The sequence below is a fragment of the Caloenas nicobarica genome, chromosome 4, assembly GCF_036013445.1.
Source record: "Caloenas nicobarica isolate bCalNic1 chromosome 4, bCalNic1.hap1, whole genome shotgun sequence".
NCBI classification, from domain to species: Eukaryota; Metazoa; Chordata; class Aves; order Columbiformes; family Columbidae; genus Caloenas; species Caloenas nicobarica.
The window spans coordinates 24456739-24585588 of record NC_088248.1 but is presented as its reverse complement, the minus strand read 5'-3'; the positions used below and the strand labels follow the sequence as shown (position 1 = coordinate 24585588).

The 128850-nt window shown below is 44.5% G+C and overlaps 8 protein-coding genes across 12 annotated transcripts; 1 reads left to right on the top strand and 7 right to left on the bottom strand.

Moving 5' to 3' along the window:
- Positions 1–15773: 15773 nt before the first annotated feature.
- On the bottom strand, positions 15774–30013 carry ABCG2 (ATP binding cassette subfamily G member 2 (JR blood group)). The gene is made up of 15 exons (XM_065633573.1): positions 29808–30013; positions 28019–28078; positions 27437–27551; positions 27159–27311; positions 26586–26743; positions 25722–25873; positions 24875–24979; positions 23180–23430; positions 21397–21479; positions 20117–20206; positions 19342–19466; positions 18253–18407; positions 17172–17261; positions 16405–16502; positions 15774–15924 (listed from the first exon to the last, which is right to left on the bottom strand). The coding sequence occupies exons 1-15, from the start codon at positions 30011–30013 to the stop codon at positions 15774–15776; spliced, it is 1992 nt and encodes a 663-aa protein (XP_065489645.1).
- A 21092-nt stretch (positions 30014–51105) lies between these two features.
- On the bottom strand, positions 51106–51904 carry LOC135988574 (placenta-specific gene 8 protein-like). The gene is made up of 3 exons (XM_065634626.1): positions 51799–51904; positions 51507–51631; positions 51106–51213 (listed from the first exon to the last, which is right to left on the bottom strand). The coding sequence occupies exons 1-3, from the start codon at positions 51902–51904 to the stop codon at positions 51106–51108; spliced, it is 339 nt and encodes a 112-aa protein (XP_065490698.1).
- Positions 51905–56964: 5060 nt separating this feature from the next.
- On the bottom strand, positions 56965–60855 carry LOC135988511 (placenta-specific gene 8 protein-like). 2 transcript variants are annotated; one of them, XM_065634534.1, is made up of 5 exons: positions 60778–60855; positions 58538–58660; positions 58255–58379; positions 57349–57452; positions 56965–57110 (listed from the first exon to the last, which is right to left on the bottom strand). In XM_065634534.1, coding segments are annotated over exons 2-5 (345 nt in total). In that variant the 5' UTR covers positions 58653–58660; positions 60778–60855; the 3' UTR covers positions 56965–57109. The 2 variants fall into 2 exon arrangements, with proteins under 2 accessions (XP_065490606.1, XP_065490605.1); XM_065634533.1 differs by lacking the exon at positions 56965–57110 and having other exon boundaries at positions 57345–57452.
- A 7431-nt stretch (positions 60856–68286) lies between these two features.
- On the bottom strand, positions 68287–78328 carry COQ2 (coenzyme Q2, polyprenyltransferase). Its single transcript, XM_065633975.1, has 7 exons — positions 78094–78328; positions 77596–77762; positions 75465–75586; positions 75139–75224; positions 74101–74234; positions 73491–73679; positions 68287–71005 (listed from the first exon to the last, which is right to left on the bottom strand). The coding sequence occupies exons 1-7, from the start codon at positions 78305–78307 to the stop codon at positions 70850–70852; spliced, it is 1068 nt and encodes a 355-aa protein (XP_065490047.1). The 5' UTR covers positions 78308–78328; the 3' UTR covers positions 68287–70849.
- A 2589-nt stretch (positions 78329–80917) lies between these two features.
- HPSE (heparanase) lies at positions 80918–94202 on the bottom strand. Its single transcript, XM_065634246.1, has 12 exons — positions 94009–94202; positions 92179–92324; positions 90661–90786; positions 90098–90271; positions 89435–89606; positions 89084–89131; positions 87001–87094; positions 86192–86298; positions 85252–85366; positions 83483–83601; positions 83182–83328; positions 80918–82457 (listed from the first exon to the last, which is right to left on the bottom strand). Exons 1-12 carry the CDS (start codon positions 94185–94187, stop codon positions 82298–82300), a joined length of 1587 nt encoding a protein of 528 aa, XP_065490318.1. The 5' UTR covers positions 94188–94202; the 3' UTR covers positions 80918–82297.
- A 6458-nt stretch (positions 94203–100660) lies between these two features.
- HELQ (helicase, POLQ like) lies at positions 100661–117660 on the bottom strand. 3 transcript variants are annotated; one of them, XM_065633635.1, is made up of 18 exons: positions 117373–117660; positions 116254–116992; positions 115767–115945; positions 115017–115217; positions 113922–113994; positions 113342–113439; positions 112685–112783; positions 111809–111954; positions 110693–110932; positions 109669–109810; positions 109279–109383; positions 108031–108250; positions 107388–107545; positions 105851–105949; positions 105404–105577; positions 104732–104845; positions 102497–102631; positions 100661–100806 (listed from the first exon to the last, which is right to left on the bottom strand). In XM_065633635.1, exons 1-18 carry the CDS (start codon positions 117511–117513, stop codon positions 100720–100722), a joined length of 3150 nt encoding a protein of 1049 aa, XP_065489707.1. In that variant the 5' UTR covers positions 117514–117660; the 3' UTR covers positions 100661–100719. The 3 variants fall into 3 exon arrangements, with proteins under 3 accessions (XP_065489707.1, XP_065489708.1, XP_065489709.1); XM_065633636.1 differs by having other exon boundaries at positions 116254–116987; positions 117373–117438; XM_065633637.1 differs by lacking the exon at positions 116254–116992 and having other exon boundaries at positions 117373–117382.
- Positions 117661–117831: 171 nt separating this feature from the next.
- On the top strand, positions 117832–120045 carry MRPS18C (mitochondrial ribosomal protein S18C). The gene is made up of 6 exons (XM_065633857.1): positions 117832–117916; positions 118023–118084; positions 118880–118963; positions 119401–119458; positions 119785–119844; positions 119926–120045. The coding sequence occupies exons 1-6, from the start codon at positions 117865–117867 to the stop codon at positions 120000–120002; spliced, it is 393 nt and encodes a 130-aa protein (XP_065489929.1). The 5' UTR covers positions 117832–117864; the 3' UTR covers positions 120003–120045.
- On the bottom strand, positions 119723–126927 carry ABRAXAS1 (abraxas 1, BRCA1 A complex subunit). Of its 2 annotated transcripts, XM_065633855.1 has the most exons (9): positions 126835–126927; positions 126209–126299; positions 124802–124838; positions 123879–123945; positions 123038–123231; positions 122289–122408; positions 121881–121965; positions 121277–121385; positions 119723–121133 (listed from the first exon to the last, which is right to left on the bottom strand). In XM_065633855.1, the coding sequence occupies exons 1-9, from the start codon at positions 126919–126921 to the stop codon at positions 120712–120714; spliced, it is 1212 nt and encodes a 403-aa protein (XP_065489927.1). In that variant the 5' UTR covers positions 126922–126927; the 3' UTR covers positions 119723–120711. The 2 variants fall into 2 exon arrangements, with proteins under 2 accessions (XP_065489927.1, XP_065489928.1); XM_065633856.1 differs by lacking the exon at positions 126209–126299 and having other exon boundaries at positions 126835–126915.
- Between the last annotated feature and the right edge of the window lie 1923 nt (positions 126928–128850).

Below are 128850 nucleotides of genomic sequence, written 5' to 3'. Positions count from 1 at the left end.
CGGTCTGCGTGGACAGCATGACTCTAAACCCTACAGAGACAAAGATTGTTTCTTTCAAAGTATGAAGGAAATAGATGAGACTGGAGAAGCAAAATTTATTAATTTGTATTCAAAAGTGAGGTTAGGCATTTGCGATGTTTGAAATGTGGCCCAAAAGCAGGGGCAAGAACTGATAGAGTGTCAGGGTCTGTGAACACGTTTTGACCTGCCTGTTCTCACGCTCTTGCATGGGTTAATCAGTAAATATGTCTGATACCTTTTCACCCTCATTCTGTCGTTATTTCAGTTCCATGTATTGTCTTTTTGGATAAGGATGGTTCTCAGCAGTGTGGCAGCAGTTCAGAAATTGCGCAGCCTTGGTGATGCGGTCAGGAAGTGCTTTCATCAAAGACTTCTGTAGGTGTAATATAACAGAGACTGCAGCGGCAGCACCCAGGCCGGAGCATCAAACGTAAGTTTTCTTCTGCACAAGGGCACCTTTGCCTTTTTTACATGCTCTTTTTCAAGGATTATAGCCATCAGGTTTGCAGTGTAGTAAATGGGACAGCATTGTCCGACATTGCTCCAAATAATATTGCAAACATACCGCAGATTTCCAGGGGGCTGCACTGAGTTGCTTTAAAGTGAGTGTTAGAAGTTCTTGTTTTTCAGCAGTCTAATTGTGTGCCACATCAAAGACACTTAGCACAAACTTTTAGCACTCACAGTCATAAAAACAAAATAAATGTTTATCAGGAGATTAGCAACACTCATAGCATTTTGTACAGTTGCTTTTGCTAGAGCCATCAAACTGGCTGGTTGGATGCTGGGATGAGAGTAATTGCCATAATGGTGAAGGCTGCAGCTTCAGCTTGAAACACTCAAAATGAAAACATTAGTTGGTCTTACACCAGGCCAGAGCTTTCTGATTTGGCTGGTTGTTGTTTCTACTCAAAAAAATTCTTTCTGACTGAAGCTTGTTGAGAGACAAGGTAAAAATGGGAGGAGGACTTTTTCTGTGTAAGCAATACTGGTTGTGTCGTTGCCCAAAACTGTCTGCTGAGTAGGTAGGGCTTATATCAACGCATTTGACTTTTGTGGAGTACTTGTCTATGGTGAAATAATTTGTCCATGTGAAGATGATGCTTGGCAAAGTCCTGCTGGATATTAAATCAGCCAGTATCTAAGAGAAGAAATAAGCAGCCGCTCTGTAATATCCACATATATACATATGTCTCGAACACAAAAATAAACATCTGTTAGGAGCATATTTTGGTAGCAAAATCAGTATACTATATACGCAAAGACAGTGATTCTCGAAGAAACAGAATCATTTGAATCCTAAAATGTTTTTTAAAGTACAGTAACTGCATTAAGAACTCATTAAAAGAACTGCTGAGACTGATCCTACCAGGTAAGCACAAAAATTAATTTCTATTCCAAATACTGCTCAATAAATACATTGGGACTAAATCCGCCCAGTCTGTTCAGTCTATTAGTATCTCTCATAGCCTCTCCATGCCTCAAATTCTATCATTGTTGCTCTTGCACTTTTGAAATTGTGTACATGTTTCCAGTCTTGCCTCTTTTAGCCATCTGTTGAGGCACTACATTGCTTTTTTATGATTTTTAATTTCCCTTGTAACCTTCTGTGGAATGCCTTGAAAATAAGTGATTTTCAATTTTTTGATACAGAATCAGAGAATCACAGAAAAGTCTGGGTTGGAAGGGATCCGTGGTCAAGGAATTCTGAAGGACAAGACAGAGATTGTTTTCCTCTTCCTGGGTGGTTTGAACTTATGCTTTTTCATCTAAAACAAGAATATTACATTCATTCAGTTGAAAACGAGTTTCAGTGATCTGTGATTTCCAGAAACTGTGTAAACTTCGAGTATAGATATTTGTGCGGCTTCCATTATCTGACTTTTCCTCTTGTCTTCTGGCTTTTGGTAGGAGTCTGTACATTCTGCACTTCAAAGTATTTGCCTGACAACATCTAGTGCAGACTACTTGCTGCCCTTCAGTTTATCTGTCTCCACAGGTAAAGAAACCGTGTCATTTTGAGCTTTTAATCTATAACCATTTAGTCTCTGATAAAAAGATAGATTTTTTTTTTTTATTTGTGACGTTGCTATCTTAATTAATTCTTCCATTTCTTGATTCTCTCGTGGATGTATTAATTACCTTTATTGACTGTCAATGTCAAGTGTCTACCTGACATAAATTCTTTGTGGCTTTTATATTTTTTTAATCCTTCTTCTGTGCTGGAACAACTTCCTGAATTGCAAATCTCTTTATTGATTTATTATTATTATACCAATGAGTATATATTATGATGAGCTTATGCTCATTGGTAGTCAGAAAGAATAAAGCACTGATTCTAAAGAAAGAACAATTAAAAGCAAAAAATGAATTGTGCAGGTTTTTTTTTTTAGTTACTGAGGCAGAAGATACTGCATGTTTACAGTAGAATAAAATACAAGAGGTAATAACAAAAAGGTCTTTTTTGCTTGTAAAAATGTGTGTCTGTCCCGAAACCCAGACAGGAGGTGGCCGACTAATTCTGTACTTTGTGTTCAGATTCGGCTTCAGTTACCTAACATGTTTCCTCAGACTCCAGATTCCTTGCGTGGAATCCTCGGTAGGATGCTACTCTTTAAGTACAATTCCCTCAATGCCTCCTGGAAAACCCAAATTAAACAACTGTGTCTTTCCTCACAGGTAGTGAATATATGGCTGATAAGGTTTTCGTTGTACCTACCAGCACAGAAGTCAAGAAATAAGGTGATGCTTCTTACACAGCCCAAAGCAGCCAGCCAGGAGTAGCAGCTCCATCAGCAGAACCTGTAAGTCTGTAGCAAGACCTACTTAGGCTTTAAAAATTGCCTTGGCTCAAGCAAAGATTTAGTAAGTGCCTGTGTACACTGCAAAAAACAACAGGACCAGTTGCCAAGTCAGTGTAACTCATGGGCCTTTTTAGACGTGTCATTTGAAAAGTCAATAGTGTATATCTCATAGTTGTCCAGCTACATGTAAATATTTTACAGAATCAATTAGATAACTTACATCCTAACATCAATTTTGAAAGCAAGGCAGCAATTCTGAAAATGAAATTTGCTTTCTATAGTGTCCAGCCTTCTGCTTGCTTCGTCAGAAGCCATTGTTCAAATTGTTCTACTGCCAGGCTTACTAACCTGTTTCAGATTCTGCTGGAATATATCTTTATTCCAGCAAAATTGCTCCAACAGCTATTGATATTATTGATTATTAAATATTTTATAGCTACAGAGAAGTAGCTAAAAAAGTAAGAAATGTGTTTTAATTAAAGGAAATATCTTGTTCAAAACTGTAATAACCACAATCTTAGACAAATATAAATAAAAATATAAACATACAATTAAAAGGAATTTATGAAAATAATTTTTTTTCAACCTTGGAGCTTAATTAGTAGTATAATAGTGTAATTGTATGTTAAGGTAAGTCACTCTTTGCTTAGTGAAGGTTATTTATTTGTCTCTTTCATTATTTGTAATTAGGACAAAATGCTTTCAAAACAGTAACCCTCCTTCCTTTGTAACAAAGCAAAACAAAAAAAAAAAAGCACCCAGTAAGCGTTGTTAGGCACTTTGTTTTCTGTATTGCTAATATTTTAAAGTTTTGTGTACTTCCTAAATTTCAAGATCTAAAATTGTGATAACTCAGTCTGAACTTTACACAGCATTAACCATATTCTACAATATGGTAAATGCTTAACAAAGCTTGCTTAGTGCATTATAAATCAAATGCAGTTGTTTCAGAACCATGTCCAAACTTGATGTGTGAGTTTCAGGGCAATGGGAAATTCACCAGATATTTAGTTACTTGTGTAGTTGTTGTGATTTTTTCAGTTGTTTTTATTTATTTTTTATTTTTAATTCTTTTTTTTTTTTTTCCAAATTGGATACTCTTGATTTCAGTTTTGTCAGTGGCCTTCTGCATATTACAAGCTCTCAAATAACATATGTTTTATCCTTAGGTTGCTATCAGTACTAAGGTTATCTTTTACTTTTTTTTCTCTTCTTAATAAATAAACATAGAGTTTTTTCTGGCTTCATCAAAGTAAGGCATTTGGAACCTGTAAATTCACAGTAAATTTCTTCTGTGGATGGTTTTAAGATTTATTAAGGCCACTTACACCTTTTTATAAGTGAGTGGCAAGACGTGTTCGCTATGGAATCAAATGATAATTCTGTCAATAATCGTGTATCAGATCTGTCACTTGTAATCTATAGGTGCTGTATAGGTGCACCTATTATTTAGCTACAGTAAGGCCTGTGATAGAAGTGAGGGCTCTTTCAGAAATCTTAGTTATATTGAACCCATCTTTTAATACCTGTTCTTGCCTGTTATGTGGCAATAACATCAGGTGCTTGCTAGGAACAGAATCTATAGCTGGGAGATTGTAACAGCCAGTCAAACAGATGGAAAAGTTGTGATTTAGGCAATGAAAGAAAAGAATGTTCAAACTAAGCAAGTCAGAAATGAGACTCTCACATGAGATAGGCAGGTTTTGGGGGGGGAAAAGCATTTCCCATGAGAACACTGGTTTGCTGAAAACATAAAACCTCTGCTATTTAGCAATGCTGTGCTATTAGTTACAGCAAACGGAGCATTCATTGCAAGGAACAAGGAACTACTTTCAGTTACTGGCACTGAAAATATAAAATCTTACTTTTGCCAACCCAGCACAACTTTCTGTAGTGAAAGCAATAAAATTTAAAAGCAGGAGCTTGTAAGATTATTATTCTCATAAAGCTTCCTTCAAACAAGTCGACTCAAACTAATTATAGTACATCTTTAGAAAGTAACAACCTTCAGCTTGTGATTTATTTTTAATTATTTTAAAGTGGTTCAGACAGAAGATTTAAAAGTAAAATCTTTAACCAGATTGAATAATTTCACATGAAGCCTAACCATAAGTAAGTCTTTTAAAGTTTCCTAGAGCCCAGATTAAATCTCTTACTGTCAAGGGTAAGCAAGCTGGATCAGGAATTTTCATACACAAAATTACATTTTCAGTCAAGTTAGTGATATAATCAGAATTATTAAATTCTGTACATCACAATTGTTTAAGTTCAAATGGCAAAAATCTCAGGAAAACAATAGTATCAGGCTGTTCTGTCATTTTTAAGCCCGAGTGATGCATGAACCATAATACCATAAACCCCTCGATCCGTGGTACCCCATCGCTAAGATCCTGCCGAAAGGAGCAAATGTCAGGGATAATTCAGCTCCTAAGCCAATTGCAGTGGGAAGCAAGGATCATATCAAGACCAATTTGGAGCAGATTAACAAAAAAAGGCTTAATGAACCGTGTGCCTCTCAAAGAATGCTGGTAAAATCCACCCCTAATGAGGGTGGGGAGATGGAAGAGATGGTGAGAAACAAGTCAGGACCTTGGGGTATTATGAGATCCCTGAGAGTCTAATTCTTGTCACAAGGTCAAGCTTTTACAAAGCAATTATTAAGGATCTCCATAGTATCAGCATACAGACACACACACATACTCAAAGCCTTTTAACCCCAGGGATTCTGGACTCATTTCCCTTCTCCCACTAATCACTTGTATTTTTTTTCCTGGTTTCCTTGTTCATGCAGGTACATGTTATAGCAACTTTACAGATGATGTATCCATTTCTCAGCATGTGCAAGTGGTCTGATTGTACTAGTCAGTGCCCAAACAAAAGGAGAGAACCAAGGTTTTATTTATTATTACACTTCTGCTTTTCTCTCAGCTTGTTATGTGTGCCTCTCTAGTGGAGAGAAAGAAAGGAAAATTCTCATCTCTGCCATTGTGCTGTTCTAACTTTTATCTTGCATAAGGAAAGGTTGGCTTTAGCACCCACTGCCGATTTGAGTTTTTCCAATGTACGAGAAAATAGTCTGCCGTGAGCGATCAGCTTTAAGCAATTTATTAGTCCTATCTTCTTCTGATCCAGATATACATGGAAAGTAGAATGGTAGAATGCTGGATAAAAAGAGAAAAATATAATCATAACTTAAAGCCTATAGTGTGGCGGTGAAGTCTGACATGACTGCTATTGTAATTTCTGCTCATGCAACTGAAGTATAGAATTTTATAGATCTGACTATGTCATTGCAGAGCTCAGCTAACAGTTTGTCAGCTAGATTGTGCTGCTGTCAGTTCACTAACGTGTGGGAAATCTCTTTAAAATCACTGGGAGCAAACAAACTAAAAAGTGGTGTGCATAGGAGCAGCAGAGTCTCACCTGTCATTGAGATCAACAGAAGTTCTTCCTGGGCAGCAGCTCTGGGATTTGCTCTGGTCGCACAGACACATGTGGCATGCAGGCGGGATGTGAACTTCTCTGCACAGTGAAATAGAGAGTAGGTATTGCACAGTGCAGGAAGAGGTGTTTGTTTTGCATAAATGCATTCTTATAGGTGGCCACCTGCTAAAACAAATAGTATAATGCAAGAAAACTTTAGGGATTTCTAGGTAAATACTATTTGTGCACTACCATGTCCAAGTCTGTTCAAAATGTGAGTAGTTGAACTTAATTTGATTATTTCCCTTCTCAGAAGCCACCGTTATATACAGAAATTTATGTTATTTTCAGATTGAAACACAGTCTGTGTGATCTCATTTATAACTCTTGAAATGTTGAGGACCACAGAATCACAGAATATTAGGGATTGGAAGGGACCTCAAAAGCTCATCCAGTCCAATCCCCCTGCCGGAGCAGGAACACCCAGATGAGGTTACACAGGAAGGCGTCCAGGCGGGTTTTGAATGTCTCCAGAGAAGGAGAATCCACAACCCCCCTGGGCAGCCTGTTCCAGTGCTCTGCCACCCTCACTGGGAAGAAGTTTCTTCTCATATTTAAGTGGAACCTCCTGTGTTCCAGTTTGTATCCATTGCCCCTTGTCCTACCATTGGTTGTCACCGAGAAGAGCCTGGCTCCATCCTCGTGACACTCACCCTTTACATATTTATAAACATTAATGAGGTCACCCCTCAGTCTCCCCTTCTCCAAGCTAAAGAGACCCAGCTCCCTCAGCCTTTCCTCATAAGGGAGATGCTCCACTCCCTTCATCATCTTTGTGGCCCTGCGCTGGACCCTCTCCAGCAGTTCCCTGTCCTTCTTGAACTGAGGGGCTCAGAACTGGACACAATATTCCAGATGAGGTCTCACCAGGGCAGAGTAGAGGGGCAGGAGAACCTCCCTCGACCTACTAACCACCCCCCTTCTAATACACCCCAGGATGCCATTGGCCTTCTTGGCCACAAGGGCACAGTGCTGGCTCATGGTCATCCTGCTGTCCACCAGGACCCCCAGCTACAACGACCTGGGCTGTAGAGTTCTGTGAGTTGCCTGTCAAGGTTTTAAATATGCACCAGCACACCTACTGGACTGATGACTGAATGAAGTACTGAACATGATTTTTTTTTTTTTTTTTATTTATTTTAATTTTAAATTCTGGGCTGATGTTTTTTTTTCCGCTAGCAACATTTTCTCTGCTTCCAATTTTGTTTCTGAATAGTACAAGGACCTGGAGTACTTTTTCCTGCCAATTTCTTTCCAACAATCGTATGACTGTTACCTCCTCACTGTTTCCTTCTGCTTAAAAAAGAAAAATGTTAAGTAAACTAAAGGTACATAACACTTTCTGGCAGTTTTTGTACTCTGAAGCCTTTTTTTCCCCCAGCAGCACTACATTGTACTGTCAAAGCAATACAATAATTAGTGATTAGGTAAGCAAGAATCCTGAATTCATATGTATCAAAATGTTTAGAACATAGTGTGAGCTGTCTTTTTATTTACTTGTAAATAGCATCCCAGTTCTGAATGTTCTGGAAGGATAAAATCTGAACTGAAATCCTAGATGAATCAAAACTGTAAATACAAAACACAGCAGAAAGATTTGAACAGTTTTGTATTTTATGGTAGTTTTTTTACCACCAAGAATGACGGTGCATTCTCAGAGGTACATGTTTGAGCCTTGGCCTGCAAATTCTAATTCCATTCTCAAGAAAACAGTCACGATGGAAGATCTCATGAAAGTACTCATGAAAGCTCTGCTATTTTTCTGGATTCACAGCTCTGTCGCCTCCTGCACAAAGGAAGGAATCAGCGGAGACTGGGGCAATTGCATGAGACAGAAGCTTAAATGAGATGCGAATAAGGAATTCATAAAGCCACATTATCCTCTCTCTATGCCTCAGTGGTTTGTGGTTACTACAACTATCAAGGAAGCTGCACATGTAAGAAATGAACTGTTTGTCTTTAACACAGCACATATTTCTCTTGGGTATAATCTCTAATGATGTTGGACATAGTTGATAGGATAAACCATGCGATTCAGCTATCAAAAATGTAATACAGGACTTCTTATGTTCCAGACATGAAGATATTCCCCTGAGTTCTTTAGGAGGTTAAAACACAGTAATATACTATAGTCTTAGCAGCTCTTAGCCAAGCAGTCAAGCTTTAGTTCTATCCACAAGTACTCATGGTTGCAAGCTGTGAAATATAAGCTTGAATATCTGCTTCAGTTTAATTATTTTAATAATAACTGACCTGATTCTTGAATTAGACATCATGTTTTAATATCTTGAAATATTCTGCAGTATTTCAGTGGAATACTGGAATGGCAAGGTGAAGATTTTTTTCTAAGTTCTGTAACAATTTTGGGGTGTTGAAGAGAATGCAAATATAAAATTTCAAAAATTCCAAATCTCAAATGCAAATTCTTTTCTTCTTTTCATGAGAAAGCAGAAGCTGATATGCTGGAAGGCTTTAAAATGCTTGCAAACATAAGGGAGAGGAGAAATCCTCAAAAATAATTCTCTCACAGGTCTCATCTTTACTTATGATACCTGCTTGTTGTGACAGTTTATTTACAGCTGTCTGTATAAATCTCATACAGATTTTCTACAAGTATCCTCTAAATGTGCATTATAACTAATCCAGCCTCAGAAACTTTAACCAAAATATTATTATAATTCTGATGGAGGTAATTACCATCTTGCAAATAAAGTATTATTCTTGCTTATCCTCAAGCTGTGAAACATGCTTTTATGATAAAGAAGCCATCTTGTCCTACCAGAAGGACTGTCATAAGAGCATTTTTCAGGGCCACAGCAGCTGAGTCTTCATTAGTAATGCTCAGAAAAAAAAAATCAGGATTGTTGTATGGCTCACATTTGTAACCTGCAAGAAATGGAAACCATACTGGGCATAAAAAATCACTAACGTAAGGCTTAAAACAAGGATACAGAGTGCTTTAAGGCTGATGCTATGAAAAACGTCTTAAAAGAGCACTAACAGGTACTACAAATGACAACTAATAAACCCAAAAAGCCCTTGCACTGCCAGAAATAGCAAAGGGACAAAGTCTTCAGGTCAGGATGAGATCTAAAGTTCATAAATAGTTTCAGTGTGCTTGTTCATTCCACTAGAAAGATGTAAAGTTAGAAAGACAGGAATTTAGAAAGATGAAAGTTCAGCTATTACCAGGTTCAGATAGGAATGGAGATGATATGCTGCCCATATGTTTCAAAAAGTAACATTAAAATAGGCCCTTGACTCAGAAATGGAACTGTCAATACAAGGAATAACCTACCTGTATATATCTGTTCCCAATAGCTGTGACTGCTGAGGTGTTTTGGACAGTAATTCTTCCAACCCTGAAGATATGGGCAGGACATACTGACTGCAGAGCACTATTCACCTGACGTTTCTTCCCCCAGGAATCAGCGAGCGAGTACCAGAACATTTAGGTAAATCATTTCCTGCAAACCTTTTCGTCATGGAGCTGGAGTATCTGAATTAAATGAACAAAAAGCGTTGTCGTTTAAATTCAGAATACGGTCCTGGAGAAAGGCATTTTACTCAGCAGTGGAACATCTCAAATATTACTGTGAGAGGGAGCTACAGCTCATTCAAGTATTATCTTGTATAACAAAATGGGCTCTAATGAAAAATTAATCTTGGTTTTCCTTACAAACACAATCCACGTAGTGCAAGGTGAAAGGTTTAAGTCTGGTTGAGCCAGTCAGTGCCTATCGCTGTGACCAGAACCCCCAGTCGCTGGGAGCTCACCCATCTGCCTGTAGCACTATAAAGGATTATGAGCAGGGCCATGGTGCACCTGGCCTACTGTCAAACACTTTGAAAACAGAAACAAGAAGCGTATGAATGGAAAAGACGATTGTCCTACCTTGCCTCAACATTCTGAACGTGAAAGAAGAAAACACAACTGGCATTCAACCTCTGCATTTATCCTTCCTCCCCTCCCTTGTGTGAGAAATTTTGCTCTGAATAACTAATAACATGCATGCTGGCAAATGTGAGTAGCATGAAGCATCTCAGTGTGAATCCTGATGACCTTTTCCATGTTTAAATAGCTTGTATGAAATATATTGCGATTGACTTTAAATGCTTATGTAAAATCTGAGCAAAAGAGGAGGTTAGGATTTAGTGCTCACATAATATTTCTTGGGGATAAATCCTGGCAATGAACTTACTAAAATTTGATCCTATTGATGGTTTGATTGCTAAAACAACATTATAAATATTGTTTCAAGAAAGACTTGTAGAAAATACTGCTTAGACTCAGGTTCTTTTCCTTTCCAGAAATATGTGGAATCTCTTTATTAAAAAATCATATATATTATTTCCAAAATATAATTATGTAAATCAAGCAAGTAAGAATAGAGATTGGCTAAATCCTAAAAACAGAGCAGAGACAAAGCTGGGTAGGGTCACATCTCGCAGAACAAAGTAACACTAGGACTCCTCTCCCAAATGGCAAACAGAAAAAGACACTTTGAAAAAAAAAAAGCAACAAGCAACAACTCTTAGATATATCTATCCCAGTGAGGCTATCCTAAACGATGTGCTCTTAAAGCCTAAACCAAATCCTTTCCACAGAATTACACAACAGTAATAGGACAAAAATTCAGTGTACATAAACTATCCACATATCAATATATGGAAATACATTCAATATAGACTCATATATTGATACCAATACTTAGAAACTAGTATTCAGAGGTTTTATCACAGTAAGCTTGATACCTGACATGTCTGTGCACATCTGCATGGAATGACTCTGTTCATTTTAATGCAGAATATGTCCTTTAGGGGACATAAACAGCAAAGGCAATTATTTATCTCTACTGCATACCTAGAAAAACGTTCCCAGAGAGCCCATGTGCATCCTGCCTTGCAGCTGAAATATCTAATAGCCTAAGAAGAAACAAAATCATTTTGAAAATAATCTGGAGTTGTAAATGAAATGAAGTAAAAGCAAAGTAAAAATTGGTTTGCCTGTCTAGTTAACATAGATACTTCCAGCTTCTGTGCTGAGTATTAGCCGAATTCTTTCAGAATTAAAAATTTATTCAGTCACTATGTACGGCTGGAACAGCCATGTCGAGAACCCCGCTTTTCATTTTGCTGATGTCTTCTAACTTTGTACCATCTGGCAGAAGCCTCTGGCTTATATTTATACCACAAATGATATTTCTGCTTTACAAGTTATGTCACTGAGCATCAGAGTGCCTAATCTGAGCCAAGAAGTGCCACCGAGATGGAATGTGCATATCCCAAATTCTGGGCTTGAACAGGGGCAACGTAGCGTGCTGAGGGTTAATACGTCTATTCACCCCTAGAAAATGGTATCATCATGTGCTGTGTGCTGACGTGTCCACAGACGGTAAATACAGCTGATGTCAAACAAACCTTTTGCTTGAACGCTTCAGAACATTGGCCATGCCAATGCATCCCAAAATTGCGTTAAGGCTGGTTCTCATAATGCCACTGCAAAACAGAGCCAAAATTATTCTATCTGTATATTCATTTTGTTAGTTAGAAAAAAGGCCTGAGTACTACAAAGCTATGATTTCATTTATATTTGGCTCTATATTTTAGTTACATACACAGAAATACATGAAACTTATAGTTCAGCCATACCAGTGTAAATGTAGAAAATCTATCTTTTGGTATAGTTTTAAGGTGACAATTTCTTGATAATCTAAGAAGACATGTCTATTTTCAGAAACTGAAGTTACTTTACCAAATTGTAACAGCTAAGTATTTTGTAATGCAAGAGTCAGGTAGACTGATTTTAAAACTTAACAGGGTCATAACCTGTTTTCTGAAAACTGAGTACATTCAAATAGCTAAATGCAGAAATATCACTAGTCGAGCAAGCACTTTATTTCATCGGTTTTTCAGGGCTCTTTGTAATGTGGAGGATGTGGTTTGTGTATGCTATTCTATTTGTGCGTGTGTTCTTAAAGCCACATGTGTTTCTCCATGAAATTCAGGTCTATGTCAACACCTTTCTGTACAAGATCCCCTTCTAGCTAAGCTGGAAATTGAAAATTTAACCAAGTGAGTGCTATTGTATCTGGGAATCTGTAATTTTATCTGTATTACACTATTTCATCTTTCTTTTTTTTTCCCCCCAGTGCATTTGTTGGATGCTTCTGCAGAGTTGTGACAAAGCCGAATGAAAAAAGGGCATGAAATATAAGGTTTTGAAAAACACCTGCTCGCTATCTGTTAGGATACCAGGTATTTTTTTAACAACATCAAATGCCACTGCACAATTCCATAGCAGATGCTGGGGAAAGCGAGTGGCTTCTGCAGAAAACCCGTGTCCGACTACAGAAAACAGGCCCGTGCGTACCAACATCTGGCCGCTGCGGTGGCTGGAGCTGCTTCTGCGTCACAGCTGGGGACAGTCACTGCTGGCTACAGCAAAAACGTTTGAGGGTGGGAGTTAAAAACCTCACTCCGAGCAAGGACCTTGCTGCAAGGACAAGACGATCAAACTCAGCTTTGCAGTCACGTTTGGGACGCCGTTCTACAGCTCTCGGCTTCCTCTCAGGCAGTTCAACTGCGAGTAAGTGTTTGATTAAAATGTTACTCCACAGGATCTGTGTCACTTGTTTCAAAAGTCATGGTGAAATATTTCAGGGTGCAGCCACAGGTTACTGCTGTACAAAGCCCCATTGTGTGGTGCTTGGTGAAAGGCTTTGCAAATGGGGGCTGGAGAAAAATGTAGGTTTTTTCCTATTCTCCTTCACCCTCCTTCCTCTGCCCCATGTCGTTGCCCTGAGTGCACTACTGGAAAATACAGCACTACTGCTTCCAAGCCAAGTATTTCTGGCAGAAAAGGAGAGCATGCACTCATTCTGCTTTTCCAGTTCTGTCACTCTACTGTGAATAATTTCCGAATCGGACACAAAACTACAGCCATCCTTTAAGGAGTGGTGTCAGTATAAGGTAAGTTTCTTGAAAGTCTAGTGGAGGAAAAAGATTTAAAGTACTGAAGTGCAGGGAGAAAAAGGCAGAAGGAACTCACCTGTTCTGGGTGGGTGGCAGCAGCTTGTCCTGGCAGCACTACAGCCCCTGGTGCCTTTAGCAAGAGCTGAGCTCGCTGGGGTTTGCTCAGGGAGAAAACTTGCAGGAAAATGGGCAGAGGGACACCAGACTTGGCTGGGGAGTAACTTACTTTAACACACTGTAACTTATACACATTGCTTATAAATTTGGAGATAGAAAAGTGTAACAATACTTTGTCTTACACTTAACTTCACGCTTTCTATTAGCATGAGAGCCGGGCCAGTTAAAATCAGTTGATGTGAAAACTGACCAAGGCAGCACTAAGAATTTGCCAAATGTGACTTCATATGACCCATATAAACCATGGCGGACATCGCAGAAGGAACGAGATTAACAGCCCAAGAAAGAGCTTCAAAGTTGTCTTTACTGCGTTTCTATGCATAACTGCAGGTAAAATCCTTTGCGTCGCAACTGTTCTGTTTTCACATAATTTTATTTGATGTCACATGACAACTGACCATCAGCCAGCAGTGTGCCCAGGTGGCCAAAAAAGCCAACAGCACCCTGACATGCATCAAGAATTGTGTGGGCAGCAGGACTAGATTGTGCCACTGTACTTGGCGCTGGTGAGGCCCCACCTTGAATATTGTGTTCAGTTTTGGGCACCTCACTATACAAAAGGCATTGAGGTGCTGGAGAGAGCTCAGAGGAGGGCAAGGAAGCTGGTGAAAGATCTGGAGCACAAGTCTGATGAGGAGCGGCTGAGGGAGCTGGGGCTGGAGAAAAGGAGGCTGAGGGGAGATCTTATGGCTGTCTGCAACTACCTGAAAGGAGGTTGTAGCGTGGAGGGCGTTGGTCTCTTCTGAGTAAAAAGTGATGGGAGAGGAAATGGCCTCAAGTTGCACTGGGGAGTTGCAGCGGGTGGGGGGTGTTGTTTGGATATTGTGAAAAATTTATTCCTCGAAAGGGTCGCGTTGGGTGTTGAAACAGGCTGCCCAGGGAAGTGATGGAGTCACCATCGCTGAAGGTGTTTAGAAGACGCGGAGAAGGGGTTCTTAGGGACATGGTTTAGTGCCAGAGTTCCGTTATGTCTGGATTCGATGGTCTTGAGGGTCTCTTCCAACCGGAATGATTCTGTGATTCTATGAAAACGTGTCCGAGAGGGACCCGCCGGCCCCGCACACGCCTCAGCCGAGCGCAGGGGCTCTGCCCGCTGGGGCAGCCCGGTGCCCCGCCGCTCCGGCCGCTCCCTGTCCCTTCCCTCCTCCAGCTCGGCTGCGACAGCGACACCAGCGACAGCGGGAGGAGATGAGCGGGGCGGCGCGGCGGGGGCGGGTTGTGGTTTGGCGGCGGGGGCGCGTTGTTGTTTGGCTGCGGCGCCCAAGCTTCGGGCAAAGGGGCAGCGCGTCCGCTGCAAGGGGGTGTCGGCGGCCCGAGGTGCTCCGTGCTGCACGTCTGCTCCGTGAACTCGAGGGGGGGGCTGGCTGGAGAGGAGTCCCGAGGCCACAGCCGAAATTAAGCGACAGGTCTTTAAAACAGAGCAAATTTTTATTGCGTGAAATAGTAGCGGGGAGCGATCGGGGCAGAGATCCGCGTTGGGAAGTGCGGCTGCAGGTGGGAATTGTAACAAGCGAATGAACTGAGCTCCCAGGAAAAGGGTTGCTGCAACCTACCGATTCTTAAAAATGTGGTGCCACCTCGATTAGATTTGCGTTTGAAATTGGTCACTATAAACAGGAGTAAGAACTCATGGTAGCAGCAATAGCAGGGCAGTGAAGATCATGAGCAGTTGCGCAGAGAATTCAGGGATGATGCAAACTGGCAGAATAAGAAATCACACAGCCAGCTTTATTTAAAAAATAGCGTTTCTACCGCTTGCGCTTGGTAAGAAAAAATGTGATAGCATTGATCAAGTACACTCCAGAGCAGCAATGATTCCCAAATAGAAAAGGGCGTGAGACGTGGAGTGGAAAGGATGTTTTTGTCACTGTCTGATGTCGACTGTCGCTACATTAGCAGTCGAGATTATGTTGGTGTCCCGATCAGCATCACTTTGGACTGAATCATTTGCCCGTGAATGTAGGTGCTAATTAAAGTAGGGAATTATTAGGGGGTTTTTTTTTCCAGGTTAAGCCATTAAATATTCGTTTTATTGCTTAACAAAACCATAGCTAGAACATGCAGAAAGACTGAATAGTCTCTTGAATAAATGAATCATATACTTTTTATGGCAAAGATAATTGAGGCACGCTAGCCATTTCAGCAAATACATTAATACTAAGTATTTAATACACAAGGATGGCATTCACATTGTTGACCTGTGTAATCGTGAGCAAAAGTACAAAGGAAGGTCTCTTGAAAAACAATCAAGTCAGTTGCACGATCAGTTTATCAAACTGCGGAACAACGGGAATGGCATTTTTCATTCTGTTTTTAAGAGAACTTCTTCATGAAGTGCAGTTTCAGGTATGTAATGATGAGGAATATGGTTGTCATGCAGGCGAGAGCCAGGTGGTTCTGCCACAGGCCCCAGCTGCTCACATCAATGCCTTGAGTTTTCAGATACTCATCTCCTGTACACAACCTGTGGATACAGACAAACACATTTATAGCCTTAGCCAGTTTTAAGTGTCTAGGAAGATCCCCAGAAGTCGTAGCATGATTTCGTGTCTATAGCAGGCCAGGCAAACACCAGCTGCATGTTACTATTTTGTTTTCTGTTCCTAAAGTTGTTATTCTTGTAGCTACAATCTGTTCGCTCTAGGAAGCTGAAACTGATTTTTGTGAGGCTGTGTGATGGTAGTGTGTGGGTGTTCCAGTAAATGCAGCCTCAAGAAAAGTGAGCAGCACAATGCTAGGTATTTCTAGTGTTACAAATACTAAGTATAACCGTAAGCAGAATGTTCTCTGCAAATAGAATGCAAAAACTCAGTCAAAACTTCATTTTCCTTATAAAAGCTCAGATTGTGCTGGTCATCAATGACTATCTCACAAACAGACTTATACTCAAGGACTTTGTCTGTTACTGGTGGTGGGATTCATTTCAATGTACCAAAATACTTACAGCTGGCTTATCTGCCGGTAGTTCTTGTTGCTGATTAAATCTGTGTTATTAACACTGGCGCAGAAGTTCAGACCAGTCAATTCATTGATTTGTAAAGCCTTTTCAAATAAAAGAAACAATGACAACAGAAATTAGTAGGTAAAGGAACGGTACAGTAACAAGATCAGATATAATTCAAATTTATTTTAAAAACTTGATGGTATCACTATTTATTACATTGACCCAATCCCAATTTTTTTTTAATCAAGCAGTACACTGCTTTTTGTTTTAAGACAGGAACATGCTCAGTCCCCACCTGGTCATGCACGCCTGTCACCAGGCTTGAGTGCCTCCCCTAGGCTTGACTAATTCTGCACAGGCACGTTAAAGCCCAAATTTGTCTGCAAAACCTCACAAATTAGGAAAAAAGTTTTAGCTTGATAAGTTTATGTTTGATTGATGGCAAAGAGAAGAATTGCTTTTTAGGGATAAGATTGTTCTTTACTCTGTATAATTTTCATCCAGCTGTATTGCAGTGGATGTGGTTGGTTAGTGTCTCCCTCATATGAGGTGTTGTAGAATTACAGAAATTTGCTCTTCTAAACAGCAGTGGGTGCTGGTTGATGAGAAGCCTTTTTTGTTTCAAGATGCTGCACCGTGTTCTGAGGTTGCTGTATTTAGTTATCTTCCCTTTTGCTCACGAACCCGTAAAGTTTGGCATTTTAGTAAAGATATTCCTTTCTAGCAAATCTTTTCCAAGTCCGTACACAGGAAAATACAGAACTTACTGCCATTCCATATCGAGGGATGCTAAAATATTTCAGCCAGGAGAGCCAGGACGCGATGCTTGTGAGATTGACCAGCAACCCAGAGAAAATCTAGAGGCAAGGAATAAAATTAAAAAAAAAACAAACAAACAAACAACACAACAAAAAAACAACCGCAGCAACAAAAAAACCCAAAACCCAACAAAAATTACATGCTGTTACTGCAGGTTCTCCACTAGCCTGTGTAGTGGAGACTCTGCTTCTCCAGATTAAAAACAAGTGGGAAGGCACATCTAGAGGAAGAAACTCTTCCAGTGGAAGCACAGGGGAGCGCGAAGGAATAATTTATGTTACCCAGCTTTGGGCCATAAGCCCATGTAGTCCTTCTCCCAAAATGAGCATGGGGGAATGCTTCCACCTGTGCCTTAAACCTGTCTGTGGGTCCCACATGGGTTGATATGAACTCTCTGCTGTCACTCAAGTGTGTGGAGCTGCTGGAGGTGTCCGCTTGCTTTTGCTTGTGTGCTGTGAGCATGAGACAACCCGTTTTTTGGCTCTTGGTTCAGCACTGCCTCGTTGTTTATGGTGCCTGCCGTCTACATGTAACTATTTGTGTGTTGGCCAGTTCTGACATGCCCAATGGTTGGCCCTGTAGCTGAGGAGGACACCTATGGTGGTGGCCTCAGAGAGCAGGAGGCTGTGGGTCATATCCTCAGCTCACCAAATTTGTCTTTAGCAAAGCTAAAGGAGAGTGAACGAAATGTAGCTCTAGGCCATTTCTCCGCTTTCCAGGCAATATGCTGGCTGGCAGGATGTCCTGGTTTTGGACAGAACCAGGGAGAAGAGGGCAGAGGAACTGCTCTGCCCCCTGCTCACACCCACACCCTGGCCCCCAGGTTCTTGTTAGCTAAAAGAACAAATCAGACTATTTGACCCCACAGTATCAGCATATTCAAATCAGACAAATCAGGGTGTTCAACACACTCAACCCCACAGTCTTATTTTGCAGAATTCGGCTGAACTCTACACTGCTAGGATTTTGAGATTTCAGTGTTGCTAGGATTTCAGGGTTCAGCCCGGAAAACTGAATAATGCTACTCACAGTCATAAAAACAAACGCGATAGTCATGAGCAGGTTTGCTACGGCGAACACGTTCTGTCCTGCTGCAATGGCCAGTGCCATGGAAGTGGCTGTGTAGGACACCAGCATGAGGGTGAACATCATTGTAAAGAAGGCTTCTACTGTTGGTTTCAAACCTTAAGGATCAGGAAAAAAAAAAAAAAAGGTTTTCAATACGTACAGCATTCCACTGGTTTCCAGTAGAGAGCTCTCCTGACAGGCCTGGTGGCCTCTGAGTGGCTGTGGATTTGGTGGCAAGGTTGGCCTCACCCCAGTGTCACAGTCTAGGCACCTCTTGCTGATCATCGAATCATTTTGGTTGGAAGAGACCCTCAACATCATCGAGTCCAACCAGAATCTAACTCTAGCACTAAACCATGTCCCTAAGACCATCGGCTATACGTCTTTTCAACACCTCCAGGGATGAGGCGTTGTTTCTCATTCCTTAGGGAAAAAGCCTCAGGCCAACGTGAATCATGATTATTTTTAAATTTTGTTTGCGCTTTCAAGCTTTTGGGACATACCAAAAGGATGTCATGATCTGAAACCTTACCCTAGGAAAATGGTCTGCTTGGGACATGTTTTGAGGATGACGTTTGAAGGTGTTCTAGCGTTGTAAAAGTTGGTGCCAGCAATTTTTGAAGTCTGCTCACTATCCAGAGGACATTTCACCAAAAAGAACAAGCTGATATGAAATCACATGGTACTAAGTTCTTAAAACTTTTCCTTTGATAGATGTCCTTGCAAGGATGGAAAAGTATCTTGTAAAAGTTAAGACAGCCATAAATTAGAAGGAATAAATCAAATCATATGGGAGTAATGGTTAAGACGCTTCCTTCTAGGGATGGTGGAGACGAGACATGTCACAGATTCTGATATGAATGCTTAAATCTGTGAAAGCGTGTCTTTTCTGTCAAAGGCACGGTGTGCTAAAAGCAAGCGCAGTAGCCAGTGCCATGCTTACGTAGCGCTTTAGCGTATCTAAATATACATGCATATCTAAATATACATGCGAGTGCCTTGTTGATTTATTGAGGGGGTTGTAATGGCACTGCAGGAGACAATACTTGCCTAACATGAAGTAAACAATACAGGTGAAAATGACACTCGGTATAGTCCTCATGGGTATTAAATCAGCCATTAGCTTTGAGATGAAATATGCAGACGTTCTGTAGTACCCACTGATATATTCATGTCTGGAACACAAAGATATACAGCATATTACAAATTTAATCACTAAAAACCAGTAAGTTTCTTTTCACCTGCAGACAAATGAATTCTTGCTCAAACTGGAAAAAAAAAAAGAGTTACTTTATGATTAGGCTGTAATGCAAATGTCTAGTAAGCCATACACCACAGTAACGGTGGCATTTTTTTGTGCAAATGAATATGGGTACTCATGCACCTAATTTTTAGCAAATGTCTGTGTAGTGTCATCAAAGCAGAGAAGGTAAATCTTAAATAATTTGCCTTTTCTGTACAGTATAATCTGTATAGCTTTAAAGAATCCAGTTAGTAAGGCAAGCAGTATTTACTGTCCTCACCAGGAAATCACAAACTTATTAATCCATACCTAAATTGTGTAATCAGGCTTGTTTTCCTACATATGTTAATAATTTTAAACTCCGAGCTGTTTGCAATCATAAGTACTGTTTTGGGGATTCGCAGACAACTCTCTACAGGCTAAGACAGCGCATTTGCAGTGAGCAACAGCACTGACAGTGAAATAATTTGAAAACTCTGCACTAGGCATACTTAAATGTCATTTAGCTACAGCAGGAAGGTGAGCAAACAAACAAACTGCCTAACAGCAGATCCCGTTAACCTTTTTGTATATTTTACTTACATAAATATCTTTTTTTCCACGATAAAGAGTTCAATGGCTGAGATGCTGCTGAAGCACTGGTTGGTGGTCAGAAAGAACATTGCACCCACTCTACAAAAAGCAAAACAGCAAGCGGTTATTATTTTAAAAGTGATGTAAATATAGCGTTTCCACTACTGCATCCATTTCCACTACTGCAGCTCAGTAGTATGGGACCTCTCATCCTGAATTCCATGGGAAGAGGCTTGGCTACAAGTCTGAGTCCATAACAAGCCTGAAGTAGACGTGGTACAGGCAGTGTTTGTTACTCGCATGCAAGGATTGTATGTTCTCTGATGCAGTCAAAGGATATAAAATTATCTGGTTTTCCTTGTTTCAAGGCTAAAAATCCAGAGCTTTCTTGGTTGCAGACCCGTTTGTCAGGCCACATACATAAAGCCGTCAAAATGATACAGAGACCAGAGTTGTGTTAAAATCCAGCTTTAAATGCACCTTCTGGCTTGCTGTTGGTAAACTCAAGTGTGTATAGAGAAGCATGTGCAAGATCAAAGCTTTAGTTACCCAGGTTGATGTAGCCAGGTCTGTATATTTTAATCTTTAACCTTTTTATCTTGGAGAAGTCTTTGCAGAAAATGAGTTGAAATGCTGCCATGCTGCATGAAGCCTTTTTAATATGATGTTTATGGTTCAGCGTTTTCAGCAACCTGATGGGCACTGAAAAAAAGTCATCCTACAGAAGTAGCATTACTCACTTGGGTTGGACTGACTGCTCATCCAGGTGACAGCGTGGCTGGGCAGAACTGCGTCCCCTCTCAGTTCTGTGGGGACCTTCCTAGAGGCAGAAGAACCTCCAAGTCACTAGTGTTGGCTTGTATACTGGTATGAAGGGGGAAGCATTTGCTTTACAGAGGTAGATGTATTTCATAATATATATATATATTTCATAATATATAGATTTCTCAGGCTAGACAGGAGGAAGAAATTTTTTACACTGAGGGTGGTGAGAGCCTGGCCCAGGTTGCCCAGAGAGGTGGTGGATGCCCCATCCCTGGAGACATCCCAGGCCAGGCTGGACAGGGCTCTGAGCAACCTGATCTGGTTGATGTCCCTGCTCATGGCAGGGGGGTTGGACTAGATGAGCTTTGAAGGTCCCTTCCAACCCAAACTATTCTATGAATCTATTCTATGATTCATGAAGAGCTTGCGGGTTCTTTCTCAGCATCCAAACTGTTCGTTATCCTACCACGACAAGGAGGGAGCTTTATCAAATTTTGGAGTATCCTGTACCTAAACTGACTCACCTGTTCTGTAGTCCAGCGGAGTTGTCTTCAAGTCCAAAGAAAATGGCTCCTACAACCAGTCCCAGGACAGCTGTAACACACACCTAAATGCAAAAAAAAAAAAAGTGTTATTACTTTCAAAGCTTCAATAGTTTTTTGAAATATGTAGTGGGTAGGTATAGATTGACAGGAATTGGGCAACCGATAACTGAAAACAATCTTTCCTGACTGCATCTTATTTTCATGCTCCACGGTGTGTAATTGTTGGGCTCTATCACGCATCTGATTCACGGGATTGTTTCCAACATGAGCAAGATACTGTGATTGTGCTACGGGTGTGCTGATATTTTCAGTTGGTAACACAATTTACATAGCAAAGATACCAGCTGCCTCAAGGATATAATTTAAAAGACTGAAATGTGCACTTTTAAAATGCTAAATACAAAGGACAAAAATCTCAGCAAAACTGATGGTATCAAGCATTTCTGTCATTTTTAAGCCCGAGTGATGCATGAACCATAATACCATAAACCCCTCGATCCGTGGTACCCCATCGCTAAGATCCTGCCGAAAGGAGCAAATGTCAGGGATAATTCAGCTCCTAAGCCAATTGCAGTGGGAAGCAAGGATCATATCAAGACCAATTTGGAGCAGATTAACAAAAAAAGGCTTAATGAACTGTGTGCCTCTCAAAGAATGCTGGTAAAATCCACCCCTAATGAGGGTGGGGAGATGGAAGAGATTTTGAGAAACAAGTCAGGACCTTGGGGTATTATGAGATCCTTGAGAGTCTAATTCTTGTCACAAGGTCAAGCTTTTACAAAGCAATTATTAAGGATCTCCATAGTATCAGCATACAGACACACACACATACTCAAAGCCTTTTAACCTCAGGGATTCTGGCCTCGTTTCGCCTCCACACGGGCTGCTTCATTCACCCATTAGACAAACCACGATGAAGATAATTTATACTCCTTGCTCAGGACTAATTTTTTCTTTCGGCTCCTCTAGAATTGCTGTGAATGGCAGTGGGGGTTTTGCTTGTGCTGGGATTGCAGAGTTTGGCTCATGAATTAGGGGATTCCTGAGGATTAGTTGTTCTGCAGAGGTCAGCCAGGCATTCATTATTTTTGAGGGCTATGTGCAGCTTTGAAGAAATCAACGCTTTTGGTGTTGATTCTTCTGAAAAAGCAGCACTAACAGGGCCAGTCATGTAGAACACACTCATCTTCGGCAGCAGGTGTTAGAACCTATCGTGGTTTTCACTGCATCTTCTCCAGAAGACATCACCATTGCAAACAGTCAGATGACCAAATGATATACACAGTGCAGGACTGTGAAAATATTTTTACACTTGAGCCAACTGCCAGCACTTCATTGTGTGCTGAAGTTTAATTAAGTCAGCAAGTGTAGTCTGTTAACTTTCCCTGGAGGACAGAAGAACATTTGAAGCCAAATCCCACAGTGCCAAGCCTAGATCCTTAGAGCCAAGTCTGAAGACTGTTCTTGAGCAAATATGGGAAACTGCTTGGGAGATAATCTGCTCCTGGCTGGGAGCCTCCCATCCTGCCTCCCAAGGTCTCAGTAGTCCAAAATTAATTACCAAACAGTCCCTTATGCTGGTTGTTTGGGAGCGTTCAAGGCATCTTCTAGAGAATCTGATTTCCAGACCTTGAATGCTCTTTTTTCAGATGCTAGCTTCGGTTGAAGTATCAAATGGCACAACCATCCCAAGAACTTATCTAATACAGAAGTGGAATAAATTCAACATATATCACAATAGAATAGATACAAATAGCGTTACCTGAGCTATGGAAGCTTGAGGGTTTCCTACCAGATTTTTAAATGTGCGCTTGGACACCCACTTCAGCTGATGAAGGAAGGAATTGGCATATGTGATTTGTCGGAAAATTGCTTTTGTTTTCTTTTTATTTCCCAAAGAAATATTCTGTAGTACTGCTTTTGTTTCTTGGTAGTAGGCAGAGTTGCAGTATTTTTCTGCTAACCTCTCAGCCAAGCTTTTAGCATATTCACTGTGTTCTTCAGTGTTGTCTGCTGAAAAGGTTGAAAAGCAATGTGAGCATTTATGTAAGGGACGGGAAGATTGTTTAGGAGTTAAGCTGGAAGAGCTATGTTGGGGTGGGAGAGTTACTAATGAAACAGAAGAATTAATATGCGTATCGAGTTCCAGTGCTTCATTGCAGTCAGTTGGTATAAATAAGACCAAACCTCCATGTTTGTCGCTGCTGCCTGTCCCACAGGCAGCAGCTTCACATCAGACTGACTACGTAAAACCTTGTCTGCTGATCAAGTTCCAAACTGGCATCAATCTGACTTTTCATCAAAAAATTATTTATTCACCCCCAGGTTTCTGTACATGATATGTTTCGCAGATCTGATGTGACAACCCTAGACCTCCAGGAAATTTAGGTCCAGGTAATTCTGCAAGTGTCTGCTTCAGTCAAACTTTGGAGTCTGTCATAAAGAAATTTTAGCTGTAGTCCAGTGTGTGCTTTTCCAATGACAAATACAATGTGTGTTGCCTGCTCTAATATTAGTCAGACCCTGAATGTAGATTGTTTCTTTGGTAAAAACATAGTGAAGCTGTGTGTTTGGGCACATAGCATATTCATTATTTAATTTCCCTATTCGTTCATGGGAAAAGAGAGTGTGCTATTGATGAGTAGCAATAGACAGTATGAAAAAGCCTGCTACTGAATGTAGGAGAGATTTGATGTGTTAGTTTGGGGTTAACTTCTGCCTTACCACAACTTCAGGGAAGCATCAGGAGAACACTGGTCCCCTATCTCCACCCTCTCTTCCCACCCTACTCGGAAGAAGGAAAGTAGCAATTTCCTAATAGATAAAGCATTCCATTATGGAAAAAGATACAAGTCACAACTGCATCAAATTACGTCCCCAACTGGAATAATTGTCCTGATTTATCCTCTCTGCTTCTGCAGGACTTCAGTCGATTTGCCTCAAAGATGAAAGAAGCGCTTTCTCTGTGTTGGGAGGGAACAAAACAGTTTCTTACACTCCCAGACATCATAACTTCCATGCAGGAAAATATTATTTCACCTTTGATATCTCATAATTTGAGTGCAACACAAAAATATTCAGGCCAGTTTATGAAGAAATGGATAGCAAGGATAAATTACTAAATACCTATTTATGAGAGGCAAACTAATCTTGCATAGATAGGAATGTTTTATATAATAGGGCTGTATGTGAATTGGGTACTTATTTCAGGTTATGCTAATTATTTTCCACATATAAACAAAAAGGATTTAGGAATGGTGTGGGTATTTTTTCTTTTACCTTTTAAAAGTAACACGGATCAGCAGCACGTGAGACTCTCATGCATACAAATAACCGTATGAGTGTTCAGCGTGGTTATTGGTTGTTTGACACCTGTCAGTGATCTTTCTGTGTTGTGCTGGACACCCTCTGGCAAAATCCACACTGTGATAGTTTCCCTCAGCTCCGTGTTTCATACCTGTGTCCATTTCACCGGCTTTGCTCATGGCCACCGCGGTGGAGTCCCCGTTAATGATGTCCAGGAAGAAGTCGGCAGGGTTGTTGTAGGGCTCACACTCGTAGCCTGCGGGGACAGCAGTACAAGGCCTGAGCGGTGGCGGCGTGGCCGGCAGGAGGCTGTGCACAGCCATCGCGCCTGCTGGGCGGCCTGCACCACAGGCCTTAGAATCATTTTGGTTGGAAAAGTCCCTCAAGACCGAGCCCAACCATCAACCTAACTCTGGCACTAAACCATGTCCCTAAGAACCTCATCTACACATCTTTTAAACATCTCCAGCGATGGTGACTCCACCACTGCCCTGAGCAGCCTGTTCCAATGCCCAACGACCCTTTCCAGGAAGAAATTTTTCCTAATATCCAATCTGAACCTTTTCTGGCAGAACTTGAGGCCATTTCCTCTCATCCTATCACTTGTGACTTGGGAGAAGAGACCAACACCCTCCATGCTACAACCTCCTTTCAGGTAGTTGCAGACAGCCATAAGGTCTCCCCTCAGCCGCCTTTTCTCCAGGCTGAACAGCCCCAGCTCCCTCAGCTGCTCCTCATCAGACTTGTGCTCCAGATCTTTCACCAGCTTCCTTGCCCTCCTCTGAGCTCTCTCCAGCACCTCAATGTCTGTCTTGTAGTGAGGAGTCCAAAACCGGGCCACGAGGTGAGTCACCAAGAGAAATGCTTAGCCTGTTAAAAACCTGGACGTGCTATTAGACACTATGTCCCGTTCTGATCAAGCACTATTGGCGTTTTTCTTCAGGTTGGTGCAAGCTGAAGGTGGTTCCACAGTCGTCCCAGCCGTGGGTGGTGCTCACCGATGGACTGGAAGTACTGGATGGCGTCCTGGGCAGGGCCGTGGTACAGCACCCTCCCCGCTGCCAGCAGCGTCAGGTTGTCGAACAGGCGGAATATGGAGTACCGAGGCTGGTGGATGGAGAAGATGATGGTTTTCCCTTGTTTTGCCATCCTGGATGTAAAGAACGACAGAGATTTTAGCTTTGCAAGTCATCTCAGCATTTAGATGAGAGAATTTGCAAGTTCGGGTAAGACTTGGTTAAGCTTGATTCATTTGGAGGGGGAAGGAAAAAAAGAAAAAGAAAAAAGGAAAATAAAATATTTAGGTCATATTTATAGTGTCAGTGTAAGAAGAGAAAGTTGCCTTTCACTGAGAATGTTATTGGAGGGGAAGGTCCTGGGAAGATTTTGATGCAAACAGAAAGCTCTGGAGAGAGGCGTTTGAGTCCTCTTTGCTCGTAGTAAATGCAAAAATGATATGAACCTTGCAAGCAGAGAGTACGTTGCGCTTGTTTTCCCAAAGGTAGACCTGAGATTTTGTGAGGAAACAGTTAGTGGTGTTCTAGCTACAGTCCATGTTAAAATCCATCACCTTACCAGACTGTACAACAGGCATTTTTAGCACTTTTCTGGCCCAGGCAGACATGAACATCAACATCTGTAATTATCACAGGCAATTTGCAGTCCCGCACACTTCACGCAAGGCACTTTGTGTACTCCCGTGAGTAGCTGCTTTGGAGCGAGAGAATTCCTACAGGCTTTTTCCTACCCGCTTTGCAGCTGTGGTTCGCTGGTAAACAAGTAGACATCAAATTTCCCCATTTGCTCATTCTAACTGTAATTAGCAGAGCGGAGCGGTGAAAGTGGGGAGGTGTTTCCGTCACCTTTTCAGAAGCAGCAGGACCGCGTTTGCGGTACTGGCATCCAGTCCCGTAGTCGGCTCATCCAAAAACAAGATGGCAGGATCCGTGATGAGCTCCATCCCAATGTTGGTCCTTTTCCTCTCTCCTCCAGACACCCCACGTGTGAACTGCGTGCCAACCTGCCGGAAAACGGGAAACTTGTCTAGTTTGGCCTGATAATAAACACATGAGTAAACAGCATCCTACCTCCATGGCAGCATTTGGGAAGAGTCGTAAGAAAGTTTGACCCTACTCTCAGGTACAGATGTAGATGTTACCTCACATATAGGACATTTTCTGATGTTAGTATTATTATACTTGAGATGTTCCCTTTTTCTCCAGCCACAGACTACCCTTCCCTGTAATAGGGTATGGCAATATCAGTGCAGAGTCTGTACAGATCACCATACAGAAATTTTATTAATTATAGCATTACTGAAACAGTCAATTTAATTTTACTTTTTTTCTTTAATCTGCCATGCTGAGCCATTTGGTTAATTAAATAAATCACTCAATATTTGTTAATGATTTAAGCACCATATTTACACACCTTACCTTGGAATCTGCCACTTTGCTCAAACCCAGTTCCTTGATGACCTGATTCACTCGTACGTTTTTTTCCTGTTCCTTCACTGACTTTGGCAAACGGAGCGCTGCTGAGAACTTCAAATTTTCTCTTACAGTCAGGGTTCCCATCACCACATCATCCTTTATTTAAAAAAACAAAACAAAAAAAACCCAAAACTTGGTGGTCTCTTAGCAATGTCTATTTTTGAGTCTGAGAACTGCATCTAACTGTGTTTGATGGTGACAGAGTGATAAAAATTACGTACCTGTACCACGTATCCAGACGTACATTTAAAGTTGGCAGGCTGAGGAGCTCCGTTGATCAAAATGTCACCAGAAAGCCCACAGGGATCCTTCCTCGCGGCCAAAATGTCAAGTAGACTAGGAGAAAAGTGGGTGACTTGGTCAGATGAGTGTGCAGGGGGTAAGCTCTCTGAACAACAGTGAACAACTCCATACAAGCATCTCCTGGTAAACATTTGCTATTTAGAAAACCTCCAGCAACTTTTAAGGGCCGAGTTTCTTTTGTCCTTGTTTGCTAAGGAAATGAGATCTGCACAATTTCACAGTGCATCTGTGTCCATTCACTCAATAAGATGAGCTTAACCTAGAATGATACGTAAAGATAGTGTACCAGTAAAGTGTGGACTAAAATTGAATTTCATTTCTGTCACGTAAGCTGATAGTCTTTTTTTTCATATTTGGGTTTTTCTGGTAAACTAGTGAGATTTGCACAGACCTAAGTGAAAACGAAATCTTTCCCTGAAAATACTCTACATCACTGCTAATATGTGCAGGTTCTTTTCCTCCTTGGTGTAATTTCTGTGTAGAGCAATGAGGGCACTTACGAAGATTTACCACTGCCAGTGGGTCCCAAAATTGCATTCAGTCCTGGTCTCATGATGCCACTGTAAGACAAAACACATAGGTTTTACGCAATAGATGGGGTGTTTTTTTCTCGCTCATCCTGTTTCATCTGGTAGGCTAGTGTAAATTATTAATATCTGTAGAACTACCTTCTGCATCCCAATAATTTTGGAATTAATGAAGCTGCCCGATCACAAGCACTATTTATGATCAAACTCCACCTTCATTTTTATTCCTAATTCAAGAAGAACTAATCTTCATATAATGCAGACAACACAGAAACCTTAGTAAAATGTAACAAAACTTGTATGCCTGCTTTCCCCTCTGGATCTCTAGAAGGGAAGCACATGCTTTAACCACGTTCAACCTAAAATTATTATTCTTGCAGGAGCTCCCTGTAGACAGAACATACTCGGGCTTTGTCTGTACTTACAGAAACTGCAGCTGATAGTTTCTCTGTACCCGATTTTAAGCCAGGTGAAACTCAAAAGCCAGAGAGTAATGGTTGTTAAGTATTTGGGGAAAAGACCCTCTAGAAATGATACAGTATATGGAAATGCTGCTGGCTTGTTTTTTTTCTTTTTGCTGGAACACGTGAAGGTGCTGCTGCGAATTCTCCTGACTAGCTCCTAAAATTTGCTCTCAGCAAGCTTTGGTGTACGCAAAAATCACACTGCATGTACAAATGCCTGTCTCTGTGTTACGATACCAGGTGTATAGTGAATTGCACTCTGGTACTGGCTGTTATCAGCAATCCAGGTGTCAGTGACCTGAGTACCTGCCTTTGGGTCTGGCCCAGGGCAGCTGTTCTTAGGAAGGCTTGACTTTGCTCTGATGCATACTTGTTCTTCCTTCAGTTTCTTTTTGTTGAAATTTCAGGCTCCATAGATTAAGCAGCATACACATTATGCATACGTTAGGTTACGTTATGTATGATTTTAACAAAAAAACGCCAATGTGTAACCAAACAAATGCAGATGTTGCATTTCCTAAAAGGGGAAGGCGTGTTGTGTTTTAAACATTGGTCTTGTTCAATAAGCCACAAGGCTGGCCTTCCTCTCACATTGTTGCAAACGACCATTGAGTTACCATAACCTACAGAGAGTAGGAAAGGTTTTAAAAGCTTATGTTTAGGAGTTATGGAAGTTGCATATGGCAAAGAGCAGGACAGACAGAGGTACACAAAAGGGCAAATATTTATGATAGAAATTGAAGTTAGGGAGCTGAAAGTCACAGGTGGCTTGGAATGGCATGTTCTGCGAGTACCTGTCATTCAGCCTAACTATTGAACTGTGAACAGGCAAACTTGATGCATAGATTATTGAACAGAAGCCATAACGATGCGATTCCTTTACTGCAGTAGAGCTCAATGTTGAAAAAAAAAAAAAAAAGGAGAAAACTTTACACGTCTTCAAAGTTAACCTAGCCCTGGATTATACTACTGTCTTAAACATTTAAAGTTAAACCTCCAGAATTAACCTTCTCAAAGGCGAGGCTAGGGAATGAGACGCCAGCACAGAGGACAGGCTGTTGCTATCTCAGTTAAACACCAGAGCACAGTGGGAGACATGCCAGGTCATGCAGAACAACCAGAGCTAGCTGGCGTGTCCCTGTACTGATGGTGGCCAGGAGGACATCCCTCCCCGGGCTGAGGGAAACCCTGAACAAATCCTGTATATCACACTTAGCAGCTCAGTGACAGGAGTGGACTTAGCTGTCCGGGCAGAAATAAAACATATACACACCCTAAAGCGATGTTTAAATACGTACTTGACATCTCTCAAAACTTCTTTATGTGCTGTTTTTTGATAACACAGGAACCCAGTCTTCATCTTCACGTGGTAGCAGATGTTGTGGAAGGTTAGTACGCTCCCTCCCCTGCCACCTAAGTCTGGAGAGGACTGCTGCCTGCCGGGGATGCCGTTTGTATTCCAGTCCGACATCTGAATGCTGAGGTGTGGCTGGCCTGCTGCCATTTTTCCTCTAAAAAATGGAAAAATAGGACAGAGGGGGTGTAGAACTGATTAGGTATGGAGAAGAAAGATTTGTTTGTTTGATCCCGTGTTTGCCACTGGACCTGCTGTGGGGCTCTTACGTCCAGCCTTCCTGTGCAATAATAACAAAATATAAAAATTGTTGGTTTATTTTTATAAATCCAAATAATTTTTGCCAAGGCTATAGGAACATGGAAATGGGCACTGCTGCCAAGTAATTCTCTTCCTTGGATCTGCTTTCCATGTCAAAAACTAGATGGTAGTTGTCCCTTATATGCTTTCTAGGTGGCATAGGGTAGCTGAGGCAGGAGGCAGGATCTGGCCTCTCTTGATGGATTGTGTTGACTCATCGAAGTCTAATTACTTTAATTGTGACTGGGGGAAATGCTATTACAGTAACACAGCAGTTGATGGGAGCCGTGAGGGGAGATGAGCAGCTGAGAGCTCTCAGGTGCTCAGTCCCATACCTGAGCATCCTTCCTCTGCTTGCAGTGAGGAAGAAGGCAAATTATGAAACCGTTTCAGGCACACTGAATGAATTGGAGAGCAATCATAAAATGAGCCTTGCAAAAAAAAAAAAAAAAAAGCCATTTAATCTAATGCAGTCATATGGCCACATAAAAAAACCAAGCCCGCCCTTGTCAGTTTGCCAAGTTTGCTTGACAGGCAGTTGAATTCTCCTTTATGAGTATCGGTGGAACTGCTGGAAGTCCTGCTTTCGGCAACAGTCCTGTCTGCATGGAAAGGCCAGTTCATCTGGCTCCCAGCAATGTTATCCCAAATCTAGCCCAAGCTTGCCTGTTCTGACAAAACAGCAGTCTTCAGCGCCGGCAAAAATATAAGGGCTTAATGTTTTAGTAATCAGTAATCTTGGCCCAATTTTGCTGCAACATGAGAATAAACTGTTTTCCAAATACAATTATAATAGGCCTAGCTTGAATTCAAGCTGAAATGAATTTTGAGTAAGTTGAACATCGATTAAATGTGCCGCATTTGAAGTCTGGAGGCCTTTTATTGGTAAACTGTATCAACTCTTCTCAGCTTGTACCAGGGAAGGCTTCTTGACCTGCAGGAGAGCAGCTAGTTTTATAAGGCTATTTGTAGAGTAGTTTCTGGGCTAATTTTGCTGGACATCCGTCATGACTTTTCCCTTCAAGTCTCACCATACGACCAGAGGTTTGCAAGCACCCAGAGCAAGGTACCCAACACTCAGCCACAGAGTCAGCGCCGCAGAGACACATTACGAAATCCCCTGACCTGTGGAATCGCCAGCAGCAAAGCGTGAAGACAGGATTCTGCAGAACACAGTGTGACTGACCTGATTGATCACTGCATCTACAGAGTATCTAGATCAGTATCAGATTTTTTCTCAGCTTAATGTTTCGGTATTACTGATGTAATGTTACAAGCATACTAAACAGAGTTTGTGCAAATGGGGGAGAGTGAGGTGGAGTCTGACCTCGGGCATTATCAACAGAATAGTTAAATTCTAGGGGTTTTTTTGTTTGGTTGGTTGTTTTGTTTTGTTTTCTGAAGACCAGCATAAAAATCTACCTCATCACTTGCACTACAATTTCAGAAATGTTCTTTAGAAACCAAATCAGGAATTAAACAAGTTCAGTCTTCCAGGCTGAACTTGACCGGCAGAGAATAAGCGCAGGATCAGAAACTATTTTCATAACTACAGGATCATGGTACTTTCACAGGGTCGTTCTTGAGAACAGATGGTACATCGAAGTTTAATTTACCAGTCGCATTATCTTTGCAAAGAACATTGCAGAAGGGAGGTCCCCTCACCCAGCTTCTCGCTCCCGAGATGGGTCAGCCAGGGCTTTGCCTGAGTGACTCATGGAAACCTCCGAGAGTAGAGATTTGGATCTCATCTAACAGTGGAAATAACGCCTGTGTGCTAGAGTTAGGCTTTGGGATTGCTTTTCTTTTCTGGAGGCCTTTTTTTCACTGTAGCGTAAGTACTCACAGTGAGACAGACAGTTGGGCATTTCACAAACTCACCTTTCCATTTCTGATATAGCCATAAACTGCACCCCCAGGAATACAGCTCCTTTACAGCTGATGTAATTGTCAGCTGTTTGCAATTGCTCCTTAGGATTTTTTTTTTTAATATTACGTTAGGCTTTGTTTAGATGATCATTTATTGTGTTTAATATGACATACAGCCATGAAACATTTGCAGTCAGAATATGTGCTGCAGGACAACAAAACAACCGTGACAAACGGTAAGTAAATCAATTCCTAAGCAAACAATAAGTTTCCTAGAATTCAGTGACAATGTCTTGCAAAAATCTACTTTAGACCAGAAATGAGGGGGAGATTCAATGTGTACTGCCCGCCATATTCAGAAATATCCATTAGTATGACGAAGTGTTTCATATCCTCATCATATCAGCTCTGGGTATAATACATTATTTTTGCATCAGCTGAATATAAAATCAAAGAACTCTTTGGGAATTCTAAAAATTTCATTTCTTTTTCCTGAATCTTTCTAAAATATTGTTATTGCCACTGATTTCAGCATCAATTTCAGTTCAAGCCTAATAGAAAACCCTTTTCTTCAGAGATATTTATTCTCAGAAAATTTTGTCAGGAGGCAAAGTACTTGATCTTGAGATTCAACCTTTTACTAATGGCAAAATGTAACGACTTGCCTAAAAACTATCATGAAACCTCCTTGCCCACTGTTCCAATGCACAGAAAATGAAACTCTTGGAACGGTCAGTTTCCTGTGTATTCTTCTGAGACTGGTAAAGTGCAAAGTCTCATTTTCCGGAGATACATAGGGGCACAAAACAAAACAAAAACATAGAACAACAACAAAATGCACTATGAAGTTCCATTGACTTAAACCTGCTTGAACCACAGTAACATCAGGTCTTTCAAGCAATTTCACTAAACCTATTTGTATGCCTTGAGAGGTATTGTCTGTATAAAAAGCAAAGTCACATTCACTCCTGCCAGTGTACCTGCAAAGCTTTTGGCACCGGCAGGACTTGTAGGTGAAACAGAAAAAAAAGACCGTAGGAGCAGTAGCAAAATTTTGAATGGCAAAATTCAGAAGCCCATTTTGGTTGATCTTCTTTTAAATGCAGGCAGTGATTCACAGTATTTTATGGCTATAGAAAATGAACGTTGATTTTTAGGGATGTAGGCAGCTTTCAGAGAAGTTTTGTAAAGGAATCTGGCTCAAACCCTTTAAAAAAATAGCCTGATTTTTTTTTTTTTTCTGAATACTGGAACCAACCAGAGAAACCAAAATTAAGTGAGCTATTATTTCTCTTATTTCTGACGAGTACAAACTTGAGTCTTGCAACCTGCTAGCTGAAACAGCACAGTACATACTACAGATGTGCATTTTAGACTTCGGATACATACCAATTCGCAGACGCTGTAAGTGTAGCTTTTTTTCTCTTTAATTTCCAGAGGTGCAGGCCGGCGAGGGAACAGCTGCGGACATGCAAAGAGGGCAGCACAGCCTCGTACCGCCAGCCCAGAACCACGCAGCCCTTGTGCTCAGAAACACGCGTAGGAAATTAAAACCATTTGACTAAATAAGGATAATGCGATTCAGGCGATCTGTAAGTTAATTGCCAGCCGATTTAGTGGGGATTTGTAACCTGCCTTCTGTGAAAAGAGCCCTGTGTGTTAGTTGGGGACTGAGGAAGCAGCGCTCGGTGCGTGCAGGTGTTCGCACGCCTGTTATCTGCAGTGTACCAACATGCACGGGTGAACCCTCAGTACAGTAGTTCCTGCAACGTATTCTAACTTTTCACTTTTTACTGTTTTTCCTTTAAGCCTTGACGCTTTTATCCCCCATTTAGAAAACATATTGACATGGATTTCCTGCCAAATTTCTCATTAAAGTCACTTGAAAAGCTGGGAAAAGGTAGGCAAGTGTTTCGCTGCGTTTTCCTTCATTGTTGTAGGAAAAACAGCTGCAGAATCTTATTCCTGAGCAAAGGCAGAGTAAGGAATTTGCAGAGGAGGAAGCAAGCCGCTAAACAGAATTAAATATCTCCTGACAAACAGGCTGAAGCGCCGCTCCCGACTCACCAGCAGCAGGTCCGGCTCAGCGCCGCAGGGTGCTGAGGAGGTGGCGGAGTCTGTGGAATGAGAGCAGGAGCCAGGAGGAGAAGAGCAGAGCCTGGTGCGTGGAGACAGTGCCCTGATGGCTCTTCAGCATGTAGGACTGGGCAGCGACACCCGTGCCATCGCAGCTGCCGCGACACAGCAGCAGCTCTGTCCCCGTCACCCCAGGGAGTCTCCACCCTCCCTGGCGCTGGGGAAGCCAGGGAGCGTTATGGGGAGGGCAGGGCCAGGATGAGCCACGACTTTCACTTTTTTTTTTTTTTCCCTTTCGCAGACCAAGTTGTAGGCAAGCTGCAGCACAGCTCCTCCTCAGGAGCCAGCCCAAGCCACCCGTGTGGGGAGCAGTGACATTTGGGTACAGTCCAGCATCTCCACCACCAGAGGCTCACGGCGATGGCTGAGCCTGGCAGTGCGGCAGCATGTGGTGGATGCTGGCAGGGTGTGATGGATGCTGGCGTGGCGTGTTGGACTAAGCTGTGAAGTCTTCTCCTTGCAGATAGGCACTACCTGGGTATGTTTTCCTTCAGGTGAAGGTACCTACCTGCAGTAATGCAAAGGCTGCACTGATGCCCATCAGAGCAGGGTTTTCACAGGAGAACTTGTGGGCAGGTAGTTGGTGCTGTGGAGGGAACCAAAAAATTTCATTTCTTTTTCCTGAAAGGCACCTTTGTTATATGAAGTAGGGCCATCAGTGCCTGGCACACACTGTCAGTCCCGGACAGCGTCCCCAGGAGCGCCTGGCACCGCTGGCCACAGCTTCCCAGCAGCTGCACAAACATCTGGCATGGGGCTGGTGGTGGGCGCCGCTCCTCCCATCTGCCCCTTGACACAGCTTTGCCAGGACAGCTGTAGCTGCTGAGCCCAGGAACGCCAAAGATGAGGCTGGCCAGGCTCTAGGGGTGCCGGGGAAACTCCCCCAGCTCAGCTGGGCTGCCTATGCTTGGCCAGTGTCCCGGGCACCATCTCGCAGGAGGGCACGGCCAGCGCTCGGACAGGCACCAACCTGCATGGTTGCAATTGTTCTCCTTGGCAGAGTGACACAGAAGAGCACACATTGCAGATGGTTTCCAGTTAAAAGCATTAGCTTTATGCTCTTGTTTTCCTAGCAAGACTCATCACTAATTAATAAACACCAAGGCTGCCCATAACAGCTGTCGGGGTCAGGACATCACAAGGCTGGATTTTTTAGCTGGCTGTAACCTGGGATGGGTAAGTATCTCATCGTTCAGGAATCACGCTCCTGGGATTTTGTTCTTCCCTTTATTATTAATTTTATCTTAATTAACTCTATACTGTAGTTATACCAAACTTCAAAGCACCCTAGCAGCTAGTGAAGACTATTGGATAGTCCCAATAGTATTGAAGAAGGTGCATATATGCAAAAATATGGTTATGTCACTTGGGGAGTATATCCACGGTCTGGCCTGGAAACCTCAGCAGACCCTTTGCAGTCTCAGATCTGGGCTATGCCCAGGTGAGTCAGGAAAAAACAGCGTTTGCACAGGACGCAGTAAAGGGAGGCTCTCGCTCTCAGCACGGCTGGTACTCATGCCGAAATAAAAGAACAACGAAAAAGGAATGGAAAACTATAGGGGCTTGCTGTTGGTGTGTGTTTGTTTGTTTTTGCTCACAGATACTTGCATTGCTGTTAAAACCCGGTATGAATGTTTTTTTTCAGTTGTGGGCACAGGTATCCTTGAGATAATTTCTGAGTGGGTCAATATACGGTTGTTCCTGTCTTCAGACATGGAGTAGGCTATCTAAAGAAAAGCCACAACTCATGCTCACATTATAGTCTGAGACACTGAGTGACAAGTATTCAGCCTGTCTTTCTGCAGTTTCAGGGGATGACCGGGGGTTATTTAATTTCACTCTGAAGTTCTCTCTTTGAGCACATGTACTAGTGAGGCTGCTGGGACCATGCTGTCGACTTTGCCCGCTGCTGAGATGCTTCATAGTCTTGAATAAAATATAGTACAGAGCTATTTACATTAAAATTAGTAGTAAAAGCAAAACAAGGTGGAAACATGATTCCTGAGTGATAAGACTACAGGTTTCATCAGAGACACTGCAGGCTCTGCCATCTCGTCGGGTTTGTTGTTACCGTGGGGCTGCCGAGGGGATCGGGTGAGCCCAGACCCCGCGTACAGCTGCAGAGCCAGAGACCCGCACCCACAGAGGTGAGCGCACGGCTCGCTCATAAATTCCACTTGGATAAATTATGTATCTGTCTGTTTCCAAGGCCATGCCTGTCCTGGCTGCTTATTTATCAGATGAGAATGCGTGACAGGCGTTCATAAACCTGGGGCCATATCACAACAACACTTAATAATGGTAACTGATTAAACTTGGTGTTGAACCTTTCAGAGGTGTATTTTGTGCTGGGTCAGGCGTGCGACACACCCATATCACACAGCTGACCTTTGGTCACTCCACATTATATAAACCCTGGGATGTTATACAAGTCACGAGTGGGGTACAGCCTTAGCAGACAATGCTTCCAAACAGCTTTCATGTGTTTGCGTGTGCCATTTAATATTAAGTTGGCCAGAAGGTCATTGCCCCAGCATCAGCCTACGTGGAAGGTGGAATCCGTGCAGCCACCATGGCAGCCACGGCGAGGTCCCCAGGTTTGTCCCTTCTCTGTTCAGAGGTGAAAAGAGCTCCGCGCCCTCACCCCTGCACATGGAGGCGATGTCTAAAAAACTGAAATAGTAATTTTGTAGGAAGAGGAGAAGGGAGCGCATTTTGTATGAGTAATAGTTATTGAAAGACTTGAAGTTATGAACACTAGGAAGGGCTGTGGAGCCTGAATCTAACATTGCTCGATATGATGCTCATCAGGAATTACTCCTGAGCCGCAGACCAGGCCACGGTGGTACCGTACAGTTGGTACAGCTCGGTGTCAGGTGCAAATCTCTAAGGAGTCCCTTTGGTCTGTCTCAGTAGCCCTGAAAATAGCATGACAGGCCTTTCCCTGGTAAGGCTCAACATTCACGCATGGAATGATTTCACCCAGAAAAGAGCTAGTTAAAGCACCATGACGGTAACATCACACATTTTACCTGAGTGGCAGGTTTCTCAGCAGGTTCCTGCTGCTCAACGCAGGCTGCATTTCACGGACACGTTCCCTCTGCCTTGGTGCTAGGCTTGGTGCTACACTGCCCTGCAGCCCTGGCACCCTCTGTCTTATGTGTGTCACACCTCTGCTTTGCTTTTCAGACCAAAGCCTTGCGTACTTAAACATAACTAGGAGAGATTCAAGACCTCTGGTTCCTGTCAGCGAGCACAACAGTCCCTGGAGTTGCTAGCACCCATGCTGGTGAAATGGCACCCAACCACCCTGCCAGTTGTGCTGGTACCAGCACTGTCGTGGTGGCACTGGGGGAAAACCAGTGTGTTGCAAACCTGAGCCTCCCACAGACGGACAGTCCCTGGCACTCACTCCATCACGTGCGTTCCCACCACCCCAGGGAGAAAACAGACCTCCAGGAATTGTCCACAGAACAGCCAAGGAGAGAAAGTAGATACAGAAGGGTCCGACACATCTGCCAGCCACATTGGCAATGGTGACATGGACAGTATGTACTGAGCACTGACATGTTTCCTTCCCACTGTGAAACTGCCGTGACCTCGTGGCTGTGCAGAACTGTCCCATCATGGGGGAATTGCCTGTGGGCAAACAGCAGCAGCAGGGTGTTTCTGGAGAACTCTTTCTCCTTTGCACACTGGGCCAGAAGCAGAGAAGCAAGTGGACCTGTTCAGCATCCTTCTTCCCTGATGCCTGCTCTCAGGTGACTGACACTTGGCTCTGCCGGCTCATTCTGCAGAGAGGATTTCCAAAATAGAGAGCTGCTTAGAGGCTATGCCCAGGACAAGGAAGTAAGTAGGACTGAGCTTGACCATTAGTAACAGTGGGATGTGAGGCTGGGTGGTCTGGTACTTCATGCAGGCAACCACCACAGCTTTGTGTTTCACACAGCAACAAAGGAACAGCGAAAGTGCTCCTTGACAGCCTGGGGAACAATTCTGGAGAAGCATGAAGACTGCTTCTGGGAGGGCTTGCATTCCTTAGCCTTTAATTCAGAGACAGCCCCATCAGAATGGAACCTGAGCCACTGCTCAGGTCATGCCTCGCAGCTGCCCATGTCCCCGAGGGAAAGGTGCCGTGCCTGGGGCAGGTTGCTCTCCTTGTGCCACCTGCACCAGGGCAGCTTCCAGCCGCACCCCACCACGCCACTGCCCGGTGAGCCGTAGCCTCTGGCCTTGGCTACCCGAGGAGGCATCAGGGTATCTCTTGTGTGCATGTGGCCGCTCTCCAGGGCTCCCGGGTCAGCTCGTGGGGGCTGGATGTGGGTCCCTTGTGTGAACCCGAGCCTCTCCAGGCCATTCAGCATCTCTGCGTGCTCTTTACTGATGCTCCGCTATCTTTGGGGCGCAGGGCAGTGCCAGCAGGACGGTACAGGCTGTCCATGCAACCACACAACATACGGGGAGATGCTTCCAGGCCCCCCCAGCTGCACGGGAGGCCCCATGTGCGCAGCCGGGCTCTTTGTGTGGCCACAGCCCCCAGGACCAGCTCGCCCACCTGTATCCGTGTGCTTTGTGGGGGCCGGGGCACACGCCCGACGGGCAGTCTGCCGGTTCTGGGAACCCCCCAGACTGTTTGCGAACATCCCCCAGGCTTAATTTCTGGTGTGGAGGACGGGTCGCTGTCAGTCAGAGCTCTGTGTGCTTCGACCTGCCTGGGGACACACGAGGCACCGCCGCGGGGAGCAGACACGGATTTGTCCCCGGCGTCGGTGGCAGCCGAGGCGCACAGCGGCGGGCGGCTGCCGGTGCCCGGCCGGGACGCGGCAGGAGCTCAGCCTGCGCTAATTGCTGGGTCCGTCGGCGGTTAATTGCTGCCCCCGATCGGCTCTACCGCCACCTGTGGCGGGCGGGGCGGGCGGCCCCGGGGCGCAGGCGCGACGGGGATTCCCGCAGACGGCGGTGGGAGTCGGTCTGTGTCTGATTTGGGAGCGTTGCGGGTGCTTCTGCCAGCTGGGAGGTCAGTGCCAACCGCGGGGTTTTCCCTGGCGCTGCCCGGCCCGCCGGGGGCCGTGGAGCGGGAGCCGCCGCCGCTGCCGCTCGGAGTGTCGGAGCCCCGGCGGGTCCCGCGGGCAGCGGGGGTGTCGGGCCGGCTGTGGCCGGGGCTGTGCGCGGCGGGGCTGTTCCTGGGGCGGCAGCTGCTCCGCTCCAGCCCCCAGCCGGGCCGTGCTCCCGGCGGCGCGGGGGAAGCCGCTGCTGCCCGCGGGTGTGCGGTGCGGGGTGGTCACTGCGGGCGAAGTGCAAATAAAGCCGAACGGCCGGAGCTCAGTAACCGTTTGCCTTCTCCGGCAGCTCCTGCAGAGAGTTCCAGGGCTGGGCCCTCCCCGGAGAGGGGGCTGCCCCCACCCCAGTTCCTAATCCTTCCCGGAAAGCGCATGTGGGGTCCCGGGCTGTGGGTGGGCTCATTCCCGTGCCCCCCAACATCACATCACATCCAGGGTCGGGCGTCAGAAATCCCCTGCCGGGTTTGGGGCTCAGAGAAAGAGCAAGTGCTGTGTTTTCAGCGTAGAAATAGGCTAAAAGTGCTGCATTTTTGGGTCTGAAAAGTAGAGTCAGGGCTCTGTGTTTCTGAAGCTCTGACTATAGGAAGTCCCATGTTTTCAGTACTTGAAAACAGAGACTAAGTCCTATGTTTTCCAAGTTCAGGAGAAAAAAAAAATATTAAGTCCTTCGCTTTTTGGGCTGGAAAATTGAGACTAGAAGTGCAGTGTTTTCAGGACTCACACTGCATTTCTGAAGCTCAGAAAAAGACTCCTGTGTTTTCAGTGCCTGGAAACACCGGCTGAGTCCTGTGGTTCTGGGTCTCAGAAAAAAAGCCAAGGTCTGCATTTTGGGGACTGGGAAACAGAGTCTCAGTCGACTGTTTTCAGCCTCCAAAACGGAAGCTGGGGGGGCGAACTTTGGGCAGGCGGAAGGCAGAGGCTGTCTCTTGCTCCTGGAGGCAAATTTGGGCCAGGGTACCAAGGTATCGCTATCGCCCGCGTGCGGCTCGTGTGGCTCTGGCTGTCGGTCATTGTGGTTATTAGAGGAGGATGATGTGGGCGTCCTCCCAGGGTGGTTCTCGAGTGGATGTTTTGGTGTGGCAAGCTTAAAGAAGTTGGTTTGTGATGGGGCCGTCGCTGCTGTGAATGGGCAGGTGTTATTGGATATCTCCTAATGCCATTAAGTGCTCTCCTGGATCAAGTGGTTCTGCGAATCAGGTCAGGCTAAGTTGTGAGGTGGTTTCTGTTGCTTTTTTTTGCTGCTGACGGTGCTTGCAGCATCTCTGAATGGCCTGAGCAGATGATGGGACTTGTGACTGGAGCAACTGTGGTTTCTGGCAGTGACTCCTGGCTCTGAAGGACAGTCCGGCACAAGGTGTGTGCCCGGGGAGTGGGAGACGGGAACTTTGGCCACCTCGAGGAGGCTGTTGTGCACATGAGCGCAATCACTCTCGTCTCCGAGCGGCTGGCTACATGTTCACAGGATGTTTAGAGAGGCAAGGGTCAGTCCAATGCTGTGAAAACCTCAGTGATCTCGGAGCCCTTTGGAGAAAGCCTCGGTTTAGTGCTTTTGTGTAGTGCTTTTGTTCCCCTTAGCTTTAGCTTTGGCCTCGAAAGAGGTACGAATCTCTTTTATTTCCCTTTCCCTCAACACAGAGCACATAAATCTTGTCCCACAGCCCACGATGGCTCATTTTGTTCTGCAAATGCCTCCGAGCACCCTGGGGAGCGGGTTGGTGCTCTTGGCTGGGGGTTCAGGACATGTGGGGTCCTGCTTCTGGGGACAGTCACAGTGAAAGAGATGGTGTCATTGTACTGTGGTGCCGAGGCAGCAGTTCTTGCTGTAGCAAAGGGGGGTTTTTAAGAGCAGATAACTGCTGCTAAAGCAGTCCTGCATTTCCACACCCTGGGTGGTGCCTGAGACAGCGGCATCTGAGCCATCAGCCAATGGACAGACAGTTCGGTTTGTGGTCCTTCTGCGTTTCTGACCTGAATGAAACACAGGGAGTTGTTTCTGTGCTGCCGGGGAAACTCGTATGGGTAAATTGGGGAATGCTGGGCTGGAGCTGCGCCTGCAGGGCAGCCAGTGTGGCTCAGTCTCAGTTATTTCTCCAGCCTCGGCACTGCACGTGTGATCTGATGTGGATTCTGATGTCCCTTTTCGCTCTCTCTCGCAGGCTGCAACCAGCGGCTGGACAAGTCACAGGTGACCCTTGCCTTCCAGGACCAGATGTGCAGCATCACCGAGCCCATCCATCAAACCCTGCATTAGTTCAAGTGTAAGTTACTCCTCAGGGGCCACCTCAGGAGAGCCTTCAGGCATCGTTGCACATTAGTTCCCCTCACTCAGTGTGCTACCTTTGTTGTTAAGCTTTTGGCAGTGTTAATTAACTAACTGACAACTTAACCCCAGGAAGGTGAGTGCTTTGCTCTGCCTGGAGCAAATGTTATTTTGCCCTGGGAAGTTTCTATCAGTTTAGATTTGTTTCCTGAACATGTTACGAGTGCTTAACCACAGCCTTGTGCTGGTGTTAGTGCAGGGGAAGGGAGAAATTTCCTTGGAGGTTATTGATGCTTCAATTCAAACTGTCTGGAGCAGCAGGGAAGAGGTGAGGTAGTAAGTCAGGTGAGATACCTCATGTAGTGCAAGGCCTCAGAAATGCTGGAAATCTACTTTTCCTCCCCTGGAGCACACCAGCTTCCTCCTCAGTTTCCCTGTGTACATACGGCCACAGGCAACAGCTCATGACTGTGATACCTGGGAGGAGGCTGCTGTCACCAGCACCCCCAGCAGCACAGGACTTGTGCACACCAGGCAGAGCAGGTAGTTTTATGTGAGATCTGTACTTGATAAGTCTCTTGGCTGGCTGACAGAGGCTGCACCTAAAGAGAGGGATCCCAAAAAAATGCCCCAGAGGAAGCAGCTATTTCCAGGTACCCTCAGAGCGATGTCAGCATGTCACATAAGACAAACACCCACATTCTGCTCTCTGGCAGCTCTCACTGCAAGATGCCCTCAAGTGCACATGATACCAGCTGAGAGCCACAGTTTCTTATGCTCAAAGATACTTGGTGACTTTAAGAGTCTTTTCCAACCTAGATGAATCTAGATTTTGGCAATTGTTAGAGACAGTCGCCAGCACCCAGCTGCCTTCAGCTGCATCACTCCAGCTCAGTAGCATGACCCAAAGCCTCGGGGGCTCAGCATCCCCCACCACACCCCCAGGCTGAGGTAGACAGGGGCACCCTGAAACAGGTCCAGCCCAGGGACAGAGAGGTGACAGAAGCTGTGGCAGAGAGAGCCAGGGCTGTCATCTAGAGCAGAGCACAGGCCCTCTGAGGGGAAGTCAATCCTGAGGTGGATCCTAGAACACCTCAAGTTGGGACACATGAGGATCCCCATTTCTCCCTCTCTCTGCCCCACAAGACTCAATGTTGCTGTTCAGCTCTATCTAGTGGGGGGAGTTAAAGCCAGCGGGGACAAAAGGTGAAAGACACAATAATGCAAAGCACTGACTCTAAATTGAATAAAATATTTTATTGTGAAGGCCAAACCCTGGCAGCACTCTTCCAAGCAACAAAGATAATCACAACAGGAACAGTCCCCCAGCACCACCTCTCCCTTGTCCTCACCCCCATCTTCTCCTTAACACCACACAGGTGAGCCCGAGCCACCAGCCTTCCGCATCCCTCAGGCTTTCTTCAAGGCATCTCAGAAGAGGATCTCCAGCAGGAGCACAAAGAAGAGGCCGTCCCCCCTTCCCCAACAGGTAAGAGATAAGCACACTTGCACAGGGTTAGCACTTTACACATAGGTAAAAGCAGACTGCTTCTAGGGGAAAAAAACAAACAAAACAAAATAAACCAGCAGCAGCAAGGAAGAGATTTGTTTGTTGGTTGTAGCAGATTTTTCCTCTCAGTGCAGCTCACTGGGAAATACTTCAGCTGTAGGAGTGCCAGAGCAGGGAAGGTCTGTTACCTTGGCTGAGAAGGTCCTGGGTGCCACAGGAGCCGATTGCACAATGTTGGCTGCAGCTGGGTTCTTCAGTCCCTTGGGTGACAGTTAAAGCAATAGAAGAGGCTGGAGTTCCTGGGGTTTTGCAGTAATAATTCATAGCTCTGTAATCTTTTAGTCCCTGGATGCTCATAACCTAAGAATATAAAACTTTGAGTATTCTGGTAAGAACACAGAATAATTACGTGAATGGTGTCTTTGCCTTGGTATCTGAGAGAAGCAGGCCCGAAGTAGCTGTAGGATTTCAGGAGTTCTCACATACTTCTAACTTCCCCATTACCCCCAATGGGGACCACACAGCCCTTGCTGTTGCAAAGCGTCCATGCTGCTTTAGACTCTCTCCTACTTAAGTGTGGAGCATAAAGCCAGACTTGAGCCCACGCTTGGGGCTCTGTGTAAAGTGAATCACATCCCAGCAGCAAAGAGAGCCCCCCCGCCCCAGGAGCCCAGTCCCCAAGAGCAAGACCCCCGCCACACACACCTTGTTCCTACCCCCACCCAGGCAGGCCCCAGTCATAGGGGCCCCCCCAGGTCCCCACTCAGGGTGTCCTGAAGCCAAAAGGGCCCCCCACACACACAGGGGGCCACTCTCAGGGGTGGAACTCACCCCCTGGGGAGGCTCCTCCCGCAGAGGGCTGAGGCCACCCCCTCAGCCACCATCTGACTGTGTCGCCCACCCTCCCACCCAAAAGAAAAAAAAAAACTCTAGAGATACACAACATGATTTAAATTTAAAAAGTTCCTAAAAGAAAAATATAATTTTTTTAAAAAACATTAAAAAACGAAATGTAAACTTTTAAGTAAAAAAACCTTCTAAAAAACAAAAAAAAGCTTAAAAATTTTTTTTAAAATAGAAATTTTTAAACACTAAAATACAAAAAAACTTAGACTTAAAAACCCCACTTTTAAAACAACAAAAAATTTTTAAAAAAGAAAACACTTCTTCCAGCCACCAAAAAGAAACAAAGAACCAAGGGCTCCGTCCTCTTCATCTTCTGCCTCTAGCCACCTAAAAAGCATCAAAGCACAAACTTACTAAAAATTAATTTAACACAACAAAAGCCCCCAATGCTCACCCAAAAGGCTCCTGCCACACAGAAGCCAGCCCTTTGTGGGGGGGCCTCTCCACTGCAGCCCACCCTTGGGGGACAACCAGGAGACAGAGGGACCCACCAAGTATGAAAAGGTCAGGACAAACACCAAGGGCTCCAGCCTCTTCACCCGCTGCCTTCAGCCACCTCCAAAGGAAAAAATAGACACCCACAAAATTATACACAATCACAGGGGCCACCACACAGCAGCCCCCACTTTGGGAACCCCAAGCCCAGAATACCAAACACTCACCACACAGCTCCAGCCTCTGCATCCCCTTCCTCCAGCCACCTGCAAAAAAAACCCCAAACCCACAAACACAATTACACTCTCCAAAAAAATACCTCAAGGCCTTACTGGGGAGGCCCTACACTCCAGGTCCCCCTTGGCAGACAACCAGAGCACCCCAAACACTCACCTCACAGCTCCAGCCCCTTCACCTGCTGCTTCTAGCCACCTACAAAAAACTAACACCCACATCCTTGTTCTGCTGCTCCAAAGCCTGACACATTGGAAAAAAAAACCCAACCAACCAACCAACAAAACCCACCATGAACAACAAAAACCAAACCACACCCTGCAGCACTGGGGCTGGGGGAGCCATCCTAGAGCCCCAGGACACAGGCAGCACCCACTGCCTGGGGGGCAAGTGAAGGGTCTCCCAGCCCTGCCCCTGCAGGAACCGCTCCAGGTTGCTTCAGGGTTCCTGACCTGGCTGCACAGGGCTTCACTCCACCTGCAACAAAAGAAAACAGAGAAAAAGACATCTAACTCCAGCCCAGCATCATCTCTAACCCACCCTCAAGACCATCACCTTCCCCTGAGCCCCCCAGCCCTGCAAGGGGGGCACAGCCACAGCACCCACCTGGAGACACAACCACTGTCGGTCCCGCTGCCGGCTCTGCTGCTCCGGAACCCGAAACACCTGGAAGTAAAGGAAAACTGAAATTCATGGAGTGCCCCAAGCCTCCAGCACGGGAGAAGGAAAAAGGAAGGGGTTACACCCAGGGAACCCCGCCAAGGCAGCCCCTACCCAGAGGAAAGGGGGGCTGCAGCTGGGAAGCGGCACCCACCCGGGGTGCGACACCCACCCGGGGTGCGACACCCGCAGGCAGCAGCGGGCTCCCAGCAGCTCCCCGCGGGCAACCAGGAGCTCCCAGTCACTACTAGGGCAGGGCAGCCCATACGCACCCAGGCGATCGTAGCAGCTCCCCGGTGACACCCAGGAGCCCTCAGTAGCTCCCAGGAAGCAGCAGTGAGGGCCGAGTAAGTGCCCATGGGCTCCCGGTCGGCAGCATCAGGTGCCCAGTGGGCACCCGGGAGCTCCTGGTCGGTAGCACCGAGCTCGCAGCAAATGCCCCAGTGGCTCCCAGCAGCCCCCAGAGGGGTTTAGGAGGCCCCAGCACGTGCCTTGGCCACCCACAGCCCTGCCCCAGGAAAGTCCCAAAAATCACAGACCTGTGCCGAAAAGTGACAGTTCGGTCAGGGCTGTGACCTCGGCTCCTGGGATACCGAGGGGGTTTGTGGAGGCAGTTGACAGGAAAGTGACAGAGGATGTTGATCTTGGTCAAGCTCGATGTTAATTTAGGGCTTGTGCTTGATTGCTTTAGGTGAGACTTTCAAACGAAGTGTGCTTCTCCTTTGATTATTCCATCTTAGCATCACCGAAACTATCAGGCACTTAATTATTTGGTTTTTACCCTACTAATTGTTTTCACCATAATTAGATTGTGTGTACATTCCTTTTAACTTGCCATTAGACGTTCTCCTGTTGCTTGGGCGTCTGAGCTAGACTGGAATCGTGTTCCAGTTTCTCGTGTAATGCTTCTCGTACATAATTATGTACAAAGATAATGTACGGCACTGATTATGTCCGGCTGTTGGAGACCACCTAAGAAAGATCTAACTTTGTGTCAGTTCGAGAGGATATTTTGGATGCAACCTCTCCCTGTGCAGAAAGTGGAATAACAACTATTACCAGCGCGTGCCTGCATTCTGTAGCGTCAGTAGGTCACATAGGCAGTTATTGAAAGAAAAAACAACGCGACTCCGTCTCGCTGCTGCGCTCAGCAGCGCTGGCTGCAGCCAGGTGACAAGGAGCCATTGCTACCTGTCAGATCTCGTGTCCTTTCCGCCTTTTGTGTCGGATGGGACGTGCGTGTGTGACTGAAGCGGCGGGTGTCGGTGCTAACAAAGATGCCTATCAGAGGTGAGAACAGCTGCAGGACAAGGCGTTTATCTAGACCTGTTTCAAATTAATATGGGATGCACTGGCACAGTCACTTTCCAAGTGTTACATTCTAAACATAGCTAGAGAGAAACACCTTGAAAAGCTATAGCCACTAAAGCAATACGTGGAGTAGCTGTTCTATAGGAAAGTCCTTAGATACCAAAAGCCTGTGTCCTTTGGCCCTTTTGGTAAGCAAGCAGTTTTACTTAAGGGCTGCCGAACTGACTATCCCTTGGCACGTGTGCTCCGAGTAGAGACTGTGTCTCTGGTTTCCTGAGGCGGACTTTACTGTCCGATGAGAGATTTTTGGCTGAAAACTTGATGTTATATGGAAAAACAAGATGTGCTTTCAAGTCTCTTTTATACAATAGGGGAAAACCACTGGCTTTTGTAATTGTCCGTGGCCATGCAACTTTCTGGTCTTGGCCTCCTCCAAAATAAGGAGCTCGGGCTCTTTCCCAGCTGTGCTGCTCCATGGCCAATATTGTACTTGGAATAAAAATGGGATGGCTGGTCCTAGCAAGGGCTAACCTGGGAGCAGAAATCCCCTTTTTCATAGAGAAACACCTCCTCTCCTCTGAGCCTGGGCATGGTTCTCCATCCAGGATTCACCTCTGCTCATTTAAGCTGCATCGCACAAGGTGACCCATCTGAGGGATTTATTCTCCTGCTGGGATCATGTCATAGTACTCAGAGACCCACGACCTAACCCTGGAGCTGGCCCCAGATCTGTGGCTTTTCAGGGTGCGATGGGGTGAGACCCGACATCTCACGTGGTCCTTGTGGCCAAGGACCAGGCTGAGCAGTGATGCTCTCCTCTGGGAGGGGGGCGGCAGCTTCTTTCATGATTCAGCATCACCTACTGCCGTTATCTCCCTAACAGATGATGGAGTTGGGGACCGGGCTGGCAGGGAGCAGGGGTGGGCAGGGTGCATGGACCCCCACTGGATGTGGGAGTCCAGTCACATTGTTCCCTGAGGCTGGAGACACTGACGTGCACCAGGCCAAATTAAGTGTTGGACTTAGTCTCTGGAGCAAAAAGTGATTTTTTTCCCCCCTTTTTATTCAAGGAGTGTACAACCACCAGAATAGTTATTGAATCATTAGTCAAAATTTATTCAGTATACATCGGTGACAGTTTATATTCAGGTTATGACAGTGGTTGATTTATAACCTTACCAAAAGCCCAGATTGCTGCCATTAGCTGGAGCTGCAATTAGGTTGTAAGAAGAAGTTGCTACAATGCAAAGCTGGCAGCAGCAGGAGCATGTCTTCTGGAGCTGAAATAACTCAGGACTTCAGGTAAACTGAGGTGGAACATCTGTTGTTCATAAGAAGTATCCAGTGTCCATCAGCCAGAGCTGTAACAAGCAGGAACATCTCATGTCCAGGAGGTGGAGCTGCCTGAAACTCAGAGAAGCCCAAGTGTCCATCAGCAGGAGGCAGCGTCTGTCCATCCGTCTGCTGGAGCTGGAGTGTCCATAACCTGAGCTGTGAGAAGCAGGAGCATCTCGTATCCCAGCCGTGTGTGAGCCAGAGCTGCCATTCGGAGCTGGAGCCTCAACAAGCTGGAGATGTAAGAAGCAGGAGCTGAAATAACTTGGAGCTTCATATACCTTGAAATGTAAGAAGCTGAAGTGTCCTTCGGCTGGAGCTGTGAGATCCGGGAGTGTCTCTTATTTGGAGCATCCAGGAGCTGGAGCATCTATTGCTGGAGCTGTAACTAGCCCAGGTGCCCGCCAGCCAGGAGCCGGGTGGGCACAGGCAGGGCTCTCCCCAAAAAGGAGCTCTTGCCAGGCATGAGCAGCAGGGAAGCGAGTCGTCCTTCCGCAAGCAGGGAGCCTGGCCTCTTCCCTCGGGGATTAAATCCACCCCCTCTCTGCAAGGAGGGTCTCTCCCCTCCCCGCCCTGTTCCTGTGGGCAGAAGCAGAGTGGGGGTCCCCCCGGTGCTCCAGGGGCACAGCTGAGATGGCTGCACGAGGCAGCAGTGTCTCCGCTGTACCTGCGAAACGGGAGAAAAAGGGTCAGAGCTGCCAGCTGCAGAGCCCAGCCCCACACAGAGCCCACGGGAGATGCCTGTCCCCCTCCCCAGCCTGAAGAACCTCATTTCTCCCCAGAAGGCAGGCGAGAAAGAGCATCATGCTCAAACCCCTCCAACAAGCAGGGTGCATTTCAGCAGGGCACAAAACAGCTGGGAGCAGCACTGGGGCTACCTGTGAGGGTGCAGCTGGGTGGGACCCCAACAGCTCTCACTCCACCTTCCCCGAACTCCCAGTCCCCCGAATGGGAGTCACACACCGCAGTGACAGCGAGCACAGGAACCGCACCGGCGAGCTGACCCACCAGCAACAACTGCTCTGGGAAGCCACATCCTGCACCCACTTCACATCTCTGCACCAAAAAGGTACAAAAGTAACATGGTACCTACCCAAGATGAGCTTCAGTATAAGAGCTGCTCCGCAGAAGATCTTCTGGGTAGATGGACTTTGCTGGGGACGCCAGGCTGGCTCCTGACTCCGTGACACGGCTCATCTGTGACAAGAAGCTTTTCTGTTGTTCCAACTCCTGGCAGCCGTTTGGTGAGTTTCTTGCTGGTAACACCTAAAAAAATGCACACAGGTGAGCATATGTACGTACTTGCTTTACTAGTCATTATTTGTAGTAACATAATAAAGAAACTCAGAGAAACATAGCTTCCCTGTCCTTGTGTGCTACAGCATCCTACTAACTCGCTGTCGTGGCCTTCACAGGTTGTGACAGTGACGCCTGCCCAGCCCAGGCAGCCTGTCCCGGGGCTCCCGCAGAGACAGGGACACGTCCCAGGCTGGTGTCACCCAACTTAGCCTGGCCCAGCTGTGCCCACCCTATGGCCCCTTGCATGGAGGAGGGGGTCCCCAGCAAGGCCAGTTTCCCCCTGAGATGGGGGAAACCTGCCCGGGGCAGCTCCACACAGTGCCAGGCTCCAGCCAGCCCAGGGAGAGGCGCCTCAGACCCCCCTAGAGACACCGTTGCCCCCATGCAGCCCCCAGCCCAGCGCCAGGCCCCGCAGTCCCCAGTCCCACTCTTGATTGCACCCGGTCCAGGCGAGCAGCAGCCACCAACGCCAACCACCACCACGGGGTGTTCCTGAGTAACAGCCGGACACAGCCCCGGTGTGTCTGACCCCGCCAAGCTCTGCTGTGGGCACAGCACCCCCATCTGCCCCTGCCCATGTCACAGCCCCCAGCTCAGCCCTGACGGCACAGGGGGTGCGCAGCTGTTTGGCCGCTGCTTCGGGCACTCACCAGGCATCGCCTGCAGCCCCTGCGTCCCCAGATGCTCCTTGGACAAGGTGCGTGCTGGGTGCTCCCACCTCTGCTGCACTGCTGCAGCATTGCCTTGCAAGGACAAGAGACCCTTGAGTACATGGGGGCACAAACTGAGTAAAAAACCACTTTTTCCTGTTAAAGGCATCAAAGTTTAAACCAATCTGAGGCAGCACTTGGGGCTGCAGCCCTTGTGTCTGCAGAGCAACCCCAGCCGCAGAGTTACCTCTTCCCTCTGCTTTGCCATGGCAGGTAACAGACAAGCCCCTGCACCCCCCAGCCCCAGCGAGGCACCGATTGTCCAAGCTCTTCCACCACAGCATCTTACACCCAACACCTGCAGCTGTGGGGGTCTCTTGGTCAGCAGGTCCCACGTGACAGGCTCCTAAGTTTGTGTGGTGGAAGCCAAGCAAGACAGGGATCCTCACACCATCACTGTCACTCCTTTGCTGCTGGTGGAAGCCAAGCAAGACAGGGATCCTCACACCATCACTGTCACTCCTTTGCTGCTGCCTTCCATGTGTTGGAGCTGGGAATGGCCCAGGCAGGACCAAGGATGGGTTCAACCCCCTCAGGCCTCTCCGGGTGCAGGATGGTGCTGTCACCAGCTCTGCAGGCTGCAGTATCCAGAGGAGAAGCTGCGCTGGCTGCAGCAGGCTTGGCTTCTGCTTTGCTGCATTTTATCTTGATTATCACTTTCACTGTCTGGTCCCATCCCAGTGCAGCTCTGCAAGATAAAGTCGTCTTTATCTGATAACCTCGGCACTGCTCTGACCACACAGTGTGCAAAAGCACAATGCTGTCCTCTGGTGTTGCAGGAGAACATGGCAATAAATAACGACACACACAGGCAAGAAGGCAAACTGCTGTTTATTGCTGGTGTCACCCAGGAAAGGGGGAACCAATGGCAACCCGAGCAAACCATTCGTGGTGCAGAGGCAACTTCCACCCGCAGCGGCTCCTCAAGGCACAGCGAGGATGGCGACATCTGCAACGGGACGGGAGAGGAGGGTCAGGGAGCGGGGCTGTGCCTTGCCGCACTGTGTGTGTCCCCCCGAGTCCTGACCCTTCTGTCCTGCACGAGGTTCCCAGCAACATTTTGCTGCAGGACAGATCACCCTTGTCACCTGGCCGTTACTATTTTGGCACCACAGCAACCCTGTGTCTTCAGTCAGATGCTGGTGGAAAGAGAGACTGCAGGAACCTACTAGGCTCCAGGCAGGACAGCTTTATAAACCTGCTCCAGCACACCAAACTTACCAGAATATGCCCATCTCCCTCCTCCGGTTGATGTCCCTTTTCAGCTGGCAGAGTGAGCACATGGGGCAGAACATGATGGCGAGCGAGTCACCCAGAATGGAGCCCTGCAGAGCAAGGGACATTGTATGAATAACCCCTTCCCATGGCAGCTTTGAAGTCTTCCTATTTTTCATCATTTACACGCCTGGGCACACAGCTGCTCATGCCTAGTGAGGAGCCGGAATGAGGTGGTGTGAGATGGGGTAACTCACAGCAGGGATGCAAACACATCCCCAGCTCCTTGCCCATGGGGTTGCCCATGCAATTCCCCGCCAACGCTCTCCCCCTCAGGCGCCCCCCCTTTCTCCTTCCCCGAGCGCACACCCCAGCACCCAGCTGCCACCGGGGCATCACTGACCGGGATGTTGTATCTGGTGCGGTAGAGCGTCCTCATGGCCACGCTGGGGCCGCACAGGCAGCACTCGTTCATGTCGCTGGCCACCTGGCAGCCCAGGCAGGGGAAGCAGAAGGCTCCGCAAATACCTGTGGGACAGAAACAGGCTTGGCTGAGGGGAAAGAGCGGGAGGGGGAAGCTGCTCCACCACCTGTACCCACCAAGGCAGGGCTTGCGATGCCACAGAAAAAGGAGGGAAAACACCAGAAACACTCTGCAAGCCAACAGTGGGAGCGAGGGGTACATGTGTACTTACAGACACCAAAGTCGGAGCAGCAGTCCAGCAGCCCCGACTGCCAATGGCCTGCCTGTGGGACAGACGAAAAACCAGGCTGGGCTGTGACCACATGGTGAGATGTCATTGCCAGCGCAGGGTCAGGTCCCTCCAGGCAGTTTGTGGTCTGGAAGGAAAAATCATCGGGGAAAGAGGCTACAGGTGTTTCTGAAGTGGATGTCTTGCTCAGGGTGCAGCATCCGAGGACAGAGAAGGGAGCACAGGTCCCCGAGGGGTCCCTGATGCCAGGGCACTGCCACTCCCACCACAAAGCATGAGTCTTAGCTGTGCCAGCAGCCACCACTGTCCTTCGCAGTAAAGCTCTCCCCAAAACCAGCCCTCCAGCAAAGGCAGCAGCACCCTGTCTCCCTGCCTCTGCAAGCAAAATGCCTCATTTTACAGAAGCCCTTCTGCTTCAACACTTCAATTCTGTCTTCTCATTCCCAGTTCAACTTTCCTCATTACCTACATAAAGTGGTATTTTTTTCATGTTCGCCGTTTTCCAAAGCTACTACAGCTCGGTTGTGGCTCTCCCAAGCTCTCAGAAGTCACCTTAGTCTTTGCTTTGTTCCCCAAGCATCTCTGCCTCTTTGCCTTCCTCTCTGACTCCGTTCTCCACCTGCTTGCTTAGCCAGCTCCAAGGCACAGGCTTGCTTTGTCCTTTTCCATCACCCACAGCCCAGAGCCCCGTTCCCATCTCTCACCCGCTTGCCTCATCCTTGTCTTCTTCCTCAGTTCCCTGGGGCCACCGTGGTCCCTGGAGCCCTGCTCCTCCCCATCCTTCCCCAGCGATGGGGACACAGCTTCTGCAAGCAGCAGAACTCCAGCTCCACAGCACCATCCCCAACCCCACCTGGCCCACAGAACAGCTGTGCACCCATCTCCACCACCTCCACTGTGGCCCCTTCCCTCCCTGCTGCACCCTGCGAGGCACGGAGCTATGATTAAAAAAATTAAATTAAATTAAATTAAAATAAAATATATTAAAAATAAATAAAATAAATAAAATAAAATAATAAATTAAAATATGCTCCCATAGGAAATCCTGTACAAACACACTCCCTGACCCATGCCCCAGGTACCTGCCCTGTGCCCAAGCTTGGCACCCCTCTGCTAAGCAGCACAGGGATGAGATGCAAAGGCTACAAGGGCTCTCTCCTGCTCACAACACACAGCCACACGTCCTCAGCAAAGAAATCACCGTTGGTCAAGCAGCCTGAGCTTCGGATCCCGTAACCACAGGTGGCTGCTCCTTTGCCCAGGAGGGGTCCCAGGGCCGTTCCATGGGGAGGTCCTCTCCAACCACCATGTCCCCACACAGCCCGTGGCTGTTTCTGCAATCAGCATTCTGAGTGTTTAACAGGGTGCCTTCGGATGGGTCGTGCCCTGCCTGCCCATGCCCAGCTTGGACACGTTTGTCCTGCCTGCGCGGGCAGCATTGCTGCCTGTCTGGGTGCTGGCTGGGGGTGCTGGCAGAGCAGCCCTCCCCTCCCCATCCCAGCGCTCCCTGCCCTTGTGTGACAAGGGAGTGCCCAAGTTTCATGATGCTGGGAGGAGCAAAAAGAAAAACAGGGGAAGCATTTACATTTTGAAGCAAGGGATGATGTCATTAAGCCCTGTAAATTCCGTTAAATCGCTATAAACTGAAAAGGATTGTTTGCACAGCAGTATTACACACCTACAGGGTGTTTCAAAAAGATGGACCCGATTTCACAATAGGAACATGATACAATTACACAGAAATTTACAAATGGTTTAATGAGTTATGAAGTAACCTTTTTATAAATGCTCTATGTTTCCTCCACCTGCTGTACAGACAATATCAACACAATAGTTGAATTCATATATAGTGATTTCAAATCGGGTCCACGTTTTTGAAACACGCTGTACACAGAATTTAAGTATTAAATGTAAATCTCTGGACATACAGTGGAATAAATACATTAAAATGCCCAGCACTCAGATGACCATCCAGCGCTTTACCTGTGGTCAACATGGGAGAGAGATGGGCTGTGGCATCACACGGCTATTGACTATCATCAACAGGTGACAAATGAGTTGGTGGCTTTGCCAGCAGCTCCTCCAGCCCCCCCATCATTTACAGACTGGCCTGGACACATCTCTTCCATCAGACACCGCTTTTTGCCATACGGGTGACCCTTGTCCCCTGGTAGTATGTGGAAAGGAGATGTTGAATTACACTGTAAGAAGGAAGAAACCTTGTAAAACGCCTCTCTGTGATTTGCTCCCCACTAGCTTTCTGCAGGCAGTGGGAGGGCGGCTGCACTAATTGTGTCTGAGACACTGATACCTGCTCCCACCAAGTGATGAGTGGCCTTGAAGGACGAACCTCCAGGCTCCAGGAATGCCTCAGCCACCCGCCCCTGCGGTGGGTTAAGAGACAGGAGTGTTCGCCTGCTGCTACCAAACGGGGCTGTTACGCAGTAAAAAAGCTGCTGTGCCCTTTGGGAAAAGTCACCTGGCTGTTGGCAGAGACCTTCGGAGAAAGCACAGGCAGCCCCGTCACCTGTGGGTGCAGCGGGGCCACAGCACCCATCGGCCCTCGCTGGGGACCCCTGCCCCGGCCACTGTCCCAGCCTGCTCATGCAGGAGCCCCCAATAATTCCGGCCACATCTGTGGCTGATGCGACACCCCATGGCGTGCCGGAATGGCAGCCCCCGTGGGGAGCCTGGGCACACCAGATGAAGAAGGAGAAGGAGCCAGGAGGGGCAGGAGAGGGGCAGGGCGGGGAGGGGACAGACCAGGGACAAGCCCTGCAGTGGGGATGCCAGGCAGGGAGGGCACGGGGTCCCATGCGGGGACAGGGATGCCCAGCAGCGGGCAGTACCACAGGGATCGTGGTGAGAAGCATAGGCAGGAGAAGGTTTAGGAGCATAGAATCATTTTGGTTGGAAGAGACCATCAAGATCATTAAGTCCAACCATAACCCAGCACTAGCACTAAACAATGTCCCTGAGAACCTCATCTACGTGTCTTTTAAACCCCGCCAGAGATGGTGACTCCACCACTGCCCTGAGCAGCCTGTTCCAATGCCCAACACCACTTTCCAGGAAGAAATTTTTCTTAATATCCAATCTAAACCTCCACTGGAGCAACTTGAGGTCATTTGCTCGCATCCTATCACTTGTGACTTGCGCAAAGAGACCAACGCCCTCCATACTACACCCTCCTTTCAGGCAGTTGCAGACAGCGATAAGGTGTCCCCTCAGCCTCCTTTTCTCCAGGCTGAACAGCCCCAGCTCCCTCAGCCGCTCCTCATCAGACTTGTGCTCCAGACCCTTCACCAGCTTCCTGTGCCAAATGAGGAATTCCCTCAGTGCCAGACAATGAGATTAACAGTGAAACTGCAGCTGGTGGAGCTCTCTGCCAGACACACACACACTGTGCCCTTTGCAGGCAGGGCTGCCCACAGACTTTCTCTTCCTCTCCCCAGGTGTGAGCACACCACGTCCCAGCATGGACAGAGGCTGTGGTGAGGAGCAGGAGCAGGCAGCAGCCTGGAGAAGCCTCTCCTGAGAGATGGCTGGTGCCCGGTACGCCCAGCACATCACCTCGAGTATCCCCAGTTCTACAACTCCACGGCACCATCAGTGGTGTTGGAATAGCTGATGGGGACAAAACGAGTCCTGCGGTGCAGGCAGCCACATTTCACCAATAACCAAGGTCATAAAGCAGCATTTTTAAATATACATGCACACGTGTATGTGCACAAGCGAGCAACACACTGTAAAAGCTGCCATCCTTTACCTCTGCTGCCCACTTCTGTCGAGCTGCCCATCAGCGGCACCTGGCACACTCTGGTCTAGCTCTGAAAACTTCACTTCTTTTTCCACCCCTTCCCAGGCAGTGCTGCTTCAGCCGCACTCAGTTTCCATAGTCTTATACCGCAGCTCATGCTGAGGCAAAGCCAGCCATACGTACCTGCTGAGCTGTCCTTGTCCCGAGTGGTGCATGTTCTCTTCCTGGTTCTCATCCTTTATATGTGCTGGGTGCTCCCTGACAACCGACTAACCTCTGCTCCCTCTGACTAACAGACTGGGTGCTGGTTTAGGTGCTGTTCTTGTGCAATTGCAGCTGTCCCGCCAAAGGCTGGCCGCCTGCCAGCCCGCTGCATCTTCTGCCGGGCTCCCACTGAAGAATCATAGAATCATTTCGGTTGGAAAAGACCATTGAGATCATGAAGATCATTTACCACAAGGCCCAGAGCCCCGATGGGACATGCCACTTTCAGTAGAGCTTTTCAGAGAAGGACGATGCTAAGCCTGAGCATCGGCAAGAAGTGACTGTAACTTCTCTGTGTGACAGAGGTGCTGCCTCGAGGTACAGCTACCAAATCACACCACGCTGTGCTGGAATGAGATGGCAGCCTGGTATTTTTTTCTCTCCCCCACTCTGCATTCCTGGATCTTTATCTATGTTAAGCTAAAAATGCAGCTTCCTGTATTTCCAGGGATTATTCACAGGATGGTCTGGGCTGTCTGGGGTTCAGGCAGGTGAGGGTGCCATGGCACAGACTCCCCCGCAGCACCGACAGAGCCTCTACCTGTCCTTTACAAGGTTTGTGGTGAAGGTGAAAGTAGAGGAGAAAAAAAATAAAATCATATTTTGCTTAGAGAAAACAACTGGAGGAGATATATAGGGATCTAAAACTCTTTAGTATCTCTCCAAGAGTGACAGAGAGAGGGTGGATATAACCTCGCGGCTGCCTCCCTGGTGCTTTTTGGACGAAGAACGTGTTGCTACCAGCCCAGCCCAGGCAGCTGTGCTCTGCCTGGCTGTGGCCAGGAGGCAGCAGGGTTCGCCCGAAGAGGACTTGGCCAAGCCCTGACCCAACCAGGCTGTTAATTGCAGGTGGGTGGGAATTCATGCTCAGGGTCCATAGGGCAGCGCATCTCTGTAATGAAGGAATGAAGGAGGTGGGCTGGTACCAGGCAACTCCTCCTATGTATTAAACATCCTTTCTAAAAGCTGAGTGAATAACAAAATACCCGGGAAAATCTTTCTCTGCAGAGGGTGCGGGGAAATCTGAGCTGCACCAGGGGCTGCGGAGATGGATGGAGTGGGAGGATGATGGGTGCTCTCAGGCGCTGCAAAGCATGACACACACACACAGGCAGGAAGGCAAACTTTGCTGTTTATTGCTGGTGTTACCCAGGAAAGGTGGAACCAATGACAACCCAGGCAAACCACTCATGGTGCTTTTCCCAATGGCCAGGGCAGCGCTGGCTCCTGCCCGTGGCGGCTCCGCAGGGCGCAGTGAGGATGGCGGCATCTGCAACAGGATGGGAGAAGAGGGTCATGGAGCAGTGCTGTGCCTTGCCACACTGTGTGCCCCCTGTCCTGTCCTCTATGAGGTTCCCAGCAACATTTTGCTGCAGGACAGGTCACTCCTGTTGCCTATCCATTGCCATTTCCCCACTGCAGCAACCTCGTGTCTTACATCGGGCATCGGTGGAAGGAAAGACTCTGGGAAGCTGCTTTATAAACCATGTCTCGCCTGCCCAGCTTACCAGAATATGCCTATCTTCCTCCTCCGGTTGATGTCTCTCTTAATTTGGCACACGGAGCACACAGGGCACCACAAGGTGATACAGTAGTCAGAGCAAATGGAGCCCTGTTAGGAAGAAGTTTGTTAGGGATGGAGGCTTCCCAAAGCCCAGGTTTCAGCTAAGAGGTTAATCACATTCTGTGTCATGTGCCCTCTGTTTCATGGTTGGCCGCAGCGTCCTGAGTAGCAGCCACCAAAAATCAGAGGCTTCCATACTGGTGGATGCCTTGGGGGCTGGTGAGCCTCCCACACAATGGTAAGGAAGAAGGAAGCCCTTTCTGCAAGCTGCAAATAGCTACTTATCTTTTGGCTTTGCAGGTTAAGATTGCAGAGGCGAAACGCATGCAGAAACAGAAAATTTGGGCAAATTGGACTGGGGCCACCATGGGGACAGCACTAACAGTTTCACATATGTCCTGTACACAAATTCCTACTTTTCTCCTGCATCAGATTATGTCTTTTTGTCAGTGCAAGCTGAGTTAATATATTCTTTAGCCTGCCCACGATTATCTCAAATCTTTCCCATCTTTCAAAGATTGGTGACGGTGAGGGGAAGCAGCAGCCAAGTTTCTGTGAGCCGCTGCGGTTGGTGGCAACTGAAGAATGCGTGCCATGGTGAAGGTTGCCGGGAAGGAGCTGCATCCGATTTATGTGGGTGGTTGGACACCAGCCCACGGACCAGCAGGGCCAAGGGCATCCCAGTCCCTGTCCTGTGCTCCCGGCACCATGCCAGATACAAAAGTGGAAAAAAGGGCAAGCAGGGAGCATCGCTGCCCTGTGATCATCCCTGATGTGCGGAAAGAGGACCCTGGGGGCACCCCATCTTTCAGCCTCACGGCACAGCGAGGGGGCTGGGTTAACCACTGACCGGGATGTTGTATCTGGTGCGGTAGAGTGTCCTCATCGCCACGCTGGTCCCGCACAGGCAGCACTCGTTCATGTCCCCGGCCACCTGGCAGCCCAGGCAGGGGAAGCAGAACAGCCCACAGCAGCCTGGGAAGGGGAGAAACACAGCGGTGGGTCAAGCTCTGCCCACCCAGCACCACCAACCCACATGGCAGAGGCGAGAAAAGTGTCCCGAGAGGACACGGGACCGACGGCAACACGTCAGTGCCAATGGCTGAGGGAAGGTACCGGCCGTGGGCACTCACAGACGCTGCAGTCGGTGCAGCAGTCCATCAGCCCCGTCTGCCACATGTTCCTGGAGGCGGCGGGCACGGCCATGCCGTGCTGCGGCTGGATCGTCACGACACTCGGGACGGCCATTCCCAGTTCTGAAAGAGAGCAGAGGGGAACGGGACAGTTAGCAAAAAAAACCCCAAACCAGGCAGGTTGGTCTGAGCCCTGGATGACCAGCCGAGCTGGTCACCTCTTAAGCAGGTGGCCTTTCACCTGGATGCCTTGATACCGCTGGAGGTGACGAGACATAACTGTATCTTACCCGCATTTGAGTATTTTCAAGGTTTTCAGATTTTCTGCTGTTTTATCCAGCCTTCAAAATAACATCAGCCCATTGATGTTCCCCACCCCAGAAAGGCTTTGCTAGTGCTTAGACACAGATCAAGAATCACAGACTGGGCTGGAAGGGACCTTCAAAGCTCATCCAGTCCAACCCCCTGCCATGAGCAGGGACATCTTCAACCAGATCAGGTTGTTCAGAGCCCCGTCCAGCCTGGCCTGGGGTGTCTCCAGGGATGGGGCATCTCCCACCTCTCTGGGAAACCTGGGCCAGTGTTTTACCACCCTCATTGTAAAAAATTTCTTCCTCATGTTTAGCCTGAATCTCTCCTCCTTCAGTTTAAAGCCATCACCCCTAGTCCTATCACAACAGGTCCTACTAAAACATCTGTCCCCATCTTTCTAACAGGGCCCTTTTAAGTACTGAAAGGCTGCAATAAGGTCTCCCGGGATCCCTCTCTTCACCTGCTTCCCTTGTGAAAAGCAGTGCTGGGCAGTGAACCTCAGCTAAACGCAGGGACTTGGGCATTTTGTTCATAGAACTTTGCCTTTTCACACAAGACTGCTTTGGCATGGGTCAAAGAATGTGGGAAGCAGCCGTGGTCTCACTTTTCCTCCAAAGCCAGGCTCCACACAAGACAGGTACTGTACAAAACTAGTTATCTCTGGTTTCTTGTTGTAGACACCCATAAAGGCAGAAACTCGACACTATCCCAAGTCCAAATCCCAGACCATGCCTTCCTGTGGTTAAACGAGCAAATAAACCTTGAAAAGCAGTAAGCTTCAGGTCTAAAAAAAACCCCATAAAAACCTCCATGCTCCTATTGGCCCAGACAAGTAAAAGACAGCAGAAAACATTCTTAGTCAAGAATTAAAAGCAAGTTTTGCCCTGAGGCCAAGTTCATCTAGCTATGCACAAATAGCAGAATGGGGAAGAAAAAAAATATATACTGCCCGTTAATATGTGTTGAGACTTTTTTCTCCAAATTGATCCACTGTTTTTTTTGGTTTGCTTTTTTTTTTTTTTTTTCTTAGAAACAGCAGGTTGGCAAAGACAAGAAACCACGCATGGGTGGTCCGGCTCCTCCCTGTGCAGCTTCTGAGCTCAGAAGCCAGAACAGAAACTGAAATGAATTGGATGGTCCTGGAGCAGGGAACACCCACCCACTTCACCCTTTCGGGCAAAGGGTGCTCCTCTAGAAATCCCACTCCTGGTTTCACCTGCCAGCCTGAAAGCTGGGGTGGACACGGCCAGGGGCAGCATCAGGTGTGCGTCCAGAGGGACACTGCGAGTGTGCATCGCCTCCGGGTGCTTCCCTCTGCCCACACACAGCAAATCTCTGTAATTTCTACATTTTCACAAGCACACAATAGTCTGTATATGAGTATTATTCACATATTTTCTCTCCTCTCAGCTGCAAACACCAACTAAGAGAATGCAACATTAAGTTGTTCTTGTCACCAACAGGACACCTCACGGAAAAAGGCAGAAAATACCCAGCAGCAACGTATAAAAGCACATGCCATCCAAGCTTCTGGCAGGGCAGCAGCCACCTCCAGTGCATCCTCAGAGCAGCAAACACACACAGCTCAGCAGCTCTGCTAAGAGGAACTTGGTCTCAAGCATCCATGTAGCCAAAAGACAGCCCAGTTTAGACAGAGAGCAAAGTACCAGTCAGATTCCTTTAATGAAGTTATGCAGTTCTGGTAGCAGGAGAAAGCAGCAAGGAAGCAGTAACCTCTCCACGACCCAGCTTTTGTGCTTTTTTTTTTAAAAAAAAAAAAAAAAAGCTTCCCCCTCCCCTAAGCAGGCTATTTTGCTTTAAATTACAAGCTGAGCAGGAAAACAAACAAATAAACAACTTTTGCACTGTTATCCCACGCTTCCCAAGCTAACAACTTTTTACTATTTCCATCTTTTAAGAGAACCAACCTTCTGGTGAGCTGCCTCTGTCAGCCTGGGCTTCCTCGCCGGCCAGAGCCCTGCACAGGGAGGTTCTGGGGAAAAAGAAACTGAAGTTTCTCACCCTTGTACCGCTGGAGGCTGTTATTGGCAGGCAGCAGCCAGTCAGTACGATGGTGGGAGGTAACTGGAGGGGGAGGTCAGGAGCTGTGCCGTTGCATTTGACTGCAGGCAGAACACATGTGCAGAGCACAACCTTTTTTCTTTCTTTTTTTTTTTTTTTTTTTAATTCCTTTTCCCAGAATTAAATCACAGAATGTTACTCAACCTAAAAAAAAAAAAAAAAAAAAAAAAAAAAAGTTTGCATGCTCTTTGTCTTATTCTCTTAATTCTCTGTGCATGTGGTTCTTGTTTGGGGGAGAACAGCTCTGAGTGATGTGCCTTCATTGGGATAGATATTTTCCCCACATTTTCTTCCCCAAAGAACAAGCATATTCCTCAGATGCCAGGCAGGGTTAAACCCATCTGCATCTGGGGGTGGCTCCCTGTGCCTCTGACCCAGCCTTGTCCACCTTCATTCAGCCCCACATAAGAAAGCAATAGGATGGTACCTTTGTTTGTTTCATCTACTTCTCCATCTGCGGTGAGTGTGCTCCCTGCTCCTTTGTAGGGATACATTTGGGTTCACATTTCTGAACTAGTGAACACACCCTGCACACCCGAAATCACCGTCCTGGTGTGTTGGCTTCTCTGTGAAATGTGGAAGTGAATCCAAAACCATCAGTGATGGCTGATGCCATCCACAAGCAAACGTTCCCACCTGTTCTCCATACCATTTGAAGCAAGTCCTTCAAGCAACTTAAAACACCACAATGAATGAGCAAAGCTGCCTTCCCCAACGTGCTGCTTTGTGCTCCTGGTGACACAAAACCCATTGTCTTGAGTGGCCAGAGGTGGGTTCGTTCACAGGGTGTCTGCTGAAAGCCCACCGGTGTCCAGGAGGGTGCCCAGGGGCTTCTCTCCAAAGCTCTGGTCTCACCAGCTTTTCCAAGAGGCAGAGAAACCACCTCAGGGTTTCAACAGGTTTTTGTTTCAGACACGGGGAAGGGCTTCTGCATCTGAAGCTTTGCTTGGGGTGTGAGCGGCTAAATATATTAAATATTTGGGGCATGTTAGTGAATAAATGGTAAATATTAGTGTCTCATAGAGGGAAACTGATACATGAATGTGAGGACTCAGTTAATTTTACAATAGCTGGGTGATGTGGCTTGTGACAAGCACTTCGGGAATCAGCCTAACTTTTATAGGAAGCCTCCACGCATGCCTCCAGCCATCGGCAGATCCCTGGCCTGAAACCCAGCGGCTGCGACAAGAGGCGACGGGTGCTTCTGGTCAGTGTTGGGTGAGGGTGATGCTCTTGCTGCTGGTTTCAGGTGTCTGAAGTTTTTATTTCATTGGCGAGATTTTTTCGGGGTTTTTTGTCCAAATTGTATGCCAAGCGAACTGCAGGAGCTGAGGTAGGTGTTTGTGGTGGCATTTTCTCAGGGTTACACTGATGCAGCAGGGTTGCAGGTAGAAGTGAGCTGCTTTTCTGGGGAAGAAAAGCACTTGCAGGGCTTGTTTGCTTGGACCATCAGTGCCACCCCAGCTCTGAACAGAGGACAGACTGTTAAAATCCTTAAAATGCTGATGATGAGTGGTGTTTGTTTTTTTCATATGCTATCTCCTGTACTGACTATGCATTTCAGCTGCACATTGCCTATCTCTTCTTCTAGAAAGCAGCTGCTGAACTACAACTTTCTACAAACCTCAATTTCCACAGTCTCTTGTGACATTTTTGGAAAACAAACAAACAAAAACATTAAAAAAACCCACAACAAAATGTGAGCTCTGGCCAGGGTCAGCCAGGCAGCCCTGGCAACCCCTTCCCAAACAGAGGGGGTCAATAGAGCAAGGACAGCCATGGTTAAACTTTAGAGCTGTCAGAAGCCAAGGGGAGCATGTCAAGGCATGGCTTGCTCTTATCATGGCAGTGCTGTTGGGAAAAGGCAAGATTTTTATTGCATCCGCTCCAGTTAATACATCATAAATCCCAGCTTGTTAACAAAGCCAGTAAGCTGCGGTTTAACCCGAGTTTCTCTTTTCCCCCTTTTCTTGTAGATGAGAGAGAAAGAGAACACACCATCAGCACTTCACGTATGACACTTGGAACATGTGTTGCCCTTGGGCAAGCTGCCTCTGAGACCCACTATGAGCATCACGGCTGGGAAACCCAAACCACCATCCTGGTGTGTTGGCTTCTCTGTGAAATGTGGAAGTGAATCCAAAACCATCAGTGATGGCTGATGCCATCCACAAGCAAACGTTCCCACCTGTTCTCCATACCATTTGAAGCAAGTCCTTCAAGCAACTTAAAACACCACAATGAATGAGCAAAGCTGCCTTCCCCAACGTGCTGCTTGGTGGTCCTGGTGACACAAAACCCATTGTCTTGAGTGGCCAGAAGTGGGTTCATTCACAGGGTGTCTGCTGAAAGCCCACCGGTGTCCAGGAGGGTGCCCAGGGGCTTCTCTCCAAAGCTCTGGAGAGAATTTTCACAGGCCATAGAAATAAAGCCAAAGGTCAGGTTCACATCTCATTGAAATAAAAGTGACTGAAGCTGGTACGAGGAGAAAGGAAAGAGCTGTTCTCTGCCCACACCTGTCCATCCCTCATCCCTCCCATGATGGGGAATGGGTCCACTCGGCTGGCTGATCAGACAGAAAATGGTACCGGAGTTATGGCTTAGGGGGTGCAAAACCACCTGGACAAGATGCTCCAACCCCTGGTCCTGCAGACACCCAAACACAAGGTCCAGCACGCAGCAGGGACCTCAGGGCCAGGGTCAGCGGTGCCACCTGCTCTGCAGCAGCTCACAGCCACAGCACATCAGACCCAAAGGAAAGGAATACGAGAAGTGGTTTTTCTTCCACTTGCGGTCTTGGGCAAAGGTTTCTCACAAGATATTTTCGTGCAGCCCTGCTGAGCTTCTGCTTTCTGCACTCGTCTCCTGTTATTTCTCACCTTCCTTTCAGCGGTGCCACTCTTCCTCTGGGTCACTCAGATTTACATGACAACGTCCTCTGGGAATCGAACTTCATCTCAGGAGCTCAAAGTAAAAATCAACAATCGAATCAACCCCCTTTTAGGAGACAAGTCCAACTCATTAATTTTGTAATCTGCTACTGCGTAATTCCCAAACTCACAAATTCACCCACTCACACACACACGAATGGAAGAGCTATTGGTGGGTGCAAGTGCACATCCCTCCTGCCCCGTCCCCATCCTCACGTGATGGTGGGGAGCAGAAGACCCTCAGCAGTCCAGCTGCTCGTGGGCTGGCTCCAGAGGCTTTTTTGTATTAACCGATCTTCCGCCATGGATATGTGCTCTGCGCCAGTTCTACGGCCTCCCAAGACTTTTATCCTAAGCTCCCAGGTGCTGCAACCATGCTGCACGGGACAATGGACCTTACCTTCTCCTGTCCCGTGTGCCCAGCACACACGATGCCCTGGCTTTAACCCGACGGCGCTGCTCCCAGCACACACGAGGAGCAGCGTGTTAGGCCAACACACAAGCAGGACCTGAGCAAACAGCCGCACATGATGCATCACAAAATTAATCCAACATTAACCAAAGCATTGAAAGAATGATGTCAGACACAGTTTGCAAGAGAATTTGACGTGACAAGTACTTTTTACACGTACTGATGTTGCTTACTAGAATAAGTTGTACTGTTGATTAAAAAGGGCCTTTACTACTTAATAGCAAAGATGCTTTTTAAGACATATGGGAGGACGCAGTTGGAGAGATGGGAGGACGCAGTTGGAGAGAGAGCTGGACTGGGAGAGATGATGTGCAAGAGGGGGAAGCTGTGCTGTTCTGTGCCTGCTGCATGCACATAACCACAGGTCCTCTTCTGAGGAGAGCTTCACCCATCTTCAGTTTGATGGCAGTCCTGTTTCTCTCCTCCATGTGCACGCGATGCCTCTTGTGCACAACAGGGCTTCTTCCGCATGACTTTATCCACCTGGCACCCAGCACGCTTACCCTGATAGCCTCTCAAGGTAGCTCCCTACCTGTTTAATCTCTGGTTTTCTGAAGTGCCTCCTAACTTACCTTAGTTGAAGTAAACTTGAGGCCTGTATCTAGTGGAGTGCCTCAAGGGTCAGTTCTGGGGCCAGTATTATTCAATATATTCATCGACTTGGATGAGGGAATTGAGTGTACTATCAGCAAGTTTGCTGATGACACCGAACTGGGAGGAGTAGCTGACACGCCAGAAGGTTGTGCTGCGATCCAGTGAGATCTGGACAGGCTGGAGAGTTGGGCGGGGAAAAATGTAATGAAATATAACAAGGGAAAATGTAGAGTCTTACACCTGGACAGGAACAACTCCAGGTTCCAGTATAGGTTGGGGAACAACCTATTAGAGAGCAGTGTAGGGGAAAGGGACCTGGGGGTCCTGGTGGACAGCAGGATGACCATGAGCCAGCACTGTGCCCTTGTGGCCAAGAAGGCCAATGGCATCCTGGGGTGTATTAGAAGGGGGTTGGTTAGCAGGTCAAGAGAGGTTCTCCTTCCCCTCTGCTCTGCCCTGGTGAGACCTCATCTGGAATATTGTGTCCAGTTCTGGGCCCCTCAGTTCCAGAAGGACAGGGAACTGCTGGAGAGAGTCCAGCGCAGGGCAACGAAGATGATTAAGGGAGTGGAGGATCTGCCTTATGAGGAAAGGCTCAGGGAGCTGGGTCTCTCTAGCTTGGAGAAGAGGAGACTGAGGGGTGACCTCATCAATGTTTATAAATATATAAAGGGTGAGTGTCACGAGGATGGAGCCAGGCTCTTCTCGGTGACAACTAACAGTAAGACACGGGGTAATGGGTTCCAGCTGGAACACAAGAGGTTCCACTTAAATTTGAGAAGAAACTTCTTCACAGTGAGGGTGACGGAACACTGGAACAGGCTGCCCAGGGAGGTTGTGGAGTCTCCTTCTCTGGAGACATTCAAAACCCGCCTGGACGCCTTCCTGTGTAACCTCATCTGGGTGTTCCTGCTCCGGCAGGGGGATTGGACTAGACGATCTTTCGAGGTCCCTTCCAATCCCTAACATTCTGTGATTCTGTGAAACAGCACTGAACAGCTTGAACACTTCAACTTTTTTGTTCCCCCCTGCATTGCCATTGTTCTGGTTTCAGCCAGAATAGAGTTAATTTTCCTCTTTGTTTGCATGCCCAGCTTTTGCTTTATCTATTAAACTGTCTTTATCTCAACCCATGACTTTCCTCACTTTTATTATTCTGATTCTCTCCCCCATCCCACCAGGGGAAAGTGAGTGAGCAGCTGTGTGGTGCTTAGTTGCCAGATGGGGTTAAACCGTGACAGCCATCGACTTCTGGAGCAAGCTATAAAGACCCAACAAGGTGCGAGCCCATGGGTGCTGGAGCCTTGCTTGGGGTTGAGTGAACGGGTCTTTGTCATCTGTCACCCAAGAGAGGAGGCATGTACTGCAACACCAGACCTCCAGCCTGTCCTTTACCCTGCCAAGAGTGACTCCAGCCCCATCACCACAGACAACCTGTGCTTACGGTGCCCTGGGTCTTCTCCCCAAGCAGGGAGAAGACAGGAGACCTCCCAGCCCTTTCATCTGAAGGCTACAGTCAGTGTGACACCTTTTCCAGGCTCCTGTCAAGTCTTTCATTTATTGCATTACTGCATACATTGTGTGCTGTCACGTATGCAGAAGCAGGGAGGAATTTAAAAAAGCATCATGCCTTCGCTAAGCAAATAAATTCTTTAAGGTCTCTTGCAAATAAAGCACAACGGTAATGCAGGTACTGCCAAAAAACACATTGGGTACATTACAAAGTCTGTGCTTTCCTTAATTTTTCTCTTAAGGACTTTTTTTTTTCCTTTTCTATATTTCCTGAAAAAAAATGTTAATAGCGTGACAGCATTTTTGAGAAAATAAGCCCTGTTGAAGCTGGAAAATCTCCTGTTTGACAAATATTTGACCATACTACAGTATGACAGCTAATGCAAAATGCATGTGGGTGTTTTAAGCAGCCAATGTAACACTGCTGTCGAAGTTTCACCTGGCACAACCAAGAACCTTTGCAATTTGGAGAAATTGTGTTCTGCTGGTATAAACATTCAGGGGTGGGTTCTGGAAATTAAAGTGGTATTTTTAAAATTTTTGAACTTGGCATTTGAACGTTCATTTTTGTTGTTGGTTTTGTTTTGGTTTCGAATTGTATTAGACCTCTTCCTGCTTAGCTCAGACAAAACCCTGGGCGTACAGCTGCCAGGCTGAGGGTGGGGTCGTTGTTTCTTTTAACACCACCACCCAGGAAAAGTGCTATAAACCCAGCAATGTTTTTTTTTCCAATTTCCTTTGTCATTCTGGTACTGTATCTAGCAAACACTGTTATAATTCACTCTGGCCTTTTGCTTCCATTACAAACTCCAGGGAGACACTGCAGAAAAATCTCCTCTGCAGTGTGCTAGGACCCTTTGACTAGTATCAAAACTTCACATGATCCATGGCCAGTTAACATCCACATTTTTTGTCAGCTTTGTTTTGAGGCTTAAACAAATCTTCCCTCCTGGTATTTGCACCACGATGCACTTAGAAACAAATTAATGGCTCTTTCCCTGCTTTCGCCAAAAGGGAAAAACAAAGAAGTGCCCACATTCTTCTGCTGCTGTTTACCATACCAGTCCTTCATCACAACAGTTGCTTTAGCATGGTAACCCACGTGATGGGTTACCAGAATTTTCAGACTTTTTTTAGTGACTTCAGCCCACAGGATGCTTTTATCTTTCTACATGCTGACATGCCTTTCCGACCCCTTTTTGTTCCCACACCTGACATGATGCCCTGCACTGGATTGCCTTCCTGCCCCGCTGGCTGTCCCATGTCCCATGGCCCAGGCTGTTTGCACACCACAGTTCAGAGCTAAGTGCCTGAAGCACGTCCTTTCCTGAAATAAAGGGAGGAAAAAAATGACCCCCTTGCATTAACAATATATTCACCAAGAAATACAGGAATACCAAAATCCGGGCACAATTCTCACTGTGTGACCCCATGGTGAGTTCCTCCCCCTGGCAAAGGGGAGTGTGGAAGCTCCCGGGCGCCACTGTCCCCGGCAGAATTCTGAGTCAAAGATCCATCCCCGTGTGGCTTTGCGACCCCTCCTCATATCCCCACAGGAACCAGCACCCTGACGTACGTACAGCTGCTCCCGGACAATGAGCTGGCGTTGCTTTGATATGCCTCTCTACAAAGTACAAGGGGAGCACACAAAGGCAAGCATTTATCTTGGTTACAGTGTTTTGTGTTCTGCTGAGCAACTGCCAGCCTCTCATGTTCGCACATTTGACCTTCCTGTTGCCTTCCAAAGCCTCTGTTATCACAACATCCTGTGGAGAAACATTTGGAAAAGGAATGGGAGGAGAAATGCAACATCAGACACCGGAGAAGAAACTTCCAGAGGACCCTGTTTATTTGTGCAAAAGGACACTAGCTAATAATGAAGCTGCTGCTTCCAGATAGGTGTATTTGACAATTTTTTAACAGACCATATCTAAATACAGGAGACAGTGTCTTTGAGAAGATTTGAAATAGAATAGCTTGAGGAATGGAAGGAGATGAGAAGATACGCACATATACTGTCCAACAGATACAAACTGGGTCTTACCCAGGGAGCAGTCCAGCCTTTGTCTTTTTTTCACTTAAAAAGTTCTTATTTGTGTGTATTAATCATAAAATTCTCACACAAATAACACTGTCAGTATTATAGCCCAGAACCTCTCTTCATTTTTTAGGCAATAAACGTAAAATACAGCTAAGGCTTATCTTTGTAAAATGCATTTCGACACAATTTTGGAAAAACTCCACAGAAAATGCACAATGATCTTCATGTTTAAGACACAAGGACTGCTTTGAAACTTGAATTTTTACCCTATTTAGCTACACCTTCTTCTTCCTCTCATTAAAAGACAAACACTTACTTGTGACAAGTTGTCATCAAAGGACACCAGCAGGTTCAAAGGCACTATAAAATGTGAGCTCTTCCCAAAACTAAGCTACTTAAAGACACTTTAATATGTTAGAAACGGATTAATAACTTCTGCCACAACCTTTCTAAGGTAATACCACAAATATTAAGAAACTGATCCATACTAATTACATCACAAGACTTTTTTATTGCTAGTAAGTGCCTTATAACCAAAGTTCAACATGAAGTTGGATGCATCCAATTCTCCCTCTACTTTGTCACATAATTGTTGAGAAACTTATTATTCCTCATTTTCAAACTGCTTTTCTTCAACTTGATACTTCCTCTACCCCCAAATGGTAAACCCTATTTAAGAACAATTTCTGTGTAAGGACCAAGAAGGCCCTAAACGCAGTTACACTTCCTAACATTTTCACACATTTCTATCTTACATGCAATCAGGCTGAAAAATCTACACTCTCTAATTTGCTCAAAAGATATTTGACATCACTTGTTCAAACAGTAAAAGAAAAAACAACTTTTCAAGGTGGACATTACAAAGAAGTGTTCAGAACCCACGGAAGTTGGTTCCAGGCCAAGAAGGAACTTCTGTGACCAAAGCTATTGAATCATTATACGCTGTCTCATTTCCCTGCAACAGAAACTTCTTCGCCTGTTCACCATCACTGGGAATGCAAAACCACAGGTAGCAAACCCTGAATACATGGCTCTGGACTTCAATGTTGCTCAGACATGTTGGTTTAAATAACCTTAAAATATGATGTCCATCTTCAGAGCTAGAGCAGTTCGCAGCCTGATTTTTGATGCGACTGCAGGCACGGTTGTGCCCCACCACTCCAAGAGCAGAGCAGACATCAGGAAAGGTTGCTGGAACACTGTGATGAGTTTGGCAACCGAATGTCCTGCACCCTCAAACCACAGCTCCGCAGGCAGGCATACATAAAGCCACGGGCGGAGAAAAGCACGCTCGTGTTGCCTATCAGTGTGCCATCTGGGGTAAACTCCACCATATCGTTTTCCTAGAATAGATGTGTCTGTTGCTCCTTCCAAATAAATTAATTCCAGAACATGCCATACGAGCTCTTTAACACCATGAGTCAAAGAAAAGGTTAACTACTGTGCAAATCATATAGCGGAAATAGCATAAACCGTTTGAAAACATGAATGATTTAGAGCAATTACCCTGCAGTTTTTAATTTTATTGTTTATAGGCATCCTCCTATAAACAAGTTCTTCCTGTAAGACTATGAATAAAACCTGTAAGCATAAGCCAAGATGAACAGAATTTAAAAATAAAATTTGGAAATGAGGATCACTTTCCATGATGAATTGGTAGCTCTGGGTTAACCACCAGTCACACACACTCGGCAATAGCTCTGGGCTGCTCCGGTTTTGTTTAAGTCAGTAGTACGTGTTCAAATCATTCTTGACAATGAGCTCAGCTCACCCTCTGCAGATGACTTTGCAGAAGCCTGTTCTTTTCACATTAAAAGGAATCACTGCCAGCGACCACAGCAAGAGCAAAAGATAATTTTACATACTTCTCTATTGCCTTCTTATTCTGGACCTCACAAACTCAGAGTCATGACTGCTTCTAGACATCTCAGGATAAAAATTGTTGCAATTCTTTCACACAAGTTCCAATTGAAACTGAAAATTAATCATGCAATAAAACAGAACACCAAACATGTACAGCCAGGTTTTATTTACCTCCAGAAATCACTTTTCAGTTTCCCATGTGCTGTCACCAAGAGGTATTTGTTTCGTATAAAATCTTGAGCTCACACTCTGGAGAGCCTGACAGAAGTTTGCTTGTACTACACAGGACCAGCAGAGCGGCTTCACTTGTTGAAGCTTCTACGGAGTCATTTAAGCATAATCAAAAGTCACATTATAGGATGATCTCATTTGCACGTTTTTAGGAACAAGAACATTTTCACCAGCTTTTATAAATAAACAGTATAAAGCATCTATAGTTACGTTAAAAATATTTTCCTTCTTACAGTACTTACATTGCAGGTTCACTAAAATACCAGTAATTTCGACTACCTGTTTTCTAAAGGCTCTTCTACATCTTTTGAGTCCTTTTGCTTCCACAGATTTCCAAGCACAATCCCAATGAAGAGTAGAACTCCTACAGTACGATTTGAAGCAAATTTCTTCCAACAGTCTTCAGGCTTGTCTATGTCCAAAGTGTAAATCTGCGAAAGCACAGTATAACATTCTAGCATTTTTATTCTACAGACTCAAAAATATTTGACACATCAGAAAACACACAAAAAGGTCTGTAACTTCAATAACTGAATCTCAAATTCTAAAGTCTACCCTTACCTCCACAAGAAACAGGAATACTCTGTGCTTACAAAGAATTCTTTGCATAACTGGCATCTATGTTTACCTGACAGAGTTATTCAATATTCAGCAGAAAAGTCAAGGATCACATACGAGCGTGACTCCTGGACCCTCTCAACAAAGGACAGTAAAAACAGCCTGGATCCTGATGTAAGTGGTTTGATATTTAAAAATGTAAACCTATCTGGGCATGTAAATAAGTCTTCTTGAGATTTTCCTCAGGAAGTAGCCACTTAATTCTTCAATGGGAACTTTAAATAAAAATAAAATGCCAAAACCTGCCTGCACCTTTAGATCTCTGCTGCAAGGTATTGCTCTGTGTTTCAGTAGGGACAAGACACTGGAGACCTAGCAGTGAACTGGGCTAAATGGAATGCACAGGAATGTGCCCGGCCCTGCCTGACTAGCCACATAGCTGGTTTAGTCCCACCACTCTTGGCCACGTCCGTCCAATTTTCTTGCAAAAAAAGAACAAGGACACCTGCAACAACAGCTAGAACCAAGGCAGCTGTCTGCTGCAAGTCACAACTAAGGGGGGAAAAAAGCCACACAGTGCAGCAAGAGCAAAGGTAATGAAAAATATTTCAGGAAACAAAACTTGGTACAAAAATCTTGAGAAATATGACAAGACAAAATATTAAGCCAAACAAGTGAAAGGATTAACAGAAAAGTAGCCCTCAAAACCTTGAAGCTTGCAATTCGGCCTCTGAAGAAGTCAAAACAGAACGTATCTGACTAAAAGAAGCAAAGCCTTCCCTGGGAAACCTGTTCCTCTGTTATTTGCGGCTGTACAGACACAACAGGGCTGGGTTCTGATTAAATAATTTGAAATGCTGTCCACAAGCTTCTAAGACATGACCTGTCAGCCCATCCAAGCAGATGGAACTGAAAACACTAAACTGACAAATAAAACCCAACAGCAGCCAAGCCACGAGAAATACCTTCAGAAAAGCAAAGCAAATAAAAGATGTTATTTTTCTATCCATGAACTTCATGGGTGGGATAGAAATTTGACAACTTCAGGATGCAAATTCCTCTATCTCAGGTACAAATTCAATGAAGTAAGGAAAATCTGACCCCTGTGCTTACTCAGCTTTATAATCTCAGTTAAGCACACATTTAGAAATCTTGAACAAGAAGATAAGCATGAAAATATTCAGGCAGAACTAATATTAAAATAATCATTCAAAAAGATGCTACTCTGTGGCGCACAGAACAATGTTGCTCTTGTGACGTTGGCAATCTACACAATCGTGCTCTCTTCACCACTCACATTCAATAGGTCCGCATCCGCACTTACAAAAACCTTCCCTGCAGGAAAGTAATTTCCATTTGTGCCAAAATGACAGTGTAAGGCCACTCTGACAATTCAAACCATTAATGATTACACAGTGGAACGTAGTATTCTTTCCTCCATAGATTTCCAAGCACAATTGCTCTGAAAAGCAGTGGCCGACAAGTACCAGCCTGCATCATCACAAGGATTCCTACCCAGAGGTATGTTTAATATCCGTGACTCGCATGAGCTCCCCACATTAAAGTGCCACTTAAGTCTCATGTGCTTTAAAAAGTTCCATGTAAACCACAGACTTCTCAGACTGTCAACAGTTTTACTACTTGCAAGGCACAAACTCCTTTGCTATCACTCACCTACCAAAACCAGCAATTAACTTTCGTATAGACTGACTTGTCACTACAAGATTGGGCAACACAGTTTTTAGGATTCAGAAAGAATAGGGTAACAAGATCCTGCCTGCTTCCTTTACCGACAAAGCTAATTTATTTCTTTCTGTCATTCATTAAAATTTCTACAGTAGTACAACTACAAGACTGAAACGCGTTGTTCTCTGCTATAAAAAGAACTGTGAATTAGAACTGTCAATTGTCATAAAATTATGTTAACATCTGCTGCAGGTACAGAAACATCTGCTACAAGACGCAGAAAACTTTATTATACTGTCAGATCCCAGACTGAAGCTCCAGACCACAGTATGGAATAATTACTTAGATGTAAAATTAATCACCTCTGAGAGACAGAACATGCAACGTTTATTTCCAGATAGCTACTGGAGATCACAGCTTAACGTGAGGCAGTTCTTTTGGTTAGGAACAGACTGAAAACCAGTGCTCTACAGTCTGTGGACCACAGAAGGTCTCTTCAAACAAAAGGTCTGCAAAAGGTATTTAAGAGAAGCAAACTTATTGTCAGAAGACTTCAGTTGTTTTCACAGGAATAGTTTTTTAGGTAGTTGGTGAATTGACGTGAGTTGAAAAGCACTCTGATTTCTTATCCAGAACCTCCACATTGAAAAAATATAAATAAATCCATCAAACCTGGTGCGCTAGGTGAGCCCCTATGGCAGCCACAGCTGAGTAATACGGGAATGTCTGGTCACAATTCATTCCTGCCACACACAAACTCAGGACCATAGCAAGGCTGAAGCCACTGAGCCACTGCTTCGTATCCTCCTTGAACTGTAATGCTGTCGACTTCACGCCAACAATGATGTCGTCCCTCTTATCCTAGAATGAAAGGAAAATCCACAATCCACCTGGCACTTTATAAAGGAAAAAGATAGGGGAGCCTTGCTTATGTTTCTGACGCTTCTTATTAGGAACCTGATTTAAGTGCATGTGTAGGTCCCTATGTTAAAATTTAAATTATAAGGCTGGTCCTTAGGGCTGCTTCAGCAGCCAAAAGCTAATATTAATGTCAAAGTTATTTACACAGTGCAAATGTGTAAGCACACAAAGCACATTATACCTCCAGCTTTCTACTTGATATGCAAAACATTTACAGATGACAAATTTTCTTTGGTGCTGTTTTAGCTCAGCTGAGGGTGAAGAACTGCAACAGGTTAGCACTGCTGTTTGACAACAAAGTTGTAAATTAAACACAACACAAACATACACAGGTATCTAAAATTTCTCACTGTTACTCTACCTGATGTGCATAAATGGTATCGTATACCAGTGTCCACATTACTCCAGCCAAGTACAAGGGCAAACACACTGACCACTCACATGACCCTTTGATGGCAGACCAGCCAAGAAGGGCTCCCCAATTAAATGTAAGTCCTAAAAATATAAAGAGAGTGAAAAAAAAAAAAAAAAGAAAAGAAATTACAAGGTTAGCAAGACCAATCTAAATTACATGTATAGGATTAAATATTATTTGTTTGGATGTATATCATATCAGTAGCTTTTTCTACAATACTGGCATTTCTATTTTTCTACCACATATTTTCAGTCAAATAATAAATAAAAGTAATTTGACGATACATACTCTGGACATACAAGGAGAAATACATACGGCTATACATTTCCCCTCAATTTAAATTTTACTTCATTAGCACAGAGAACCATTTGCACATAACTATTCCATGTACTCAAACAACGGGTCTAAAGTTAAAATGCTTAGATGTCAGTATAACAAAAGGTGTCGGTATAACTGACTGCAAAAGTGTACAGAGCAGCAAACTATGGTGCTTCAAGGCTGAAAATGATCATTTTGGTTGAAAAAGCTGAAGGCAGCTGAAAAGTAAAGGGCAAGATACAAAGATATGCTTTAGTAGCTCAACCTGAAATACAAACACCATCAGTTTCTGTACAGGTGATATTTTAGAGGCTGAAGACTGAAATGCGGGACAAATGCATGTTCAAGAAAGGTTTTGAGATAACCCCAAACCCAAAGCTAGTTCTCAAATGACAAATATTTATTTTATCTCTCCCTTTCTCCCTTCCCCCATCAAAATAAGGAACTGATTTTTAACAACAACAAAAGAATTGTGAAACATCAGCACTTACATGTGTTACAAATTCTTTAAGAAGCTTCTGGCACAACAGAACTTTGTCTATAAGGTATTTTTATTGTAATATAAAGTTATAAAAAATCAGATTGCTCAAGTTCAGTTACTGATTTGTAGAACACTCCAAAAACTACTTCTGAAGAAAAAAAATAGTAAAAATATTTCCAGCTCACCCAAAACTAACTGTGGCCAGTATGTTATTCGCTTCATCAGAGGGTAGGTGATCACAAGAGATAAAGAGGCTGCTCCCAGAACAATACTGTAAAAAAAGTATCAAGAGATTTATTGTTTGCCAGTCTAAAGAACACAAGATATGTTATAGGTTGCATTGTTATAGGTGCTGTACATAGTACTGAACTAATTCTTTTACTTCCAACCACAATTCCACGACTAATAACCTCCTCCCTCTGCCCCTAACACCCTTTCTGCTGAAAATCTCTGTGCTTAACTCTAGACCAGACATTGAATTTTAAAAAACAAAAGATAACTTATACATCACCTGTAGTAATTCAGACACAGAAGGACACAAAGAGCCAAGCTGAGCTGTCCCCCAAGAAAAACGAACGACTGAAAAGTGGAGATATCTCCAGCTGCCAGGGGCCTGTTTGCTGTCCTCGCAACCTAAAAATGGATGAATAATGCTAATACCAAATCCAACGTAACATATTCCAATGTATTGTAAAATTAGAAGTCACGCCATTGGCATATAAGCATAAAAATAAACAAAAACAGGTCCCGGAATGTATGAGATGGGGTTCCTTCAATGATATACACCTAGCATGTCATCACAGACAAGAGTTTTACTTCTAAGCAGCAGCTTATAATAGAAGCGTGCAGGCCAGAGCAGAAATGAAGCGCCACTTGTGTGCAATGATGCTGATAAGAAACACTGAAGACATCTTGTATATGAATTTTATTACCTTAGGAAAAGAAAAAATCAGACTTAAAAAGTTGTGAGCAATCTAACCAAATTTCGAGCAGCACTTCTGTGTTTAAATGCTTTAGACTGATTGCCATGCAAAATATCATAAAGCTGCAGGGCTCCTCTAACACACATAACCATTGTTAATAACAGCAAAAGGACAATTAATGTAATTCTAATTGGGATATAATGGAGTTTAGAACCAATGCCTAGAACAAGAAATCATACAAGGCAAACCGAAGGAAGAAACGAGTATCAGAAAGAAGTGAAACTGAAATGTATGGTGAGTTACTTGCCAAAGGTGACCATTGCCAAAAAAAAAAAAAAAAGAGTTTGGCACATGTTTTGATGCTGCAAATTTAAATAAACTCTTTTGGTTTGTTCTCCCACTGCAATCAGGTTATTTTAAACTTCAAATACTGCTTTTGCAGTTTAAACATGCACTTAACAAATTTGTGGCCAATTCCACTGTATATTATAACCAAACATGGGATGTTTCATGTAAAGGAAAGAAATAGTTTACCAAATAATCAGTAACATAAAATCTAAAACCCCAAACCACCATAACCAACACATGTCAACACCCTGCTGTTGACCAGACCTGTATTGCACTTGTTTTGAAGATACTCTTTTAAGGTATCTTTCTTTTAAGAAAGAGCTGTGATGGGAACTTTTAAAATTTTACATGAGAGTTACATTTATACAGTCCTAATATTACATTGGGCCCTTTGAAGACAAATGTGAAGCTGATGTGGTGCCCGGTGAAAATGAGTTTGACACCCCTGTTTTACATCTAACCACATCACATTAATTCATAAATGAATTCATTATACTGAAAATTCCACCTTAGTAATCACACACCCCGCTCTGTCAAGTATTTTTAGTAGTCACGAATAACCTTCAAACCCTAAACCATCCAAAGCTGCCACAAAACCTGTACTGATTCATTGCCTGCCCAACAGCACAAACACACCAGTGCTGTAAGTAGAACATATTGGGTCGGCTCAATATCCTGCCCCTTGCCAGTGCCAAAACCCAAACTCAGAGGAACCAGAAGAGCAGAAAACGGGAGAAGCAAACAGCAATGCATCACCAGGATACTCCCCTTCAAGCCTGTACCTGTGCGCATTTCAACATCTGACACTGCCTTTTGCTTATTTCCCTCTTCTGAACAAAAGGGAAATGAAAAATATAAGAAGATTAGCTCAGTGTTGGGTATGACAGTCTTAACAGCCATTCTCAGGAAGAAATTAACAATACTCAAGGAAACTCTAGTCCTGAAAATTTAAAATAAAAAAATAAATACAAAGGAGGTCTTGGGTAGATCATAACTAGCAAGCGTAGCAAAAAGCATTATCTATTTTGTTCTGTCATTGAAAAAACGTTGAAAAATAAAGTTGTTCAAGTATTGTCTACCACTGACAACAACACGTGTTTTATCTTACACAGAGGTAAGTACTCTAGAAGACTTATAGTCCTAAATGGAGAAATATTATACAAATTATTTCTACTATTCTAGGAGGAAACACAGACAAACTAATTGCACGCATCCCAGACAGAAACACAGAGGAAATTCTGAACCTGGAGCCCTGTGCCTGCACTAGACAAGGAATCACTGGCGATACTGGAAATGAGTGGACATGTACTCGGTTAATTAATCAGCACTCCACTTCCTTAGACCTTTGCAAGCCCGAGGGGGTTCCCCCACCTTTTTGTCGAAGTCACGGTCCCACATGTCATTGATGGTGCAGCCGGCTCCGCGCATCAGCACCGCTCCGACGCCGAACAGGGACAGCATCTGCCCATCCGGGAGGCAGCCCGGCTGGGCGGCCAGACCGATGCTCCAGGTGCACGGCAGGTACAGCAGCCACGTCCCTGCGGGAAAGACAAAACCCGCGGGTGGGGTGAGGGGGGAGCCGAGGAGCGGGGGGAGGAGAGTGTCGGCGCTGCCGAGCGGCTCTTAGGCCTCTGCCCGAAGCGATGGCGCCTGTGCCTGTGAGGGGTGCTACGGCCACCGCCACAGGAAGCCCCGCTCCCCGCCACACCGCCGCGGCCGGCACCGGCGGCGCCCCCCGGCCCGCAGCCCCGCGCGTCGCCATGGTTACCGCGCCGCCATGGCTGCCGCGTCGCCATGGTTACGGCCTCGCTCCCCCCCCCCGGCCGCGTCGCCATGGCTACGGCCCGGCCCAGGCCCCGCCCCGCTCACCGGCGGGCTGGTGCAGCCGCATGAGGCGCAGATAGGGCCGTAGCGGGCCCGGCGCGGCGCGAACCAGTTCGGCCGCCGAAAAGCTGAGCGGCCGCGGGGGTCCCAGCGGCGCAGAGGGGCGGCGCAGCGGCGGGAAGGCGGCGGCGGCGAGGGGCAGGCGGGCGGCGCGGAGGCCGGGGCCGGCCCGGCAGAGCCGCGCCACAAGCGCCGCCATGTCGCCGCCGCGCTTCCGGCGTGGCCGTGTCACGGCGCGCCGCGCATGCGCAGCGCGCCCGGCCGTGTCCGCGCGGGGCCGCTGGCGTTGTCGCTGGCGCTGTCGCTGGCGCTGCGGGGCCGGCTGGCGTGAGCGGGAACCGAGGCTGCGCGGCAGGAGCCGAGGGGGCTGGCCTGGGCACCCGGCGCCCACGGAGCCTCCCGTGGCAGAACAACAGGATGCACAGATTTCGTAACTAACGTGACCCGCAGTTACTGTACTGAAGCACCTCACTGGAAGCGTACGTGCTGTTTTACCAGTAAATGCATTTATTCTTCCGTGCTATTTTGTTGAATCCCCACAGGTATCATCAAGAAGTATGTGATCAGGCATCTCCCAAACCTTTCCCAACTGGAGCTAATAAAAATTTCTGATTTTATATGTGGCCTTCAAGCCTCTCCCCTTATTTGCTCAGTTCTTCTACCATCTCATGCGAGTTATTGTATAAATAGGGGAGGGAGGGGCGCTTTGGGTAGAGCTATAAAAACCTTGCCTTGCCGGGCATGGTTTCAGTCATAAAATGTCCCCAGATTTGCTGCTGAAAGGTCTTGGAGAATTCAGCGTCCCTGTAATGCACGACCTCTGGCTCATGCCACTTCTGCTTCAGCTTGAAGGGCTGACACACTGACAACCCCCCGAGAAACCATTTTGGACTTTTAATTCCCCAAAATGTTGACTCCCAGGAGGAAGTAGAAAAACAATATAATGGAGAGGCGACTTTCACATTTTTCCATTTGCTGTTTTAACGAGCAGTACTCCCCAGCAATAAAACTATTTGCGTGGGACCATAAAAGAAACCATCACTCAGCTCTGATGAAGCATAACTTAACTTTTTTTTTGAGTGACCTGAGCTGTGTTTCCCACTGACAAGGTGAGTCACTGTGGGCTTTGTGCAGGTAGAGACAAGTGCCTGAGCTGTCTTTGAACGGTACAACGTGTAGCCTTTCCGTCTGCTGTGTCCTTACGGACGCCAACACTCCAGTTTTCACCAGGTGGGTGCTCCTGTGCAGACACTCTGGACTGTGGGGTTTTTTATGTGTCATGTGGTGAGCAAACCCTGGGGCATCTGCAGACAATTTTTAAGGAGCTCGTGAAAGCAAAGCAGAAAAGCGACCTTATTTTCACTGGATTTATATTCATTATGTGGTGGCCTGTTTCCTCACTGGAAAAAAAAAATCTAGGAAATGGCACATTTCAGACTGAAAAAAATCACCAAAAGCTATTAAGGCCCCACTGTCTTGTTTGACTCACATCTGAGTTGGTGGCCAAATTGCCTCTGATTCTATGGAGGTTACCAGTTTGCTTGTTTTCAGATGTCTTAAATGATCCCCTGTGTAAAGACCTCATGACACAACTCCACCTTCCAGGAGCTGATTTACAGTAAACCCAAGGTGAGTAATCCACACTCTGAAGACAAAAATGCAACTGAAAGGTGTGCAACAGAACAAGCGTCACTCCCGGTTTCACGTAAGTGTGTGTCTATCAACCTTCAAGGTCGAGACCTTTCGAGGTCCCTTCCAATCCCTAACATTCTGTGATTCTGTGAGACCCTGAGGTTTACAACACTCACGGAGGACAAGAAGCCCCTGAGATAAGGTGCTGGTGGGGCAGGCGTTGGTGCCACATGCAATTATAGAATCATAGGATAGTTTGGATTGGAAGGGACCTTCAAAGCTCATCTAGTCCAACGCCCTGCAGTGAGCAGGAACATCTTCAATCAGATCAGGTTGCTCAGAGCCCCATCCAGCCTGGCCTGGGATGTCTCCAGGGATGGGACATCCACCACCTCTCTGGGCAACCTGGCCCAGTGTTTCACCACCCTCAGTGTAAAAAATTTCTTCCTCCTGTCTAGCCTGAATCTTGTTCTGACTGTGCCTGTCTCAATGTGCTGGGATCCAGCGTCTCATTTCCTACGCTCCCCTCTCTCCTGCTTTATTTGTACAGAGCTGGCAGCTGCTCTCAGCTTAATATACAGCACTCTAAAGGGAAGTCACCTTGGGGTGTGGAGAGCTTAGAATCACAGTCATTCTATGATTCTGTTTGCTTGGGTATTTACTCTTGCTGAGAATCACACAAAGCACAGGTGATGTATGACTGAAAGAAATGGAGGGAGTTTTCCTGTATCAGTATGCCAAAAAGAAGTCTTAAAGAAAAGGAAGATTTCCAAAAGTTGGTATAAATCACTTTAATGAAAATCTTCATATATAAAAGTCACAAGCATCAAAATAAAACTTTTAGAAAAGTTCTAAAAAGAAGCTACCAGGCAAACAACTTTGATGTCTTAGTTGTAACTTCTAATAATAATATTATTACCTTTATATTGACCTAATTTAAGACTTTCCACGTAATTTTACTCCTGTTTACTTCTTTTATTGAACTTGGGCAATGTCAAACCTATCCTTCCTTATCGTCACTTCTGATCTATATTACGCCCTGAAACATAACCCTTCACAGAATGCACCTGCACTTGGATGCAAATACCTCTTTGACACACCAAAGTTAAATATAAACATTTTATTCTGCAAATTTTCATCACAGCTTCGAAAGTACATCTCTTTTTAAAGTCTTCACATTAAAAAAAGGTCCCCTCCCTACCCTGCCCTGCGTTAAAACCCCAAGTAGCTTAAAAAGGGAAATATGGTGTCATTTTGTTTGGGATTTTTTCCCCTGCTGTGCTCGAAGTATCATAAGGCATTGACGGTGGCATGTGTTATGTACCTTCAAGAAAAAGAGATGCAAATAAACACATATGGGAGACCACAGGTACTTTCTGAGATGTTTTGCTGCCCTGCAGCCCATGTGCCAGAGGAACCACAGCCGAGTGTGCGCAGGGAAGGCGCGGGTGGGGAGAAAAGCCATCGCTAACACCAATATCTGGCCAAAATGGCCATTTCCCCCACGGGACGGATGTGAGCCTGGCCATGCCGGTTTGTCCCCAGGATGCTCTGAGGCTGCTGAAGCCCTTCTGACAGCTGGGGGTACAGTGCCTCGTCTCTTTATGCTCCTGTTTCCTCCAGGACAGAAGAGACTCAAGCGAGTCAGGGAGGGTAAAGCAGAGCTTCACCAGCAGATAGGTCCAGGGAAGTCCTTTTCACCCGAACCGCCTGCGAGGTGGTGAAGGTTGAGGAGTCGTAAACCCTTGCTGAGCAGCCCACAGCCCACGGAGGGTTTGCCAGGGCACTGGTGGGCTCCTCTCTGCTCCTCCCGGGGTTGCAGCATGTTAGGGCAGAGGCGTAGCACCCTGCAGGAACCGCCTGCATTTCATGTGTTAAAAACCTGACTTTCGGAAAGCACAGGGCCACAGCTCCATCTTGTGACTGAACTCTCCCAGCTTGGGAAAAAACACGCGGTGCTGCCCCAAATCCTATGGAAGACATGGTTTCTCGGCAAGGTGTGTTCCCCTGCAGGCACTCCGACCTTGGTTTGCTTGCGAGTCCCCAGTTCTCACCCTATGTCCTCAGCAACCACGACTCCTCCTCAGTCTTCCCCCCACCATGGTGCAGGCAAACCCCCAGCTCTACAGCTCAAATAAACCCCCTGCTCACCCTTTCTGAAGGTGAGCTCGTAGAGGAGCTGCTTTAAGAGCCGAGCTTATACCAGTGAGCAGGAGAGGGGAGGCTGCAGAGCCCCAAGCACGATGTGAGAAGCTGATGTGGTGCGGAGAAGGTTCCTGTGCTCAAGCACAGTGATCCAGGCTGGATGGAGAGCAAAACCAGCCCCTGCCAGGGCTTGCTGCACCCGGAAAATCCTCCCGGGAGCTTAAGGAGCATCTTTCACATACAAATTACCCAGTGGGACCTCATGTCTTCCCCAGCCCACCGATCACACCAGCACCAGCACATTGCATCCCTTGCCACAATTAAATCTCATGGTGGAAACGTGAATTTCTAGGATTAAATTTCCCTACTAGCCAAGTGCTTTACATTTATCCTGTGCGTGCGTATTAACCGTTTAAATGCAAGCGATAGCTTTGGCGTTTTTGATAACATAAAAGCCGTACGAGAAGGCTGGAAGGCCGAGCGTGCTGCCAGGACCAAGCGGTTTTTCGATAAGCTCTGGCAGCGTTTTGTCATCCACCATCTGCAGCACACGGCCATTCAGCTCAATAGACCTGGAGGGGGATAGAGAGACTGTTTTGGCAGCTGTTCTCTGTTTGCACAAACAGCTCTGGACCTGAGTGCAAACATGAACTCAGCCCAAAGCCAAACTAAACTTCCCTTCAGGGTTTACACATACAGGCACACAGAAAGCATCTGCTTTCTCCCTCTGCAAGGGCTCCTCTAGAGTCATAGGGCAAGCAAGGTGAAAAGTATGTGTTTCTTACTCTCCTAGTGAGGTTAACAGCAGAACAAGCTTTGAGAAGTACAAATTTAAATTGTCTTTTTTTTTTTCTCCTGCAAATATTAACGTATCTCCTGTGCTCACAGAGCAGACCCTTCCTGTGCTGATGTGTTAGTGCTAGCAACAATAGAAATCATAAAAAGCCTGAACATGTTACTATAAATCAGGATCCAGTACGTGGCAAAGCAATATGCCTGTGCTTGCAAAAGAAAAAGGACTAAGGAGCTGATCAGAACCCTGAAGTCTGCTAGGAAAAAGCTTTCTGATTAACATCAAACAAGTGTCCTTGTACCTTAGCAAGCTTTTAGCACCTGATTTTAAGAGATCTGATTTAAGACAAGTCAGACCTTACTGAAAACAAACAAAACACAGATGACTGAATGGTGATCCTGTTTTTTCTTCCTGTCTTGCAAGCTGAACAAGGTGAGGTTTTAGAGGCTGTCTAACACTACTCACAGTCCTTTCTACAAGGACAGAAGGAATTGCACACTTACCTGGAAAGTATATTCTCTTTGCCATGAGGCAGCAAGAGGTACTGATCCACATGCTTGCTCCATAAGTAATTAGGCAGCTGCAAATGTTGGGTAACGTTGTAGAGGTTTAAGGCAAACAGCGTTACGTCCCCTTCTCTGTACTTTGGGCTGCAAGGCAAGAGAAGGTGATGGTGGGGATCAAGCGAGAAAGAGGATTTACAGAAGTAACGTGTGTCCTTGCACTGTCCCAGATCAGTTTTGTTGGCCTGGGGGCAGCTGTGGACTCGGTTTCTGGGAGATTTTGCCCTTTCTGGAGACTTACTGAAGGGGGTTCGTGCAGTGGAGGTAGACACGGAGCTTCCTCTCGTTGGCTCCCACCAGGCTGACCTGCAGCACCTTGGTGCCCACCAGCTTCTTGTAGAGCAGCGAGAGCCAGTAGTCCTGGGAGGCAGAAAAACACACGTAAGTGCTGATGTACATGCCAGGTACTCCATGCAGTGCTTGACGTAACATTAATTTTGCTGGTAATTTCAGGTCTTTTTTCCCCCCCCATAGGTGTTTTCTTTACTAAATTTTTCACCGCGTCTATTTAAATTCACACAAACTGCATGGCTAAAAAGAAAACCCTGCCTCCAAGCTGCAGAGCAGCTGTGTTTGCAAGGTGCCCTAGGTCATTTTCCCCTTCATATGCAAATCTCCGAGCTATGTTTGTGGAGGAGAGACTGCACTTGGAAATGCATTTCTACAGGGCACCTCAGGCCTGAACCACCAGGGATGAGCTGCCTTTCCTGCAGGAGCAAGGCTGGGAAGAAGCCCCCAACAACTTTTATGCAGTTCCCTAACATGTGGCTTTTAAACAGATCACAGGATTAATTTCTTAATGCTAGTCAAGAGCAAATCCTCTGACACCTCAGGATGAGGCCCTAGAAGGAAAATTGTTGTGTTTATCTCCTGGCATAGGGAGCAGCTGAACAGGCAGGACAGAAAAAGCCCGTACGCTGAGTTTCCTCTGAGATGGTCTCTAGAAGCCTGTGAAAATCACACCTTGGAAGCAGAAGAATGAGAGGAAAGTTAAAAAGGCGGACGCTATCCTTTCACCTTGAGGTAAGTGCTACTGGCACAAAGAAACATGCCGTATGTGCAAGAACAATGTGAAGTTCAAATAATGATGTTTCATCACAGCAAAACGTTATTTCCAAGTAAATCCAAGTATGCTACACGAATGTTTTCATTTAATTATCCTTCAGCCACTAGAGAAGGCTGAAGATGTTCATGACCCAAAAAATGCTTGAGTCTAGATTTCATATTGTTTTGGTTTTCAATTATGATGTAATTTATTATAATACCTCGTATCACTTCTGTTTAAAAGCTACTCATCACTCACCTGAGGAGTATTCAAACCAAAACACTGCATCTAAATGTCTCATGAACTCCAGAAGTGTCTGCATAGAAATCAGAGCATCACCTCCCAGTAATTAGTCTCTGCTCAAGATGACTAGCTGCATCCCTGCAGTTGCAGTAAATGTCTTGTGCCTATATATCGTATATGAACCCATATTCAAACATAAACTAACTTGAGGTGCTAGGACTGATAACTGTGACTGTGGGAAACTACGGCGGGTCTGTGGATTCCCTGATGGAGGGCATGGGAACAGAGATCAGCCTTGAAGATATTAAGGCCTACCCGTGAGAAAGATGGGAGTAAAGGAGTATCCGGAGATATTAAGGTGTACCCGTGAGAGAGAAGGGATGTACCCGTGAAAGAGAAGGGAGTAGAAGAGTAACACTGATGATAGCAAAATTAGCCAGTGAGATGTTACTGCTGTAACTTGTAACCAATAGTGAAGAGACACATGAATTGGTAAAACTGTATAAAAATGCACTTGTGGCAATAAATGGCATCTACTACTTTCATCCTGGAAGAACTTGGTCTATGTCGTTTATCCGTCTCAACCACGACATGCGACTATCCTACAAAATCTCACCATGTCTTGCGTTGTAAAAATAGCTGACTTGTGTCTGCACATCCAGTGTTGCCTGTACAGAAATACAGGCAGCATTCAGACAGCATTAGCGGGGTTGCATATGTACCGGCAAGGGTTCAAAGTTGGCATCCACCAGGTGATAGGTCCCTGCTCCAAAGAAAACCTGTCTCATCACCACGTCAATCCCCTGCCTGGCCGAAAGCCCAAGTTTGTCCAACCACCTGCCAAAAAAAAAAAAAGGCAAACAACACACAGATGAAATTGCTGCCGTCGTCCTTCTCCAACCAGCTCGGGAAGTAGGAAACAATAATTAGGGCACGATGCTGACTTTGTTAAAAATCACACAACAAGGAGCAGGCGATGGAAAGCAGAACCATCAGCGAGTGCTCCTCAACTGGTCAAGGGCTTGAGGGCTGAGAGAAATCACAGCCAGCCACAAGGTTGCCTGTGATTACCAGGATTTGACTGCTCAGCCAGCACGCCCTGATGAAAAGATCATCATGCCTTACAGGAGGGAAAAAAATATTGTAACCATGTTTTTGGTTAATTTTTAAAGTGTGAAGCACACATTCACACGCAGTTTTTTCTGTTTGAGTCTTTAAACAGATCAAAGTTCTACGAAAAGCCTGAAGTCCTTTATTCCAAAAGAATTTGAGTCCTTGGAGAAAATTATTTTAATGACAACATTTCTCTTTGTTTAATTATTTCACACTGGTCAAAGGAAAAGAAAACCCATCTCATGAATGACATTCCGTCCTCACAAGAGGACAAAGCTTGTGTTGCAGATCTGAGGGCAGAAACACATCTTTCTCACATTTTTAACCCCCCATTTCCCATAGGAATTTGCTATTACCTGCGCATACATCACATCTCAGGCACGGGGAGGAGCACACAGGGAGCAGCACAAGGGCCACGATCCTCAACCCGCCCATCACCTGCACTCCCCAGGAAGCCTCAGGGAGACGTTCCTCCACAGGGCATGTACACGACCCCCTTCAGCTGGGTAAAAACATGTAATTTCCCCATACGTGTGACATGATACTCACATAAAGCCAGCAATGTAGGTGTTGGACAGCCTGGGAGCTCCTCCTCCATAGGCAGAGCTGGTCTCTCCAAGCCAGACCTTCTTGCCGGGCACGGTCCCATCAACAATCTGGCCGGTGTGGGGTAGGGAAGTAAAGAGATGACAGTTAAGTTTGTGGCTACTGAAATAATGGGCAATCAAAATTTTGTCCTTTAGCCAAATGCCTATTTAGAATGTTTGCATTTAAGGGGTAACAACAAATGAGGTGAGAGGTCAGAAAAAATTTGATCAAAAGGACTAGAAGCAGCAGATTTTTTCTGCCCCTGCCCCAGATGAGGTTCTTAGGGACATGGTTTAGTGCCAGTGCTAGGTTATGCTAGAACTTGATGATCCTGAGGGTCTCTTCCAACCAAAATGATTCTGTGATTCTATGTAGAATGAAGCAAGCAACACTAAAAGCCAGGTCCTATAAATCTTCTTGTGCTGAGTAGTGGTATACTTTAAATTACACCACTCTCAGGATCTCAAAATATAAATAAATTGGGGTATTGAGGGATATGATGATAAACTACATCCCTGAATAATGACTACATTGCTAAATGAGAATCTTGTAGGTTTGTGATCTATCTGGCACTGTGCTTGCTGCATGGCAAACCATCGAAGCTCACCTATTACTAATATAATTATTTTTTTTCTTTTGATTTACAATGACAGCAGTACCCAAGCTTTGAGGATCCCCATTCATTTTTAGTGAGAAATTGTATTTCGTTCAGGATTCTCTGCTAACCCCCTAGAAACTGAGCGTGGGAATGATTTAACAGGGCAAGGCACCTCCAGGACTTTGTGTACAGCTGTGGCAAAGGTGTCCAGCACTTCGGGGCTCAAGAAATCCTCCCTTGTAGCTTTTCGTCCATTTACATAGTAGCTGGAAATGGGAAAGAAAGAAAAACAAAGACAAAACCGACCAAAATTAAGGAAAAAATACCACCACTGGTACAAAACACCACCAAAAGTACTCAGTTGCTTTATACATTTATCCACAACACGGGTTTTCTGTCCAGTTCTTTTTATATTTTTTTTTCCCTAATGTGACAGTACGTTGTTTGTATTTAAGGGACTATCAGGTATAATTACCTTGATGGAGGCAGGATATCACAGAAATTTTGATCAACAGAAGTAGTAGAGTTGGTGGGTTTTTTTGGATCTACTCACGTAGAACACAGAAAACATCACTGAATACGAGCCAGGTTCTGTAAACCTGTTGCTGAGGAGTCTGACACTCCTATGCGATTGCTTGCTTTACAATATTAAGTTATATATTAAAAATATCAGATTCCTGCTTCTGTCCCTCTATTGGAGTATTTTGGCCATCTGGAGGGGAATGGGTTGGAGGCATCCCTCCGGGATGAAGGTTACCGTCCCCCAGGAGCAAAAGAGCTTTTAAGTCTGGTTTGTCTGAATAAAGAACAGGAAATTGAAACCCCCGTGGGCTTTGCATTCCATCACATTATCGCTCAGTCCTACCAGAAGTAGCTGAAGCCTTCCAGCCACAAGATGAAGCTAAATTCTGATAATCCTGAATTAGCACAGGAAGTAGCGTGTGCCCATTTAAAGCAAAAGCATCCACAGAGCAAGAACAGCCCAGGAAAGGACAAAGATATGCTTTATGCCTTGCTAGCAGCTCAAAATACATGGATGAGTCATATATATACGTATATACAATATAAGCATGTAAATATTTTCCCAGTTTTCCTGCTGCATTCGCCTCCGTAGAGAAAACCACCTTCACGTGGAAATACCTTTCAACCATATGCAGTTCATCGCAGGCACCCTTGGGGCAACTTGGCCCACCCGAGCACTTTAAAACCGCGTCCCTAAGCCACGGCACATGAGCGAAGGGCTGGGAATGCGTCGGTGACGTTTGCACCGCGCGTCTCTGCACCCAGAACTGCCTCGGAGAGCAAAAGTCAGGGAGCAGGAGAAGCTGCACGTGAATATGGGTAAAGGTCAGCCAGACCTGCAGGGCGTTTTTGTTTGTATCGAACACATAAACAGAGAAAAAAAGGCAGCACGTGACACATCAGTTAACAAGGCTCCCGCTGTGTTTTTTACAAGCAGCTGGGTGCATTTGCTGGCTGAGTTATCAGTGACTCCCTGAATTTGCTTTTAGGGAGTGAAGCTTCACTCAAGCCAATACAACCTTTCTAATGCCAAGGAAAGCACCAATGCCACGGGGATCTGACTCTGTTCCAAAGCCCAGCCACCCGCAGGTTCTTTAAAACCTTACGTTTAACACCTTCTGCTCTCGCAGAAATTCAGCAGAGGCAAGTCTGCCCCGTAAGTCTGAGCTATCTTATTTTCCTTCACTTCTTCACGTGGGATTCACAAGGGCTGGCAACTTGGAGCTTTGAGACAACCAGGACTGCTCCTCAGGTCTCACTTGCTTCCGGTATATGAAACACAACATGTGCAAAAAGGCCTGATCATTGCAGAATCTCTCCTCATGCTGGGGGTAGCCGTGACCTACACCCTTGTGCTCTTCAGAGAAATAAAGCTGCCGTGCCATCTTTTTCTCCACGTCCCACTTTTTTTCTCAGTGCACATATTTAGCAAGCAAAACGACCTCCTTGCACATGTTGCATTCCTTGCGGCTGTGCCTACGTTAGAAGCCCCTGCTGCTGCTTTTGGGTCTGTGCACCACGTAGCCTCTTTGGAGAGGCATTTCTTCTGCATTTCTATAATGCTCTCCCTCAATTCTTCTCTTGTTCTGAGCAGAGGAGTTTGCAGAGCGGCACCTGAGGAACTGCTGAAAGGGTATTTCACCCCCTTGCTACTTGTTGAGATGTTCAAATTGCCATTTTGTAAAGAAAACGGGTGATAAGTAGAGTGATAACGGTATCCAAGCAGTACTTACTGGTGCCACGTGACGGAGTCAATCACCTTCCCTCCCGATTTCAGGAAGCTGCAAACCAGAGGGGACGTGGTGGAGAGTGAGGAATTAGTGGGGACCGGTGATGGGTCACAGCCCCCCATGAAAACACTGCCTTGCAAACCTCCCCTCTCCCCCTGGCCGGCAGTAACGGTGGGGAACCACGTGGGCCCATTTAAATAGACTGGATGTATGTGTTTGTACATCCTTAATATCGATTTGGAGCAGAAAATCCTTACAACCCTACCCAGATGCCTGCTCGTGCCCCCTGCATCCAGGAGCCACCGCTACCCACACCCGCCCGCCCCGGGGGGGCTGCCAGGGCCCCACACACACCTCCTCAGCAGCCTCTGCGTGTGCTTGCGGGGCTGCCCAACGTCGGGACCATAGAGCTTTGCGTGTCGGTAGAGGGTATAGTTACTCAGGAGTTGGCGTAAGTGAATAAAATCTTGCCCCAGCTGGAAGCCGTCGACGTAGATGCCAGATTTCTTCCTGAAGCTGTTGGGCTCTGGGGAAGACATGTGAGCATCAGCACCCAGCTCTAGTTTTGGGGCACAAAATAGGGCAGCTCGTTCCACATGGGGAGCACCAAACCCCTATGGCTTCACATGATTTAACATGCAACAGGCGAGACATTTTAAGACAATGAGCGTGAAACCAGAAGCCAGAAGCCCAGGTGATGCAGGGTGCTCTCCAGTGCTCTGTCCCAGCCTGTCCCCAAAGGTGACATCCTGCACCTCATGAGGCATCATTCTCCTCATCTCAGAGCCTTGATAGGAGCAGCAAAATCATCTCTATTTGCCCATTTGTTGGGTCTTTTGTGAAACCCTTCCTCACAAATTAAGACTTTAATATTTCCCATTAAAACATAACCTTGCCTTTATGGGCCACTATCCAAACCAGGCTCTCATGAACTGCCATGCCCTAAAAATCACCAGCCTATACCTTGCGGCGATACCTTTCCAGGTGACCTGTCCCACGAGCAGGCTTCACACGTACCGTTCCCGAGCTCCCAGGAGATGTTGTACCTCTGTGAGGAGCAATAGTCCAGCAGCACCTGGGCGTTCGAGCTGTCCCACTGCAACCCAGCTTTCCTCAGCAAGGCATTGAGCCCAAAGACCAGGTGAAACCCTGAGCAGTTTGCAAAGCTGTAGAGAATATCCAGCGTACTTCCTGCGGGGATGAGAAGGGGGGATGTTTATCTCAAGGTTACGGTGCGCTGATTGAACTCTGGCCAAGCGACCATCTGTACCGCCTGTATTTATTTAGCCTGGTGCTGCAGATGTGCCAAGCTCCTGCAGCTGGATGAAAGAGCCCAGACTTTATTTCACACCATCCTGCAAGGTGCTGAGATCCTTCCAACTCCCTCAGCAGCTGAATACTATTAAATACGAGGTAGCAGATGGTAGAAAAAGATTTCTTAGAAACAATTTACCCACTTAGAAAAATACTAATTTTCACTGGTTTCAGCTCCTAACAGCCTATGACTGTTTTACTGTGGAAAAGAGATTTGCAGCCCCCCTCATTATAAACCCTAGCAGAAAAATCCTACTAAATCTTACCTGTAATTGTGGTGTTTTTGTGCTTTTTCCGGTTATGTTCCGCAATAATCAGCTTCTCCTGGCTGGGCCACTGGGCCAACAGCAGCTTCTGAACAGGAGCAAACGCCGTCCTCAAGCCACAAGCCTCTGCAGGGCAGAAGAAGGAAGAAAGCAATTAAATCCTTGTCCTCACAGCAAGGGTCCAGCATGGGAAGGGCTGCATCCCTCAGGAGGAAGCACAACTGCTTGGTGCCAGGCTGAAAGCCAGTCGTGCATTTCTGTGAAACACACTCCTGCTTTCACAGTCAGTGCTAAACACATAGAAAATGAGAGCTGGATTGATGCATAAATACATATATTATATATGTATACTTGAGAAGTATTTAAGGTAATGGAAATAGAGGGGGGAAAAAAAAAAAGACTAAGCTGTGCTTCTGGAGGTTGGTATCATGGCAGTCACATCCCGATAAACTATTTTAGCTTGAGGACCATCTGGAAACCCTCGTTCCAGCAAGCTGATGAAGCCAGGCTGTGGTGCTCAAGGAGCAGATAAGCCACCCCGGCGTGCAGCGGTCTGGCAGGGGTCACTGCTGCCTTGCTGCGGGCAGATATGGAGCAATTCTTCCTGTGCTGCCCGTCCCATGCCGGAGAAAGCACTGCCTGCCCCACACGGCTCCAACAGCAACACCAGCAGGAGTCATCAGACGTTTCTCTTTCTTCAAAAGCTTGTGGTTTTTCCTCAGCGTGCAAACCAGGAACAAGCCATAAATAGAGAGGAAGGCACGAGCCTGAGTCACGGTTACACCCAGAGAGGAGGCGGCTGCTCAGCAAAGCGGGTACAGCGGGAAAAGTACCACCCGACTTCAAAACTGAGCATCACCCATTGTACAGCAATGTATGATTGCGCTCTTGTGCTATGTACCAGAGAAACAGGCAAGAGTTTTTTTCACGTGAAACACCTCTGGAAGGGTTTATGTGCTTTTGCTAAGCTTAAGAAAGAAACGAAGTTTAATTCAGTAGGACCAGGACCAAGCTTGAGCAGTTGGCAGTGGTCTGCAGGTTTTGCACTTACCTTGTCGAAGCCACAGGAGGGCAAAGCTGCATGGCCAACCCAGCTCCGGCTTTGGCCAAGCCAGAGAAAACAGACATTCTGTTCTCACCAGATTATTTCTTCCACCTGTTACTTAATTTTTGTAACGAAACCACAACTTCTGAGCTGACCTTGACAGCCTCCCGGGTGGCGGGGGAGCTCCCAAGGCTGCTGCAGGAAGCACAGGCCAGCAAGAGGGAGATTCCCAGCAGATGTCTGGGCAGAAATTCGGTCCCCCGCACCCTTCCTTGCTTTCCCATGGCTGGCACAGCTCCTCCCACAGACCATGCTGAAGGTCCACGGATCTCCTCTCCACACAGGAGAGCAATGCTGGTGTCGCAGAAGACTCCAGCACTGCTGCTGTGCCCTTGCAGCATCCCCAGCCTGCTCCAAAGCCATGTCCTAAACCCAGGGGGGTTTCGAGACTAATGCGTTGGCGCCTGTTTTACCTTGTTGGGCCTGAAGCTCCCAAAGGATTTTTTCTTCCGAAGTTGAATCCTTGTTGGGGTCAAAGATGAGAAAATCTGTCTCGGTGCCACCGAACCTCAGGAAGCCCGGGGATAGAGCCGTTGCCAAGGCACGCAGTTTGGGATTGCTGAGGAAGGGACATCAAGAAACAGAGGAAACGTTATATTCATACCAACTATGGCTACCGTGTAAAGGCTAAACATGGCAAGTGCTCAGAGGGACATGCTGCAGTGGGTGACCTGGGGGTGCCCGGTAGCCTCAGGGGGGACTCCTGGCCCCTTGCTGGACCTGCACCACAGCCCTCTGCCCTGTGCAACAGGGATGCTGCTGGACAAGCAGGCCAGGAGAGCATCAGTGAGGGGGACATGCCTCAGCGAACACACTCACGGACAGTCAATCAAGTCATGGAGGCGAAGTGACAGAGTACTTCAAAACAGGCATGTTTTTTGTCCTCACCATCCTTCTCCCCTAGATTTTATGGTTTTGTTTGGACAAAACTAACATACTAGTCCCAGAAGAAGGTGTACATAAAACTGACTTTACGCTATCAGTCCCAAACTCCATCAACAATAGCCAAAGCCATTGCTTGGGTACCCAGGGAGAGATTAAAAGTCCACGCTGGGACAAACGTTAGCTTTGGCGAAGCAGGTTTATGAAATAACATAAGCTCTGCAAGTTGCACACACCCCACGCGGGATATGCAGCGCTGACACCCGGCCCTTGCTAGGGAAACAGGAGGATGCCAGGTGCACAAGTGTTATCTCCACTCTGTGGTGACATGCTGCAGATTAGAGGCCACCAAGTACTTCCTACTCCTCCCAGCAGCATGGCCAGCCCCAGCCTGACCCCCAAGGTGTGTAGATGGGGCTGGAGGTCGAAGACCTGACTACTTTCCAATAGAGCTGGTGTCATTTTTTTCCCCCGTCTTGGTGAGGAGGGAAATCAGGATTGGAGAAATACTGTGGGGTTGAAAAATGGGGCCAGAGAGGTGAAAAGGAAAGCACTAAGATGGCTTCAAAAAAAAAAAAAAAAAAAAAAGGGAAACAAAAGAGCACAACAAAAAAATAAAGCAGGGGAGAAAAGGCAAGAGAGGAGTCAAGACCAAGGCAGGGAACACCAACACTTGGCAGTCCAGAGCTGTTCAGTGTTACCCAAGTGGAGAGAAGGACTTCATTTTTAGGATCTCTTGATTCAGCTTTGACAGCGACAGACCTTCCTCAGCATTTCTTTGACTTCGTGTTGATGCTGCCCCTGACAAATTGTCGGCAAAGCTGCGGGAGCACTCACATGATTTTCATCTGGCGGAGGGGCTGGGCTGGCAGCCCCCAGCCCCGTCACACGTAACCCTCAGCTCGGCAGTTTCCTTCTCCTTTTTTTTTTTTTTTCCCCTGCCAGCAAATCAGCTCCTCTCGTAAGTTTATCCTCACGCTGTTTCCAGCGAGCACCAACCCGAGTTGCACCTTCTCTCCATCCACCCGGCCCTGCCGCTCCTTCCCCAAGCCCAAGCCAAACGGCGCAGGTCCCGCTTTGCTGCCCCGGGGGGGTGAAATCACTAAATCCCAGAGCAGAGGGGGTGCAGCAGCCTCCCGCAGCTGCAGGGCTGGGGACTCCCACCCCCCCAGCCCCTCTGGAGCCCATCGGGCTGCAGCGCTTTTGGCGGCTTTTGCCCCCAGCGGCTGCAGAGCTCTCTGCCTGTCGGGGACCCCTCCTCCGCTGCAAGGGATCCTTCTGTCCCCCCTCGAAGGACCGCCCCCCCCCCCCTTTTTTTTTTCCTTTGTCCAAAAGGAAGAAGGAGGGTGGTGGTGGCTCACCTGAGCAAGGCGACGTAGCGCGGGTCCCGGGCCAGGCTGGCGTCCAGGGTGAGGGAGAGGAAAGCGGGGCTCACCTCCCCGCGGGGGCTGCCCCGCAGCCCCAGCCGCAGCACCGCCGCCTGCCGCCCCCCCGCCAGCCCCAGCCCCAGCAGCAGCGGCAGCAGCAGCAGCAGCATCATCCTCCGCTCCGGCCCGCCGCGCCGCCGCCGGCACCGGCGCCACCCCCGCGGAGGGCGGGCACGGCCCGGGGATGCAGCCCTGCGCTCCCCGCGGGGAGGGACGGGGGTGTGGTGAGCAGCCAGCGCCGAGACCCCCGCTTTGCCTTCTGAAAGGGGCTGCGGGCTGCAATAGCATCCTTGAAGCGCAGCCCCGCTCTTCCAGCCTCAGCCAGCCCGCGGTGTCTCAAATCGGCGATGAAGCACCAGAAGCCCAGGGTTAATCTCTCAACCATTATAAACATCAACCCGGAACTGAGGCTGGTTCCTTGCTAGCTCCCAACCTTTCGCAATATCACAGAATGGTTGGAGTTGGAAGCGACCTCTGGAGATCATCTAGTCCAATCCATCTGCTAAAGCAGGGTCACCAGAGCAGATGGCAGAGGAATGTGTCCAGGTGGGTTCTGAACATCTCCAGAGGAGACTCCACAACCTCTCTGGGCAGCCTGTTCCAGGGCTCTCGCACCCTCAAAGGAAAGAACTTTCTCCTCATGTTTAGATGGAACCTCCAATGCTTCAGTCTGTGCCCGTTGCCCCTCATCTTCTTGTTGGACACCTCTGAAAAGAGTCTAGTCCCATCCTCTTGACACCCACTCTTGAGATATTTATCAGCATAAATAAGGTCCCCTCTCAGCCTTCTCTTCTCCAGGCTGAACAGACCCAGATCTCTTAGTCTCTCCTCATAAGAAACATGCTCCAGACCCCTCATCATCTTCATAGCTGGACTCCCTCCAGTTAATTCCTTATCCTTTTCAGACTGGAGAGCCCAGTTTTCCAACATCACAGCTTGCTGCAGCTGACCAGCCAACTTCCACAGCCTTGCCTGCATGACCATGGGCAGCTGTGTGTAAAAACAGCAGGCTGGAAAACGGCTACACACTGAATGCTGCTACTGCTGCTCAAGGGATGAGATGTCAGCCTGAGATTCCAGCAATGGGTCTCCACTGCAGGAAACCAAGTCACAGCAGCACACAGCAAGCCTGTGACAAGTGCCACTTTGCAGGCCTGCCGCTTCATGCTGAAACCCACCTTCCCTGCGCTGCCACTTGGTTACAACACAGGTATTTATTCATGACAGCCAACATACAGCTTGGAATTGCTGTTGCAAGACTCATGCATGCTCTGGGTCTGCCCCCAAGGTGCTCCCTGCAGAGTCCAGCTTGTGCCATAACTCCTTTTTCTTAGGCAATAGCCAGCCCTGCCAGGAAACACACAGCTGCGGCCACAGGAAGGTTATTGCTTAATATGCACGCTATTAAGACATTTACAGAGTTTTAAAAAATTATGCTTAGCATCACCATTACATTTCCCATCTGTGTCGGTTTTCTCTGGAAACATCCATTCTTCTTACCAAGATTGTTTTCAAAGCAGTCACCTGCTGGTACACTGCAAATTGTCCAACCCTTATCTGTGACCATATTCAGGTGCTGCTCTTCCCACGCTCGCCAAAGTCCAGGCATTAATCAGCCCAGCTCAAGTGCTCACCTGCCCAGCCCTTCCTGTTCCTGCTTGCTCTACGTTTTCGTACTATTAAATAACTCGCCATGAGAACTAGAAGAACTAGACCAAATTAACCTTGTTTCTGATAAACACACCCATGGCTCTGCCAGGAAGGAAATGTCAGTGACACTCCTGACTGTCTCAGTATCATAGTCAGTGTAACGCTTCCCATTTGAGGGGATGACACCAATTATATGCCTACACCCGCAGGAAGGGCTGGGGTGAATATCTGTCAGAGGAATAATTAATCTATCAGTGGATGATCAGAGCGCCACAGCAAGTACCCAGCCCCATGAATGAACCGAGGATTTAAGGCAGCAGCTCAGTGCATGAGAAATCACTGCTGCAAACCAGGCTGAGGTCATTACCACAGGTACAGAAAATGTTAATAGCCATCAGGCGAGAGGCAGCCTGCGCACAATTTTTTTTCTATTGGAATTCACTACTACTTCCTTAAGTCCACCAAAATGCTTTTTTAGAGGGAAACACTTTGAGTCACTTGCCACTGCACTGTATTTCTCACAGCAGAGGCATGAGGTGTGAATTTCAAATGGCCAATGCTACATTTTGGATCCAGTTGCTGAGTGCAGGGCTCGGTACGAAAGGTGGAGCACGTGTTACGCTTTTAGCAGCCCGCAAAACCTTGTAAGCTGAAAAGTAACACTGGAAGAGCTACAGGTATTAAATGGGAATTGGTAGCTTTTATCTGGGCATTTTTCACATGCTATTACACGCGTTTTTAAATCTTGTAAAGTAAGGCAGATCAATACTGAGGTATTTGGATTCTCATGGAAACTAGGGCAGAATTAGAATGATGACCTGTGAGCTACAGGGGAAAGAAATCAGAATCAGGACTAGACTTAAACCCAGTCGCATCTTGTTTGAAGGCAGCTCTGTACTGGCACCCCATCCTGCTTCCTCACACGCCAGCAAGTCTAACTCCTGTCTTGTAATCAAATGCCTCAGGACACGCAGCTCCTCTCAGGCAGTTCTGCTTCTCCCACAGCAGCGATGCTGTTACCAGAGGCACTGTGCCAACTGTGTTTTTACAACTAGGAAGAACTAAAAATAAAGCTTTCTGGGAATTTCAACTGTCCAACAGCGGAAGCGCTGCACTATCACTAACAGCAACCCCACCGCTGTTCCTGACCAAGAACCAAGAACTCACGCACACATAAAGCACGGATGTAAATATTGAGGGAAGTCAGAAGGGAAGAGTTGTCTGTACAGAAGGCGATTATTGAGACATAGCAGCATTTGGGCAGATGAACAAAACTGACCTCTGTCGGATTAGCACTTAATCTATACTTCTATATACAAAGCCTCAGGAAGGTGAAACTAAGACAAAGCTGATACCAAGAAAGCCTGGAAACTGCAAAACCACAGAAAGACACCTATCAAGGCACATTTGTAAGCTGTTCTTACTCCCTGTCCCCAAACCCCCAGCCAGACCTCGTCCTGACAGCACGTGGCTCTCAGCACTCCCAGCTGGTTTTATTTCTGAAATCTGCTAGTTACCAGGCTCTCAGATGACACACAATTTGTTTATTCCGAGGTGGAAATGACACCTTGGGCCTAGTTTTTAGCAATTCTCTTCAAAGTGCACGCAGCTACACAGACATTGCTGAAAAGCTTTGTTTCCACCGAGTCTGCGGCTGACAAATTCAGGTACCATGGGAGCTGCTGAGCTCCAGCGCCCCAGCACAGCACACAGCACTGCGAAATCACTCAGCCTCCCTTCTAATCAAAACATAAAGCTTTTAAGTGATAATATTTGGCTTTCATGACAGCCAGTTCTCAGTGGTGGACCACCATGCTGAAAGAGGTGAAATGAAGCTTTAAAAGGAAGGACAAAGCGAGAGCTGCCTCGACAGGACTAGCTCACATGGGAGCAGCTTTCCAGAAAGGAGAGCACAATGGGTCTCAGTCACACAATGAAAATTAACAGCTAAACGTTAACCTAAGCCTGACCCCCTTACCAGTCCTTCCAGAGATACAGTTTTCATTAAGTTATGTATAGGTACTCCTGACGGTACAGAATTAGGGACTCGTGAAAAGGAAGGGAATTGCACAAACATAAGACCTAGATTATGCGGGCAAGTTGGAAAGTGGACTCATTAGGCAATAAAGACTAAGAAACACACTGAGGTTTTTGGTCAGAACACTTATTCTGCACTAGTTGCAACCTGACAAGGTTACTTACACACACCCCAGCTCTGATCCAATTTACTGTGGATTATGAAGAAATTGGCCGGAACATCCTATAGAGCGTATTTTTACAACCTATCTTTGAAGTATCCCATTATTTTGCACAGATAAGCTAAAAATCATTGCTGCTTTCAGAGGCTTTTAAATATAAACATCCCATGGAACCAGGGGAGAAATGTTTGCCTTCCAAAACATCTTGAACCCATCCTTAGCACAAGCACCTCTAACAGCCATTGACCAAACCAATATATACCTATTCTGACACCTGCACATTATACTGCATTTTATGAGCCCAGTACCGTACTTGACACTGAAGCACCTGAGCATTGTCATCCAGCAGCATAAAAATATCATGACCAGCATCTGTCATATACTTTTCTTCCCCTCTCTCACCTCCACCTGGAGGTAAATCCCAGGTAAAAAAGCTTTTTTTTGAAGAGCAGTTAATCATACATTAATACATACTAGAGAAAGAAAACACAATACGGAAGATGTCTACTGCCTTGCTTGGTAAGTTTGATTTCAGTAAAATAAGACAAGCTACATGGAGCAAAGCTTCAGTGCAAATCATGGCAATTTCATTCATTTAATTTCTGATGTTACCAAAGGTCAGAGGGAAAGCCTTGGGGGAGCTGTACCCATCCATCTGGCAAAGCACAGCCTGCATAAACAGAGCAGCAGAGACAACAAACACCAACCTCATTTTCTTTCTAACCCAGCTGGATGCAGACCTGAAACCACCTGCCTTGTTTCAATGCGGCTTTTGCTACCGTTTTCAAAGGGTCTCCAGCATTTGTAGGGAACGCGCAACTTCATTCCTAAACACACACCGCATCAAAACCTCATCTCACAACAGCACTGGTTATTACAGCAATGTACAAGCAAGAGGATGGGGAGTTAGTGACCCAACAGTGGACAGGTGCCAGAAACAATAAAATGTACACTTTTTAAAATCAGCACACATGTACAAACATCACGGAAAGTATTGTGACAGAGGTTAATGGCTCATTAACCACCTCTGTAAGCAATTAATGGATTATTTTCATAACTTCAGTTATTGCCATAACTCAGTACACTCAGAGTGAATAACTTTACAGTAATTTGCTGGGGTTTTTTTCCCCCCAAAATCCTAGCAAGACTGTTTAAAATTGTTGAGGAATGCCATCAAGCACCAGTAAACCTTTAGAGCAGTGGGTTAGGCCTTAGAGGCATCACCAGAATTTCCCTACGTGCACTCTTCATCAACCAGTTAGAGGTGTACTCACATTTATGCTGGAGTGAGCATGTGTCTTTTGAATGTAACTCAAACCAATATAGAATTCCATATTAACTGTCATTTCATTGAAATATATCTCAAAAGGGCATTAAGAGACAGACTTAGGTAACCTCAGGTCATGGCAAATACTGCTTCTGCACTTGAAGGCAAATTATAACCTTATTGTTAGAGCCAACTTAATATGTTCTCGTGTTTCCAAATCCATTTGTGCCTCAGGCACTGAAGTACCAGTAAGAGGATTCCCCTGTGGGTACCGAGTCTCCAAGTGGAAATGAGTCATGCTGCCTCTGCAAAGTCCTGTTTCAGAATTTTGACCTGGTTTAATACTAAATGCACTCAAATATTTCACTTATCCAAACTTCGTAAACCACTACAAGTATCCTAATTATGGTCTTAAAAGTGTGTTTCTGCCAAATGAAGGCTTATAAATAATTCAATTGCTACCTACAGATTTCTCCAGTGCAACAAAGTGAGCAATAAAATACTATTATTTTCATCAGTTCTTCACTACAACCCCTTTTCAGTAAAATGTTAGACCTCTAAGGGCCCCACTGGATTTAAAAAGATATCTGTTTATCTCTAGAATCCCAGCACAATTAAGCTTAAGTTGAATAAAAATAGACTTTACTAAGGTTTCTCTTACTTGACTGAGAAGGGACACCTGATTTTACGTGGAAATGACATATTTAGGTGTGTAAATATACTGGCTACCATGATTCCATGCAGCAGCCTGTTGCAGCTTTCAATTCTTTCTTAATGTGCAGTGCTCTAACTTATGTTCTGCATATCAGCTTTGAAAAGCAGTTTACTGTATCACAACTGAAGTTTCAGGCATCTTCAGAATTACTTTAGAAGCCTGCCTTTTTGCTGGAGCAAACCTGGTTTAGATACCTTTAAAAATCTTAACCACAATAACTGACATGCCCATGGATATGGCTGATATGGCTTCCCAAAAATCAGTTCATCAAGGCTTCATCTGTATTAGTCTTCACATATCCTTAAATTTAAAAAAAAAACATTTAAAAAATTAAACTTTCTATTTGGAAGACTGCTACAGAAATATCCTCTCTCCAGGAATTGCCAGAGACTGAATACCAATTTGATAGCCACGTGTTCTAACAAAGCTTAAACTAGGCATTATTTACAATTTCTTACAGAACTCTGGGACAACAACTTTGTTATTAACCACAACTCTATTTCTCTCCTTCCATTAGCTACCCCTAGAGTACAGGGATTCCTGCAAGTAGAAATTTTGGAATAGCTCACTCAAGCACATGTGTCCTAAAGGGAATATCCAATGTAAAGGCATGATGTAAGTCAGCTATGAAGCTAAGCTCTACACAGATATGAAGCCAGCTTTCCAAGAAACATCCTGAACTCAGAACTCACACAAAATTGAGTGATACAAAATACATTAAATATTTATTATAATTACAACCTATTTACACAGGCAAGTTAAAAATTTAAAAATATTCAGATTTTTAGATCCATGATTTTTTTCACAACAGTTGGTCAGTAGGTCCCTGGGATATCTGTAGGCACCTTTAAGAGTTCTTCAACTTCTTCTTGTAAAGATTCAGCTTTTTCACTCAGCAGCATCTATCATGGCAAAAAAACCAAAATCCATTAGGAAACAAATACAAGTACTACATATAACTGTTACGTTAAAACACCAATATTTCTTTCCAAACTTGCATCTGGTCTATAGAAAACAGATGCTGCTGCTCAAAGGACTGCAGTACATTTGGCTCAAGGGACTAACATTTCCACAAGTACCATCAACATTTTTTACTGTTTAGCATATAACCATATGAAAAAGCACTGACACATAAAAGCTACAAAAATTCATACAGTACATAGCTGGTTTCTCAGTTCTGCCATTACATGATACATAAAATTTAAAGGAACATAAACAGTTTTGTTTAGAACTATCAATAAAAACATTTTTAGCCTTAAATATTTATTTTCCAGGATGGAATAAACATTTGTAAGTTGTGCCTGCCAAGTTGCCAATTTTCTTACTTTATACAACATTTCTTATTACAGCATTTTACACTGAGACCTCCAATATCAGCAAATGTTCAATCTACTGCCCTAAACTGCTTTTTGCTGGTACTTTGTGTGTAACAGTCCCCCAGCACACTTCTCACTTCCCAGTCAGAGAACTAACTCCATCAGTTTAACACCTGAGCAGATACTAAGCTAGATTGCTGGATTTGGCACTGACACGAGATGAGGAGTCCGTGTATATCCCCCTTCCTTTTGACTCACACAGCAGCAAAAAAAAAAAAAAAAAAAAAAAAGCAGCAGCAAGGACCCTGCAACTTTCAACATCCATGACCTTTTTATAAGCACATAAACCCCAAAGTCGGTACTTTTACTCCATGCGAATATACAAACCAAGACTCCGGTATTGATTGCACCGTTTTCACACCACCAACCACCCATGCATTTATTCTAGGTATTCCTTTTACCAAAAGCTTTCCATTTTAGCATAATCAAACATGAAGCTGATGCCATTGCAACAGCAGATGATTAGTGGAGATTAAGGAGAAAAAATACTACCCACTTGATAAGTAGTATCCTGTATTTTTTGTTTAGGCACAACTCAATGTTTGTTACAGATCCTTTCCCTTGGATTATTTATATGTGCCTTAGAGACAGATAGTAAATGAAGGCCTTTCCCATGATGCATATTCAAAATGGAAAACAATTAGAAAGAATAACAGGGCACAACAAAAGCAACCAAAATAGGTGAGGTTAACCCTCCCTACCCCTTTGTTGGTTTCCATTTCTACAGTCCTAAAATCCCATTCTTTTATCACAACTACCACCAGAATTCCTATAAGGTTAGTCCTGAGGTATTAGCAGGGTTGAGCATTTTCAGTTATGATGACTCAGCATGGAGATCAAGGTAGTAATTTAATTCCTACATTTCCTCAGACAAGCTGTCAAACATTTTTGCCCTCTGCTTCCCCTCTGAAAAAGAGCACAACTTTCCACTATTCTGTATTTAACAAATGGTTTTAAATTAAATAAGTTTCCCTATCATTCCGGGCCATGAAGGTCAGCAATTGCTGAATTCATTACTCTTAACCATCTCAGACAAATGATACTGCCAAGAAAATATTTCAATATATTTTTAATACAGATCAGTAGTCGGATCACAAATATCCACTCATGCTTTTACCACTAAACTGAATCATTCACTTTTAATGTCATTCAAACATCCACTTCTGACATAATTGAAGTTCTGAGGTAGGTTTTTATAACTTTATTTCTAACTTACCTTTGCAGACGAAACGATTTGTTTGGCCTGTCGTCGTGACAAGCGCTCAATCACCTTGACCAGAATTTCTGGATTCGCATTAGCCAAGTGTGCTAAAGTTTTGTACCCTGCATTATAAAGCTGTTTTGCTCGTGCCTGCAAGTCCAAAATTGTGTTAGATCATTAAAACAGGCAATAAGAATTACCATTGCCAATCTCTGCACCAACCTCAAACATTTCATCCTTGCATATCAATCCAATTCTCTTTGATTTATCTTTCTAAGAACACCAATACTGTAAGTGGCTCTAACATTCAGCTACGAATCTTTACTCCCCCAAAATACAGTTTTATCCCTAAGATTTAACTTCCCCATACAATCTTACTCAGCTCTTGTCAACTCATTTGTCATTATTTTTTTAGCCTAGATCACACTGACTGCCATCTTCTCTTCTTGTCCTGTTTTCTGCATTCAGTCACTGACAGGAATGACTGTCTCACATTGTTTGGAGGTGTCCAAGGGAAAAGAAGGCTGATTTTATCTGAAAAATTTCATAGAATTTTCACAAGACAGAGCTTTCACAAAATTCCAGAGAAATTTCCTGTTTCAAGCTTATTAATACTTTTTTCCTTTAGTATCACAGGATCTTTTCTATTTCTCTAGTTTTGTCAAAGTCATGGCTGTGAGTTCACATATACAAGAGAGGTTCTCTGGAGTTTGATTACCACCAGCATAAGGGGGAGTGCATTACCTCTTAACTTGGCTTAATCCTGTTGCTATGTAAAGTAACCAAGCAGTATTTGCTTACCAGAGGATCTCTGGGCAAACATTTCTTTTGCAAAACAAATACTGCAACAACTTTACAACACTTAAATATAAATGCATTTCTACACTAGTGGTGGAGGGTAAATGAGTATATCCAAGGCTTCAGTACCCCAAGTTATGAAATAATACCCATTTGATGAAGTATTACACCTCCAAACATTGGGTCAATTACCTTTTATTTTCCCCTCCTCTTTTAAAGACAAGGGAGAATAGAAAGCCATTTACTTGATGGCATAGGTGTGGTAATGGCTTACAATACATTATCTTCCTCCATCATAACTGAGGACTATGCATGTTCATTGATGTGAAGTAGGTGTTATTACTTTCACCCAAAATAACCACTAATTGCCAGCAAATATTTGCTCTATTTTGCTGTTATACGCACAGTATGACTGATGACAATCTCTCCCCAACAATGACTTAAATCTCATGGAAAGGTTTTAGATTGCTCTTTAAAAACTGTTCAAGTAGGTGTGCAGAAAACAATTTCCTCTTTCACTATGGTAACCTTAAGATTGGTTTTATCATTTCTTCCATAAAAATCCAAGCAAACCACATCTGTTCAAGATGACAATCTTATCTGCTACAAATATCAGCTGTCAGTATAGCTTTAACTCAAGTGCAGAAGTACATTGGTAACAGCAATAATTTTTAAGAGCCTTCTTTAAAATATAGCTTCAGTGGAATCACGCTGTCCAGGCTGGTTTTGCCCTTACACACAAATGTTCCCATTCACCTTTTGCATCCAATGCCAAAAATTTGATATATACAAAAAAGCATTAAGTTTTAAGTCTTAATCATTGTTTATTTTCCCAGAAGAAAAGCTTACTGCCACTAAATTTAATGGTTTGCTGACAAACTGATTCCACAATGGGCTGGATAGGCAAGCTATATCATTTTGTGAAGAGGTCCAGTGGTTACTTATAGCATTGCACTGAGGTCCAAAAAAATTTTATACTTTAAAAGGAGTTTTCAATTCAGAGACTGGTTAAGTTTCTTATTTAATACATGCAGCACTGCAAGTGATTGTAAAAGCCTATGTTCCTAATAGAACTTCACATATTTCTGTGAGGATATTCTAACTAAATATGTAAATTCTTATTCCTCTCCTTACTCCCAATGAACTGAAGAATCCTTATCACAAAAGAAACTCAGACTCTGTTTTCCAGCTGAGTATACAGCTCAATTAGCGTGCACATACAGCATTTTCACCATTGCTGTGGTAGCAGCCAGAAGAAAAACATTATTTGCTCCAGCTCATTCCCTGAACAGACCACTTTTTCCCCAACCTCCAGGATTACTGTATGATATTTTCACTATGCCAAATTCTCAATAAAAAACTAGCTTGGTCTTCCAGATACACTTGAAAAGCACAGTAACATTTAGCATACAAGTTTACATTGGAAAATTTCACAAAGCCAGGTTTACTAACCTCTAGAACCCCTGCTACCTCCATCAGAGGGATGAGTTCTGTTTTAACACAGTATGTCAACTGCTTGGTAAGTTCTGTCAGCAAGGCTTTATAAACCCAGAATTCTTCCAGTTCCTGCAGAGACAAAGATCACTAAAAATCAGCTCCTAAGTTCTGTATTTGGGGGGGTATGACTGACAGAGCTCTGCTACAGCAAACATGTTTTAGCTTTTAGACAGGCAAAATACTATTTCTAGTTATCAGTGCTCCACAGCTGAGCATCCCAAACATGTGGCATTTTTGAAGGATAAGCAATGCATTATTTCAACAGAGGAAAGAGACTACAAGAACAGAGTCAACTGTCTTCCCGAGATGACATTCCACAACAGGATGTCCTTATTTCCAAGAGAAAGGTAAAATTGTAAATTATTTCACCAACGGTTCTGACACTCATCAATGCCCTGTACAGTTTGTATGTGTTCACATTCTCAGTGCATAAAGCTTACTCTTAATATAAGAAATAGGTATCACTGTGTGAACATGTGAAAAATAATTTTGCACCAGAAAGGTGATAAAGTTTTGCACAGGAAAGGTGAAAGACTATCTATGTTTAGTTCAAACATAGGAGAACAAAACTCCAGATTTTGCAAAAACAATCCCAAAGAATTTATCAGAATAGATTTAACACACTACCTCACAAAAATGGAGAACACAAGAGGCGAATGAGGCAGCAGAACTGAGGAGATTTTGCACATATCCTCGGGACATGTTAAATTTCTCTGAAACGCTCCATACATTGGTCTCTTTCAGTAGGGCATAAAGGACAAACGTCAGGTAGAGCCTGTTTACCACAGCACTTTCTGCGTTCTAGGAAGAAAGCAAGTTAGCCAGTATCGCATTCAAAATATTCTGTTAGTGCCACAAGGAAATTCTTTCCATCTATACACCTTCACATCTCTAAAACGTGTCTGTATTACACCCAAAGACATCAAATAATAAAGAAAACCAAGCAATGAGGTTAAAAGAACCTTAATAAGTAGAAGAGAAACAAAGAATATTAGCAGAAAAATAATCTATCATTTGTAAATAATAAAATGAAATTGCTAGACTCATCTTAGGTATGAGAAACCTCCAGCCTACCTTTCTGATGGCTTGACCAGAAGCCTTTTTTATAATAAAGCTTTCAGGTACTCCCACAATATCTGCTACTTTTTGCTCTGCTGCACTTAGCTGGTTGAACTAAAATAAGATTGATTACAGTCAAGATTATTTATTAACAACTCATTAAAAGTTACAAGTGTTACAAATCAGAAGAACTGCAGACATGCTCTATTTAGCTGTAAAAAATAATTCATATGAAATTTGTATAATACCAATACCACTTGCAGACCAATAACTTGCTTTTCCTTTTACACTGTGAATGACAAACCCACATTCTTTACAGTCTGTAACTCCAGTGGTTTGGAAATAAACTCACATATGTGTCCTGCTGATAGACTTACCATGTGCATACATATGATGATTTTATTTTTATAACTGTATAGCCTACTCTAGCATTAAGAAGCACACTGCATCACTTTTCTTCTACCACTTAGTAAAAATGTCTACTTTTGTGTTTAAGATTAAAGATGAACGGGTTAAAAACCATGGAGAATTAAGTCACATTTAAGTGCTCAAATATTTTTTCTAAGAAATGTCATCAATATTAAAGTATATCCCAGATTCAACGTCATCCCCAAATGGTGATCAGAGGCTGTTCTCCAAGCTTAACAATTGCTCTGCAGACTCCAGGATATTTTTATGAAGAATTTTCAGGTATTTACTTAATATCATAGAAAAGACAAGACTATACTCAAAGTGAAACGTTTTTCAACTTCTCTATATAGTACTTATATAGCTGCAGCTTCTTTGCTTACTTGTTTCCAATATCTCTAACTGTCCATCTCTGAATGCCACATTTTAGCGAAATTAAATAGATTTTAGTGCTACCCTAGTATAAAACACTTTACAGAAAAGGTTAGTTAAATTATCAGTGGATTTTACAGAGTTTGTGAGACTAGACTAGTGGCTGTGCTTTTCGGGCTGACGTAAGCATAGTGGTCTGTAGGAAGGTATTGGTCACGGTGCGATAGTTCAGCTGGAGTTAAGCATTAGCCTCAGATACAAAACAAGGGTTAAGACTTAATGCTGTCTAGTGGGTTTTGCTCCCAAATTTACAGATGAAATGAGTGAGCATCAGAAGGTAAAGATGGGGTTTGATTAATTTAAAAGTCAGACGGTAACGATGGGTTTTGAGTAATTTAATAGTCATTTTCTTGCAAAACTATTATGATGTGGTTAAATTTAGCTATTTTATAGTGAATTTTTGTTCAAGATTAACCAGAACCTGGTGATAGCAAGGCTAGCACCAAGGTTAGAGAGAGGATTTCAGTATTGGAAACTCTTGAGATGTGTTTCATGCAACTGTTTCCTCCAAATAAGGCCAAATACAACACAACTTAGGTTTTTATGCAATACAGGAAAGCACTCTACCCTATGACTGAAAATAAACTAGTATATCTTATTTTTTCATCAAATCCTTACCCCACTATCTACATTTTCTACATGTAAGCATTTAGTTAAAATTTATTAAGCAGGATTACCATATACCCTAATATGTTTGCTAGTAAATTCTCACCTGTTTCAAGTATATCATCCAGTCTGGGCTACAGTTAGAAGTCATATCATATGGAGTTGCTAGATACAGCAAATGAAGACTGCTTTCAAGAATCAGACCTTCCAAACCTTTCTTCAATTCTCTGTAAAGAAGATTGCAGTACGCCAAGTCTATAGATCCTATAATAAAAACACAATGTACTGCTATTTTATGACAGGAAAACAGAACTTCGATATAATCTTTCTTCTTTATTACAACTGATCTGCATGTCATATGCTTCCTTTCCCTCTTAGTTTCCCAAGAGGTTAAGAAATCCCCCTGTTCACAATATCTACACAAAAACGAATTATAAAGCGAGGTCATGAGCCATTTTGGTTACAATCACCAAATCGTATCTTTAAATTTATTTCTGGGTACAGTTCTGGTTTTACTCCCATTGTGACCAATGTTATTACACTTAATTCCCATCATGTTCAGTTATCCACTACTGGATTCATTCCCATTTTCAATCCAGCACATTGTTTAATAATCACAACTGCGCCTCTAGAACTTTTCACTGCGTTTCAGACTGAAGATGGGAAAACATATCAAATTGAGATAAGGTTGAGATGAAAGAGTTTGTTGAAGGAAATATTATAATAAGAATTAAAAAAAAAAATCTTACCTTTATATGTAGCTTTACCCAATGGTGTGACTGTTAGTATGCATTTGGAATTGTTGTCCTTCTCAGATATTCTTCCTTGCAGGAGTCCTTTTTCTATTAGATTTTCTAGCCCATCTTTAATTATCTCTGAGAGGCTCTTCTCTTTAGACAGGAGCTGCTGCTGAACACCCAGCAACGTACTGCACATAAAATTGTTGACTTCCTCATGGGTAACTGCTATCTGCATCAGTTTTGCAAGTGATTAGCACATTTAAAGGTATCATTCCACATAACATAAAACAAACTATACAAAACAGTTTACTGAATACTAAAGCCGTTTGATATCCTGTTAATGTGTTTCTATAGAAATACATGACAACAAATAGAACAATAGACAGTCTAAGATGGATCTGACAGGATGCTCTCTGTTCTATTACTCTAGCTACTGCATCATATTAATTTGTTTCCATTGTTTTATTTGTATTATTTGAATCAAGTATCAGATATTGAAATATTACTGATACTGTAATGTATCATAAGGTAGATACAATTTTGACTTTTACACATTAGGAAACTGTCATGTTACATGATTGCTTCCTGTTATGGAATACGTTTGATTAACTGTATTCTTATCTCTGAATAGTTTCATTTAGCATTAGTAGCTAAAGTAGGTGAAGCCCTAGGCCGCAACAGCTGACTGAGAGCAAACTTTTTGATAAAATTAATGCTGCTAACACAGAACTCGCAGAATCTGGCAGATATGAATGGAATGAAGATGATAAGGCCCTGGGAAACAATTCCGAGAGAATGAGGTAACTTCAGAAGAAGGTCTGCCCAGCGACAAAGAAAACAAATTACAAACACATCAAGAGACCACTGACCAGAATTAAGTGACTAGACTTGAGGATTGGTTTCTGGGTGGTACAGGTAAAACTGGGGGGCACAATCTGGGGTAGGGGTCCCCCTCCAGGGGCACCCAGCTCAAGCTTTAACCCGAGAAATAAAGAGGAATTGGAAACCTTCTCTTGGACCTCACATTAACCACCAGGATCCTAAGACGGACCCTGTTACAGCAGCCTGTATGTGTAAATCCATAACACTGGCTCAGTTAAATAAAAACACTAATCAAATCTTTGTCTTTCTCATCTGATTAGAGGCCTTGCTGAACTTTAAGGCAATCTGGTTTTTTTCTATAGAATCGGCAGATAAGATTTTCTTTGCATTGCCAAGGAGCACATAGCTTACTCACAGAGAAGAGTTAACTGATACCTTCAGTCCAACCAAAGATAACAACAGGCTCTGCATTCCCTTGGTCAGCTCCAGCAGAAGATTGCTGTAACAGTTCTCCAAAGGACTGCTAACTAAATCCTGAACCTAAAAAGAGCAAGAAACATTAGTTCAGGGAAAATATTTATGCATTAGTTTAACACTTTTAACAATATTGATACTCATGATTTGGCTTATAAATAACAGTAGATATCTAGAGTTTATGTTCATGTCTGAAAACAAACTACATGAAGGTAGATTGTAGTTATTGTTACATAAATCAAATACTTGCATTGTGAAGAAGTCAACAAAAATTAAGCTAGGCAACTCAGTTCCTGATGTTTATCCCACCAGCTTAATCCAACAAATTATCAACAGCTTTGTAAAAATTACCAAGTGCCTGTCTTTCTCTTGCACTATGAGAATACTTTCTCCAGCATCGTCAATACCAGCTCGACCAGCTCTGCCAATCATTTGTTTATACTGGTTCTTCTTCAGGAAGTCACTAGCAACATAAGGAGCTCTTAGAATAACCCTGTGAAGAAGTCTTTAGTAAGTTATGCTTTATATTAAAATTACTAAAGCAGCAATAACATTTTACAAATACACTCTTTTAATACTCCTCTTGCTTATTAAAAACCAAATACAACCGCTTGAACAGATGAGTAAATCAACCACAAAATAATTTAACAATTTAAGGTTTATTGAGCAAGCCCTGTTAGTTATGTTTTGCAGAGCCTTTGGAACTAGTCTTTACATCTACTCAAAGGCCTGAGTTTAAGACTGAAAAATCACTAAAATACAAAATAAACCTGACTGAAAAAACATAAGCAACAGTGCCCATACATCAGTGATGCTAGAAAACAACACTTGTCTCTAGGAAGTATTTTTCTCCCTTCAGATGCATTATTCAAACACGCACATGAAACCGGATTCTTCGCAAACAGTCTTTGGTCATACAGACTAGAGCAGCCATTTCATCAGCAGTTGCATAAGAAAAACTAATACATTTTTGTGTTAAAACATATTCAAACTACGTCTCCTTAAATTGGACTTATTTTACAATTTAAGCACTGCTCTTAAGACAAGATCTAAAGAAACCACCATGAACTCCTTACTCTTTTGGATAAAATTACTAAAGTACTGAAGCATTTCCTCCATTTACTAAAATTTCCTTAATCCGTTCAGGTAAGTGTTTCCCTGCTATGCATCCTGAAGGACTTGCTACCAGTTCACATCTCCTGCACAAAAACTTTGCAGTCTTAATTGTGCCCTGAATTGAACACAAAGTCCTTTACACTTTCAATTTGACAGTAAAAGCAGAAACATGCTTTAAATAGCACTGATGTTTCCAACTTGCTAGTTTTTTTACAAAGCACAAACTAACAAAACAATGAAATCTGTTTCCATTACTAACCTTCTAGCTGGCAGGTTGACTCCAGCAGCTAAAGTAGCTGTGCAAGCAAGCAGACACAGGACACCTGCAGAATATGCTTCCTCTATACTTTTTCTTTCATCATTTGTAAGGCCACTATGGTGATAGGCAACACCAAAAGGGATTGTTTGCTTTAGAACAGGACAGACACTTCCATTTCCAATGTTTTTTAGGTCCTTGATAAGATCTTGTTTCTCTTTCTCCCTGTGAGCTCTAAATTCTCTTGGAGGAGGAAAAGCATTATTTTAGACTTTGATGAACCATTAACTAAAAAAAAAAAAAAAATCAAGACAGACATGCTTACTATTTTGGTTTGTTATCCATTCCTTTAACTAGACCTCTAGGTTGGAGAAATAGTCCCAGTAACATTAAAATAGCAATACACAAGAGACTGTTAAAGTTGCAACAGAACTTTTGTATTTGTAAGCACAGGTACAGAATGGATCAAATACTGACAGGTGTAGGTATCAAGTGCATTGAAGAATAGAAAGAGAGCTCATATCAGCTCATAGTGAAGACTATAGATGTACCAAAAATGGTTTCAACTTTGATAGCAAGAGAGAGTTTTTATATTTATTTTAAAATAGTTTCTTCTTGCATACAATTTAACTTCGCTAGACCATTACGAGTGTATCAAACCACACTTAAATGAAACAAAACATAAGTCTTACTCTTTATTAATTAAGCCTAGTTTAGAGTTTACAACTTATGTTTGCAACAAGGTATGAAACACAGATACTCAACCAAGTAGTAACATGTAACCAAACACCAGACTATACAGAAAATATTTATTTACTAACCTTGCGGAAACCAGTGCCAAAGAGACACAAGGTTTGACTTTTCTCTTTATTATTTTTCCTCTATTTACCACTTTGTCAACTAATTTGTTTTAAAAATAAAAACTGTTTTGGTAAAACATTTGTTTAAGAAGTCTTGAGCAGTTTCCTATAACAAGCTTTTAATAACTTTATACAATTCCATATTGAAAGTATTTACTACTGAGCTTCAGGGAGAGTCACTTGCAAACTAGCAGAGATAAATCCTAAATTCTGACCAATTATTCCATATATAATTAAAAAAATCATGGTAGTAACTTACTTCTGGAGGTATTTGCACACCATTGAAGCCACATTTTCACAGTTCTTTTTAGTGGGACAAAAGATGAGGCAGGAATATTTAGGAATAACCTCAGTAACCAATGCAATGATGTGGTCAGGATCTGCTTTCTCCAGATTACTAGAATACTATCATAAACATACATTGACAAAATGTTTACATTTTAAACTTAGAAATTAAGTCTCAAACTAAGTATTCAATATTTGTTTTCAGCCTTCACTAGAGTACTCCCATTTGCTTTAACATGACAGAACTGCAAGTTGAAGGATAAGCTTTTCTCTCAATCCCTCACTTGCAAAAGTTCATGAACACACATGGCTTGAACTGGGGGATACATGGATGTAAGAAGTGAATGTGTTGCTTTTTCCCCTTTACGCTTCAATTTCTTTTAGTGACAACGTAGTGATATCACTTGTGCTAGTGGCAGCCTACCATAACTCGCATTTTTCTTTTTAAATGTTGAAATGCATCCCTCTCAGGCATTAATAAGCTGACAACAAACAAAAAGATGCCTTTCCTTAGTATCATCTAAGAGTGATCAACTGTTGAGAAAAATCTACCAAAACCACAAAGCATTAGGTATCTGGAATACTCAAATCCATTGCTCTTCACACACCAAAATACTGGAGAAACACCTACCTCTATCTTAAGAGCAGTAAAAAAAAAGTTAAAATCAAGTTAAGCATTTGGTATTTTCAAGGGCTTTTTCCTTCCTACCATTTTCTTTCTTACAGGTATGACAAACAAACTATCAAGTTTAAGCAATTTCTTTAGTAAAAGCACTGTAAACAAATCAGTGTAAAAAAACCACAACTTCTTAACTATAATTCAAAGTAACTATAAGCATTTCCTTTTTACCTTGAAATTGAGGAGACGTGAAAAAGTAAAGCCCTTTTCTGTTTTGCTGTCAACTGCGTAAATGGTGTCTCGTATCTTTACGTATTCCTTTAACTCTACCTAGAGATATAAGCCATAACCAGAAACTTCAGCTGAATTACCAAGTCTTCCTATTAGTGATTAACAGCTGATTTTTTTTATAAGCATCACACTATATTTACATACTTGCATGCACATAAGCGCACACCCCACCCCATCAAGAATTTTTTTTAAAAGTTAATTGTTTTAATCATCTGCCTTCAGAAAATGTCTAATTATAATAAAGAACACAACAAATGTTGTATTGCATGAACCACTGATAAAACATCATCATGACAGTATTCAAGCACCAACAGTCCAGATTCTACTTCTACCAAACAAACTGTAACAATTTATCACAGTAGCTGTAACTTAGAAATTGGTTTAGTTAAATTGACACAAACAGCTTAACACATTATAGAGACACTTGCATTTGTGCATAGTGCTATTATGGTATTGGTACAATGCCTAACGGTAGCAGGTGCTATATTACACTGCACCATGAAATTAAGCACAAAAGCTGTGATATGACCCTAAACAGATTTTCTATAACTTCGAAGCCAAATATCTTTACTAGTTTATGTCATCTTGTATACTAACCGGTCTAAAATTATTAGTATAGTACTCTGCTTGCAGGAACTTCTGAAGGTCTGCAACATTATTTAAAGTTGCACTCATTCCAATGATTTGTATGTTCTCTGTAAAACAGAAGTTGAAAAGAATTTATTGCCATGTTCACAATTTTTATTACTTCTGCTCCATATTTAATTCATAAGCCTGCTTCTCCATTGTCAGTCTTTTTACATAGCAAAGTGGCAGGTCTGAATAGAGATACAGCTAAGAAATATTACCCAAGACGTAAACATAAAAAAGGAATCCTTCTCTACAGAAGCTTTTAGTTGGAATGGCTAAGGGGCTCACGCGAAGAAATGGAAGACATTTAACAATACACAGAGTTTCTCAGAGAAGAATAAAAAATGCTTCAAAAACACCCAGCCCATTGTTACAGGGTAAACTGACTCTAACACTTAAATGAGCAAACACTGTTATTGCATGGAATCATGCCATGGTTTTCAAAAGCAGATGAAACACCACAAATCCAGAAAGCAAAAGCCTGACTTTTGTCTAGAGATGCCATCACTACAGTATTTTAGCAACATTAACTGCAGCTATGACTTACTACTGGTGTAAAGAATTTTTGCAAGAGTAATTTCCAGCGTTGCTCCACGACTTCCCTCACCAAGCATATGCAACTGTGCACAGAGGGGAAAAAGAAAATATGAGAACATTACTGAGTTAAAGAGTATCTCCACAAAAACAAACAAACAAAGCCAAACAAATTACATAGTCTTATGCAATTATTACAAGAATGTCTTTATTGGACTTCCTCATTATAACCTTCTGTTAAATTTTGACTGCTAAGCTCCTTTTGGAGTATAGCCTCACTGTAACAACACTTAAAAATGACAAAAAACCAGACCCAAACCCAAATGCAGATAAGATTTACCTTTTGGTCAACTAGACTATAACTTACACAGACTTAACTCCTCAGCGTAAACAATCAGTGTGAAGATCTTTGTGTTCACCAGCCTAAACCAATTTTAAACTGTATTTTAAGCAACACTTACAGTGAAAAGCAACGTGAAAAAATTTCTGGTAGCCAGCTACTATCAGAAAAAGAAGAAGTTAATTCTTAAGCCATCTTCTGTCATCCTGAAACATTCCATGAATTAAACATCCCTGCTTGATGTTACACGGGAGCTCCACAATCAATCCATAGTAACACTACTCAGCCACACCACCAAAAAGCAGAGTAAAGGGCAATTGTCAGTCCATTGTTACTTAATATTGTTTCTAAAAGTTTCATTTAGTCATTATTAATACCAGACACAAAGTCTCATGGTTCCACATTTAGCAGTTCAGTTCTGGGATTCATAAAATACCTTTCATATGATTAAAATTATTTATGTTTTTCCTAATCAGAGATATCTAATTAACAAGCAGTTAATAAGCAATTCACCATCAACCACTAACACAATACTTCTCTCAGTACAGAATCTATTGTTCTGATATAGCAACAAATGCTTCAGTTAAAGAAAAACAACATTTAATATTACAGAATTAGATACCAATGCAGTAATTAAGTAGTAATAATTTCATTATGAACTCTCAAAGCAAAACCAAATAATCAAAAAACTGTTATTTGCTAAAAATTGCATATTATGAATATTTAAAAAATCACGGATTATAAGTCTAAATAAATTTGGTACTATACCTCATCTACTACAACCAGACCAAGGTCATCAATTCTTTCTGTCTCAATCAAGGAATTCACTAGAGCATGTCCTTTTTCTATAGTAGCAATATAAAGAGACTTTTTTATTCTCCTCTTGATTGGTGGAAATCTTCCTTTACTTCCTGCATATTCTTCAACCAGGAAACCCAGTTCTATCCCAAAACTTGATAAACCCCTAACCTGAAAAAAGCAAAGATAAATTAGAGAACAAACTCAAGCTCATTTTGGATTTCAGAGCTGTCTCAAGAACTCAGCATGCACATAAACAACCCACCCCACAATCAACTGTATGAATTAGTGAAAACATACAGCTATAACTACCTTTTCCAACTGCAAAGCTGAAGTGTGTAAAGAAATTATCAAGCTAAGGTTACATCTGTTCTTTAAAACTCACTTTTCCTTTATATTAAAAAAATAGTTTTTATTTCCAGACTATTTCTTTGGCAAGTTGGACAGTGCAGATCTAAGACTGTAGAACTAAATACAACATTGCAAAAAGCTACTATTTTGAAATTTAGCACATTTTACTTTATGACTCAGTATTTTTACCTTGTAATTTCAGTCTGCTTTATTAGTAATTACTGACCCTCAGAGCAGCGTTGAGAAGTCACTCACTTCCCACCATCTATTTATGAAAACCATGGAGTTTCCTAACACTAGCGTTAAAACCAGCCAAGTAACAAGGCATATCAGAAAAGACAGGCAGTATCAGAAACACTGTATTCAGACCTTTTCTTGGACAATGGCAACATATGGCAGGATCATCAGAACATTCTTCTGCCTGCAGAGTAATTCTTGGAGAATTATTATTTCAGCTACAAGTGTTTTTCCACCACTGGTTGGCAATGAGTATATTAAATTCTTTCTTTGCTGTAGAGATTCTAACATTAAGCAATTGTGCTGCCACTCTGCAAAATTAATAAAAAAAAGAATTATTAGCAAGCCCTAAGGGTATGTTACTCAATATCGAAGTGCCTCTGTTGCATATAAAATACTTTAGGCCTAGTGTTTGATCAGCGATCAAGCCTTCCGAAGTATTTTATAATCCATATCAACCACCCCCAATCAAAAAAAGCAAAATAACCACTTAATAAGATAAACCAACTACTTTCCAATATGGTTTACATTAAATATTACCTTAAACAGTTTTTCAGTGTAATGAGTAAAATGGGAAATGCTTTACTTTTTTCTTTCAACAAACAATCAGTTATATTACCATAAAGTGTTTCAATCCCTCGAAACTGTTTGAGTAGATCTTTAACTTTACTAGGTAATCCATAAAAAGGGCCTATATCAACAGAAGAAGATCCAATAGTTTTCCTAGCAACACAGATCTCTTCAGATAAAACAGCTTCTTTAAGCTGCTTGGTCTTAGAGACCTGCAGAGTCTGGGCTTTGGCATTCCCAGTCATAGCACTTTTCAGATGATCTTTAAGACTCTCAGTTTTCAGTAAATCACACTTTGAGTCTGAGGAAAAGTCAGTAGTTCTATTCTTGGGTTCAGCTTCAGGACAAAAAGATACCGGACTCCTGATTTTGTCCAAGGAAGAACCTATGCATTTATCCCTCTCTTCTGTGCCTGCAGATTTTCTAGAACCTGAAGAAAGCTCATTCATTTTCTCAAAATACAGAAGTTGTGATGATGGCAACTCATCTAAAACAGATCCACTTGGTTCTTGATTCCTGTCCACTAGGTCATTTTCATTCATTTGGAAATCATCCTCTTTGTCAGCTTTAAGAACAACCATATTTTCTGAAGTAGAAATATTATCTTCTTTGTCCTGGTGAACTCTGGCCTGAAGATTCCCAAGTACGATGTCTCCAGCTGCTTTAATATCCACATTCTTATCCTGCAAGTATTCGTGCTCTATATCATCAACTTGAGTTAGCAAAAAATCGTTTCCACAAAAGCTGTCATAGTCGCCAAACATATCTTCTTCGCTATCATTACTGCACTGTCATAAGATAATAAACGAGGATTAAAATTCCAAAGTAGCACCAAAGGAGGCAGCATAACTTGAAACAGCACACGTGAAAGATATAAGTTACTTAAGTTGTCTTCAACTTAACAAGAAAGTTTAAGATTTTTCTGATGTTGTTTGTGAGGAACACTTGACTTCTAAAGGAATATGTACTTTAACTTACTGAAACTTAGCCTACAAATAGATATTATGCCTGCATAATTACTAGCAATGATTTTTTTTTTTTTTCTTCATGTTAGTGTAAGGCAAACCGCATCCCTTCCCGGACTATGGGCACCCCTGCTCGGTGCGGGCCAAGCCCCCGCAGTCCCGCCGCCTCCAGGCCCAGCCCTAGGAGCCCACCCGCCCCGTACCGTCGTTCCCTCGCCACCGGAGCTTGGTCTTTTACGAGCCACCGGCGAGCAGACAGCGCTGGGCTGCGCCGGGGCCCGGCTCCGCTTGCAGACAGAGCCCCGGCGGCTCCTCCTCCGCACGGCCAGGCCGGGCTCGGCCATCACCCCCGCAGCCGGGCGGAGACGCCAGCCCCCGCCCTGAGGCCGGGGCTCGGAGGGGTTGGCCCGGGAACCGTCAGGGCCGCGGTGGGGCCCAGTGAGGGGCCGAACCACCGGAGAGCGCCATAAAGAAGCAAGAGATCTACAGCAGCTTCTACCACACACGACTTCCGTCACTGACGTACTAAAATAAGGGTAACGTGACTGCGCAGAGGCCAATCGCCTGCCTCAAATAGGGGAGGGCGCAGCCCCATTGGCCAGCGAGTCGAATTTGTAAGGGCGGGAAGGATAGGGAGCTTCCTGTAATCGGGAGGAAGTGAGGTCAGGGCGGAAGTAGCGGCGCTGGGGGGCAGTATGGCGGCGCGGGCGCTGGTGGAGGGGCGGCAATGGCGGAGCCTGGTGCCCGGTGCGTTCCTTCTGCTTTCCTTTCTTTACTCGCTATTCTGAACAAGGTAGCTTCTGCGGGGCGGGTGTCCTGGTGGCCGCTAACCGTGTCGCTCTTGCGGTTGCAGCGGTGCTGTGGGAGAGGCCGCGCCGGCTGCAGCACCAGCGGGAGCCCGGCCGGTCCGACCAGGTGAGGCCCCCCGAGTCCTGAAAACCCCGGAGTTTAGTTATGTGCTGTGTGGCAAAACCGCAGCCCGGTGCCGAGGGAATTTACCAGGTGCTGGAGTTCAGGCTTCACTAATCTACAGGGCAATACCTTAACTTGAAATTGCTGCTTTAGTTCCTCAAACGTGGAGCAAAGCCTTTGACGGTGCTGATTTTCTGTATAGATCTGAGACAAAGACTTAACAGAGCACAGGTGGTGTAGTTACTATGTGTGAAGAAGTGTGGTGTTATGAGAAAAAACTTTTTGATTTACTTTTTCTTTCTATAGCTTCTATGCCAAAATAAAGCTGCTTCTTTTTTGTTCATATATTGCAAGGATTTGGTGCTGGGTGTGTTCTGAAGCTTTCAGGGCTCAGGAGATATTTGAGGAGCTCTTGTTAAAAAGTGTGTGAGCAGACAGAGGATCCCTCAGGACTTTAAGTTTTTGCCAAAGAAGTCTCTTGTAACTTGTCAGAACTGCCTTACTACCAGCTTCTCTAGGTGTTGCCTTCTAAGTTAAGTGTCAGCACTATCTTACAGGTTACTTGAATTATTATGTTGTCGCTATTATTAAAAGGCTCTGCAGCTGTGAGAAGTCCTCTTTTAGATGACTAGGTACCAGAATGCTAGAGAAGTAGAGCTAAGAAAGTTATTGAAAAACTTCAAAGATAAATTAAATAGCTCTTTTGGTTTCAAGGCATGCTTTGTTAAAGCATTTAAAACTCCAAAATTACATGTTTTCCTGTGAAGCTTACAAATGTTAATAATTCTGTAATTTCAGCCCATACAAATGGAGAACCCCTATAAAGAACCTCCTAAAAGATGTGTCTTATGTGGAATAAATGTAGACTATAAGAATGTGCAGGTGAGTTTGTTGAAAATTACTGTCCTTAGGTGAAGATACCTGGTTTATTGTACTTAAATGTGTGTGGGAAGTCCAGGAGGACTTCAAAAGACTGAAAAAATTCATTTGTATGTGTAGGGGTCTAAATCTATGTGTAGATAATAGTCAAATAATGTAGTTGTGATAAGCTGTTCCATTTACTAGTCCTGTGTGCAGGTGTTACAACTTTGTTATTTAGTAAATCAAATCCTCAGTTCTTATTCTATTGTCATACAGCTTTAATGTTACGGCATGTAAAATACTGTCTAATGCCAGGCTGTACTTGTCTCATCTCCAAGGAGAACTAAGTTTTGTAAAAGCAGATCAAATAATCAAAAATAGAATGCAAGTAGTAAAATAAACTGAAGCTGTCTAAAAAGAGTTCTTCAACTGACTTTGGCTTTCTCTGTTTTATATAGCTTCTGTCCCAGTTTGTTTCTCCATATACTGGCTGCATTTATGGCAGGCATATAACAGGTATGTGAAGTATTCAATTAAATAATTTACCAGTTTTAATGTTCTTCTGAGTCCAAATAACTGTGTATCAGTTATCTTTCCAAAAGTAACTACTACCAAGTGTACATGTTTTCTAACAGTACTCCTCTGACCTGGTAACCTTCATCAAGGAATGAAAATAGCCCTTAATGATCTGCTTTTTTGTATTTAACAGTATAAGCACACCTATTTTTCTAGGGAGGCTTAAACAAAGCTAGAGGCAATTGTCAGTAATATCACCTTCACTCTTTTAATGAATGGTTTTGTTATTGTTGATTTTAAAGACTGAAAATGGCTTATTTCTTCAGGCTTGTGCAACAAGAAGCAGAAGGAAATTTCAAAAGCAATTAAAAGAGCTCATGTATTGGGTAAGTGTGATTATACTTTTTGAGTTTTGTGAGTCAAGCTTATTTTTTATTTAAAAAAACTTCTGTCTTATCTTTTTACAGGATTTATGCCAGTTATGTTTAAGAACCCAGCATTTCTCACAGACCCCAAGATATGTAATATCAAATATCCAGAGTAATGTACTGTAAAGAAGTAAACAATAAAACTACTTTTCACACTTATATACTTGTTGACTGGTAATGTGGTTGGCCAGTGTAATGCATTGCTGACTGAAGGGTGGGTGTCAGTTCCTTTTTTATGATGTGTCAAGCCTCTAAAACTGTCTGAAGGACACTTGAAAGAGAAGAGTAATAGTAGAATTTGGTAACTGTATGGAACACTTCAGCTCACAGGTCTTGCTGAAGTTCAGGTGGCTGTTGTTTCCCTTGCTGCATTGGAAGGGGGAAAATAAGTACTGGATAGTGAAGGATAAATAATTTAAGTTGTGGGGATTTCTGTAGACAGCTAGTTTTGTGAAGCATGTTGCCTGTGTTCTTTAGATGATCCCTGTCTCAGCTACTGCTGAGAGAAGGCAGGTACTGCTGCTTCGACAGCAGCTTGAGGTTGCATTATTTGGAGGCAGTATGTGATGTCATTATGACCACTAATGTAGTCTGTAAACCCTGAGACACATTTAGCTCTGGAAGGCAAAACAAGGGAATGTCATCTGGACTTGTCTCTATGTCAAACAGGATTCATGCATTGGAAAGAAACCAACCCCTTTTTTTTGTTTTTTACTAAAATGCATTATGTTGTTTTGATCCCTGCAGTGCTATAAATTGATATGTCACTTGAATATGTTGGCAGTAGCTTTGGGTGCAAAGTCATCTGGATGAATCATTAAGAGTTCAGAAAGTAGGGGAGTGTGGGTATTTGTTTGTGTCTCTCTTTTTTTCCAGCACATCCTCATCTGTTTCAGTGCCGCTCAGTATAAGCTTCCTTTCCTGATCGCTGTCCTCTTGATCTCGAAGTAATTTTTGATGAAGTGATCTGGATTTCTTGAATAACTTCGATCCTGTTGTGGTCCCTTTGACTTTACGCTTGGTTAGGTGTCTTGTTTCAGCTTCGGTGAAGTCTCTTTCCTCTACCATGAGAGTCAGTTTGTCCATGATGTTGATATTATGGTCAATGTTACAGCACTTCTTGGATATCTGTTGGCCTTTGAAGGAAACAATACATGTCTGAAGTCCGGAATTGGGGAAAAATGTTTGCAGTGCCTGACAGAGGAAGACATTCTCCTTTGGCTCTCCTGGGTGGTCTCTGTCCTCTCCTGGAGGAAAAAAGAGTTGCAGTTCCTCTTGTGCACTTACGCCACTACTGTTCCAGTTGCCTCAAGCTCTGTTTTGTGCTTTTCCCCGTCGAATCAACTTTTGAAGGCTTACCAAGACTGGTATTGCATTTTTTTTAACTTACCTGAACAACATAGTTGCTTTTTTCTCTTTATCTCTTCTTTTAATTGTCTCACCTCTGATAAGAGTTTCTCTACAGATCGTTCGCTGACTTCTACTGTAGAGCATATTTTCTGCAAGGAAAAGAGCATTTGATAGAATTAACAGTATTCACAGAAGCTGACTTTAACCTTGTTTCAAAATCCTTAAAGATATTCACTATTTTAAAAGCTGGACCCAAACTACTAAAAAGCGTAAGTAAAGAGTTGAGGTGGATTTTAGAGAACTTGAACCTCGTGTTGAATGAGGTGCAGATGTTTTATTTCCCATCTAAGCACAGGAGCTCTAACAAACTACAGATAGTACTCCTTCAAAATATTTCTCTTCTGAGAATTTTATCAGTGGACTTGTACTTATCAGTATACTTTTGATCAAGTGGAAATTTAAGACTTAAACTTTGAGAACTTGATGTACTGCTAATAACAGTAAATGGAACTCCCTGATCTTATAATATGCCCTTCCTAGACAAAGGTTTTTCCTCATTTAGTGCAAGACATACATACCCTTTGCTTGACTTGGTTTTGTGGTACTGCAGAAAGTAACTGTATTGACAGGTATGCTGGACTTACCTTCAATTCCTCTTGCAAGGTGGCATACATCTCATTTATCTTATGAACCTCTTGTAAGGATCCATCTTCATGAAAGAATTCTGACCTGTGGACAAAGAATCCTAACTGTAATTGCGAATTAATGATCTCAGTGCTTACTTAGTAGAAGCTATAATTAAGAAGCATTTTGAGCTTCAATGGTAGGTGCCTATGGTCAGAGAGTCAGCTGCTCTCATTGTAAAGTATGGGACTGAACTAAATTCAAAGTACCTTGGAAAGGTGAATATTTGCAAGAAACAGGTCAACAAGTGAGCAATGTATGGCTGTAGCACTTGTGAAAGCATTTTAAAAAGAGTATTTTATAGAAAGGTAATTATATGCATCTTAAATTAAAGCTACAGCTATTGGTAAATATGACATATATTGTACCTGTGTTGTCTTACTGCTCTCACAAAACCAGAAGATACACAGGAACCAGACACGGTTCTGTAACCTTGCTGTTCGGCCATACCCAGGTTGGTAACCACCAAAGGAACTTTCTGGAAAAGACTTAAAAAGCAGAAGTATGAACACATCCAAAGGCCTCTCTTTGATACTTAATGGTCAAGAACCTTTAACTATCCCAGATGGAGGTTGCCGGTATGTTAGTTCTTGCTAAATGTATTGCATCGCACAGCAATGACTACTTATGGCTGAAGGCAAACTGCAGGAGCAGCAAGACTGAGCAATGCCCGTAGTTTTCCTTTTCTAGGTACTAGTCACCATAAAGCAATACTTGCTTGTTAGGCCTAGCCTATGAGCAGCCTGTCTCTGAAGATAATAAATTTACCACCAGTTTAAATATTTCCATATGTGCAGATGAACACCATGCATAGTTGAAATCCTATATAAAAAACCCCAAACTAATTAAAAACAGTTTATCTGCATAAATGAACCAAATGTGTCTGCCTGTTGACGCTGGCACTACAGATGGTTATAAATGCAAATCTCTGAACAGAACTCCAGGGTAAAATCTCAATGGGGTTCTATGAATATATAGAACAATCTTAATGTGCAAGTTTTGAGGGCAAAATAAACAGTCTTAACAATAAATCAGTTGCAACAAAGAAAAAAATTGTTCCAAGTTACAGCACATTCTGTGCAGCTGCTTTATTAAAACTAGACAAGAAACGAATTACCCTTCTTGCGGCCGATGTAAGGCATGTTCCAGTCTGTACGTGGAACAACTTTCTGTCATCACGCTAGAGGTTAACAGAAGGAATACAAGGCCCTGATTTGATAGGTGTGACTGTAAATTCTTATGAAGAAGTCTCTCCCGGAAAGTCATGGTCTGGTCTGTGTTGCGTCTGATTTTGTACCATCCTATTACACTCTGCAGGCAGAAGAAAAGTTATTAGTGTTGAATTGTGCTGTCTGTGTCATATTGAAGCAAGTTGGAGGATTCAGTACAAAGTTATGGATCTGAATTGTTCAGGGATGTGTATGTGTTCAAGTAGTTAACTTGAAACCCTTCAAACATACAAGTCCAATTCCAGTATGACAACTTCCCTTTCCTTCCAAACCATCTGTTGAACTGGCCTGTTATCTGAGCTTGTGCTCAGATAACTCTGAAAACCAGACTCTGTTATTTTGCTGTTTCTCTCTTGCCAGCTTTTACTCTCCTCTTGTGAAACTTTCTTCTGTGGACAAGACTGTAAATCTTTCTGGTCAGGTGGTGCTTAAGCACTTGAGTGAGCTGAGCTCAACTAAACAGCAGAATTCCTTGTGGATATTTGAACTGTTCACTGGAGAAATAAATAAGAAAAAAATTGTGACAAAGCTGGGCAAACTCTAGTTGAAACCTAAATGGGTACTGTTCTTTCAGGGGGAAAATATGATACAGTTGCTTTGACCAGTAGTGTGAGGGACTAGATAAAAGATTAAGAAAAAAAGTAAAAAGCTTGATACAAGAGATATCCAGAACAGCCCCCAAAATCTGAGTGAGCCCCTTGGTATGGTTTAGGTTTGAAAATGAATTACCTTCTTACAGCCTGATAGTATTTTCTTCAAGGCAAGCTCATTCAGTTCTCCTGCAGAATTATAAAAGCTAGAAGAAATTTAGGACAATTAGAGGAGGAAAAAAAAGCTACTGTAGAAATAATTGTTTCCTAGTGGTTTGGCAATCAGGTCCCTTTATGCTTACCAGGGGGAGAAAAAAAACTATTGGAGAGATGCTGACACAGCTTCTGTGCTAGAACAGAGCAGTTAATTTCATTACTCAGAGCTATGTAGGTGTTCTTGTACAGCCCTGATGCTGTTCTGGCATCAGTGCTACTGGGACACAAGTTACAGGTAGCATCTATGTTATCTCAACTACAAAATAGTAAAATACCTTCAATTTAATATGAAATGCCCTTCTAACAACATCTGGATTTAATAATTTTTCAGAAAGATTTGAGAGGGAAGTTGTTGTGATTCTCCTCTTATAGGGGTGTAAACCTGCACAGCTGTGTTCTTGTCTGTGATGGAACTCTAAATACTAGTCCTTGAAACTACTTGGGCTGTGGGGCTAACAAGTATTTCTTTTTCTGACCCACTTAGAAGCCTATGGCTGCTGCTACCTGTTTATTTTTTGAGGTTGAGGAGCTGGGATATATGCTTTTAGGAAAGCAATGTTTTTTTTCAGTATGTTGACATTATTCTCTAGCTTATATGGTGTCATAGCTCACTAGAAGATGCAGCATGCCATATCTCTATTTTTATATGCATAGACAAACACCAAAAAGACAAGAAGAAACAAAATAGGAATAAGAAAAGGCACTTTGCATCTGTAGTTCCAAGGGGTTGATACTGCATCTGTAGTTACAGCTAGGTGATCTTCTCAGTAATGTAATGAGTTTAACTCTTGCAGAGTTCAAGTTAGAGTTAATTTTAACTTTTTCATATCTGCTTAAGATTCTTACCTGAACAACTGGTAGCATGGAATATGCTTCTGTATATCTGGAAAGAGAAGGTAATATTACTCTGGGTTCATCAGTTCAAGATGTATATTATCTTGTATGCTACAGTCAGAAACTGGTTGAAAAAATCAAGAAAGAATTCCATATAATTTATTAAAACAAATGTGTTAACATCTAAGTAAGGTTAAGAAATATATTTTTTAAATATTCTAATTCATTTTTCAAATATGAAGAGAACCACTTCTATAAATGGTGTTTTTATAATTGTGTTGTCAAGTGAAAAACATCAGATCAGGCTGATCTCCTTTCTGTTGAGTACAAGAGTAGTATGTAATATGAAAGATTTCACTTGAGTTACTTTGCAGCAAGGCATGGATGCTGTTAACAAGAAAGATGAGGCTGGAGAACAGAAACCTATAGAGCACATGATGAGAACTGGAAGACTGACTACCAGGAAAAAAAAAGGTCAGTGATCTGGCATTCTAAATCCTTTTCTTTACCTAAATTCTCCCCTACTTTCATTTTCACAAGTTAACTAAAACCCTCAAATTTTGGAGCAATTAACTCTGCCTATGAGAATGTGATGACCAGATTCTGGGTAACTTGATACATACCACTGCAAAAAATTTCCCCACATTTTTGGTTCATCTGTGAGATTCAGTGGAAGAAAGTGTTACACCTTAATTGTATGCTAAACTAGAAAATGGCATATAAATTCTCTCTACCATAGTTTCAGGAAGATTGGAGAGAAGTCACATACTGTTTTATTCTCTTTAACTGCATTTTGAAAGAATGGACTTAACTGTGTGTACATAAGCGTATAATACATATGTTTTAGTATAAGGGATAGTATAAAATGCACATCCACTCCAATCCCATGAAGACTGTAAAGAAACATGCATCTGCTCAATGAAATACCTAAATAGTTTGCAGCCTTCACATGCAGTATTCTAAAAGCTCCAAATTAGGTAATTAATGTGCTAACACATTAAAGTTCACATCACTGAAAGATGCCAAGTTTAGGCAAGGCAACTAGTCCAGGAGAGTTTGTGACATGGCCAAGACAAAGAAGTCTAAGCCCTAACTTACCCTTAATGTGACAAGGTATTTGGCAAAGAGGAGCTATTCGAGGAACTAAGAACTAGTATTTGTTAAATTATTGTATCTTCTACAGGTGTGGGGGTTTTTTGTGTGATGTTTTGTTGTTGGTTTTTTTTGTGTGGGGGGGTGTTTTGGGGTTTTTTTAGGAATTTTAATTGCTAAAACTTTCCAGGTATTTTTTTATGTCAATGTGGACCCTGAATCTAGCAGCTTTCGTCTTGATCTACACTGGCTGCTCTCATTCAAAGCTGTAAACAGTTGTGTATCATCTGAAACCAAGCGTGGTGTTAAAAATGTGGACGGACTAACCGATTGTATAAACAACTTCAACGTCATCCATTTGTGAGTCTGTAATGCTGTTCTTGGCTTCACCTTTCACATCTCCAAGGAGAAAACCTTCCTTTATGGGGGAGAGAGAGGGGAGGGAAAAAAAGTCGATAATGTAGCACTGAACAGTATTTTCTGGCTAATATTAACAAGGTAAACACTGTTCAGGAGAGAAAAAGATGTCAAAATGAATTTTAAAAAAAAAGTAGGTTGCAATTCATTTTTCAGTTTCTGTTCCTCATGTTTTTATCCAGAAGTGAGCAGCCTGTGGCTGCACAGGTCCTGTCCGCATCCCAGGCCTGACCAGCATTTCCACCTGTCTGTGGCAGCTGCCGGACTGTGCGTTCTGTCCCCCACACCTCGTCATTTTTAAGGAAAAGCTCCAGCACGGGCAGCCCCCCTCCCCGCTGCAGCGGGGTGCGGTGAGGGACCACACCGCCAACCCCAGCCCGTGGGGCCCTCCCCGGGAGCGGGGCCTGCGGCGGGCGGCAGCGCTCCCGCCTCAGCGCGCCGGGGAGGCCCCGGCGGCGGCTCCGCTATGGCGGCCGGCGTTCCCTCCCGCCCCCTCCCCTCCCGCCACTCTCGGCGGCGGGGCCCGGGGCACCCACCGTGTCCGAGTCGGTGCTGAGGTGCTGGAAGGCGAGGGCGCCGAAGACGAAGCCCGAGAGCAGGGCCGAGGTGCTCTCGCCCTCCATGCCCTCCGCAATGGCGGCGGCGGCGGGAGCCCCCAGCGGCAGCCGGCGGCAGGGCAGGGCCCGGCCCGCCCGGGCGCCTCCCGGCCCGTGAGGGAGCGCAGGCCGGCGGGGCTTTCGCCTCCGCGGCGCCCGCTGCCATCCTCCCTCGCCCGGACTCATCCCGCTTACAGCCAGTGAGTTTTACTGCAAAAACAGCCCTTTCGCTTTGCCTTAAACTGTAATTCTTAAGTCTAAATTCCTGCTTATTTTTTACCCTTCGGTCGAGGCGATGCTGCGATTTGCGAGGGCTGTTCAGGGCCCCTGCGCCTCACAGGTGGGTTCTGGAGGAAAGGAGTGGATTTGGAGCAGCAAGGTCTTGTTCCTCTGAGCAGGGTGAGGCGTCCTGGCCTCAGTGATTGATGCCTGTCAGTCACCTGCCTGCAAGCTGCGGGCCTGACGTGGCTCCAGGCCAAACTTCAGGATCTGTGCTTCTGGAAGTGCCTCATTAATCGGTATTAAGAGCTTCAGTAAAGCATCAAAACAGCGTTTGAACCGAGCTGCCTGGCTCACATCACCCAGCCGGCAGGGTGTGTGGAGCCGGCTGTGTTTGTGCCTTTGCAGGAGGACGATTGTCATGCCAGCCCCCAATATGAAAAAGCATAGCGCTGGCTGAGCTCCTGTCTGTAAAGAGATTATGCCTTCTGGAACAGGACATGCAGCTCTGAGTATGTCTGGAGACTCACTGTGCTGTTGAGGATTGTGTCGAGACTCTTCTGAGTTGTTAAATTCTAATAAGGAAGTAATAAAATGACAATGCTAAACAATGATCCGACAGCAGTTAATTGTAGAATGCCACTCCTCCTCAGGGTATGGACTGAGTGTGGAGAATGTTTTGTCTTTTTTTCAATAGTCACATTTTACTTCTTTTTAATATTTCTAGTAACGTATTTTCTCACATTCCAGCAGGTGTTCCTGGCCATAATAGCCATAAGAAAACTCTAGAAAAAAAATTGAGGAAGGGCGAGGTAAAAGTGACACCATTCTTTGAAACATGTTCAGAGATCCAGTCTAAAGGCCTTTTTTTGTTATAGCTGGTAAAACTTTAATGGAAAAAGAGGTTTTCTTAATAGCTTTCATGTGTGAGTGCACATGTAAAAATTACTGAAGTGCAGAATACTGTGGTCAGCCCTGTTTGAAAAACTTTCTTACCCTGCAAAACCTAATCCTGGTACCCCTGAACGTGTTACGAGATGTAGGGAAATCAGCCTAGGTTTGCTTTCTTGACTTTGTCATTGACTTAAAGGACTTTTCTAAGTAGATCAGTCTGCTTTGCTGTCTTTGTAGCGTGGCAAAACTTGCATAGAAACACCAAGGAGTGCTGCAACTGGAGCCAGAGGAACAACTTCAGCAATAGTAACGTCTTCATGTGTCTAATGACAATGCTAGGGTGTACTTTTAGATGTAAGCAGCTTGTGGTGAGGCAGGCAAGAAATAGTGGGTAATGGTGTGCCTGGCAACAGCAGTGTAATGGGAGAGTGAGGGAACTGAGATTGCCATTGACAGAAACAGCAATGGGAAGGCAGAAACAAAAAACAAACCAGTGAGGTTTTGTAGAAGACAGAAGAGGCTCAGAAAGTTCAGCAAGGGGAGAGAAGGTAAGGCAAGTAATAATGAACAGGAGGTGCAAAAGTTAGATTGCTGAAGAAGATGTGAAGCAGCTACAAAGACCTGAGGGATGGCAAATCAGCAGCAAATCTGGAGAATACAAAAGCTACTTGACTCATCGTGTGGCACAAGAAGAATGCCATCGTATCACATGAGCTTGTAACATGTCAAGAGCCTATTTATTGGTGCCGGGGCGCTTGGTATAAACTGGAGGACTTAGTGGTGGTGCAGCCCACTCATATTTGTGCTTCTCTTATTGACTGGAGAGTATTTGGTGCACTTTGT

Excerpts from the sequence above, each read along its gene's own strand:
- ABCG2 (XM_065633573.1), bottom strand. The coding sequence starts at position 30,013 with ATGGCAGCAGGCCAGCCACACCTCAGCATTCAGATGTCGGACTGGAAT. Across the intron at positions 27,312-27,436 it reads CGTCTGGATACGTGGTACAG|GATGATGTGGTGATGGGAAC; the intron begins GTACGTAATTTT and ends TTTTAAATAAAG. Across the intron at positions 19,467-20,116 it reads GTGGAAAAAAAGATATTTAT|ACATGAATATATCAGTGGGT; the intron begins GTAAGTAAAATA and ends TTTGTGTTCCAG.
- LOC135988574 (XM_065634626.1), bottom strand. The coding sequence starts at position 51,904 with ATGACATCTCACCATGTGGTCACAGCCCAGCCTGGTTTTTCGTCTGTC. Across the intron at positions 51,632-51,798 it reads CTGCTCCGACTTTGGTGTCT|GTATTTGCGGAGCCTTCTGC; the intron begins GTAAGTACACAT and ends TCTGTCCCACAG. Across the intron at positions 51,214-51,506 it reads GCACCAGATACAACATCCCG|GGCTCCATTCTGGGTGACTC; the intron begins GTCAGTGATGCC and ends CTTGCTCTGCAG.
- LOC135988511 (XM_065634533.1), bottom strand. The coding sequence starts at position 58,652 with ATGGCCGTCCCGAGTGTCGTGACGATCCAGCCGCAGCACGGCATGGCC. Across the intron at positions 58,380-58,537 it reads CTGCACCGACTGCAGCGTCT|GCTGCTGTGGGCTGTTCTGC; the intron begins GTGAGTGCCCAC and ends TCCCCTTCCCAG. Across the intron at positions 57,453-58,254 it reads GCACCAGATACAACATCCCG|GGCTCCATTTGCTCTGACTA; the intron begins GTCAGTGGTTAA and ends TCTTCCTAACAG.
- COQ2 (XM_065633975.1), bottom strand. The coding sequence starts at position 78,307 with ATGGCGGCGCTTGTGGCGCGGCTCTGCCGGGCCGGCCCCGGCCTCCGC. Across the intron at positions 75,225-75,464 it reads CTGTGTCTGAATTACTACAG|TATTGTTCTGGGAGCAGCCT; the intron begins GTGATGTATAAG and ends CTTTTTTTACAG. Across the intron at positions 71,006-73,490 it reads GGGCTCACCTAGCGCACCAG|ATTTACACTTTGGACATAGA; the intron begins GTTTGATGGATT and ends GTGCTTTCGCAG.
- HPSE (XM_065634246.1), bottom strand. The coding sequence starts at position 94,187 with ATGATGCTGCTGCTGCTGCTGCCGCTGCTGCTGGGGCTGGGGCTGGCG. Across the intron at positions 87,095-89,083 it reads GACTCCGTCACGTGGCACCA|CTACTATGTAAATGGACGAA; the intron begins GTAAGTACTGCT and ends TCCCATTTCCAG. Across the intron at positions 86,299-87,000 it reads CTGTACACAAAGTCCTGGAG|ATTGTTGATGGGACCGTGCC; the intron begins GTGCCTTGCCCT and ends CACACCGGCCAG.
- HELQ (XM_065633635.1), bottom strand. The coding sequence starts at position 117,513 with ATGGCCGAGCCCGGCCTGGCCGTGCGGAGGAGGAGCCGCCGGGGCTCT. Across the intron at positions 108,251-109,278 it reads TATCTTTGGTTGGACTGAAG|ATAGCAGTTACCCATGAGGA; the intron begins GTATCAGTTAAC and ends AAACTGATGCAG. Across the intron at positions 107,546-108,030 it reads GGGTAAAGCTACATATAAAG|GATCTATAGACTTGGCGTAC; the intron begins GTAAGATTTTTT and ends TTTTTATTATAG.
- MRPS18C (XM_065633857.1), top strand. The coding sequence starts at position 117,865 with ATGGCGGCGCGGGCGCTGGTGGAGGGGCGGCAATGGCGGAGCCTGGTG. Across the intron at positions 117,917-118,022 it reads ATGGCGGAGCCTGGTGCCCG|CGGTGCTGTGGGAGAGGCCG; the intron begins GTGCGTTCCTTC and ends TTGCGGTTGCAG. Across the intron at positions 119,459-119,784 it reads TTATGGCAGGCATATAACAG|GCTTGTGCAACAAGAAGCAG; the intron begins GTATGTGAAGTA and ends TTATTTCTTCAG.
- ABRAXAS1 (XM_065633855.1), bottom strand. The coding sequence starts at position 126,921 with ATGGAGGGCGAGAGCACCTCGGCCCTGCTCTCGGGCTTCGTCTTCGGC. Across the intron at positions 121,966-122,288 it reads AGAGCAGTAAGACAACACAG|GTCAGAATTCTTTCATGAAG; the intron begins GTACAATATATG and ends CTTTGTCCACAG. Across the intron at positions 121,134-121,276 it reads AAAGCAACTATGTTGTTCAG|GAGAGGACAGAGACCACCCA; the intron begins GTAAGTTAAAAA and ends TTTTTCCTCCAG.